The 135,621-nt window shown below is 49.4% G+C and overlaps 6 protein-coding genes, 1 long non-coding RNA gene and 1 other non-coding gene across 20 annotated transcripts; 4 read left to right on the plus strand and 4 right to left on the minus strand.

Moving 5' to 3' along the window:
- The first annotated feature begins 8,232 nt into the window (after nt 1-8,232).
- Nucleotides 8,233-31,346, plus strand: CWC25 (CWC25 spliceosome associated protein homolog). 2 transcript variants are annotated; one of them, XM_044939026.2, is made up of 11 exons: nt 8,235-8,692; nt 9,414-10,113; nt 12,939-13,111; nt 18,647-18,883; nt 22,052-22,121; nt 22,981-23,108; nt 23,905-23,968; nt 25,178-25,389; nt 25,771-25,869; nt 29,272-29,433; nt 29,866-31,346. In XM_044939026.2, exons 2-11 carry the CDS (start codon nt 10,096-10,098, stop codon nt 29,978-29,980), a joined length of 1,278 nt encoding a protein of 425 aa, XP_044794961.1. In that variant the 5' UTR covers nt 8,235-8,692; nt 9,414-10,095; the 3' UTR covers nt 29,981-31,346. The 2 variants fall into 2 exon arrangements, with proteins under 2 accessions (XP_044794962.1, XP_044794961.1); XM_044939027.2 differs by lacking the exon at nt 29,272-29,433 and having other exon boundaries at nt 8,233-8,692.
- Nucleotides 31,347-32,253: 907 nt separating this feature from the next.
- Nucleotides 32,254-58,634, plus strand: PIP4K2B (phosphatidylinositol-5-phosphate 4-kinase type 2 beta). 2 transcript variants are annotated; one of them, XM_006074342.4, is made up of 10 exons: nt 32,254-32,543; nt 42,104-42,201; nt 45,270-45,366; nt 47,510-47,662; nt 48,953-49,099; nt 50,151-50,189; nt 50,727-50,840; nt 53,214-53,472; nt 53,964-54,067; nt 54,584-58,634. In XM_006074342.4, the coding sequence occupies exons 1-10, from the start codon at nt 32,385-32,387 to the stop codon at nt 54,662-54,664; spliced, it is 1,251 nt and encodes a 416-aa protein (XP_006074404.1). In that variant the 5' UTR covers nt 32,254-32,384; the 3' UTR covers nt 54,665-58,634. The 2 variants fall into 2 exon arrangements, with proteins under 2 accessions (XP_006074404.1, XP_006074406.1); XM_006074344.4 differs by lacking the exon at nt 32,254-32,543 and adding an exon at nt 37,923-41,290.
- LOC112583684 lies at nt 44,505-46,116 on the minus strand. The gene is made up of 4 exons (XR_003107806.3): nt 45,986-46,116; nt 45,130-45,210; nt 44,823-44,945; nt 44,505-44,633 (listed from the first exon to the last, which is right to left on the minus strand). It is a non-coding gene; the product is annotated as an uncharacterized LOC112583684 (long non-coding RNA).
- A 1,298-nt stretch (nt 58,635-59,932) lies between the features above and the next one.
- On the minus strand, nt 59,933-69,493 carry PSMB3 (proteasome 20S subunit beta 3). Its single transcript, XM_006074341.4, has 6 exons — nt 69,334-69,493; nt 68,819-69,003; nt 66,241-66,348; nt 62,648-62,825; nt 60,927-61,021; nt 59,933-60,027 (listed from the first exon to the last, which is right to left on the minus strand). Exons 1-6 carry the CDS (start codon nt 69,334-69,336, stop codon nt 59,979-59,981), a joined length of 618 nt encoding a protein of 205 aa, XP_006074403.1. The 5' UTR covers nt 69,337-69,493; the 3' UTR covers nt 59,933-59,978.
- A 761-nt stretch (nt 69,494-70,254) lies between these two features.
- On the plus strand, nt 70,255-70,328 carry TRNAN-GUU. The gene has a single exon. It is a non-coding gene; the product is annotated as a tRNA-Asn (tRNA).
- A 3,533-nt stretch (nt 70,329-73,861) lies between these two features.
- Nucleotides 73,862-85,099, plus strand: PCGF2 (polycomb group ring finger 2). Of its 5 annotated transcripts, none has more exons than XM_025280237.3 (10): nt 73,862-74,017; nt 80,044-80,180; nt 80,743-80,839; nt 81,145-81,200; nt 81,283-81,333; nt 81,517-81,655; nt 81,824-81,878; nt 81,965-82,063; nt 82,935-83,015; nt 83,430-85,099. In XM_025280237.3, the coding sequence occupies exons 2-10, from the start codon at nt 80,069-80,071 to the stop codon at nt 83,805-83,807; spliced, it is 1,068 nt and encodes a 355-aa protein (XP_025136022.1). In that variant the 5' UTR covers nt 73,862-74,017; nt 80,044-80,068; the 3' UTR covers nt 83,808-85,099. The 5 variants fall into 5 exon arrangements, with proteins under 5 accessions (XP_025136022.1, XP_025136024.1, XP_006074398.1 ...); XM_025280239.3 differs by having other exon boundaries at nt 73,863-74,017; nt 81,968-82,063; XM_006074336.4 differs by having other exon boundaries at nt 73,863-74,017; nt 81,547-81,655.
- Nucleotides 85,100-85,583: 484 nt separating this feature from the next.
- On the minus strand, nt 85,584-88,654 carry CISD3 (CDGSH iron sulfur domain 3). Its single transcript, XM_006074340.3, has 4 exons — nt 88,453-88,654; nt 88,086-88,121; nt 87,382-87,501; nt 85,584-85,915 (listed from the first exon to the last, which is right to left on the minus strand). The coding sequence occupies exons 1-4, from the start codon at nt 88,498-88,500 to the stop codon at nt 85,736-85,738; spliced, it is 384 nt and encodes a 127-aa protein (XP_006074402.2). The 5' UTR covers nt 88,501-88,654; the 3' UTR covers nt 85,584-85,735.
- A 528-nt stretch (nt 88,655-89,182) lies between these two features.
- Nucleotides 89,183-111,737, minus strand: MLLT6 (MLLT6, PHD finger containing). 7 transcript variants are annotated; one of them, XM_025280234.3, is made up of 20 exons: nt 111,485-111,737; nt 110,176-110,255; nt 109,639-109,693; nt 109,278-109,387; nt 108,211-108,314; nt 107,861-107,954; nt 105,249-105,422; nt 104,249-104,344; nt 101,531-101,750; nt 100,377-100,991; nt 99,739-99,920; nt 99,397-99,505; nt 98,137-98,203; nt 97,798-97,943; nt 97,117-97,314; nt 96,925-97,013; nt 95,442-95,791; nt 94,952-95,042; nt 93,421-93,777; nt 89,183-93,079 (listed from the first exon to the last, which is right to left on the minus strand). In XM_025280234.3, the coding sequence occupies exons 1-20, from the start codon at nt 111,591-111,593 to the stop codon at nt 92,711-92,713; spliced, it is 3,615 nt and encodes a 1,204-aa protein (XP_025136019.2). In that variant the 5' UTR covers nt 111,594-111,737; the 3' UTR covers nt 89,183-92,710. The 7 variants fall into 7 exon arrangements, 4 of the variants coding, with proteins under 4 accessions (XP_025136019.2, XP_044794963.1, XP_025136021.2 ...); XM_044939028.2 differs by having other exon boundaries at nt 101,531-101,745; nt 104,247-104,344; XM_025280236.3 differs by having other exon boundaries at nt 92,823-93,008.
- Between the last annotated feature and the right edge of the window lie 23,884 nt (nt 111,738-135,621).

Consider the following 135,621-nt stretch of genomic DNA (forward strand, 5'->3'; position numbering starts at 1 on the left):
TTGATTTACAATGTTGTGTTGATTTCAGGTGTACAGCAAAATAACTCAGACATATACATATATTCATTCTTTTTTAGGTTCTTTTCTCAATATAGGTTATCAGAATACTGAGTAGAGTTCCCCGTGCTATAGAGTTGGTTGTCTGTCTTAGATATGGTAGTGTGTGTGTGTTCCGCCCAAGCTCCTGATTTATCCCTCCCCCACCCCGTGTTTCCCCTTTGGTAACCATAAGTCTGTTTTCAATATCTGTAAGTCTCACACTATTTTTTTTAATAAATCATTAATTTTTCTGGTTGCACTGGGTCTTCGTTGCTGTGAATGGGCTTTCTCTGGTTGCAGAGGGCAGGACCACTCTCTAGTTGCGACGTGTGGACTTCTCACTGCGGTGGCTTTTCTTGTATCGGAGCACAGGTTCCAGGGTGCATGAGCTTCAGTGTTTGCAGCGTGTGGGCTCAAGAGATGTGGCACATGGGCCCAGTTGTTCTAAGGCACATGGAATCCTCCTGGACCAGGGATCGAACCCATGTCCCCTGCAGTAGCACGTGGATTCTCACAGCTCTCACACCTCACATTTAAGGCAGTAAAGTGAGAAACTTCATATTCATATTATACATTCAGATAAAAGGGATTCTCTTTTTTTGTTTGTCCTGCAATATCAAGTCCTAACCTCTGGGCTCCCAGGAAATTCCCTCATTATTCTTTTAATATGTTTTTTCTAAAAAAAGAGAATATAAGTGAAAGAAAAACATCCCAGACAACCAAAAAATAAAAAAGTAAGATAGCATCACAAAAAATAAAAACTTAGGAATAAATTTAGCAAAAGATATGTAAGATCTCTCTTCCGAAAATGACAAAGTACTGCTGAAATTAAAGAACACTCAAATAAATAAAAGAATATACCATGTTGAAAAAAACAAAGAATATACCATGTTCACATATTGAAGACTCAGTAGTGATAGGGGATGTCAATTCTCCAAATCCATAGATTCAGCACTGCTGCTGCTGCTAAGTCACTTCAGTCGTGTCCGACTCTGTGCGACCCCATAGACGGCAGCCCACCAGGTTCCCCCGTCCCTGGGATTCTCCAGGCAAGAACACTGGAGTGGGTTGCCATTTCCTTCTCCAATGCATGAAAGTGAAAAGTGAAAATGAAGTCGCTCAGTTGTGCCCGACTCCCAGCGACACCATGGACTGCAGCCCACCCGGCTCCTCCGTCCATGGGATTTTCCAGGCAAGAGTACTGGAGTGGGGTGCCATTGCCTTCTCCGAGATTCAGCACAATCTCACTCAAATCGCAGCACTTTTAAGTTGTCAAGCTGATTCTAAAATTTATAAGGAAACATAAAAGTCCTAGAATAGCCAAAGCTATCTTCAAAGAAAGGAGCAAAATTGAATGACTTAACGCGACTTCCCTTTCACTTTTCACTTTCATGCATTGGAGAAGGAAATGCCAACCCACTCCAGTATTCTTGCCTGGAGAATCCCAGGGACAGAGGAGCCTAGTGGGCTGCCGTCTATGGGGTCGCACAGAGTCAGACACGACTGAAGCGACTTAGCAGCAGCAGTAGCAGCAGCAACATGGCCTGCTTCCCATACTCTATAAAAAGCATGGTAATCAAGACAGATGGTACTGGCATAAGGATTGACAAATAGACCAGTGGTGGAGAATCGAGAGCCTAGAAATAGATCCCACTTATTTGATCATTTGATTTTTACCAAGGCACCAAAATAATGCAATGGGGAGAAAAAGACTTTTCATAAAAAGGTGCCAGAATAACTGGATATCCATATGGAAGAAGATGAATCTTATACCATACACAAAAATAAATTCCAGAGATGGCTCATTACTACCTAGGGTAAACCCAAAATGGAGTGATGGGAGCTAGTTAAGCCTAGAGTTGACTATGATTTCAGTGATATCCAGTTGTGTGTACTATTCAAGTCTCTCTAGAATACAGGAAGACTCCTTCTTAGTAACCACAGAACCAGCCAAATGCTATGGGCTAATGGCCCACCACAGAAAATGCAGATTGGTGAACTGGAGAATATTGTTATGTTCTGTGCACTGCCACTGCTTAGTCACTTGGCTGTGTCCAATTCTTTGTGATCCTTTGGACTGTAGTCTGTCAGGCCCCTCTATCCATGGAATGGAATTTTCCAGGCAAGAATACTGGACCGGGCTACCATTTCCTACTCCAGGGGATCTTCCCAACTCAGAAATAGAATCCACATCTTCTGTGTCTCCTGCATTACAGGCAGATTCTTTACCTGCTGAGCCATCAGTGAAGGCCTTTATGCTCTGTGATTCCTGTTAAAAAACAAAATTCAGGACTTCTCTAGTGGTCCAGTGGTTAAGAACCTACCTGCCAATGCAGGAGACACAGATTGAATCCCTGCTCCAGGAAGATTCCACGTGCTGTGGGGCACCTAAGACTGTGCAACATAACTACTGAAGCTGGCATGCCCGATAGCCTGTGCTCTGCAATGAGAAGCCACTGCAGTGAGAAGCCTGCACATCACAGCTAAAGAGTAGACCCCACTTACCACAACTAGAGAAAGCCCTAGAAAGTCCTGCAACTAGAGCACAGCAGCAAAGACCCAGTGCAGCCAAATATAAATAAGTTTATTAATAATCAATGTGTGGATCACAACAAACTGTGGAAAGTTCTTAAAGAGATGGGAATACCAGACCACCTGACCTGCCTCCTGAGAAATCTGTATACAGATCAAGAAGCAACAGTTAGAACTGGACGTGGAACAACAGATTGTTTCCAAATCGGGAAAGGAATACATCAAGGCTGTATATTGTCACCTTGCTTATTTAACTTATAAGCAGAATACATCAAGCGAAATGCCAGGCTGGATGAAGCACAAGCTGAAATCAAGATCGTGGGGAAAAATACCAATAACCTCAGATATACAGAAGACACCACACTAATGGCAGAAAGCAAAGAAAAACCAAAGAGCCTCTTAATGAAAGTGAAAGAGGAGAGTGAAAAAGTTGGCTTAAAACTCAACACTCAGAAAACTAAGATCATGGCATCTGGTTCCATCACTTCATGGCAAATAGATGGGGAAACAATGGAAACAGTGACAGACTTTATTTTCTTGGGCTTCAAAATCACTGTAGATGGTGACTGCAGCCATGAAATTAAAAGACACTTGCTCCTTGGAAGAAAAGCTGTGATCAACCTAGACAGCATATTCAAAATCATAGACATTACTTTGCCAACAGAGGTCTGTCTAGTCAAGGCTATGGTTTTTCCAGTTGTCACGTATGGATGTGAGAGTTGGACTATAAAGAAAGCTGAGAGCCGAAGAATTGATGCTTATGAACTGTGGTGCCAGAGAAGACTCTTGAGAGCCCCTCGGACTGCAAGGAGATCCAACCAGTCCATCCTAAAGGAGATCAGTCCTGAATATTCATTGGAAGGACGGATGTTGAAGCTGAAACTCCAATACTTTGGCCACATGATGCGAAGAACTGACTCATTGGGAAAGACCCTGATGCTGGGAAAGATTGTAGGTGGGAGGAGAAGGAGATGACAGAGGATGAGATGGTTGGATGGCATCACTGACTTGATGGACATGAGTTTGAGTAAGCTCTGGGAGCTGGTGATGGACAAGGAAGCCTGGCGTGCTGTAGTCCATGGAGCTGCAAAGAGTCGGACATGACTAAGCGACTGAACTGAACTGAACTAGCCCATAATAATCTTCCCTTAAGTTGCTGAATGGAGGAAGGAAGGAAGGAAGAAAGGAATGTTTCCTAATTTGGATGAAGCTTTTTAACTTAATCCCACCTCAATAGATCCCTCTTCCACCACTTTCTGCAAGAATTCATGTCTAAGCAGACCATTTGATCAGGGCCCATACTTATACTTGTTAACCTGATTTAGTAGCTGTGGGGCTATTTGTGGTTATTTGACTGTAGGACCGACTGGCACAAGACCCAAAGGAGCATCATTTGGGCATTCATCTCTGGAGTAGCTGAGGAGTAGCAAAGATCTGACTCTACCTTGGTAAGAGCATTTATCAGTTTACAGACTATGGCTATAGTACAATTTGTCCAGTGTCCGACATCCACTGAATGGAAAAATGAACGAATTCATAAATAATGAGTAGCTAGATGAAAGGCAACACAGCTCAGTTGCAGCAATTAATTTCTTAATTCACCTCTGATATCTCCCCTCTGCTCACTGAGAAAACAGCTGTATTACAGCATTTGTACATAACCTTTATGTTTCTTGGCTTAAAACAAGACCACTTCATTTATTTATTTATCTTTGAAAAATAACTTTATTCTAAAGCAGTGGTTTTCTAACTCTAGTGTGCACATGAATCACACGAAGAACTTTCTAGAATCTGAGGATCTCACCCCTGAAAAGTCTGATTCAGTGGTTCAAAGGTAAAGTCCAGGAATCTGTCATGTTTAAGGAGACCTTCTATATATTCTATTATAGATAGTCTCAGGTCACACTTTGAGAAACACTGGTGAAAAGAAATTAGCTTATGTAGTTGCTGCAATTTCAGTTATTTCTGCCTCAAAAATAGCCCTGTCTTGTTTTCAAGTCCTTTCCACCACAAAACTGTGGCACTGTTGTTGTCAAAATCATTTTCTTCCTGCTAAGTTTTGCTATCAATCAGCCCTGGAAGATAAGCCCCCTAGAAGATAAGTTACTATGGATATTGGTAACTTTGTTGGTAGAATTGTTATTTATTAAACACCTACTACCCAACAGATACCATGTAAAATGTTTTACAAATTTTATTGCTTCTAATTCTTACAACTTTGCAGGGTAGGTGGTATTGCTCTTATTTTACAGATGAGGAAAAATCCTCAGAGAGGTTGTGTAACTTGTCCAAGGTTATGTAACATACCTGATAGACTTGAGATTGAAGTTCAAGTCAAAGCCATAGCTTTTAAAGCATGTTGTTGTTCAGTTGCTCAGTCATGTCCAACTCTTGGCGACCCCATGCAGCACACCAGGCTTCCCTGTTCTTCACCAACTCCCGGGTGTGCTCAAACTCATGTCCATTGAGTTGGTGATGCCATCCAACCATCTCATCCTCTGTCGTACCCTTCTCATGCCTTCTATCTTTCCCAGCATCAGGGTCTTTTCCAGTGAGTCAGCTCTTCGCATCAGGTGGCCAAAGTGTTGGAGGTTCAGTTTCAGCATCAGCCCCTCCAATGAATATTCAGGATTGACTGGTTTGATCTCCTTGCAGCCCAAGGGACTCTCAAGAGTCTTCTCCAACACCACAGTTGAAAAGCATCAATTCTTCAGCACTCAGCCTTCTTTTTGGTCCAACTCTCAGAACTATACATGACTATGGAAAAACCATAGCTTTGACTAGACAGAATTTTGTTGGCAAAGTAATGTCTCTGCCTTAATATGCTGTCTAGGTTGATCACAGCTTTTCTTCCAAGGAGCTGCAGTTACTTAAATGCAGTCTTTTAAATGGCTGCAGTCACTGTCCACAGTGATTTTTGGAGCCCAAGAAAATAAAGTCTGTCACTGTTTCCATTGTTTCCCCATCTATTTGCCATGAAGTGATGGGACCGGATGCCATGATCTTAGTTTTTTAAATGTTGAGTTTTAAGGCAGTTTTTTCACTCTCTTCTTTCACTTTTATCAAGAGGCTCTTTAGCTTTTCTTCGCTTTCTGCCATTAGCGTGGTGTCATCTGCATATCTGAGGTTATTAATTTTTCTCCCCACTCATCCAGCCCAGCATTTCGCATGATGTACTCTGCCTATAAGTAAAATAAGCAGGTTGACAATATACAGCCTTGATATACTCTTTTCCCAATTTGGAACCAGTGTGTTGTTCCATGTTGGGTTCTAATTGTTGCTTCTTGACCTGCATACAGGTTTCTCAGGAGGGAGGTAAACATATAACCCCATTATTTTTTAACTTTTAAAGCATATAACTCCCTTATTATTACATGAAATTGTTAATATTAACAATTATTTCTATGAATTCATGCCCTATGCAAAACACCTTAGTCTATTGTGATTTCAGAACACAGGGCCTTTAAGGATCATCCATCCATTCATGTACTCATTTAACAATATTAAGCAGGACTTCCCAGGTGGTGCAGTCTAAAGAATCTGCCTGTCAATGTAGAAGATGCAAGAGACTTGGGTTCGATCCCTGAGTTGAGAAGATCCCCCAGAGCAGGAAATGGCAACCCACTTCATTATTCTTGCCTGGAAAATTCCATGGACAGAGGAGCCTGTTGGGCTACAGTCCAGGGATGTGCAAAGAGTTGGACATGACTGGGCACACACACACACACACACACATGCAACTACTATGTGCCAGAAAATGTGTCATGCATAAGGGATACAAAGGTGAAGGTCTTTAGCATTATGGAACTTGCATGGATGCAGACATATATATAGGCAATTTTAATACAGAGTAAGTGATCTATAAATTTAATATATTTCTCAATAATAATATTAAAAACATCATTTCTGGAACTGGACAAGTTGACTTGAAAGTTAATTTAGAAAAATAAAATTGTAAAATAAAACCATGAAACTCTAGGAAAAGAAGAGTAGCGAGGGTACAGTGGGCCTATATCATTAAAACAAAGCTATCGGGGCAGCTTGATAAGAACACATGAATAGGTGGATTAATGGAGTGGAATAGAGAATTCAGAAACAGACTCAGATACAAATGGGAATATAGTATATGTGTATATGCATGTATTTCACACCAGTGGAGAAAATATAAGATTATTCTATAGAGATGTTGAGATGAATGTGTAGCCAACCAGAAAGACAATTTAAAAAATTCCAAATGGGTCAAAGACTAAAACATTTAATACAAAACTATAATGATATATAAAGTAAACTTGAGATAAATGAAATGCTGATTGAGGAGGATATAAGGGTGGTGGAAGACTTTTATTGCATTGACTTTTTTTTTTTTTGACAGCACCATATGGTATGTGGTATCTTAGTTTCCTCAAAAGGGATAGAACCCATGCCCCTGGAATGGGGCACAGATTCTTAGCCACTGGACCACCAGGGAAGTCTGTATCATGTTGACTTTTATATCTTTTAAAACATATTTACAGGGCCTTCTTGGTGGCTCAGTGGTAAAGACTCTTCCAACCAATGCAGGAGACATGGGTTCGATCCCTGGGCCAAGAAGATCCCACATGCCTTGGAGCAACTAAGCCCATGGGCCACAACTACTCTGCTCTAGAGCCTGGAGTCGCAACTACTGAGCCTATGTGCCACAACTATTGAAGCCCATACACTTTAGAGCCCATGCTCCACAACAAGAGAAGCTATTGTAATGAAAAGTGCACACACCACAATTAGAGAGTAGCCCACACAGCAAACGAAGACCCAGCACAGCCAAAAGTAAGCAAATAAATCTTAAAAAAAAAACTAAACATATTTACAATGCATTACCCGTTAAAAAATGTTTTTGTTAAGAGTATTTGGCTAGAGAAATAAAAGTTTAGCTGTAGCGTAGTGAGTGAGAGGTAGGAAGTCTTGTGAGGCTGGAGGAGTCAGAAGAGCCAAGTCATGAAAGAACTGCGCATTGTGGCTTGTGAGATCTTAGCTCCCCAATCAGGGACTGAACCTAGGCTCTTGGCAGTGAAAGTGGAGTCCTAACTACCAGACCACCAGGGAATTCCCAGGACTTGACATTTTTAAAATGTGGGTTTTATAGTATGAATAATGGGGAGCTGTGAAAATTTTTAAAGCAGTGGGTTGATAAAATCATATGTTTGAGAGAGACATAGCCTGCACCCACATAGATAGCAAGATATCTCTAAATCTTGACATGTCCAGTTGGAAATACCTAATAGCCAGGCTTAAAACCCTGGAGCTTGAAAGGGAGCTATGACTGGAGATAATGAATTTGGGATCATTAACATATTTTAATAGATGGTAACTGAAGCCCTGTGACTAGATGAGATCACAAAAGGAGAACACTGTGAAAAGGCCTAAGACAGAACTTAAGAGGCAGAATGAGGAAGAAAAAAAAACGTTCCCTGAGAAGGATCTAGAGAATGAAAATTTGGACAGTGATGGGAAGAAATTAAGTAAAAAGCATATCAGTAAGGAGAAAGTAATCCTAAATACCAAAGGTTAGAGGTAGTCCAGATGAGGGTGAAATGTGGTTTTCGATTTAAATACAAGGAGGGGCGTATTATTGAAGGTCATGGGGAGAACAGCTGAGTGGAGAGTTCAGGTTAAGCCAAAGTTGAAGCGGAAGCATCTTGCCTCCACAGCGGAGGTAACTTGTTTTAAGTTTGCTAAAGACAGAGAGGAGATTGCAGCAGCTGAGGGAAAGACTTCTTTTTAAAGGATCAACTAAGTATATCTAAAATGATGATAACAAGCCAATACTTAGGGAGTTAGAGAGTGAGAAATTGAGTAATACTTAAACTGTTTGGTGTCTTTTCCAGGGGCTCCAAACAGCTCGTAACCATAGTCCTTTATGTCTCGGCACAGAAAGAATTCAGCCAGAGGCAAACTGATACACAAGAAGTGATTTATTAGAATAGAATGCTTGTGAGGCTTACAAGCAGGAGGGCAAGGTAGTGCTGTGTCCAGGCTACAGTTTTATAAACAAAGGAAAAGTAGGGAAGGGGAGAAGACCTTCTTTGTCTTTCTTCAGTAGACATCATGCTTCTACCATCAGTTCCTACTCCAGGGTGGGCAGGTGAGTTTTCTTGTTTCTATACGATCAAGCTAGGTCCACAAATTATTGTTTTTTACCTGAGCAGAGAGTTGTGACCTAGCGATCATTAGCTTATTCAGCTCACTGGGCAGGATGTAGATCGCATGGCATCATTCATTGGGGGGCATGTCTCCTGCTTCTGTTGCATGGTTTATTGCTAAGCAAGTCTGGTTTCTTCAAGTCGCTCAGTCATCTCTGACTCTTTGCGACCCCCATGAACTATACATTCCATGGAATTCTCCAGGCCAGAATACTGGAGTGGGTAGCCTTTCCCATCTCCAGGGATTCTTCCCAACCCAGGGATCGAACCCAGGTCTCCCGCATTGCAGCTGGGCCACAAGGGAAGCCTGCTTTCTCCAATAATCATTAACTTAGAAGGGTCTCCCATTTTTTTCTACTTAACAATCCCCTAGTGGCATTAACTATTTAATCAACTACTTTATCAATACCAGATGTGAGGGGTGGGATCCCAACTGATGAACCTCCATGCCTTAGATTAGGAGGGATGCCTCTTCCACCATAAACGAAGGGAAAGGAAAGGGAGAAGCTGGCAGATTCTCAAGGTTTGATGCCGGGAAGCTGATGGAATTTCGGTTGGCTGGTTTCTGTTTAACTCTGTAAAATAAGCCTGGGGAAAGGGAGGTGGCTGTGAGCCGAGGTTTGAGGAGAATGCTGATTTGAAAAGCCGTTTTACAAACTCTAGGTGGCCTAGGCTGGTCCACGCTGGGGCTCGGGAGTGAGATCCGGAGGGGAGCTCCCAAGGACGCCACAGTGCACTGCCATGGCAACAGAAACTCCAGGTGAGGCCCAGGCTCGATTAGAACCCCGGAACAGCGCGTGCTTGCTAAGTCGCTTCAGTAGCCGGGGCTCCTCTGCCTATGGGATTCTACAGGAAAGAATACTGGAGTGGGTTGCCATGCCCTCTTCCAGGGGAATCTTCCCGACTCAGAGATGGAATCCGCGTCTCCATGTCTCCTTCACTGGCCAGTTGGGTTCTTTACCACTAGCGCCACCTTGGAAGCACAACCCCACAGATCTTCAGCTTATTACCACACCATTTGGAAAGCCAGCGGGGAAGAGCCAACTCGAGGTGACCAAAAGGAAACCACAAATCCCGCGATATCATGGGCCGTACCCCGTGAGACTGCTCGCGAAGCTACCGCCACGCAACGCGACAGCTAGTATTAAACGTCACTGTCCTGCGACGCTGTCTCTGTAATAGGACGCCCTCCCGGAAGTGGGCTCTAGATCGGGCAGTGAAAGTGGTAGCCGGTTGCCCCCGGGACCAGATCTCGGGAGGTCGTTGTTGAACTATTTCTCCAAGTTTCTGTCCTATCCTGCCTGCGTCTTCTGGCTCCGCGGAGTGAGGCAACGTCTCCACCATTATGGGAGGCGGAGACCTGGTAAGTGAGGGAGCCCAGGGCTGGGGGAGGACTGAGAGGCCAACTGGGGCTGGCGACGGGTGTGGCAGTGAGTATTCTTATAACACAGCTGTGCTTTCGGGGAGAAGAAGCTGTAGCCTTGGACAGGGGGCGGATCACTGCGGCCGTGGAGGGACGGGGCGGAGACTTGGAAAGGCGTGTGAGGTGGGTCGCCAAGGATGGCAGGTGGTGTTTGTTGGCAGGAAACCCTTCTGGCTGGAAATTCTGGGGACGGTTGGAACCGTGGCTAGGAAAGGAGGCCGGTATGGAGGACGTGTCACGCAGATTTTGTTTTGTATATTTTGTCTTGGGGTACCTCACATTTTCCTCAACTAGGAATTCAGTCTTGTCCTGCGCTGTAATTGTGATTTGTGCCCCATTCTCCTCATCCCTGAGCCGTGTTCCAGGATCACAGAAGATCTCCTCATGTTCGCCTTTCTGACTTTCACTCCTTTAGTGCAGCATTCTGATATGTAGTGGCAGAGCTTTCTTCTGAATTCATTGTTGTTCAGTCGCTCAGTCGTGTCCAATTCTTTGTGACCCTATGGACTGCAGCACGCCAGGCTTGCTGTCACTCACTGTCTCTGGAATTTGCTCAAACTCATGTCCATTGAGTCAGTGATAACATCCAACCATCTCATCCTCTGTAATCCTCTTCTCCTGCCTTCAGTCTTTCCCAGCATCAGGGTCTTTCCCAGTGAGTTGGCTCTTTGCATCAGGTGGCCAAAGTATTGGAGCTTCAGCTTCAACATCAATCCTTCCAATGAATATTCAGGATTGATTTCCTTTAGGATTGACTGGTTTGATCTCTTTGCAGTCCAAGTGACTCTCAAGAGTCTTCTCCAACACCACAGTTCAAAAGCATCAGTTCTTTGGTGTTCAACCTTCTTTATACTTCAACTCGCACATCCATACATGACTACTGGAAAAACCATAGCTTTGACTATATGGACCTTTGTCAGCAAAGTGATGTCTCTGCTTTTTAATATGCTGTCTAGGTTTGTCATGGCTTTTCTTCCAAAGGGCAAGTGTCTTTTAATTTCATGGCTGCAGTCACTGTCCGCAGTGATTATAAGTTATGTGGCTAGTTCTCAAAACCTGTATAGCCACCAAATGGGAAAATGTACCCATAAGAATGTGGTGCAAGATCAGAAAAATGCTAATCTTCTGAAAGTGTAGCTAATTTCACAAAATAGATCGATTTAGCCATTTGTCTAGTAGCTATATTAGAGTTTGTCAGATGTTATCAGTTAGAATGACTTCCAAGGTACCATCAAGGTTAGTCCCCTTTAGTGTCTTCAAGAAGCTGCATTTAGGGACAGGAAAGCTCGAATCCAAAGTTTCTCAGCTTCGCCACTATTGAGATTTTGGGCTGGATAATTCTTTGTTGTGTGTGTAGTCCTGTGCATGTAGGATGTTTAGCAACATCCCTGGCCTCTGGCTAGTAGCACCTTTCTCCCCGAGTTGTGACAACCAAAAGTGTCTACAGACATTCCCAAGTGTTCCCTGAGATGCAAAATCTCCTGTATTGAAGGCAAGCGAGAAGCACCATTAGGACAAGGTGGAGGGTGGGGGAGGAAGGGTTGAAAACCTGATGAGGGGAAAGTAAAAGGTTACTGCTGTGAGCCATGTGTTATGCTGGGATTGGTGACCTCGGAGGAGAGGATTTCGAACTGGGGTCAGAGATGAGGCTTGAGTACTTGGAGCTTTTTGTGTACCAAAATTTTATTAAAGTATAACAGAGATAGGGAAAGCTTCTGACATAGACATCTGAAGGGGACAGAGTGCCCCCTTGGTAGTTTTTAGCAAGGTGTTTTATGTCTGTTAGCTTTTAATCAGATAAGAGAGATACCTCAAGATTGAGGGAATTTCACCAGGCTTTTCCAATCCTGATCCTCTCCAATTCATTCTTTACGTGCTAAGCTGGTCATGCATTTCAGCTGCATATGAATGTTTAATATTTTCTACTGCCAACGGGATAATTCAGTCCCTTAACATGGCTTATAAGCCCTTAACCTGTTGCTTTCTTTATTGGCTTCATCTTGAGTCCCCTTCCCATCAGGTTGCTCGCCTATCTTCAGCCATGCTGAATTATTTGTATTCTGTTCTTTCTCACCACTGGGCTTGCAGTTGTGTGTGCTGTTACCTCTCTTTGGAAATCTAATCCACTCGTCCCTGCTTCCCACATCACTGGGATAATTTATACTTGTCCTTAGATGTCACTTCCTCCAGAAAACCTTCCCTGGTTGGGAAACTGAACCAATGCAGTGATTCATGGGGAGAAAGGGAGAAGTGAAGCACTCCTTGAGGGTGAAAGGGAAGATCAGAGTCGGGGGGGGATTCTTGGGAAGGAAGGTTGAAAGAGCTACCAGGTGTGGTTGTAAACCATGCAAGTTCAAGGCAAGTTCAGTGGACTCGAGGAAAGAAGGTTGTATTCTTAAGAATGTGTCCAGTGCCAAAGGCACTTGAGTTCTTTCACCTTTCAGAGTCTATACCTTCCCACCTCTCTGCCTCATTTTTGTATTGTTATCACCAGCCCTCACTTCAGGCATGGCCTACTTCAGGATAGAAGTAGTTGAAGGGAATTTCGGAGGGGCCTGTTCTATCCTGAAATTTTATGTACTTGAACAACCTCTCCTCGGCCCCCCACGTGTGAGAGATTGTTGGGTGCCAACCTTGCCATTGTTAGAGACATCTTGCCCTTACATGGCTGCCTTGGCGTGAACGGGGTGGGGTGAGGCAGGGCCAGTTACGCTCACCACACACCTACTCCTGCCTTGTTTTCTCCCTCCTTTCATTTGCCACAGAATCTGAAGAAGAGCTGGCACCCGCAGACCCTCCGCAATGTGGAGAAAGTGTGGAAGGCTGAGCAGAAGCATGAAGCCGAGCGGAAGAAGATTGAGGAGCTTCAGCGTGAGCTGCGGGAGGAGAGGGCCCGGGAGGAGATGCAGCGCTACGCGGAGGATGTCGGGGCTGTCAAGTAAGCAAGGCGCTGGGGCCGTTTGGGCTGGGGGTGTCTTGGTGTGTGCGGTAGTGCAGGCCTGTGGGTGCATTGTCCAGTTGTTGCATAATAGCTGGATAAGAGAATGAGTTTGGAGTCAGCCTGAACTGGGTTCTAAGGCTGACTTTGTATGAACTAGCCCAGCTATGTAACTGGGAGCAAGTTTAGGAGCCTCAGTGACCTCAGAAGAACCAGGGGGCGCTGAGAGTACCCAACTCCTAAGGCTTTTAGAGGATCAGATGAGATGACATGTAAAGGCCCTAGTGTAGGCCAAGTTCATGGTAGACAATTGACAAGTAACTGTGACTGAGGATGACTGCCTCTACCCTGCTCTTACTGTGTGGAGGCCGCATTCCTGCTTTTGTTACTGTATGTACTGCAGGCTCATTTTAGGGAGGCAGTGAGGTCCCATGGAAGGAGATAGATGCTGTGTCTGTCAGTGAAAGCTTTGTGACTGTGGACAGTCCCATTCAGTTTCCTCTTGTATAATATCGGGTAGAAGTAACAGATGATATACCCTACCAGCCTCCATAAAAGGGGATAGGAGTAAATGTGTTTTGAGAAAAATAAAAAGCATAAAACATGCAGTGCATTCCTAAATCAGAATTGAGTAAAAACTCTAGACTAAAATTGAGTGTCTGTACTGTTCCTTGTGCGTATGCTTGTGGCCAAGTCTCCAGGGTGACAGGTGACATACTTTCCCCTGTATTGGATATATAGGGCTTCCCCTTAGTAATTTCATGACAGGGGGATTAGTGACATTTGTGTGTGTGTGTGTGTGTGTGTGTGTGTGTGTGAGAGAGAGAGAGAGAGAGAGAGAGAGAGAGAAGAGATACAGACCAAGAGAGAGAGAGAGACTTAGTTTCAGTTCATGGAAATGGTATTACGGAATTTAGGCAGGATAACAATTACATTCTTTCAGGAAAATGGATTGGGAGAACGCCATTCTGACTTAAGTATGAGTTTAAAATATTTGGAATATTTTAAAATAAAAGGAGGGACTTCCCTGACACTCCAGTTAACACGCTGGGCTTAACACTCTGGGCTTCCAAGGCAAGGGGCACGGGTTTGATCCCTGGTCAGGGAACTATGATCCCACATGCCACGTGGCATGGCCAAGAAAATATGAAAAAAATAAAAATAAAGAGTACAAATTAAAAAAAAAATAAAAGGAGTTTTAGAATTTTTCAAGTACAACACAATATATTTAAGGCATTAATATATAAAATGAGCTAAGAGAATTAAATTCTGTACTTTTTTTTTTAACCATAGGCACACATTAAGTTATTTTACTTTTCACACTTTGTATAAATTATATCCTTTATAATTGAAAGTAAATCAGTTTCACACATTTGGACTAATTCCTGGGAAGCTTATAAGACATTCTTACATGTGACCTTTTAGATTTTGTGAACCCTTGATTTTAAAACAAACGTCAACTTTAGACAGAATATCTGTTAGAAGAGCTTACTTCCCAACCAAAAGTAAAAAATTATTTTGAAATTTTTATTCAGACAAGTGTTACAGATTATGCACCTGATATGTCAGAAATTTGGGGCTTTGCAGAGTCTAATGAGGTCAGAGTATAGATGAGCAGCTTCAGAGCTGGGAGTCCAGTGGTTATCATGTTGCTCACCCTCACGCCCTCTTGTCTGCTGTGAATGGGAGGAAGGTGATTTTATATTCTTCTGATTGTTTGCCCCAACCCCCTCACCCATATCCTCCAATATCGTGCAACTCAAAGGTCAACATGTAGGTCCCTTTTCTCGGTCTTTACTTGCAGGTGTAGTTAGACGATCTGCTTGTCCAGCGGACTGGCCTGTGTAGTTCTTTGCACAGTGTCGTGCTTTTCATGGATGCAGTAAAAACCCTTTACTGCTTAACTGCTCACTTCTATGGTTCAGATGATCTTTTCTATGTTTATTATGCTTCTCTCCTAGAACAGAGAAAGAAACCTTAATATCTACATTATCCTTGATCTTCATCCAAATTCCTCTTTGTAGTAGAGTGTTGCTTTAGTATTCTCTGATATTATTAGAAAATTGTGTTTTCCATGCACGGGGTCTATACCACCATTTCTCAACCCTTGCACCCTTGGGAGATTAGATAGATGAAGATGGCAGTGATTCCCACACAGGCCAACTTCCTAAGACTAGCAGGGGTTGTCTGGGGCAAGGGCATCTATAGACTTTAACAGCTCCCTGGGAATTCCCTGGCCACCCAGTGGGTAGGACACCTCTCACTTCTCAGCTTTCACTGCCGAGGGCTCGGGTTTGGTCTCTGGTTAGGGAACTAAAATCTCACAAGCCACTTGCGTGGCAAAAACAAAAATCTCCCTGGGTGAGCCTCATGGGCAGCCTCAAGAACCTGTTCTATATCCTTAGTGATAGCAACAGCAAAAATCTGTAGATTATTTAATTTTTATATGACTTTTACCCTATATATTTTCTCATGTAAAAACTCAGAGAGAGGATCTCATTTAAAAACAATGGGAGTTGGCAGTTACTAGCTCCATTTTATTTAAAAATGTTATTTATCTGTGTATTTTTGGTTAGGTCTTCATCGCTGCCCAAGGGCTTTCTGTCATTGCCATGCATGGGCTTCCCATTGCAGTGGCTTCTCTTGTTGGGGAGCACAGGCTCTAGGCACGTGGGCTCAGTAGGAGTGGTACACGGGCTACTTGCCCCGTGACGTGTGGGGTCTCAGTGTCTGGACGAGGGATCTAACTCATGTCCCCTGTATTGGGAAACTAGTTCCATTTTAGACGTGAGGATGTGGAAGTGTGAAGAAATAACTTGCGTGGTTACCAGGCTGGTTAGTGGTGGAAGCAGGCCAAGTCCAGTGGCACTGGATCTCTGTGATTACAACATGGTTTCTTACCAGAGGGCCTGAGGAGGACTCATATTAGTTGAGTCCTTTTTTTAAAAAAAAAAAAAATTAATTAATTAATTGATTTATTGTTGGCTGTGCTGGGTCATTGTTGCTCCGTGGACTTTTCTCTAGTTGTGGTGCTTGGGCTTCTCAGTGCTGAGCACAGTCTCTAGAGCTCAGGCTTCAGTAGTTGCAGCGCGAGGGCTCAGTAATTACCGCTCCCTGGCTCTAGAGCACAGATTCAGCAGCTGTGGCACATGGGCTTAGTGGTTCTGTGGCATGTGGAATCTTCCCAGATCAGGGATTGAACCTATGCCCCCTGCATTGGCAGGAGGACTCTTTACCACTGAGCCAGCCAGGGAAGCCCTAGTTGAGTCCTCTGGAGACAAGCTGGAGCCCTGAAAATACTACTTCATAGAAGTGTCCGTCTTCATTTTTCCTTCTTTCTTCTGGACAGGTTTTGCTGTTCTGCCTTCAGGCTCCCAGCCCACCTACCTTTTCATGTCATCTCTTCTCTTTCTTTCGCTTAGTTTCTTTTCCCTCATCTCATATCTGCTCCTGCTCCCCAAGGCTCACTGCTCTTCTCCCTTTATTCTCCAAGGGTGCCTTCAGGGACTTCCCGGGTGGTCCAGTGGTGGAGAACCTGCCTTCCACTGTGGGGGACGTGGGTTCGAGCCCTGGTCAGGGCACTAAGATCACACATGCCACTGGGCCACTAAGCCTGTGCGCCACAAGTAGAGAAGCCATCAAGCCACCATGAAGACTCAGCACAGCCAATAAATAAATACATAAAATAAAATTGTTTTTTTTTTAAAGAGTGCCTTCATCCTCTGGTACCAGTGTCAGCTTCATGCTGATGACTCCCACGTGTGTCTCTGCATATTCAGGTGTTTCTGCTTCAAGTGCCCCACAGTCACCTCTTCACATTCTTAGCTCTCAGCACCATTTGGTAATTTGTGACCTCTGTGCCTTATCGGGTAGCCTGTGAGCAGCTCAGCTGCCTGAATCTTTGTCATCTTTCCCATGTTACTCCTCTCTGCCTGGCACACAGGAAGAATGCTGTCAGTGTTTACAAATGAATACAAATGAATCTTTAGTCCCCGCTTCCCAGTCCATGTTCACGTCAGGCATGTATAGGCATGATCCTTTGAGTCATCTTAGACATGTCCTTTCATTTTATTTATTTATTTTAAGATATGTTTATTTGTTTCATTTGGTCGCATCAGGTCTTAGTTGTGGCACATGGGATCTTTTGCTGCGGGTATACAGGCTTCTCTCGAGTCATGCTGTAAGGCGCTCCAGAGCTCATGGGCTCAGTAGTTGTGGCACAAGGGCTTCGTTGCTCTGATGTGGGATCTTAGTTCCCTGACCAGGGATCAAATCTGCATCCCCCCTGCATTGCATAGGGGATTCTTAACCACTGGACCACCAGGGAAGTCCATCAAACCAATCATTTTAATAAGAAAAGAGGTATCTAAAGGGTTAGACTCTCTTATTGGTTTAAATTATTTTTATTAAAATATGCAAACATGAGACTTCCCTGGTGGTTCAGTGGCTAAGATTCCAAACTCTCGATGCAGGGGACCCAGGTTCATTCCCTGGTCAGGGAGCAACTAAGACCTGGCACAGCGAAATAAATAAAAATAAATATTCAAAACATTTTTTAAAAATGTGCAAAGATATAACTAGAAAGATATTATTTATGCTCATAGTTATGTAATCTTAAAAATCAATATACAAAAAATGTCATACTCAAAAATCAGTGGAACTAATGTTATAGATAGTACTGTTTTGATGAGACTGCTTTGCTGCTTGCAATGTGAATGTGACATTGGTTGCCCCAGGACATACTCGTATGAGTTCAGCACACCTTCATTGTTTGTTGCATGGAGACCCGATTTGCTCACCACTTTTTCTCTTAGAACCACAGGGAAATATTTGGCATGATACTGTGACATAATTTGGCTTCGCTCTTTTGGCTTGAAAACATAACTTGTTATGGCTGGTTTTTCTCATTATCCCCTTGAATGTGGTATTACCACTGGTACCAATATGCCAGTAATTTCCAAAACACATGATAAACACCACTGCATATGTGGTCACTGGCATTGTTCTTGGTGATGAGCTGATCCAAAATGTGCACATTAGCTGTTTCAGGTTATCCTCGACATGAAGGCACAGCACAAAACTTCGTAAAGGAGACTTGAGAAGCCCTGAGCAAAGATCCACGCCCCAGGCTGAGGAACATTCTTTCCTCACAAGTTACTTTAGTTGTGTGGAAATAATCTCTCTGCTAAAATGTAAACTCCATGACACCAAGAACCATTTCTTCCCAAGTGCCTCGTGGAGTGTGGTGTTTAGCCTTTGCTAAAGAGCCTGAGAAATGAGCCCTAGTCTGACCAGCCACACTTTTTTTTTCTTTAATGTTTGGCCGTGCCTTACAACCTGTGGGATCCTAATTCCCTGACTAGGGATCGAACCTACAACCTTGACAGCAAGAGCATGGAGTCCTAACCACTGGACCACCAGGGAATTCCCCTAGCTGTGCTTATTATCTGTTGCTTGTGTTCAGGTTTTGTGATTAGGTTTGCAGGAGTCTACATTTTCTTTGACTATTTCTTTTTTTTTTTCCCCTTCAACTAGGAAAAAGGAGGAAAAATTGGACTGGATGTACCAGGGTCCTGGTGGGATGGTGAACCGTGATGAGTACTTGCTGGGGCGTCCTATTGACAAATACGTTTTTGAAAAGATGGAGGAGAAGGAGGCAGGCTGTTCTTCGGAGACAGGACTCCTCCCAGGCTCTATCTTTGCCCCATCAGGTGCCAATTCCCTTCTGGACATGGCCAGCAAAATCCGAGAGGACCCGCTTTTCATCATCAGGTACTGATGAGGGTCTGGGAAGGGGGTTTTGTTAGAGACGCTCGGCCGAGATGTTATCTTGCCTCTTGCTTTACAGTTGGGAAGAGACTGGTAAATGTACCAGACCAGATCAGATTTATCCATTTACCCTTAGCCATTAAATAACAAGAGGTAGAAGCAAGGTGAGAAAGACTGGCAGCTTCTTAGAAACCTGGGGATATGTATGACCTGCCTCTTGAGAAACCTATATGCAGGTCAGGAAGCAACAGTTAGAAACGGACATGGAACAACAGACTGGTTCCAAATAGGAAAAGGAGTACGTCAAAGCTGTATATTGTCACCCTGCTTATTTAACTTATATGCAGAGTACATCATGAGAAACACTGGGCTGGAAGAAGCACAAGCTGGAGTCAAGATTGCCGGGAGAAGTATCAATAACCTCAGATATGCAGATGGCACCACCCTTATGGCAGAAAGTGAAGAGGAACTCAAAAGCCTCTTGATGAAAGTGAAAGAGGAGAGTGAAAAAGTTGGCTTAAAGCTCAGCATTCAGAAAACGAAGATCATGGCATCTGGTCCCATCACTTCATGGGAAATAGATGGGGAAACAGTGGAAACAGTGTCAGACTTTATTTTTTGGGGCCCCAAAATCACTGCAGATGGTGATTGCAGCCATGAAATTAAAAGACGCTTACTCCTTGGAAGAAAAGTTATGACCAACCTAGATAGCATATTGAAAAGCAGAGACATTACTTTGCCAACAAAGGTCCGTCTAGTCAAGGCTATGGTTTTTCCAGTGGTCACGTACGGATGTGAGAGTTGGACTGTGAAGAAAGCTGAGCGCCGAAGAATTGATGCTTTTGAACTGTGGTGTTGGAGAAGACTCTTGAGAGTCCCTTGGACTGCAAGGAGATCCAACCAGTCCATTCTAAAGGATATCAGTCTTGGGTGTTCATTGGAAGGAATGATGCTAAAGCAGAAACTCCAGTACTTTGGCCACCTCATGTGAAGAGTTGACTCTTTGGAAAAGACTCTGATGCTGGGAGCAATTGGGGGCATGAGGAGAAGGGGATGACAGAGGATGAGATGGCTGGATGGCATCACCGACTCAATGGACAGGAGTCTCAGTGAACTTCGGGAGTTGGTGATGGACAGGGAGGCCTCGTGTGCTGCAATTCATGGGGTCACAAAGAGTCGGACACGACTGAGCAACTGAACTGAACTGAACTGATAGAGTTCTTTTCCTCTCCCCTCTCTCCCTCCCTTTGTTTGTTTTCATAGCAGAACCCTTTAAAAAGAAGCTTTAGAATCTTACTTGAAATCTTAATACAGAACAGATCAAAGTAAAGCTGCATTTTGGGTGTTAAATAAAATCATGTAGTGTGTGTGTGTGTGTTTTAATTTGGATAATTTTATTTCAAGGATGTAAGATAGAACATTGAAAAATGTTTATTTCTTATTTATATATCTTTATATGTACATATTTTCTCCCATTTTGTATAAAATATGAATAACAAAATTTACCATCTTAACTGTTCTAAAGTGTACAAGTCAGCGGCAGTAGGCACACTCACACTGTTGCGCCACCATCACCCCACCCATCCTTCTCCAGAGCTTTTTCATCTTTGCAGCTGAAACCTTATACTCATTAAACAATAAGTCCCCATTCCCTCCTCTTCCCAGTTCCTGGCAACCACTTCTACTTTGTTTCTATGAGTATACTCTAATTACTCATATAAGTGGAATCATATGGTATTTATTTTTTTTTGTGACTGGCCTATTTCACTCAGCATTATGTCATCAAGGTTTATCTATATTATATAGCATGTGTCAGAATTTCTGTTTTAAAAATTGTGGTAAAATGCACATGATGTACAATTTCCCATTTAAACCATTTTATATATACAGTTCAGTAGTAGGGCATTTGAATTATTGTGTAGTCAATCCAGAAGTTTTTCATCTCTTTGTTTTTTTTTTTTGTTGGAAGGCTTACTGGATCTTCCCCGACCAGGGGTTGAGCCCAGGCCACCGAAGTGAAAGCCTGGAATCCTAATCTCTAGGCCACCAGGAAAGTCCTCATCTTACAAAACTGAAAATCTATACCCATTAAACAACTCTCCATTTCCCCTCCCCTGCGGTCCCTGGGAACCACTATTGTACTTTCCATTCCTATTGTTGGCCTATTCTGAGCCTCACGGAAGTGAAATCCTTCAGTATTTGCTTTTTTGTGAGTGGCTTATTTCACTTTGTATAATGTCTCCAAGGTTCACCCAGGTTGTATCAGAATTTCCTTCTTTTCTAAGGCTGAATGACAGTCAGTTGCATGTTTATACCACATTTTTTAATTCATTCATCTCATGCCCATTGGGATTATTTCCCCCTTTTAGCTATTATGAATAATACTTCTATGAACATTGGTATATAAATATGCATATTATAAATATGCATAAACTCCTTTTTCCCACCTAATCATATATATGGGGCATCTTTTTTTTATTGCTGACCACGCTTCTATAACATCATTTTTAATATCTGTATTGTATGGATATACCATAATTTATTTTATTAATATTCTCCTATTGAATCCCTAACTTGTTTCCAGGCTTTCGTTGTTCTAATATGAACAACTTTTTAATGACCTTCCTTGATTATATCCCTTCAAAAATAAATTCTTGAGGAAGCATTTGTAAGATTAAAGAGTTTATGAGTATATACAGGCTGTGATAAATGTTGCCAAATTGTCCTCCAGGAAAATTGACCTGTTTATCCTCCTATGAATATATGAGAATAAGACTTCTTTAAAGAGGAATCCATTCTCTTTACTTTTCAATGTGTTATGATGCTAAACGGTGGAGGTAGTATTGAAATGCTGCATATGTTTGATACACAAGATGACATACATTTACTTGACCAGTTGGGAAGCCCTGAGCATGAAGCTTAACAAGCAACAGACCAAACTCACTTTGTTGCACAACAGGGAGCCAGTGTGGACTTTACCCACAATACGCAATCCCTCATGCAGACTTGGGGAAGATTTCTGCTTTCACACCATCATGCAGATTGCAGCATAGGGCTTGTCTGCCTGCATTTAGAAAAAAGATTGCTGCATAGAGTTATGGAGAGTAGAATGAATGACTTAATTCCCTTTCTGAAGAAATGATTATAATTTTTATAACTTCTTCTCTTTAGGAAGAAAGAGGAGGAGAAAAAAAGAGAAGTATTGAATAATCCTGTGAAAATGAAGAAAATCAAAGAATTGGTAAGTAGTGCATTATGTAAGCATTAAGAACTACTTAACATTAAGCATTAAGAACTCCTCTCCATTTATTCTTTTTTTTTCCTTCTCTCCATTTATTCTTATGAGAGGGAAAACAGAATGGCTTTAAATGTCTTTGTCTTTTAGAGACTGTCTCCTGATGATTTTATGCAATCTTATATCAAGCTTAGTTATGCTTGATTTTCTCTTTTATGTTTTTTGGTTGGAAATGCAGCATGTGATGTCATTCTTCCAGAAAAAGAGGGGTATTGGGATATGCCTGTGGAAAGCACGAGTGTACACTGTTCAGGAGATCAGGTGGTATCCCATTCACTATTAGGGCCCATTCATCATTCACGTATTATGTGGCTGTTTCTTTTTTTTTTAACCTTTTATTTTATATTGGAGTGTAGCCGATTGTTGTGATAGTGTCAGGTTGACCGCAGAGGACTCAGCTTTACATGCACATGTATCCATTCTCCCCTAAACTCCCTTTATGTGCATGTTTCTTGGATCAGTTGGTAAGAAAAGTTTAAAAATTGATCTTGCAGCCCCTAATTACTTTCAGTGGAGTTGGATTCTTTTGACAGAATAGAAATTCCTAGGCAGTGGTTCTGGGGACTGTTTCAAAACACAGATTCCCAGCCCCACCCACCAGAAAGTCCATTTAGTAGTCTAGTGGGTGTTTCTGCACAACCAGAGTCAAGACCCTCCACTGTTGTCAACAGGGGGCGGCTGATTGATCATGTCCCTGAACCCCAGTAGACCCAGAGACCTGAAATCAGGCAGTTTGCACATGACCCCTCAGAGAGGCTGACAGGTCTGGATAATCTTACGTGGTTATGTTCTGGGTATTTTCTAGTTGCAAATGAGTCTGGAAAAAAAGGAGAAGAAGAAAAAGAAGGAGAAGAAAAAGAAGCACAAGAAACATAAGCACAGAAGCTCAGGCAGCGATCGTTGCAGCAGCGAGGATGAGCGCAGCAGGGGGAGGTGAGCGCAGAGCGGCCTCCTGCACCATTGATTCACTCACTCTCATTCATTCCACAGAAGTGGACGAGCGCCTGCTCTGGACCGAGAACTGCTAGGTTCTGGGGGCTCAGTGGAGGGCACTTGCACACTCTGGCTCTCTGCCCATGGTGTTGCCAGCTAGCATTAGAGTTCCTAGAGGTGCTGGCAAGATCCCCAGCAGGGCTGGCTGCAGCCGTATCGGTCCTAAATCAGACGTCCTGGATGCGACTTTCAGCTCTTTTTTATTTTATTTATTTATGTACTTTTTGGCCGCACTGCATGACATGTGGGATCTTAATTCCTCGATGAGGGATGGGACCTGCGCTTCTTGCATTGTAAGCTCGGAATCTTAACCGCTGGATTGCCAGGGCAGTCCCTCATTTCAGCTCTTGATTCCACCAAGACTGAAGTGGGTTTTATGGAGGCTTTTTTTTTTTTTTTTTAATGCATTAATGGGCCCATCTGGGCCTGTTCTGTGTCTTCTCTGCGGGAGCCGCCAGCGCTGTCGCTGCTGACTCAGAGTCCCTAGAATAGCAGCACGAGGTGAGAGGAGAATGTGCTCGGGCTCTGGGGCTGAAAAGTGAGGCCCACGGTTTTTCACAGGAAAAACATGACTGTGCTGATGCCTCTTCCAGCAAAGATAGAGAAACACACTCCCACGTGAGAGGCAGGAGGTGGGAGAGGTCACATTTGAAACAGGAAGCACATTTCAGCACAGAGCTGTAAACTGGACCTTAAGGTGTCTTCTTTTTCAATGAGTATGTGTTTAATCTCTTAGATCTCAAAAGAAGATGGCAAATTCTCCCCCTGTTTTGTCCAAAGTCCCTGGATATGGCTTACAGGTAAGGATATGGCTTCTCAAAGGGAGTGACTGTGGGGCCATGGAACATGCCAACGTGGCAGCCTTTTTGGATATAGAGCATTTTTTTTTAACTTTTTATTTCATTTTGGAGTATAGCTGATGTTATGGTAGCTTCAGGTGTACAGCAGAGGGACTCAGCCATATATATACATGTGTCCACTCTCCTCCAAACTCCCCTCCCATCCAAGCTGCCACATAACATTGAGCAGAGTTCCCAGTGCTATATACAGTACACCCTTATTGGTTATCCATTTTAAATATAGCAGTGTGTACCTGTCCATTCCAAACTCCCTAACTATTCCTTCCCCCAACCTTTCCCCCTGGCAACCATAAGTTTGTTCTCTAAGTCTGTGAGTCTTTTTCTATTTTGTAAACAGTTTCATTTCTATCATTTTTAGATTCTGCATATCAGGGATGTCATACGATATTTCTCCTTCTTTGTCTGACTTTTATTTCCCTCAGTATGACAGTCTCTGAGTCCATCCATGTTGCTGCATGGACATAGAGCATTTTTAGCAGCCAGTCAGACACACAGAAAGAAGGGAGTTTGGGTGGCAGAGGCTGGGATTGCTGGCGAACAGGCCCCTTCCTTACTCCTGAGCCTCTCACTAAGCTGAAGTCCCTCTGAGTAGAGGAGCTAAACCATCACTGGGCATTTAGGCATCACCCCCCTTCCTTCTGTGGGTAATTTACATGAAATGCATACATTTTAAGTGTACAGGTTGATGACTTTTTGATAAATGTACATCCCTCTGGACTCTTTGTTTCCCCTCAGGTCCTTTCCTCCATGTTCTGCCTCCTACTCCCCCTCAGGCTGTAGAGAAGAGCCAGGCCAGTTTAAGTGCTTGGGTGATATATCCTTTTAGGGCATTCTGAGGATGACTTTCGGAGAAGGCGATGGCACCCCACTCCAGTACTCTTGCCTGGAAAATCCCATGGACGGAGGAGCCTGGTAGGCTGCAGTCCATGGGGTCGTGAAGAGTCGGACACGACTGAAGCGACGCAGCAGCAGCAGAGGATGACTTTCCTTAGTGTATGTGGCTCTCAGTGATAACCGTATGATGGGATTGAAATACCCAGTTGGCCCCTTATAGGACCTCAGTGTTTATTCATTTTCTTGTTTCACTGCATCTTCTGAGCCGCTGGATCTTCCTACATACAGCTTTCCTTCCTTTCCTTGATGATACAGGTCAGGAACTCCGACCACAGCCAGGGCATGCAGGGTTCTCTGATGGCTGAACGAAAGGGAGCGCATGGGTTGAAAAATTATTCCAGGTCCAGGAGCTCCTCTTCCTCACCTCCCAGACATGCCAGCAAGAAGAGCACCAGGGAAGCAGGGTCCCGGGATAGGAGGTCCCGATCCCCTGGCAGAAGGTCTCGGTCCCCAAGGCCAAGCAAACCGTGAGTGTGGGAATTCAGTGGGCAATAACCTGTGAATGTGGGGGCCTGGTCACAGCTGGGGTTTGCTTTTGGCCATATCTGTTCATCAACTCTTCGAAATGTCTTTGCTTTGTTATTATTGTTACTTTTTTTTTTTTTTTTTAATGTAAAGCTCAAATTTCTAGAACTACATATTTGTATGTGTGGAATCTCTGGAGTGAGAGTAATATCCAATCTTTTGTATCCTTATGCCTTTATTTTTCTTCCAGTTCCTCCCTGTATTTTCTTCAATTGGGTTATGATTCTGAAGCTGTTAGCTTTTCTTCCATCTTTTGAAGGACATGGTAGAAGCTCCTATATTGAAAAAGCTTTTCTCCTCTCTGCCCTCTGTATCGGTTACAGGCACAACTCTAAGGGAAATAGGAAAGACAGAGGCCGAAGTAAGAGCCCGTCTCCTAAAAAGGAGGTTTACCAAAGGCGGCATGCTCCTGGGTACACCAGGTGAGTCCAGAGCCCAGGAGGTTCACTTCAGACTCCCAGGCCTGAGTCTAGGCGTGGCTCAGACCAGGGCAAGAGGATAATCTGTATCACCTTTTTTGTTTACCCCTTTCTTACTCCACTTGTTAACTTTTAACCATCCACCCTACCCCCTACTGCATGTCAGTCACATTGAAAGGACAAAGTAAATAGTTTTGAACTACTGAACTAATGACCAATTCACTGAGTGACTCTCTGTCAACATCTGTAAACCACGGTTATTCTCACAGAGATTTCCACAGGAAGAAAGAGTGCTCCTTTCTTGAGGCATCAGCTGAAAGGGAAGCAGGGTGGTCTCTTTGAGGGCAAATGTCCTAAGATCAACTGCGTTTGAGTTAGGTATGGCTTGGATCTGACAGAACATAGATGTACAGCCTTGGGACCTGAGTGGAGTTGGCTGTGCCCTAGAGAGGCTGTCCCAAAGGGTCTCAATTGCTCTTAGAAGTTATTAGATGAGGGAATTCCCTAGTGGTCCAGTGGTTAGGACTCAGCACTTTCCTTGCTGAGGGCTTGGGTTCAATTCCTGGTGGAGGAACTAAGATTTGGCAAAAAAAAAAAAAAAAAAAGAGTTGGGCAACTTTTGTGTACTTCCCTTTAACTGCCTCCCCCATTGGCTGCATGTTAGAATCACCTGAAAAGCTTAAAGAAAACCCGAAATCCCATTCCCTGGCAGCTCCTATGACATAATTTCTGGGAGGATGAGTTGGGTAGCTAGGATCAGCGACTCAATGAACATGAATTACCTCAGTAATTCCAGTACACAACCAGCACTGAAAAATCACTGAGTTCATAATAACCTCTTTCAATCACTATGGTGTTAGAAGAGATGCAGACCCTAAGGTCCCTTTTAACTCTTAATTGCCTGATTCCCTAAGTTTAAGGTTTAATTTTGATCGCAACTTTCCAGAATATTACATATCTCCCTGCCTTCCAGAGGGGGAGGGTATACTGCATGTTATTTAATCTCCTGTTGGTGTCGCTGGGTCAGTTCTTCAGCTATGCTGTAATCCATGCTCTTCTTAGGGATGAATGCTCATGACTATCTGTATTTTTTTTTTTTAATATATTTTAAGACTCTTGGTCAGTGCAAGGCCTGCTTTTTCAGATCCTGCTTTGTTTTTCTGTCTCTTTTGCCATCTGCCATCACTTGAATTTGTCTTACTTTGTCAGCCTTTTCTTAGTGCTGTTAGAATTTTTGTTGAATTTTGTGATTTAGAAAGTTAAAATAAACAGGTTCCTATTGTTTAGGACCAATAGACCGATATTTCAATAAAACTTTTTTTAAAAAGTGAGTTAGAGCCCTCAAGATCTCAGTCTTCCAGGAATGGAAACACAGAAACTTGAAAGGATGGATTTTGTGATCTCTTTGTTTTGGTTTGGTGTTCCAGGTAGTTGAACACTAAAGATGTAACCAAGATTTGGGTACTGAAAAAAGAAAGAAAGATTACGGCTGTAAAACCTTTCTTAGCACTATTTATATTGTTTCTCAGATTGAGAGTCATTGAATATTTCCTCAAGGGTCTGAGAGTTCGGCAAGATTTTAAAATTTTTTGAGTTCTCTTTTGAATGTTTTAATTAGTGATCTGAAACATCTTTCTTGTCAGTTGAAAAGATGAAGCTCCTCCTGCTTCTCCACATCTTCACCAACCTGTTATTTGTGGTCTTTTTGATGCCAGCCATTCTTCAGGTGTGAGATGATACCACATTGTGGTTTTGATCTGTTTTTCTCTGATGTTTAGCAGTGTTGAGCATCTTTTCATGTGCATGTTAACCATCTGTGCATCTTCTCTGGAAAAATGTCTCTTCAGGTCGTCTACTCATTTTTCAGTTGGATTGTGTGTTCTGCTATTGAGTTGTTTGAGCTGTTTATATAATTTGGATATTAACTCTTTGTCAGTCATGTTATTTGTAAATATATTTTTTCCCATTCAGTATTTTTTTTTGTTTTGTTGATAGTTTCTTTTGCTGTTCAAAAGCTTTCAAGTTTAATCTGGTCCCATTTGTTTATTTTTGCTTTTGTTTCCTTTGCCTGAGCAGACAGATTAAAAAAAAAAAAATTGCTGTGACTTATGGCAAAGAATGTTCTGCCTGTTTCTTCTAGGAGTTTTATGGTTTCTGGTTTTGTATTTGGGTCTTTAATCCATTTTGAGTTTATTTTTGTACACGGTGTGAGAAAATGTTCTGATTTTATTCTTTTACATGTAGCTGTCTGGTGTGGTTCTCCTGTGTGGTTCAGTTTCTCTAGAAACTACTAGAGTCTACCCTCTAGAGGGTCTCCTGTAGATGTTTGGGAGAGCAGTCACTGACTTCCCCCGAGTCAGGCATGAGGATCCCAGGATGTCTTAATTGTTCCTTATACAGACTTTAATTAGTCCCTTTGTTTTCATCCTTGTGCACCACACTCCAAAGTATTACAGCCTCCAGTACCTGAAGCTCCCCTGGGTTTTACAGTGTGATTGCTTCTGATCAGTATCAGGCACTTAGGATTCAGTTTTCTCTAATCTGTTAAAGTGGTTACCAGTCCTTCATCCTCTTGTATCTTCTGACAGTTTGTTCACATATGTCTTATTTAGAGTTATTTCCTCTTCCATTTTCTTTTTAGTTAGTAGGGTTTTTGAAGGGGAGCCTTCATTTCGCTATAGATAACTAAATGTCAGATTTTTAGTATCAAGTTTATTTCTTAAAATTGGGCTCCCACTCCCTTATGGGACTCCGATAACTATTTTTCCTTTTAAAGGGGGATCTGTATATCACACCAATTTGAGAAACAATGGATTTGGATGTCTTACATTAGTAAATAGTGATCGAGCTGGTTCATCTCCTCTTCTTGCTCTTCATTTGCAGTGAGTGCTAGGAAAGAAGACCTGTTACTGACTGAGGCTGAGTTAAATTCTTCAGGCAACTTGCTTCTAGCTTAGTCCTGAGTGGTATACTCATGAGCTATGTCCATGAATTTCTAAGCATCTCCAGTGGGTAGGTGGTAGATGTCAACCATCACATGGATAAACTTGGTTCCCTGTTCTTCTATAAGTTGTTAAACAAACAATTGGAATATAATTGCCATAGATGGAGGCTCCTGATTAGTTCTTATTATGTATTTATTGTTTCAGAATAATTACTCTAGAGATTGTTGAATGAGAGTATGGATTCCTTCACTAAAAGTCGTTGAAATTTGAGTGAAACCACCTGATCAAGTTGTTAGGAAGGAAGGAAACTCTTGCTGAGTATGGCACTGGGCTGGGCATTTCCAAGAGAAGAGAGCTATGGGCTGGAAAACCTGGGTCCTACCTGGTTTCTCTTCCTGTGATATTTCTATTTTTTGGCTGGGAGAGAAGTAGGCCTTAGGCTAATTTTTGTGTTCAACAGAAAGCTCTCATCAGAGGAGCTAGAGCGAAAAAGGCAAGAGATGATGGAAAACGCCAAGTGGCGGGAGGAAGAGAGGCTGAACATCCTCAAGAGGCATGCCAAGGATGACGAGCGGGAGCAGAGGCTGGAGAAGCTAGACTCCCGGGATGGGAAGTTTATCCAGTGAGTGCATCTTTTCCCTGCCTAACAGCTTTCATGGCAGTGGTCCCAAGGAGGCAGTCAGAAAAACTGGTTCATTCACTGTGTTCCCAGTGTTTCTGTGTCTTGCGGAGCTCAGCCCCCAGACACCTCTGTTGCTCTTCTCAACTTCTGGCCAGACCGTGAGATGTTTTTGATTTGAGGGGAGGAGAAATGAATTGGTATTTTACTGAATCCTCTTCTCCATCTAAGAATTCATGGCTCAGGAAGCCTTTTTCAAATGAGGCTTGGACTTATTTTCCAGAACAGATAAATTTTCCCTTACAAATTTGTAAAAAATTGAGTTCTAGATGGAGTTACTCAAAAGTTATCTATGTGGACTTAAAGAGAGCTTGTGTTTCTACAGCCGCTTTATGGCTAACAACATGTTTTAACTTTCCCGTCTTCTCTTTCCAGCCGCATGAAGCTAGAGAGCGCATCTACCTCCTCTCTGGAAGATCGGGTGAAGCGGAATATTTACTCTCTCCAGAGAACCTCAGTAGCTCTGGAGAAGAACTTTATGAAAAGATGAAAGCCATCCCCTCTCTTGCTGGTTTTCCTGAAATTTCCAGGGAGGCTGCTGATCCCTTAAAAATTCTCTTTATAAGAGTTCAAATGGCTTCTTTCACAGATGTCAAACCACCACTGTTCAAAGTGACTTTCCTTCATGGATTCCAGAAACAGCTCAGTTCTTTTGAGAACCAGTGTGACTTGCTCTATGGGACCCTCGGTAACTTTTGCTGGGTGCAGAGTAGTTTTTCAGTGGGTAGGCACTGGAACATCTAGGTGTGAGCACTCATCTTGCTCTGGAGGGAGCCTCCCTATGCCTCTTCCCTCCACCTGTGTGAACAGACTTACTCTACCACCTCAGAATAGACTGGACCTTTCAGAAACCTCTCCCCTCTGAATCACCCAGAAAAATTGTTCTTACCAAGGTAAATGAATACTTAACTTGATTTAGTAGATGATGTGACAGAATGATGTCAGATTAGGACAGAGCCAAGGCAGTGACAGAGAATCTGGAAGGGAAAACAATGCAAAAAAAAAAAACAAAAAACAACCCTAAATGAACTGTTTAACTATTTGAACTATCAAACTGTAAAATATAGTGTGTGTATAAATTATAATTTTTACATGCTTTTGGAAAAAAAGAAGTTAGCTTTGTGAGAATATCTTGTTTGATAAGTGACTTTACTATGTAATAGAACCTCATTGAATCTTGTTATCCAGTAACACAGTAAGGCAGATTAGCTTTTCTTTCCTCTGCAAATCTGGCAGATTTTGGAGGGGCCCAGGGTTTATTGATAGGATCTAGGGTATCTGTCCTTTTTACACTGTTTATAGTCTCTGATGTGTGGGCAGTGCAGAAATGAAGTCAAATCATTTTAGGAGTCAGGACCAAACTATCAGTATGCACCCTGGCTCTTAAAAGAAAGTATAGTGGAAGCTGTTTATTTCATGCCTTCCCTTTTATCATGTAGTAATCTTATTACAAGTCTAGGTTTTCAGGAGTTGTTTGGTATTATTTTTTAGTCAGGTATTAAAAAACAAAAACAAAAAAATCCAAACTCATAGGATCAATCTCCTGTCTTCATCCCTTTCCTGTCTCCTACCAGAAGTTCTCATTTGACTCAGGAGTCCTAGGCACTCTTGATCCACACATTAGCTGGGCTAGTTCCTTGTTCTGCTAATTCCTAATTCTTAAACGAATTTGGATTTATATTTTTTTAGCACTTATGCTGCCAGACACTGTTATGCTTAAAACCCAGTCTTTCCCCAGAGAGAAAGTAACATACACTTGTTATTCAATTTAACACCTTATCCTGCTTCCCTGTACTAAGGTTAATTATGTCTTTTATTTTATTACTTGGTAATAAAAACTACATTTATTTTTGTAACTGTGTAAAGAGCCACCTGTGCTGAGTACCGAATTCCTATATCAACAACAATGTTGATCCACGATTTGTGTTCAACATAAAACATAATTCCGAGAGGAATTATGAAGAAAGCGTGGGCAGTTTACTGAAAGATTTCACCGAGTGAGCCAGAGAGTAAGATTATAATTCCCTGCCGTATGAAACGTGTCTTAAGGTGCCGGCCTGCCCCTGAACTGGACGCTTTGGCCGGAGGCCGGCCACCGGTGGGTGAGAGCGGGACTCATTCATAAAACCCAAGGCTTCCAGCTGGCTCGTCTCATTGGCCCTGGGGGGAGAGGGCGTGTCCCGCGGGGGGAGCGCGCCCACGGTCCCAGGGGAGTGGGAAAGATCCACGCATGGGTGGAGCGAGGGGGCGCTTCTTGCTTTTCCCGGCAGGACTTCCTTTTGCCCTCGCTGTGTTCCTCCTCTCTCCCCCGGGGTGGGGATGGTACGTCCCACCCTCCTCGCATTCCCGCCCCTCCTCCCCTCCGGACCCGAGGTGCCGCCGCCATCTTGGCACGTCAGGTTGAGGAAAGACCCAAACCCTAGCTTTGGGGGCCCGGTCAGGGAGATGCTCCCGCAGCAGTCTGCGAGACTCCCCCAGCCCTCCTCCCCTCCCTGCTAGGGCGCGGGGCTCTGAGGCGCGCGGAGGCCGGCTTGGCTCCTGTCGGGCCCGGGGAGGAGGAGCAGGCTGGGCGGCCCGCTACCTCCCCGGGACGGGCGGTACCACCCAGGCAGGGAGGAAAGGGCCTGGTGACGGCGGGGCTGCGGCACTGCCCGGGGCGGGGTGCAGAGCGGGCCGGCCGGCTCCCTGGGGCGGGGCGGGGCGGGGCGGGGAGGGCGGAGCGTGGGGCGGACGGAACCACCGGGGCGGGGTGGGGAGGTAACGGGACGGGCGCGACCATGGCGCGGTGAGGGAGCGGGGGGTGGGGATCGGTCCGGGGGAGGCCTGGGACCGCTGGCTCGTGCGCCGTCTCGGCCGCCCCCCCTTTCGCTGCCGCCGCCGCCGCCGCCCCGGGCATGTCGTCCAACTGCACCAGCACCACGGCGGTGGCGGTGGCGCCACTCAGCGCCAGCAAGACCAAGACCAAGAAGAAGCATTTCGTGTGCCAGAAAGTGAAGCTATTCCGGGCCAGCGAGCCGATCCTCAGCGTCCTGATGTGGGGGGTGAACCACACGGTAACCAGCCCCTCCGAGCGCGGCCCCGCGCGTGCTCACGCCCCCCGCAGCCCCAGGGCCCTCGCTCGGCAGGCCCAGCCAGTGACGCCTGCAACCCCTAGCCAAGCCAGTTGCACGCCTACCCCACCCTTGCACGCTGTCCCAGCCTGGTGTGCCTCCCCGCGCGCCACGCGAGGCCTGGTGTCACCGACGGTGGCGTGCCGTCGCGTCCTCCCCTTCCCTCCAGCCCCTCAAGGTTCATGCGTCTGGCTTAGGGCAACCCCCGGAGCGCAGAGAGAAGGCCTGGGTGGGATGAAAGGGCTTTCATCCCCTCTTCCTCTCTTCTCACCTCGTTCCCGTTAGTTGCATTTGTTTTCCTCCTTGTTCCTTGTAATGGGCTGCCTAGCTCACTGTCCAATTGAGAGGCAAGTGGCATTAGTCTGCCTGAGTATTCCTCTGTTTGTGGTCGCTTGGTTGATGTGGCTGCTCTGAGTTTCCCCATCGTCCAGACCTCCTTACCACCAACTGGAAATCTTCTCTGGGTTTCCTCTTTTTCTTCTTGAAGATGTATCCACTGAAGAAGCACAGGCTTCCTTGGACCATGGACACTTCACTGGGGTATTCCTGGGTTAGGGGGAAGGGAGAGTAACCATTGAGAGGAGGTGAGGCCTGCTTATGAGGACCATTCATAGCAGAGGACCTGAACTCTGTGGGGTTCATGTCAAAGGTGTTGGCTTCTCAGGTGTTGTGCTTTCTATTGTATGTAACGATGATTAGGATAAGAGGTTCCCTGGATCCTTGGGTAGCTTTGGGATTGTCCAATAGCTCCTGTTAGGAAGTTGGAACGCTGCACAGTGTTTGAGCTGGAAGACTTTGTGTCCTGTTTGTTTGGGGTCTTCTTTCTCTTCCAACTACGTGCTTCTTGCATTCTGACCATTTCACTGAGTCCCTACACCAGAAATGAGGAGAGGAAGTATGAAGACTTGAAATGCCACTTCACCAGCCAAAAGTTTGGAATGAGGAAAATGAAGCTGATGGCTTGAGTTTTCTGTGGATATCAATCAGTTCTGTAGGCTCCCTGACTTCTCGGAGCACTTGAAATTGCCCACAAGACCAAGTGATGCCAAAGGGATGCAGGGCTAGCAGGACTTTTTGCTTTGCTTTACTGGAAGAGCCTCTGGTTGAAGATTGATGAACCATAGTCCCAGCCAGGGTTTTACCTCTAATATGGAAATGCATGAGTATGGTGAGGTCTAATGAAGACAACCAACAAGTTTTCCTGGTCTTGGCCGAGTTACTGTTTTCAAAGACCTCACTGAGGTGAAGGTCCTGGCTAGGGTGGGGAGAACCACTGGTTCTCTGTGGTCTGGCTTTATGCCTAGACCTCTGGGAGCTGTTGTTGTTCAGTCACTAAGTGGTGTCCAACTCTGCGATCTCACAGACTGTAGCCCGCCAGGCTCCTCTGTCCTCCACTATCTCCCAGAGTTTGCTCAGGTTCATGTCCATTGAGTCAGTGATGCTATCTAATCACCTTATCCTCTGCTGCCCCCTTCTCCTTTTGCCTTCAACCTTTCCTAGCATCAAGGTCTTTTCGAGTGAGTCAACTCTTCACATGGAGCTTCAGCATCAGTCCTTCCAATGAATATTCAGGGTTGATTTCCTTTAGAATTGACCTATTTGATCTTCTCTGGGAGCTGCTTTGATCCAACAGTCCAGCAGAGTTTGTTCTCTCTGCTTCCTGCTGCCTCAGGGGTCATCTGACAATACTGCAAGGGAAACTGGGTCATTAAAATGTGAACCCTATGTCCTTGCCTGGAAATCAATCCTTGATTTTGTTGTGGAGCTTGCTTCTCACTAGAAGGCATCCTGTCTCTGTGGAGAACTGGTAGTGGTCTGAAAGTCAGGACTATTACTGCTAGTTGGAAGCGACCTTGAGTCCCTTATTTTATACATGAAGAAATGAAAGCCCTGAGTGGAGAATTAGTTCACCTGTGGTCTTTTGCAGAGCAAAAAATGCAGCTCATTGTCCGCACCATGGGCTACATTGGCTGATGATGTGCTTGAATGAGAGGTCTTGTTTTATTTGCCTCCTGTTCCTTGTCCTGCCTCTCAGCCAGGTTCCAGGACAGATGGGAATCATGGTCTTCTTAGAGAACCTGAATGTATGCTCAGGTGTCTGTGCCTGTGCCTGCCAGTTCCTTGGTGTGTGTGGTACTTGGTTTCCCATAGGCAGGCAGTGAAACTCTGCTAATGAGGTATCTAAGATTCTCTTTGACTAGGCAGTCACCCTCTTTCTTTGCTAACTTTAAAGAAAGTTTGTTTGAGAGCTATCTGGGAAGGTATTGACTTTAAGCAAGACCCAAGCCTCTGGATATACTGAGCAAGCGCCTCAGGGGAAAGGTACTGGACACCGCTGTCCTTGACAGGCCCAGCTTTGAAGATCAGTTAGTCAAGAGTTTTATTGCTTCCTCTTGACCTGCAATAAGGTCTAGGATTTTGTGGGTCCCTGTGTGAAATGGAGCATCTCCTCAGAAGACTATAAAATCTTGCAGTTCTCAAGGGAGTCCGAACCACTTTGTTTTGGTGGATTGATAACCTTTCTTAGAGGTTACCTTCCTTCAGAGCCCACTGCTGCAACTTTTTGCAATCTAAGTTTATAGAAAAAAAATATCACCTTTTGTTTGTTTCTTTAGTTTCTCACCTATTTAAGCATTTAGACATTGATGGTCTCTGGCTGATGGTGTATGGTAGATGAGGGATGGATACATCTTTATCTATAGCACAAGTCAGTTACATATTCTCCCATGAGGTGGTTGATTTACTTCTGGGTGGAAAAAGAGGCCTTTGAACTCAGTATTGAAACAGGACCTCCTGTCATGGACAAGAGATGCAGCCCCTAGACTTTATGGAGGAAACAGGAAGAAAAGCTCAGAAGACTTTGAATCTGTTAGAGGAGAACTAGTAGAGAGAAACTAGTGTTTTCGTGGATGAAATACAGTTCAGGGGGCCTGGAGTTAGGGACGAGATGGCCTGGGAGAAGTATGTAGAGATCAGAGGAGGCAGACGTGGCTTGATAACCTTTTGGCCATTTCAGGAACTGGGTATGTTTGAAGCCTCACCCCAGTGATCAGAAGGAATAGGAGAGGTTGGTGGTAATTATGTTTAACCATTTGGGAAGCTGCCAGACTGATTCTTCAAAATGACTGTACTATTTTACATTTCTGCCAGTAGTGTATGTGGGTTCTAATTTCTCCAAATCCTGTCAACCCTTGTTATTGTCTTTTTTATTTCAGCCACCTTAGATTTGAAGTGGTATCTCATTGTGATTTTGTTTTCCTTTCCTAGATAGTTAATGATGCTGAATATCTTTTCATGTGTTTATTGGCCAGTTGTATATTTTCACTGGAGACATATTAAGATCCCTTGCCAATTACTTTTTTGCTCATTTTAAAATTGGGCTATTTATTTTTTTATAATTAACTTGTAAGAGTTCTTTATATATTATAGATTCAAGTTCCTTATCAGATACATGATTTGCAAATGTTTTATCCCATGCTTTGGGTTATCTTTTTTTACTTTCTTGATGGTATCTTTTGAAGCTCAAGTTTTTAATTTTGATGAAGTCCAATTTATCTATTTTTCTTTGGTTTTGATGAAGTCCAGTTTATTTTTCTTTGGTTACTTGTACTTTTGGTGTCATATCTAAGAATGCTTTGCCAAACCCAAGATCATGAACATTTACTCCTATATTTTTTTCTGAGAAAAACTCAGTCTTCTAAGAAAAACTCTTTTAGATCTAACTCTTACATTTAGATCTCTAATCCATTTTAAGTTAATTTTTTGTGAATGGTGTGAGGAACAGATTTATTCTTAAGTCTGCTCAGTTCTCCCCCACATTCTTCCCCCATTCTGTCCACACATTTTCTTTGCTTAATGCAGACCCAGAACCTCCTTTCCTTGCCTTTTCCTTTTCTCCTGCTACTTTAAAAATCTTCAGTAAATATTTCTGCCCTATGAAGCCTTTGGATGAATTTGTCCTTCAGCACACCTTCTCACCTCACAGAGAACACTGAGACTCAAAAACAGGAGCAGAAAAACCAAGGTGTAAAAAGGAGGAATAAACCCAGGGGTGGATTTGTTGGCCCTTGTGGCTCTCTGTTCTTCTCTTTTTTTTCTGGAGTTTTGATCTCACTTGGACCTCCTTGGTCTCGGGAATGCATTTCCCAACTTGTCAGGTTTTCTGATGGTGGCAGGTAACAAATGATTGCCAGTGGTGGCCAGCCCATTGCTGAGCCACCCACAGAACCCTGGCACGTGTTGGGAAGCTTCCTGGGTAGCAATTCCAATGAACGTCACACAGGGAAGTTGGAGGCTTCTGGAATCAGAAAGAAGTTCACCAGATTAGAACCGGCAACTGAATTTTCATGTCCAATCAGATCAGCATAGCGTGAACTCACTGCTCCTAAGTTCTCATACAGCTTGTTTTAGCCTCCTCATTATTTATGCTGATGGCTCATAGAGTTGATCATGTGGATAATCCCGGAACCACTTACATGGTGTGAGATACAACAGACTTACCACTCTAATATGTTCTGTTTATCATACTACTCAAATGAGTTGCATTCTGCAAGTGCACTTCTGCTGAAAGTGAAGGAGGTTGGCCCAGAAGTGTGCTAGGTAGTAAAGAAAGGCAGATCTTCCTGAAACATTGCTTTAGTCATAGCCTTTCGCACTTCAAAGCTTTTTGTCATTCTCTTTTGTCTACCAAGTGAAGTTTATTCTTCTCTGCTGGGCTTTTAAGACTCTTTACAGTCTGGTCATAGCCTCAAACCTTAATCTTCTTTTCCATCCTCCAGACCATGAATCTTTGGCATGGTCACACCAGCTTTGCCATCTCTTTTTCCTAGTGTTAGTCATCTTTCAGTCCCCTTTTTTCTGGCCATCTGTCCTTCCATCCAGCATTTATTGTGTAACGGCTATGTGCCAGCCATTGTGCTAGGGACATAAAAATGGGTAAGATAGTCTCTTCTTTCTCAGGGCTCAGAGTCTAGTGGAGAAATCAAACGTGTAAACAAGTAATTACCCAAGTGAATGTGATAGTTAGGATATAAAGATGAACAGAGGAACAAGTGAGTAGTTCATCCTGGGAAAGACAGGGAAGCTTTCACAGAAGAAGTGTTATTTAGCCATATCTTAGATGATTCCCTTGGCTTTATTCCTTCTTCTGTTTTTGCTGCTATAGTCTATTACCTGAACTATTATGTGTGTGTATATATGTGTTCAGTCGTGTCCAACTCTGCAACCCTATGGATTGTAGCCCACCAGCCGTCCGTGGGATTTTCCAGGCAAGATTACCGGAGTGGGTTGCCATTTCCTATTCCAGGGGATCTTCTCTTCCCAGGGATCAAGCCTGTGTCTCTTGTGTTTCCTGCGTCTGCAGAGATTCACTAGCGCCACCTGGGAACTATTCTAATAGCCTTATAAATGGTTTTGCTGTCTCTTATCTTTGCCTTTTCTAAACCTCACTTGATTCCAGAATTAACTTTCTATATCATCCATCTGATCATGTGAATTCCTGGACTTAAACCTGAGAAGTCTTCCCATTGCCTACACAGATAAGTTCAAGTTATTATATAGTGGACAAATTAAGTTCAAATGCAGGCTGTGTGCCTTAGTATAGCTTTGGAGTAGTAATTTTCTCTCTGAGCCTCATTTTCCTTTTCTATAAAATGAGCATAACACTTACCTTGAAGATTATTAGGACAGAGGGAAGGAATGGAAAACACTACCTTAGTCCAGGTAGCTGCCCATAGCAAGGATTGCACAGCACAGTGTCAGCAGCCCAGGTTTTGGCACCAGCAGACCTAGGAGCAAATCCTGACTCTGCACATATTGTCTGTGTGACCTTGAGCGAGGTACCTTGAATCTTTTGCAAAAGGCAAAATCAGATTAATACTATTTCATGTGACTATTAAGTATTAGAAATACAGAATAAAATATATATATATATGTGAGATATATGATACATAATAATATAGAGAATTGACCACTCATAGGCATGCCATGAATAGAAGCAACTGTTATTTACTAATATTGATAATGTCCAAGGCCGTTCACCTGTCTTTCCTGTACTATTTCCCTCCACTTCTTCGTACCTCTGTTCTATCCTGCCGCCCTTCCCCCTGCCCTTCCCCCTTACCAAAAATGGGCAATGTACTTTTTACCTCTGAGGCTTATAGTTCCCACAGCTGGGATTCCCTTCCTTGGGTTTTGTGTTTTGTTCTTTTTTTTTGGCGAACTACCTCTTAGGCCTTTCTCACTTGTATTTCTCTATAGCTTCTTCTAGCAACCAGCTCTCCCACTCCCAGGCAGACTCAGTCTGTTTTTTTTAATTTTATTTATTTATTGGCCATGCTGCACTGCTTTCAGGATCTCAGTTCCCTGACCCGGAATGGACCCTGGGCCATGGCAGTGAAAGCCTGGAATTCCAACCACTGGGCCACCAGGGAACTCCCAGATCAGTCTTTTCTTAGTCTGCTGTTTCGTCTCCCTTTATTCATAACTCTGTAGCACTCATCACATTCTATTTGTTATTTGTTGTCTGCCTTCCCAGCTAAACAGAGACCATATCTTTTCATTTTTGTATCTGCGGCTTCTGGGACAGTAAGGGCACATAGTAAGGCTACACTGAGAGAAGTGAACTGAATACAAGTTTAGCCGAGTCTCAGATCTGGAAAGACCTTAGATGCCAGGCTGGGGAGTTAAAACTTTACCCTGAGGCTGGTGAGGAGCCGTGGAAGGTTTTTAAGCAGGGTGTAACGTGACCTCGTTGTAGGTTCTTCCAGCGTCAAGTGCTCTTGGCAACACCAGGCGGGGCATTAGGTTCCGTTCTAGCCTGATGTGTGAGCGCTGGGACTGACTCCTCTGAAACTCTGCTGTTCCGTTTGCCGCCCCTGTGTTCTGACTTACTTAAGTGCCCCTTGACTTCAAGTTTCACCGCATCGTGGGTTTGTCTCATCTCCCCAGTAAGAGGATAAGCCTCCCACTTTTCTGTGCGCAGCGCACACAGCGCTCCCTTGCTGCACACACTCTTCTCCCTAACATGAAATGAAGCATGTAGTAGGTATTTCGGCAAGTGCTGGTTCAATTGAAATTGAATAGAACTCTCTGGGGATATAAAATTTAGCACAACTAAAAAAAAATAGTACAGCTAATCCCTAGAGTGAATCATCTACATGTGGCCCAGTGGAAATGAGGGTGAGTCTACACAGTTCAGCTGTATGGATTATTCAGCAATATATTGTCTGTTAGAAGTTTCCTGCTGTTGGGTTGTATAGTTGAGAATAGAGATGAGAACTAAAAACTCACCAACTTACAACTGTTCAAACTATGCCACACTTTTGAGTTACACAGAAAATTAATAATGAACAACTCTTGTTAGAATAATTCATCCTGGCTAAGAGGCAGTTGACCCCTCGCAAGTGGGTGTTTTAGTCTTTCCTAGTTCTCCCAGTAACAAGCCCTGACCATGGCATAGAGTCTTGATTTTAGCCTAACACAGATTCAATCAGTAGCAGATACCAGAACCTTCTAGTATAAAATCATACTCTTTGGGCCAGTGGTAAGTTCTTTCTAGGATGGAGGTATAAGCTAGAAAAGGAAGAATTGCATAAGAGCCATGAACTTCTTTAAATCTCAGAGCCAGACTTAATATGCCAGGAAAAAGGAAGTGGCACAGCCACCATGAATTGTTTCTGTTGGCAGGGAGACAAGAAGTGGAGTGGTTTCCTCCATAGGCATACACTTAATAATCAGGTTGTCTTGTGAGCACTCCCCGGAAAGATAACTGCAGGGTGATTTTGTGTGTGTCCGTGGTGGTTTAGCCAGTGGTGGACGTCTCAGACCTGGATGCTGGAAATTTTAAGCCTACAATTTGATCAATTTTGACAAATGTACATACCCATGGAGTCATCACCCTAAACAGCACGTAGAACATTTCTAATACCCTAGCATTGGCACCTCATGTACCTTTACAGTCAACCACACGACTGCCCGACCCAGGCTACGTCTTACTGGATTCTCTCACTATAGATTCTAGAATTTCATATAAATGGAATCATATAAGATGTACTTTTATATCTGTGCCAGTCAGTTTTGCCAGCAGTTTATTGAGGCTCTTGCACCACTGCCAACTTAACACTACTACCCTACGGCCCCTCCCCGTACACATATCCTTCGTTTCCCCAAGAGTAAATTGGGTTTTTCACCAGCTCTAGGAAGGAATGGTTTCCCCCGCCCAGTTACTGCATTAATGTGAACTTCCTCCATCCTCTGACATTTCTAAATAAAAAAGCTTTGGAACATGAAAGGGGCAGCAAATTAAATGGTATTTCCCCCCATTTATGGTCCTGGAGGAGTCCTAATGACTAGGTTATTCCCTCACTGCCGCATGGGGCCTCATTGAGATAATAGGATTTGCAAGGAAAGTATCCGGGAGACCCAAGACTGTACTCCCCCTTCCCCCTATCCATTAAGTCAGGACTAAGGTTTCCTCTCTAAATCCTGAATGCATTAGTGGCAACTGGGTTGAGGGTCAAATGTCAAATACTCTGCTGTGATGGAAGAGGACATCTGTGGCTAATTAGGCCACTAATTGGCTAAACTCGGATGGGGAAGGGCAGGAGCTGCCTTCTCAGCTCTGCACCAGTGGGAGGCCAGTTCCCTGTGCAGCCTCCAGCTCCTTGAAGGGGATGAAAGACAATGAGAAGGTTTGTTTGCAGTGGGGCAAGGCACCCCTCCCACGTCTCCCCCAGTTCAGACCAAGGCAGGACGTGGCTTTAGGAACTGGCTTGATGAAAGCAGCTAATCAGGAGAGTGAGAGTAAGTCAGTAGCCAGAGGTCTACCTCTTCTGCTCACTTTAAATTTAATTCTTTGGAGGTAAGAGTTATACACCCACATAAATCCACCCCGATTTTTTCTTGCCCAGGCTGCTTTCTGGAGTGACCTTTAATTTGTATGAAGATGTTCAAAGGCCTCAGTGAATACTCAGTGTATATTGGGTGATATTTATTCACTGATCCATTTATTTTTGCATTTGATAAATACACTTACATAGTATCCACCATATGCAAATCATGGTGCCAGGTAGCTTGTGTGGAGCCTCCAAGAGTCAGGTGGATGATCTTTGCTTAAAAAGATCAGTGATATGATCTTGCCTACTTATAGTCAAGCAGGCTTATGAGGTTTATGAGCATTAAATACAATGTGAGGGAGGCTATGAGATGGCCAGAAGAGGGATACAAACAAAGCTTCAGGAATTCCGAGATGGGAAAGAACATTTATAGTCTGGAGAATCATGAAAAGCTTCACAGAGGAGGTGGGCCTTATCAGGTGGGGAGAGTTACAATAGGTAGAGATGAAGTTGGGAACATATTAAATATTTGAAGAGAAGAACAGAAATAAAGACAAGAAGGGAATCCGCAGACATGTCTTTGGTGAGATGGTGGCATCTATGGTGTAGCATGTTATCTCTTGAGGCAGGTGGCCTGGCTGAGAACCTCATTTTCCCCTTGCTTTGCAGATCAATGAGCTGAGCAATGTCCCTGTCCCTGTCATGCTAATGCCAGATGACTTCAAAGCCTACAGCAAGATCAAGGTGGACAATCATCTCTTCAATAAGTAAGTGGCCAGCTGAGTGGGTCTTGTAGGCAGTTCTTTCCCTCAAGGCAGAGAGCCTCCCAAAACCTCACCGTCAGGGGGCAAGCAAGCACCTAGCATGGTGTGAAAGCAACACCTGGATCACAGAGCTGGAAGACTGGCTGGAAAACGTGTTCATTATGTGCCTCTCCCGCTTGTGCTGTCCTGTCATCTCGGTCCTCCATCAGCCTACCTTCAGTGTCCCTCAGGACTTGTGGCTCGCACAGGGTGATTCATCTAGGGCCAGTTTAGGTAATAGTGAGCTGCCCAGGAGCTGAGGCGTCTAGCACGAGGCTGACAGCAGTGGCCCTATCTTGATCTTAGTCTGAGGAAAGAACTGCCAGGCATGTTCCTGACCTGGGATGCAGCCAAGCTCCTTTCTTTCCAACTAGTGTGTGAACCACAGACTGAGCATGGTGCTCAGGGGTGCTATCTAAAATCTCAATTTTTTTTCCCAATTTTGCTCATTGTGGCTTCTTGGATTAAAACTGGTGTCTCAGACTTTGATGGAGCAGCCATTTCCCTTGGCACAGTTTGGAACCTCCTCTAAGCCTTGTAGAGGCTCTTTCATCCTTCTGTGGGTCACCCAAGAAATATGTGTTGTTCACACTCTCTTCCTTTCTGCATTTGAATCTTGGTTCCACTCTCCATTGTCCCACAGTACCCACCACCTCACCAGCTGACTTCTGTCACCCCACCATTCCCAGACTGTTAGCCCGGAAGAGAAGCTTGATTTGAAAACATCTATTAGTGGCCTCTCTCTGGCATAGTGAGTAATAACATCGTATTCTAGAAGCTGTCTGTCTTCATAGCTGTTACTTGCTAAGTGGCCACCTGTATAGAAGAAAAAACTGTTTCTCCTCTATTCTCACACAACTGCTTATTTCTAACACCAGATATGTGGGTTCCCCCCCACATCAAGCAATTCTGTAGGACACTAACAAGGTGTCCTGCAATTCAGTTCAGTTCTGACTCTTAGCAACCTGAAGTTAGCATCAGGTCTCAAAGATTAAGGACTGAGTCCTGCAAACTACCCCCCGACCCCCTTCAGATGCCAGTCTCGAGTCCAGGTTGTCACTTGTGCTCTGACCTATTTGCTGTATAGGTTGGAAGTTCCCACGACCCTCCCCATTGGGTTGGATTACTTTGCTTGAGTGGCTCACAGAACTCGAGAAAACAGTTTACATGCTAGGTTACTGGCGTGTCATAAAAGGATGCAACTCTGGAACAGTCGGGGGAAGAGAGGCATGGGGCAAGGTATGTGGGAAGGGGCAGGGAGCTTCCAGGCCCTCTCCAGGTGCACCACCTGCCCCAGACCTCGATGTGTTCACCAACCTGGAAGCTCCCCAACGCTGTCCTTTTGGATTTTTGTGGAGACTTTTATAACAGCATGATTGAGGAAGTCATTGGCCATTGGCAGTTGGTTCTGACTGCAGCGCCTCTCCCCTTCCTAGAAGTCAGGGGCCTGGGACTGGAAGTTCCAGCCCTCTAGTCCTGGTTGGTTCCCCTGGCCATGAGCACCCATCCTTAGAGGTGTAACAGAAGTCACCTCATCAACATAAATTCAGGTGTGATTGAAGGGGGTTTGTTACAAAGAACAAAATACACCTTTATTGCTTACCACTTAGCAAATTCCAAAGATTTTAGGGACTCTGTGCGAGAAACAGGGACAAAGACTAAATATGTATTTGTTATTACGTTCAATATCACACCACTTAAGGAAGGAGAGGCAGCCCTAACCTCTGGGACAGGAAAAGGGGTTCTGTGCCAGAGGTCAGGGCTCAGGAGTCGACTGTGTACCACATTGTACCAGGGGTCCGTGGTGTCCACCACCGCATTGACATTTTGGCCTAAAGTGAACTTCCAATATCTTTGTTTTTTTCTTTTTTTTCTTTCTTTTCACTGATTCCTTTTGTCTTTTCAACAACTGTTTATGTGCTAGTTATTAGACTGCAGTGCTGTTTACTATGAGACAAGGACCTGCCTTCATGAGAAGCCTCTACTTTTTATTTCCTTGAAGTCTCTCATCCTGGAGTAATCAGAGGGACATATTTCTTTTTTTTTCCCACCTCAGTTTTATTGAGATATATTTGATATACAGCACTGTCTTAAGTTTGAGGTGTCCAGCATGATAATTTGACTTATATAATTCATGAAGTGATTGTCACAGTAAATTTAGTGAATATCCATCATCTCATATAGATATAGAATTAAAAAAAAGAAAAAAATTTTTTCCTTGTGATGAGAATAGAGGGACGCATTTCTGAAAGGGAGTTCCCAAGCAGGTGGCTCTTGTCAAGATGGAGGGTTTGGAGGAGGCATCCCTTCAGGTAATTCTCTTCCCTCCTGGACGTCTATGCATTGACTGAGGAGTGGGGAGGACGTAGATTGGTGCCAGCAGCCAGCAAACAAGGCTTCGTAAAAAGATAGGATCCCGGTCAGTAGACTTAGGAAAGCACCCACCCCTTCCATCCCAGTGGAAGCCAAGGGCAGGACGTCCTGGGTGTAACCATTTTCAGGATGTGTTGATAAGAGCCTCCGCAGAGGAGAGGGGTCCTTTGATGAGAAAAGGCTTTCCCTTTAGCAATCAAACTGACATTTACCTCACAGCAGCTGTTCACATGCAGCCACCTTTCTGTAGCAAGTTCAGCACTTATGAAGGAGGGCGCACATGCAGTCTCACTTCTCTGCAGGGAAGGTTTTTTTCCACGAAGGTTTTTTTTCCACTTCAGTGTAAGTTTTATGGAAAGATAGCATATACTCAGCAAAAGTACACAAGTCATAAATATACAGCTAGAGTAATTTTTTACAAGGAATTAAGGAATGTGCACAAGGAATGTGAAGTTTTTAACCTTAACATGCTCAGAATCACCTGGAGTGTGTGTTAAAAATGCAACTTTCCAGACTTACCTCCAGAATGTTGGGGGCTACATTTTAAGCACTGCAGATTGTTCCGATCCAGGTGACGTGTGGACCACAGCTTGAGAAGCCCTGATGTATGAATTAGAGGAGCAAGGAGTTCACAGAAACATGTCTCTGCTTTTCCCCAGAGAGAACCTCCCCAGCCGCTTCAAGTTTAAGGAGTACTGCCCCATGGTGTTCCGAAATCTCCGGGAGAGGTTTGGGATTGACGATCAGGATTACCAGGTATGGAATGTCTTTGCAAAATCAGGAGGGTTAGGGAGTGGGAGGCAGGGGGCGGTAGGGGGCTGGTCAGGAAGCCACAGGACAAGTGGAGGAAAAAAATGTGCTACTGTTCTTGTGCTGTGTCTTCCTATCAGGTCTCACTCCACCCAGGCAGTCTTTGTCCAGTGCTGGTGGGCTCTTGGGGGAATGAGGGCCTTAGAAGTACTTCTGATGGTGCCTCCTAGGTTCAGGCTCCTCTCCCTCAGAGGGAGCGCAGGTGGAGGGAGAGGGGTCTGTGGAAGCTGCTTCATTTTAGTCTGACATTCCCAGTCTAGGCTGAAGAACCCTTCTCCTCCATAGTTTGACTTAAAAGAGAGAGAATTGTTGCTAGCAGGAGATGAGGCCTCTTAAAGCAGATAAGACAGATTAGAAAAGGAAGACTTCAAGGGTAGTGTAACTTCTTGCCAGATATGAGTGCCACCTCCTAAACTTGTCCTCTGTCCTGACTTTGGAAGGGGGCTAGGCATGCAGTGCAGGAAGCTGCCCCTTTTAGGGGGTGATCGTGTCACAGAGGCCTTTGACCTATTGGGAGGAATCAGTCCCAATCAGTCCCAATCAGGGACATTCTAGTGTGACTCACCATCTGTGGCTTCTGTTACTTCTCCACCTAGCACCTTCCTTGGACTTCTTCCCCTGGCAGACAGCCTGGTGATGAAGGTGGGAGAATTTTCCACTTCACTTGTGTAGCAGTAAAAAATATAGCTGATTTTCAGTTGTCTGTTGGGGGAAAGAGGAATGTACAGCCTAGTGAAATATAAAATGGATGCCCGCATCTTGGATAATACTGTCATTCCTCCCACCCCGCTCCTGGAAAGTCTTTCACAGAGTAGACCACAAGAAGCAGAGTCTCCTCCCCTCTCCACCAGCTCCAGGGGGCCTCCTGAGGAGGAGGGATGGGGACGTGAGAGGCAGAAGGGATGCCAGGGCCTTGAGCAATCAGGAATGGTCATGTCCAAGAGGTGGTGGGCCGCCCTCCAGCCCCTCCCGTTGGGACCAAACCCTGAACTGTCATGCCCTGATCAGAGCACGAGGTTTTCTGAAAACTTCTTGCCATTAGTGCAACCCTAGGTTGTTGGGGTATCTCCTTCCACGGTGGCTCTTTCCCTTCCCTTTGGCCATCTAACCACATCTTGTTTATTTCTCTAATAGTCTTGTGGGCAAATAATTGTGCTCAAGACTGGAAGAGGGGCAGGGAGGATGGTGTTCAGGGAGGGGACTCTGCTCTGAGACTACCAGTGACTGAGAGAGGCATCTCCTGGAAATGAGGCAGGGGTGGAACTGCTCTTGTCCATCCTCTGTCTTCTGACCTACCAGAGGTCTTTTCCAGGCATCTGGTTGGTGAACACATTCTTTTGGTTGACTCACACCTTCCCCTACTCCCTCCCTGCTTGAGGGTTCTCCTGCTTCAGATTCTGATAGGAGTGGGGCCCTGGGAGGAGCAGGGACAAAGCCAGAAAAGCTCCCCAGATCTGCCTCCCAGCTCTGCGCAGACAGGCAGGAGTTTGAGGTGAGGGGAGAGGTGTTGGGCAGAGCAGTGAGGACCAGCTTCCTGCCTTAGGAAGAGATTTCTAGCATGAGGGTACATAACAGAAAATAAAGACAACTCTATCCACTCCTTCTTTATGCTTGACTTCTTGAGTATTTCCTAAGCTTTGTCTTCATCACCCCCAAGAGACTGGGACATCATCTCGGTCTGCTCCCTTGTGTTCCAGGTGAGGAAACTCAGGAGTAGAGAAGTGCAGTGGTTCTCCCACGGTCACGGTACCTGTGAGCGTCAGGATTAGAGCCCAGGCCCCTAACATCCGAGGCTGAGTTTTAGGTTCTAGAGCAGCTCTCTAAGATCAGAATGAAAAGAAGTATTTCACAGTCGGTCCTCTTCTCATTACAGTCAAGGATTAGGAGCAGGTGGTGAGGAACAACTCATGTCTCTCTTAAGGAAGACTTGGGAGAGACGTGAATTTTCCAAGAGAAAGGGGGCAGGTAAGGTCTCATCTGCCTCAGTGCTATTGGCTTCAGAGCAGTCTGGCCCATAAGAGAATACTCAGAGTAAAAGTCAGAGTCCTTGTTTCCCCTCCCAAGACCAGCTTTTGTCTTGGTCCATCAGAATTCAGTGACACGCAGCGCCCCCATCAACAGTGACAGCCAGGGCCGGTGTGGCACACGATTCCTCACTACCTATGACCGGCGCTTTGTGATCAAGACTGTCTCAAGTGAGGATGTGGCTGAAATGCACAACATCTTAAAGAAATACCACCAGGTATGGTGAGTCGTGAACCTCAACAGCAGAGGATGGGTTGGAAGAGGGAGAGGAGCCTCCGGTAGAGCTTCCTGGGGAGGGCTGGGTCCTCTCTGGTAATGGCGGGTGCTTCCTGATAACCAGGCACTTGCCCTCCCCTGGGGCTGTGTTTCTGTGGGGTGAAATGCCTCCTTGAGAAAAAGAAGAAAGAAATGAAGGTGTGTTATGGGCGCAGTCCCAGTTGACCAGCTGTTTCTCCTCAGAGTTGGGGAGTTTTCACCCTCTGGCACCTGCCTCATTTCTTCTGAGAGAGGTCCTGTCGGCTCAGCAGGGCTGCGGCTTTTCCCATCCCCTCTCGCCTCTCTTCTGGAACCTGTCTGTGGGAAAAGCAGGGGGTGCCTGTCTGAAGCCTGCCTGGGTCTTCAGGGAAAACTGGCTTCTCTGTGGGCACCTGAGAGGTGGTGCAGGGGCCCTCTGGCATTTGGGGAGTTAGAGCAGAAAACCCTGGGGTCTGGCATGAGCAAGAGTGGTGAGTGCGAATCCATTCTGTTTCCCCAGACGGCCGCCTCACAGCCCTGCCTCTGCACCCCCTCTCTCCCCTCTGGCTTCCCATATCAGGCTGGCAGAGAGGATGCAAGGCCGGGATCAGTGATTTTCCTGCAGAATCCCAACCGTATGAAACCAAAGGGGCTCTGCACGGCCTGCTCAGCCTCTCAGTCTGCCTTCTAATTGGGGGCAGGGGTGGCCTTGCCTTTTGCAGGTCTGAGGAACCCCATGACTTCATAGAATCTGGTTTGGAAGCCACTAGTCTAGAGGCTGGAGAAGGCAATGGCACCCTACTCCAGTACTCTTGCCTGGAAAACCCATGGACAGAGGAGCCTGGTAGGCTACAGTCCATGGGGTTGCACAGAGTTGGACACAACTGAAGTGACTTAGCAGCAGCAGCAGTCTAGAGGCTGGACTTCCCTTGTAGCTCAGTCAGTAAAGAATCTGCCTGCGATGCAGGAGACCTGGGTTTGATTCCTGGGTTGGGAAGATTCCCTGGAGAAGGAAATGGCAACCTACTCCAGTATTCTTGCCTGGAGGATCCCATGGACGGAGGAGCCTGGCAGGCTACAGTCCATGGGGTCGCAAGAGTCTGGACGGCGGAGTCTGGCAGGCTACAGTCCGTGGGGTCGCAAGAGTTGGACACGACTTAGCTACTAAACCAGCACCAGTCTAGAGGCTGGAATCCCAGGGGGCATGTGAGCCTGGGAAGAGCCCTGTCTGTCCCGGCACCTTCACCTGTCCCTTTCCTCCCTTCCTTTCTAGTTCATAGTGGAGTGTCACGGCAATACCCTTTTGCCACAGTTCCTGGGCATGTACCGCCTGACCGTGGATGGTGTGGAAACCTACATGGTGGTCACCAGGAACGTTTTCAGCCATCGGCTCACTGTACATCGCAAGTACGACCTCAAGGTAAGAGCTCTGTGTTTCCCAGCTCTGTGGCCCTCTCTCCCTGAGGCCTGGAGGGGCTGCAGCTGCAACTTCCACGTGTTGGGAAAGCCGGGGCATAGGTTTTGGTGTGGATAAGTGGCTCTAGAGTTGGTACTCCTAACCCACTTGAGCCAAAGGCTGTCTCATGTCCGGGTGACAGTGACAGGAGGTTATTCAAGCCCCAAACGTCCCCTATTTATGTGCAGTGAATGTTCTTCATTTCCTGTCAGGGGGATGTGCACACCGAGGGCAGCAGGGCGGGGACAGGCCATGGCACACACACCCTGGCGGCTGTCCAGGCCTCGTGGATGGTGCACAGGCACATTTCTAGACACAGTGAGAAACACACTTGTGCCTGTGAACCGCAGTGCTCCGCTGTTCCCGAACCTGGCTTCCTGACCCGGGTCCCTCAGACCCCTCTCCCTCTGTCTGCCACGGCTGCACTGGCCTCCTTTCTGCTCCACGGTGCCCATGCTCTCCACACCCCCAGCATCTCACAGAGGCTGCCTGCCATTGTTTCCCTCCCTGCCCTCTTCTCCATGTCCACCTTCCTCCACCTAATCACTTCCTACTTAGCCTTTCAAGCTCAGCTCAAATATCACTAATTCCAGGAAGCAGGCTTTGGCCAAACCCCTATCTAGTCTAGACCCCGGGCCTGTACTGCATGCTGTACAGGTGAGAGCGTCCTGCCTTCTCACCTGTACCACTTTGCACTATTTTAATTAATGGATTAATTAACTGTGTAACTCCTGCTTACTGTCTGTCTCCCCTGTTAGAAGGAGAGCTCCTTAAGGGCAGGGACTGAGTCTCTCAGTTCAGCCCTATTTCCTGAGCACGGGTCTGGTTCTAGTCAGAGCTCTGTACACAGTCTGTGACAGAGGAAGTGAACAAGTTGCTGCCTCCTGGCCCCTAGGAGTCTAACCAGTCTACCTGAGTTCACCTGCTGCCTCGCCCTAAAGACTGGTCCATGTTTTTTTCGCTCAGCGGAATCTGCCTCAGCTTGGACTTCTCCTGACAGCTCTTATCCTTTCAGGGTTCTACTGTTGCCAGAGAAGCGAGTGACAAGGAGAAGGTATGTGGGGTCTGTGCTCATCACTTGTGGAATGGGTCACTTGGAATCAGAAACACCTCCCACCCCTGCGGTCCCTTCCTCCGCTGCCGTCCAGCCTAGTTCCTAGACATGCAGTCTGTGGGTGTGAAGTACTGTGTCTCTAAGCTCCTGCCTGTCCTCATCCTTGGCCTAGGCCTTGGTCACCAGCCTTTCACCTTTGCCCTTGCTGGGTTCTTCATAGTCCTAAAGGGCTGGCAGCTTCCATCTCAGCCCAGCCTGAATCAGTGAGTGGCTCTTGAGCCCTGAGCTCGAGGTAGCTCAAGCCTGGTGGTCCAGGCCCAGAAGGAAGTCCTTTGATCAGCCCTCATTGTCTGACTCCTGCCACATACTTGGCATTCTGCCTGTCCGAAGCTGGGACTGGAGACTCCTGGACAGAGCTGTTGATCAGCAGGTTGGCCGTCTTTGTGCCAAGGACCCTTTCCTCTCCTGTATCATTACCCACAGCCTTGCAGGTGAACAAAGCAGGCCACCAGCCTAACACTGCTATCGCTCTCTCAGGCCAAGGACTTGCCAACCTTCAAAGACAATGACTTCCTCAACGAAGGGCAGAAGCTGCACGTAGGAGAAGAGAGTAAAAAGAACTTCCTGGAAAAACTGAAACGGGACGTAGAGGTATGTACTTACCCATGATTTTACTTTGGTTGAGCTCTTGTCCCCAGAACAGAAGCCTCCTTAACCTTAAGGAAAATTGAATTCACCACTTCCAGGAGTGTGGACAAGAGGAAGGTGGTGACTTGAGCTGTGTGGGTAGTTACTGCGTCTAAAGCTAGTGCAAGTACACATTCCATTTGGGAGGACACAGTCTGCGCTGGCCGAACCTGTGCACCTCAGTTTGAAGTGCTTTCCCTCATTTCTTCTCTTGTCTGTTATAACCTCCTTTTGAAACTCCTCTGCAAGCTTCCTTTCTGGTGTTATCCCCATAGTGGAGGAGGCATCCAGGTGTCAGAGTGACAGGAAACCAACTATTAAGACCCACCAACCCTGCCTTTCTCTGGCTCAGATTCTCCACTTGCCTTGCAACTTTCTGGTTGGCAGGGGACTTCCTGTGGAGAAGTTCTTTGGAGAGGACACGTGCTAAATAATGAGTGTGATATCTGTACCACTTGATAACTTGGTGCCTCCTATTTTAATAAATCGGGAGCCTGTTCATTACAACCAAACTGTATAAACTTTAGAAAATGTTTTTTTTTATTGTGGTAAAATATGCGTAACATAAAATTGGCCCTCTGAGACTGGTTCCGAGTGGCGTTCAGCACATTCACATGGTTGTGCAGCCACCGCACCATCCATCTCCAGAACCTTTCATCTTCCCAGGTGAAAAGTCTGTACCCGTTGCCTCCTCTTCCTTGCCCCCGGTAGCCCCATCCTACTTTGTGTTTATGAAGTCGACTGCTCTAGGGATCTCTTATGAGTGGGTCATACTGTGTTTGTCCTTTGTGTCTGGCTTACTTCACTTGTTCTTTGGAAGGACTGATGCTGAGGCTGAAACTCCAGTACTTTGGCCACCTCATGTGAAGAGTTGACTTATTGGAAAAGACTCTGATGCTGGGAGGGATTGGGGGCAGGAGGAGAAGGGGACGACAGAGGATGAGATGGCTGGATGGCATGACTGACTCGATGGACGTGAGTCTCAGTGAACTCCGGGAGTTGGTGATGGACAGGGAGGCCTGGCGTGCTGCGATTCATGGGGTCGCAAAGAGTCAGACACGGCTGAGCAACTGAACTGAACTGAACCGAATGTCTTCAAAGATCATCCATCCATTTTGTGCTTTTTGTCAGAATGTCCTTCCTTTTTTCTGAGGCTGAATAATATTCTGTTGAATGCATGTACCACATTTTGTTTACCCATTCATCCATTGATGGACACTTGGTCTCTAGTTAAGATTAAGTAGTTAATCTAGTTAGACGTCTCCAGAGAAGCAGAGGAGGATGTAGATAGATAGATATTTACTATAAGGAATTGGCTCACAGGATTATGGAGGCTGACAAAAGTCCCAAGATCTGTCTGCAGTTGGCCAGCTGGAGACCCAAGAGAGCTGATGGTGTAGTTTTAGTCCAGAGGCCAGCAGGCTTGAGATGCAGGAAGAACTGATGTTTTTTCAGTCTGTGTCTGAAGGCAGGAAGAAGACTGATGGCCCAGCTCAGAGGCAGTTAGGCAGGAGGAGTTCCCTTTTACTCATAGGAGAGTCAGCCTTTTTATTCTTTTCACCCTTCAACTGACTGAATGAGGCCCACCTACCTTAGGGAGAGCAATCTGCTTTATCAGTTTATCCATTCAGATGTTAATCTCATCCATGAGCACCACCCCAGACACATCCAGGATAACATTTGACCACATTTTTGGGCACCCAGTAGTGTAGTCAAGTTGACACATAAAATTAATCTTCACTCATCGTTGTGAATAATGCTGCTGTGAACGTGGGTTTTACAAACTTCTCTTTGTTAGCAACCTTTATCTTAGCCACCCCCTATTGTGGTTGTCATTCCACGCTCTTTGTTCTTCTCCAGGTTATGGAGTCCTAGCTCAGGAGACTCAAGTAGAGTGCTGCTCCCAATGCTTGTATGGATGAGGAATGCGCAGTGCAGCATTCCATTCTTTCCTCCAGCTCACCGTGGCCTCTCAGTCCCAGATGGAATTGCCTCTTCCCTCTTCGTGCAGGGCTCCCTCTGCTTTTACTCCCGCAGGCTGTACCTACCTGACTTGTCTTCATTCACTAGGATCAGCCTCGACTCCTTTCCTCAGGGAGGCCCTCTTCCCACTGCTGGACTCACACAGCTCCTTGCCCTGGTGGAGTGACTGTCTTTACCAGTAGACATCGAACTTGTCCAGGGCAGAGACTCTGATGTCTTGTTCTCTGCTGTGTTTCAGAGTGGGAGAATTAAGTTGAAGGAGTGCCTTTTCTCCCCTTTCCAGATGCAAATCTGCCACGCCAGATGTCCCATGTTAACCTCTGCCTTCCGCCTTTCCTTCCCCCACCTCCCTAGTTCCTGGCCCAGCTGAAGATCATGGACTACAGCCTGCTGGTGGGCATCCACGACGTGGACCGGGCAGAGCAGGAGGAGATGGAGGTGGAGGAGCGGGCCGAGGATGAAGAGTGTGAGAACGACGGCATGGGTGGCAGCCTGCTCTGCTCCTACGGCACGCCTCCAGACAGCCCGGGCAACCTCCTCAGCTTTCCCCGGTTCTTTGGACCTGGGGAATTTGACCCCTCTGTTGACGTCTATGCCATGAAGAGCCATGAAAGTAAGTAGGAGCCTGTGCCTGCCAGGCCCCTCCAGCCCTCCTTCCACCCCCTGCTTCAGGCCTGTTGTTCAGATGCCCTGTGGGTGCCTGAGCCTCCACCTTATTAACTGCTGACTCTGGCCTCTTTTTGCCTCCGGCTGCCATCCAGGGTCACCACCAGTAACTCTGTCTTCTGGGGCCCTGGGGTCCTTCTCTCAGGCCTTTCTTCACCTCTGTGCATGTCCTGGATAGCTGAGGCCTGGTTGGCTCAGGTTCATGGGAGGGACAGAGCCTCCTAAACAGTGTCATGTCAACCCCACAGGGTAGCTGTGAAGATCAGATAAGATGAGAGCTATGAAAGCTTCTAAGAAGGACTCCATGGGTCATTTCTTTTCTCAGATTCAAAATGACAGGGATGAATCTGGATGTCGTATTTGAAAGGTTAAGGACACAGCTGCTTTCTGCCCTTGTCCCTGCCTCTTCCTCCTTTCCTGCTTCTTCTCCCCCTTAAGGTGCCCCCAAGAAGGAGGTGTATTTCATGGCCATCATTGATATCCTCACGCCATATGATGCTAAGAAGAAAGCTGCGCACGCTGCCAAAACAGTGAAACACGGGGTGAGTTCTCCCCGTCTCCGTCTAGGCCCGGGTGGCAGGCCCTCAGGCCCCCAGGGGGCTCCTGCTCAAAGGAGACTCTCCTGCCCCTTGGCCCTGCCTGGGTGCCTTGTGTTCTCTCTTTGCCATCTACACCCCGTCCCCACGCTGCAGCTGGCTGAAATGCCCAACTTGTTTTTCCCCAAGTTCTCTGGCTCCTTTCCCTCATGCTGCTGGGCATGTCGTGCATCTTGTTGACTGCCAGTAATAGCTTTGTTTACATGCCATGCTGCTCCCCAGAGGCCTGTTTCCCCATGGGCTTCAAGCTACTGTTCTCCAAATGGGCCCCCACAGAGCTCTGGAGCCTCTCTGCCGCCTCCCCACTGCCTTGTTCTTGCTTCAGTGGGTGCAGCCCTGGGATTGTGAATCAGCAAAGCAGGGCCAAGGCACTTCTGAGACACGGAACGATTTCTCCAGGTGGCCCGCCCAGCTGGGGGCGGGGCAGAGCCACCTCCTGATACGGGCCTCTGTGTATTACAGGCGGGGGCCGAGATCTCGACTGTGAACCCTGAGCAGTACTCCAAGCGCTTCAACGAGTTCATGTCCAACATCCTGACGTAGTTATCTTCTACCTTCAGCCAGAGCCAGCGTGCTGAATGTAGGGTCGGGGATTGGAAGAGAGAGAAGGTGTTATCTGGGCTAGATGGGAGGGCGGGGAGCAGAGTGGGGGTCGGGGAGGGCTTTAGCAAGGTGACTGCAGCCTGTGACACTGAGAGAGACTCCAGCAGGAGGGGAGAGGATGTGCCATGCGTGTGTGTGCTCACAGGATGTAGCCTCATCTGCTTACCCTTGATTCCCCCCTTGACCTAGGTTAAAAAGGTGTTTCCTTTTTGTTGCCTTGTAACATCGTAAGATACCTTGGGGCTAGAGATGATTTTCTGGGTTTATTTGGGTTTTGTTTCTGAAATTTCATTGCTCCAGATTTGCTATTTATGATTTATGTCATCACCCTATCCACCATCCCCGTCCCTGCCCTGCTCTCCGTTCCCTCAATTAAAGAAGCACCCACAGACCCAGCGAAGGGTCCTCTCAGAGCAAAATGCTCTGGTGCCAGAGGAGAAGAGGTTAGACACCTCGGCCCTGCTGCGTTTGATCTTGTCTGGTTGACTTTTAGTTTCATGGAGTATTGTGCACAGCTTCCTCTACCTGTCTGGCCTCGGCTCCAGGTGAAATGTTACATAGTTCCTCCATCTAAATGCTGTCCCTCCCAAAGGCGTGCTCCAGGTCAGCATCAGGCATCTTGGAGCAGAATCAAAGAGCTCAGAGGGGAATGAGTTCATCCTCACGGGATGGTCAGGGGTGGGGGACCGCTGGTTCTCAGAGAACCCCATGATCATCACCCAAGCCCCGGGCTCTTTGCGGCCCCTGGAGTGCAGACATCATCTCTGTGAATGAAGCCTGTCTCCCACTGAGTCAAGAGGAACTAGAAAGCACCTCTGGATATAACAGGACCCTCATGCTTACATAGTTATTTCCCCTTGAGAAAACTCTAGAAAAGCTGATGAGTATCAAATGAGGTCTTGTGCCCTCCATCCATTTGCTTCCTTCAGATCTCCCAGGCATTCTCGTTTGTAGGTGAGCTTTTAGCTGGGGCCTGGGGCGCTCCTTACAGAGATACCTCTTCAAGCCCCAAGGCTTCCATGCAGTAATGTGTTGCCTGGATGGTTGTGGCCAGCAGGAATGATGTACCCCACCCTCCCCTTTGGAGTGTGCCACCCAAGCCTGAGGTTGCTTCTAAGTCACTTGAGGATCTGACCTGGGAAATACAGTTTGGAGGCCTGATGTGCAGTTCAACCTGGCCCAGCCTTGGAGCTGTGTTTCCTTGATGCATAGACTTTTTGCATACCTGCCACCACAGGCCTCCTCAGGAGTGGCATCTGGCTGCTTCCTTCAGGATCTCTACCACCTTCTGAGCCTGCTACTGAGGCCTCAGAACTGCGTCCTTTTGTGAGGCCATCAGAGCAGTCTGGCCTTGTCAGGAGAGAAAACAACTCTGTGCTGGGGGAGGTACATTCCTGCGTCTTCTCACCTCCTCACCAGGAACTGGGGACTTGGGATGAGATGTGGTGAAACTTGTAGATAACTCTGCAAATGGAAGGGAAGTTTGTGGAACCATTTTGAATGAATGGATTGGCTTCTTTGGCTTTCTTCAACCTGGCCAAGCTCAGCTTCTGAAGCAGGAACCAGCAACATCTCTGTGCCCCATGCACAGCATTTAGGTCAGGGAGGAATGGAAACTATGTTCTTGGACTCTACTGGGCTGTCGGAACCCTTTTGGAGAGGCAAATGGGCCAGACAACTGCCCTGGCCCCCGAAAGGGGCTGTAGGTATCTCTGGACGTCAGCAGCAAGACCACGAAGTGACTTGGGGAACTTGTACCAAGTGGCTCATGGAGAAAACAGATTTCACTTAGGGAGGGGTTAGTAGGAATAATGTCTGGACTTGATTTCCCCATCTTCTAATCAAGAATGAAAATTTGAATCTGCTCCTGGTCGGGCCCAGCAACTCCCGAGCTTGGCAGGCTGACCTCTCGGGGCCTCCACAGCCCTGGGCTCTCTCCAGCTTCCTGCCATTTGGTCTGCTGATCATGTCCCTCATAATGTGTATGAAAAGTGTAACCAATTGTTCCCAGTTAAAGGTGAGCTACCAGATATCTAACTTCTTTAACATTGAGTTTTTGTGGGGTGTGTTTTTTTTTTTTTTGTATATTGTTTACATTTTGAGAGGTAGCATTCTGTTTTAAATGCTCTTTTTGTTTTTCTGACAGTATTGTTGACTGGGTCAAAACATTTAAGCTGTGGTTTGGTGGATTTTAAATTTTTTTTAAAGTTCATTCTCTGTGCTATCTTCAAAACCTTGGGTTTGGTCCTTTAATTCCTTTGGCATTCAAATATCTGAAAGCTATTTATCTTGGTTTATACAAGGTTTTTCTCTTCTTTTTGTTAAGGATGAAGATGTTAAATTTGGTTTGCAGTTTGAATGTAGAGAAAGTGAAGTGATCCCCAAATTTTTGTCTGTCCCTGCTTTTTTCCCAGTCCTACCATGCCTTGTCTGGGCAGTAGAAGGTGTCCAGGGGCAAGTGACTACCCTCACCATCACTCTGAAGCTAAGAAGAAAAGCTGAATGGTTTTATGGCATCCCAGAATAATTTGGGGTCTCGTAAGAACAAAGGCATAAGAATAGGACGCGGCTGCCTGGATGGGGCCTGGTTGGGGATAAGGGAGGATTCTTTTCCATTCTCTCCCTCTACCACTTAACCAGTCACAGCTCTTCCCATCCTGCCCCTCTTCTTCTGAAAGTCTGTGCTGAGAAAACTCTCATCTCCCAGGTCTCCCCACCAAAGCGAGAGTTCCCCTGAAAACTCCACCTCAACCACTAGAAGGCGGCCTCTGGCCCTTGTTCCTGTTAATGAACCACTGAGTCTTCATCCCCCAGTACGAGCTCCTTCCCTGTGCCTTCCAGCGTGGGGGCTACGGGGCAGGCTAGGAAGCCAGCAGTTCCAGGGGCACAGCCCAAGGCAGCGCTCGATGTCTCCTTATTTAGCTCAGGGGTTACTGGTCTGTGGCACGTGCTACAAGTCGCCCCTGTGGCTGAGTGGCACTCCGTAGGTCCCCACTACAGGCAGCTTATCCTCCCTGCTCCCTCTTCCTCCTTGCGTTCCTCTTGCCTGTTTAGGCCTCACACAGGTTCCCTGGTAGTGCTCAGGGCTTGGGACTACATGCTCCTGCCCTACTTTCCCCTCTTCACAGTCTGCCAGGGTCTGCCCAGAGAGGTGGACCAAAGACCCAGGACTTTTCTCAGTAGCCAATCCCACCCTCCTCTAATTGTCTTTTTATCAAGTTGAAGAGAAAATTTCAGCAATACCCAGCATTTGAGCTACTCAAATGTTAGGGGCCAGAAGGGACGGTGTGTTTAAAACCACCCTTAAAAGGCTCTGGCCTTAGACCTGTGGCTCCCCCAGTTCCAGGGACCCCACATCTTTCTGGCAGAAATGTGGGGAGGGGGCTCCAACCTGAGCACAGGAATCAAAGGGAAAACATTCAAACTGCCCCCAAATCTAGCCCTGGCCTTCTGAAATGTGACACTTACAAAAAGTGTCTCCAAAGGGAAGAGGAGACCTGGCTGTCCCTGGCAATCCTTTGGAGGCTGGGGGAGGAAACTTCCAGAGGAGTCCCTTCTCCTTGCTCAGAGCCATTTTGGGAGGAAGTGGGAACCAATAGCCTTTGGGGGTAGGGCCTGGTGCCACTCAGCACACCCAAGCATCAGGTCAGGTCATTGTAGTAAAAAAAATGTGAAGTTTAGATTCAGCTTTTGGGGGAGCAGGATAAACTACCACCCTACCACGTGTGTGACTTCTCAATTTCCCACTGCAATTTCCATTTTTTTAAATAGGAATTTTCAAACCCCTGTGCTTGTCTAATGTCTGCTCGGAACAATTCGAGACCCTGTTACTGTTTTAAGATGCATGCATGTTAGAAGATGAATCTCCAACCCGGGGAAAAAAATAAAACTCAAAAAAGCTTTGTGTACACACCTGTTATATGTGAGTCCTTTGGAAATAATCCTTTTATCTTTTTCCTAATTAGAAGGTTTTGGTCTCAGTTTCAGGGACTGCTTGGGCTAAATCTGGGCTTGAGTTTGAGTAAGTCAGGACCTTTGGTCACTCATTTTCAAATGCTGTTAATAAGCAGTGACTAAGGTGGTGCTTAAGAGACATGGATTCAGTAGGTGGGTTTGGAAGATCCCCTGAGGTGGCAATGGCAACCACTTCAGTATCCTTGCTTGGAGAATCCCATGGACAGAGCTTCCAGGCGGGCTACAGTCCATAGGGTCACAGAGTCAGACATGACTGAAGCAACTTAGCATGTACATCTGCAGGGGCACAGGCCCTGGAGGGTCCACCTGTCGACCACCTTTACCCTCACCCTTGCCCTCTCAGAGGAATGGACAAACTGCCCACGCTTCCCCAGTGCATAGAGCCAGCACTTGGTGGAAGCCACACATCTGTCCCAGCTCTCCCTTGACTAGCTATGTTGACTTTTAACAAGTCACTTCTACATGCCTCCAGTTCTCCACCTAGACTTTTAGCTTATAATCTAGTGGTTCTCAAGAGTGTGGTCCAGGACCACACCTAGGAACTTATAAATCCTCAGGGTCCTCTGCAGCTTGGGACTAGAAACTGCTTTATCAAGCCCTCCTGATGATTATAATGGAAGCTAGAGTTTAGGAACTACTTGCTTATTAGGGGATCTGCAACAGGTTGCAAGCTGGAATCATTTGGGGAAGTTTTGGGAAAAACAGGTGTCAGGCCCCTGTAAAAGGCCAAATAAATCAGGGATCAAAATACCTGTGTTTTGGAAGTACCCTAGGTGACTAACAAGTAGCCAAGATTAAGAAACACTACTGTGTAAGGATATTACTTATGGATACATGGCCAAATTTCTACCTGAAACAAAGAATATTTAAGGGTTTTCCAAGAGTTGAGTATAAAGGTTTCTAGGCTTTGGAGTCAAATGGAACATGGGCTTACACCTTTGGTCTGCCACAAAGTGGCCTTGGACAAGTTATTTAACTGTCAGTAAACAAGGAAAAAAACGTATATTACCTTGAATCAATATGATGATTGAATTCTAGAACATAAAGCACCTTGTGCAGGTTCCAGCACAGCAGGTGCCCCACAAGTGATCTGTAGATACCATTCCCACTGGTGGACAGTAGAGCACGCTGCAAGTCAAGAACACCTGAGGGCTAAGCTGTACCCCAAGTAGCTATTTGTAACTGCCCAGCTGGGGACAGAGCTCTGTGGTAAAACACTCAAAGAAGCAGGAGTGAAAGAAAATCTTTTATTAAAAAAAAAAAAAGACTCTGAAAACAGTTAGTCCATGCGGGCCTTCAGTGTCCTCGTGGTGATCTTGTCCTTCTCACTGCAGGGGGAGAAAGTCACAGAACATCTAAATCCACGAGACTACAGAACAAACTACAGCAAGCAGCTGTCCTAACTCGGGTTAGCTGTTTTGCCCATGCTACACTAACATCAGCTTGTTCCCCTGGCCTGTGGTGAGGAAGGAGAAAATGGAGACATTTCTGCAGGTGAAGCCATCAAGAGCTGGGATGACTCAAGGCTGGAGTGTGAAGCACTCCAGAGCAAGGCAAGGGCTCCCCCAGCCTGGAGAACAAGGAACTGAGGAAGCAGGTATGAGGGTTTCACTTCAGTGACTATAAATTCTCAGTATCAGCCCTAATCTGTTTTTCACGGTAATTAAGCAGGTCATCCCCTAACAAAAGGGTCCAAATGGGACCCTTATTCTGGGATACTTTCCAAGGAAAGCTGTCGGGAGGGTACCTTTGACTTTAGCTAGTCAGATTCCTGGTGACAGCCCCAAACAAGAGGGAAAGGGTGGCAGGACTCGGGCTAGGGGCTTGGAAGGTGGTCACTGAACTCGGTACACCACACAGGTGTGGCTTCCATGCTGGGGGAGAGGAGAGGAGGGACCCAGGATGTATTCTGATCAATCTGCAGGAGCTCTGCACAGGTCCCTGAGATTTTGGGAACATTGTTCAGGAAGGCAAGAAATGTCTACTGTGAGCAAGAGGAGGCGACTTGGGGCCAGGGAGCCTCACTGGACAGAGGTTGGGGGAAGGGAATCCAGGTAGGCTCCCAGCTGCCACCCTTAGGAAGCACGGATATCCACTATCTGGTGCCTGCTGCAAGAACCTTTCTTATTTCACACCTGACTTGGGGGCTGGGAAGATGGGCTATTTGTGCAAGAGGGGAGAGGCACATGTCTGCAAAGCTCCCAGACTTCTCCCAACGCATACTCACATGATGTGGACAATGACTCCCATGCCTGACACCGCATCCCTGTCCACAGCATTCAGCATGGCTTGTGAGATGGTTTCAAACAGGTGTTCTGGATCCTGCCAACAGAGTAGCAGCCTTTCAATCCCCAGAACCTCAGACCTTCACTTGGTCTGGCTCCTTAATTCTCTTTTCTCTAAGCTCAAGGTGCCCAGCTCAGGCACCTCCTGTGTCTGGAGGGATAGTACCCTGGGTGCGAGAAGCCCTCTCAGCCCCTTCTCAGAAGGAAGCAGGGTTACGTAAGGTAAAGTTGAGGCCCTGAACCTCCTCCGCTAACCAGCAGTGTGACCTTGAGCAGGTCAGTGTCCCTCCACAAAGCCTCAATCCCTCTTCTGTAAAATGGGGAGAACAGTCCCCACCGCTCCTCTGTGCCTCACCAGCTGTATGATGACCTCTCCTCCCACATGGCTCCAAAGTGCAGCAGAACCTAGCCTGTCCAATCATGGAACCATTTCCTGCCAAACCTCTTCCGTCCTCTACATCCTCTATCTTGGTTGGCTTAGCTAGAAAACTCAAGTAGCCTCAGCATCTCCACCATTCTCACTTCTGTTTTAAGGGACCAAATCCTCTAGACTCTGGCTGCCCTGCTCCCCCAATGCCACTTTCTTTGCTCAGGACCTCAGCACCTCCTGCAGGTGCCAACAGCCCACCACACCAACCTGCAGGCCTCCGGCTCCTAGGGTCTCTTACTACCTTAGACACCATGTCAAAAGAAAAAAGTGCCAATTCCTTGGCATGCCATCCAAGGCATTTGCAAGTCTCATTCTAACCTCAGGCTCTGCCTTTCTCTAGCCCACATTCTGCCCACACTCCAGCAACCACAGCAAGCTCTCTCTAGTCACTCCACTCCCCAGGCCCCTCCTGAACCTCTGACCTTTGCACAGGCTGTTCCTTCTGCCAACCAGGTCCTTCCTTTCCTCCTCTTCCTAGTCAACTTCATTTTAACAGATAACTGGGTGTCTGTCTGGCTTCACTGGCTGCAAAGGGCCCTTGAGGATGGACTTCCTGGTTTCCCTGGAGCCTGGCAGAACTGGCACACCAGTTAACCCTCCCTGTCAGGCACTGCTCCCATCTTTCCAGGCCATTTCCTCACACCACCACTCGTAAGACAGGTTCTACTATTATCCCTGCTTTACAGCTGAGGAAGTGGAGGCATAGAGAAGTAAAGTGACTTACCCAAGAACATAACTAATTTAGATGGTAGGTGGATCTGGGTTCCCAACCCAGACAACCTGGCTCCACAGCCCATTCTGCTGAGCTGCCTCTAAATAATCCTACACCCTGTTAAATGTTTATTCAGTGAATGGATGTGAGAACCCCATAAACCCCAATGAGGAATTATTTGTCGCTGTAGCAAATATCTGACTGAGGTCTCCTCACAGAAGGTGCTCTCTCTGGGAGCCAAGGCTCTGGCAGATGAAGTTTCTGGACACCATTCCAAGGCTCAACAGCTGTGACTTTCTCTCCTGCCCGCACCATTCTCCCCATTGTTGTTGTTTTGCGACCCCATGGACTGTAGCCCGTCAGGCTGATCTGTCCATGGGATTTCAAAGGCAAGAATACTGGGGTGGGTTACCATTTCCTTCAGGGATTCTCCTCATTACCAGTCAGGTAAACACATTTTCCCCTGATGGTCAAGGAGTGGGCACCTCAGAACTCAGCCCCACTCCACGCCAACAACTCACCATGTTGGGCTCCCAGAGGGACTCGCACATCCCGTACATTTGTTCAGTGCAGGTACCACTGACTACAAAGTCATCGGTCACCATGGGGCAGCCAATAAGGTCTAGAGAGCAAATGAAAGGCTTAAAGGTCTTCGGGTCCAATCCGGCAATGACCGGCTCCGTGTAGTAGGGCCCAAACCTGTGGGACCAGGAGCAGAGAGAGAAAATGGCACTCAAAAGCATTTCCTTTCCTGTTTAGTCTATACAGACAAGGCCCTGGCCCAGATCCAAATCCCCCTTCCCCTCCTCTCTTGCCATCTATAAATGCTCTAAGACTTTTTCTTCTTTTCTCTGACTCTTACCTTCATATTCCCTCACCACTGACCCTCTCTTCCTCTTTCTTTCTTTGGGAATTTTTTTTTTTTTTTTTTTTTAACCTATTCTTCCCTATCCTCATCCAGGTCCTATCACCATTCAGTCTTCTATTTATACACCTATACCTTCACTCCTTTCAAAAAAAGATTTCAAGCAGTTTGTAGAAAAACACTGAAAATAAAACTGAGCCACAAAAATATAAGCCGTTTGCAATAACATGGATGGACCTAGAGATTATCATACTAAGTGAAGTAAGAAATACTATATAGTATCACTTATGTGGAACCTAAAATATGACACAAACTTCTTTGTGAAACAGAAACAGACTCATAGACACAGAAAACAAACTTACAGTTACCACAGGGGAAAGGGAGTGGGGAGGGATAAATTAAGAGTTTGGGTTAGCAGATACTATATATGAAATAGGTAAACACGGTCCTGCTCTACAGCATTACGTTCAATGTCTTGTAAATATAATGGTTATTCAATATCCTGTAAAAACAAAAAAACACGTGAAGTGAAAGTTGCTCAGTCATGTCTGACTCTTTGCAACTCCATGGACTACACAGTCCACGGAATTCTCCAGGCCAGAATACTGAAGTGGTAGCCTTGCCCTTCTCCAGGGGATTTTCCCAGCCCAGGGATCGAACCCCGGTCTCCTGCATTGCAGGCAGATTCTTTACCAGCTGAGCCACAAGGGAAGCCCAATAATACTGGAGAGGGTAGCCTATCCCTTCTCCAGCGGATCTTTCCAATCCAGGAATCAAACCGGGGTCTCCTGCATTGCAGACGGATTCTTTACCAACTGAGCTATCAGGGAGGCCCTTGTAAAAAAAACCATCATGGAAAAGAATATGTATATATATATATAAAACTAAATCACTTTGTGCTACTAGAAACCAACAAAACAGTGTAAATCAGTTCATTAAAAAAAGGTCTTCCTATGCACCACCACCAACAAACCCCCCCCCCCCAAACAATACAAGACACTCAAACTAAACACAAAGTTTTGTTCTGAGTCTCCCAGCAGGCAAAGCAAAAAAAATACTCAGTGAGGTGGATTATTGTCATTGTCCGCCATCAGGAAATAACAGCTCATCAGAAACTTGTTCTAGACCTTGAGATCTGAGAAGAATCTATCTTAAGAGATCTTCATTTATTATTTTGAGAGGAAAATACAGTTGATTTGGCAGGAGACATTGTTAGAACACCGGGCCAGCTCAAGGGAGAGCTGACCCCTTTTGTGGGCTAGTAGCCAATTTTTATAGTCTCAAAGACAAAGAAACTTCCTGCCGGAAGGGTGGCATTAGATGACTGGTTAGGGTGCTATAGTGTGGGTATTTTACCTAATAGGGAGTCAGGGAGTTGGCTGGTTTAGGTCAGGGGGTCTCAAGGCAACAGCTGTTATGGGGCTTAGTCAGTTCCAGAGATGACCTTGGTACAGGGCCCCACATCTGTGACCTTGGTATAGGGCTCCACAATCCCCACTCTTTTTATTTATGGGTCAAATCTTTGGCCCCTTAACACCCTGCTTGTGACTGACTGACTATCTAGCCCCATCTCAGGCCATGGGGACTCAGGTCACCGGGAAAAGGGGTGATGACTGCTCCAACTTCTTTAGGCTGAGCAGGGATGTCATAGTCCTGGGTCATCATAGGGATCTTTATATAGGAAATACTCAAAAAGTAATGGCCACTATCCTCAACAGAAACAGTAAGTAAACAGACATTATTCATGTCTTATATCAGTTCTCAGTAATACCCATGGGCATGATCTTAAGGTACAACTTTGTAAAAAATAATTCTAAATAAAAAAAAATAATTGTTAGGTAGAGGAAGAGGTCGAAGCAGTGCACTTTGATCTGGTATTTCTCAAACAGATTCCGAGATATCAAATTTCTCTAAGAAATTAATTTTGTATTTTCCTCTCAATAAACTGAAAATAAAGTTAAATAAGAATGTCCTGAATTATCTGGGTAACAACCTTAAAACTAAATACAACAACACAACTCAGGGCCTGTGTTTATACTTCCAGTCATGTTGATGCCAAGGTACCACCTGAAGGTTAGTGTTTATTTTTTATTGGCAGTGTTTCACAGAGGTGCCTGAATGGATTCTCTGGGATCCATGAGAAGTTTTTTACTTTAAAAAGAGTCTGTACATGGCTCAATTTTGCAAATCATTGCATTTGCCTATCCTGCTGAAAAATCAATGACTTCAGTTGGACTTGTACAGAAAGCCTGGTTACAGTAGCTAAGAATCTAGAATTTTCCAGGTCAGCTTCAATGTCTCATATTTTTATTATGAGTAAACATGAGCCATTAAATATATGGAACCTAAATGTGAGGTAATCTGTATAACTCTGTAAGATTTCCCCCCATATCTGAAACTAATACAATATTATAAATCAATTACACCTCAATTAAATTTACAAAACAAAACAAAAGAAACACCTCTCCCTGCCTACCCCCATAAAATAGTTTTTCAAAATCTTTTGTTAAGCCTTTCTCAATTTGGGATTTTTAGAAACATGGTTATTACATATGTCAGACAATTCATAGCTAAGAATATTAACATCAACCAAAAAACAGTAACTCTATTTTTCAATAGTAAAAAGGCAACAATATTGCTCCACATATGGAAATGGCAAAATTTTAGTTTTAAAGCTAAAGAGTACTTTTGTAACTTTTCTATAAAGTCAAAAATTATTTCAAAATAAAAAGTTTAAAAAAATAAATAAGAAAGAAAAAAAGAGCTCAACTCATCTTCTTACCACCCAGTTTTGCCCAGAGATGGATGGGGAAAGTATCTACAGGCTCTCCCTTCAATTTCATCACAACTTCTGGACTGAATTCTACAATTAGGGGCCCCTTCTTGTCTCACCATAAAGTTCCCAAATGTCAAAAATTAACATACCCAATTCCTAGATTCCATGTATTCCAGAGAATCTAATGATCACAACAGAATGAACTCTGGGGTAAGGGTGGCTCCTGGCTGGTAGACTCCTGGGCACATTTTGGTAGCATTAATTTTGTTGCCTGGGAGCAAGTTTATTTGCTGTTTGCATTCCCTGCCTACTTCTGAAGTAGCCCTTTTTCTTTCTTATTTGATTGTTAGGCCCAGAGAAAACATACCCCCCAAAATAAGGATACAAATGTCCTACAAATAAGACATGAGTCAGCCAGGGGGAATTTCCTTCCTAGGTATGTTCCCCAAGTACCAGGCTACACTTCTACTCACCGTTTCTCGTACAAGAGGTTGGCCACCATGCTCATGAGGGTGTAAGGTTTGATCTGCCGGCCTTCCTTCAGCTCATACAGGTTCAGCCGGAACTTGAGGCGCTGGGCACTGTGGTAGAAGGACAGAGTGTGTTAGCAAGTAATTGCTGAATGTCCCCTGTGTCCACCTCATGGAGGTCAGGAGGTGCCTAAGGAGACACACAATCCCAAACCTGCCAAGAGACTCCTCCCCATCTCCCAGTGATTTTCTTACCCGAAGTCCAGCCTCATGCCCACTTTGAGGTTTTGTCCAACACTTCTACCTGTAAACATGCCACTCTGCTAACCTTTTTCCTCATTCTTTTTTTGAGGTGAGAAAAGGGGAGTAAAGAAGCGGATTCCCAACCCCCCCACACACTTTTTTGAGGAATAGTTTATACAGCACACTCTGGACAGGAGCCTAAAAGCCTGAATGCAGACATAGTGATGGCAGCTTACAGTAGAAAGAGCAGTAAACTGAGAGAGCTGACTTGGGCTAAGTCTTCCTCTTCCCACTTAATTTTTCCATTCCTAAGATGGGGACAAAGTAAGTCATTTGGCAGTAAGATAATGTATGAGTGTTAATAAACAGCAGCAGCTGCACTAATAGACTGAAAGACACCTAAGAAAAGAGGCCACGCCTCCTCCAGTGCCCTCGCAGAGCCCAAGGCTAGGCCCTGCAGGGAGCAGACCAGTGACAAGACTGCTGGAAGCGGAGCACTGAGTCACAGGACACCAGAAGAAAGACACAAGCCTAAGCGTCATCGAGGAAAAGGAGGCCCAGCAAAATTAGCAATGACTGCCCACAAACATGCAAACTTGGTGAGAGAAGCCTCCTGAAGAAAAGAAAATAGTGTGAGGGGAACAGCTGTGATTGGAGACAGGAAGACTGATGGGGGCCTCACAGTGACAGGAACACTAAGCCATCATTCTCCGATTCCACCAGCACTGGGATAAAAGAACTGGTTGGTTCAGATCTCAGGAAGAATATCCAAGTTATATATATTATTGAGACTTTAGGAAGGTTTAAAGGAAATGAGAGAAAAAAATTACTGACAAGCTCCCATCCACATCTGTTGTTGTTGTTCAGTCGCTAAGTTGTATCCAACTCTTTGTGACCCCATGGACTGCAGCACGCCAGGCTTCCCTGTCCCTTACTATCCCCTGGAGTTTGCTCAAATTCATGTCCATAGAGTCAGTGACGCTAACTAACCATCTCATCCTCTGCTGCCCTCTTCTCCTTTTGCCTTCAATCTTTCCCAGCATCAGGGTCTTTTCTAATGAGTCAGCCCTTCGCATCAGGTGACCAAAGTATTGGAGCTTCAGCTTTAGTATCAGTCCTTCTAATGAATATTCAGGGTTGATCTCCTTTAGGATCAACTGGTTTGATCTCCTTGAAGTTCAAGGGACTCTCAAGAGTCTTCTCTAGCACCACAATTCAAAAATATCACATCAGGAATTATCAATCTTCTAAGAACTATGTCCAAGAAGTGCTGCTTCTTAGGCCACCTGTAACCCCATCTTCCCTCTTGAAACTTTGACCCTGACTCTTTTCCTCTTGTCTCTCTTCTTACCCCACTACTGAATATACAGTTCAGCTCTTGAGTTGTCACTTATTTTTTCCCTCTATACATTTTGTCTCTCTGTAATCTGTTCCCATAGATTTAACAGATCACCAAAGCCTATCCAGCCCTGAGATATAATCTCAAGACCTCAACTGCTCACAGAATGTTTCTACTTGGCTTGGCTTGTCACTTCAAAATTGGTATCAAAGTCATCACCTTTCCCCTAAAACTAGTCTTCTCAATTTCAGTAAACATGCTCAAAACAAAAATCATCTTTGAAACATTTCTGGATTGCCTACATGTCAAGTACTAAACTAGAGACTTAACAGATAAAAAAGACATGAACCCCAACCTCAATGCACAACTCTTTGGTCTCACAATATCCAAGTAGCCACTGAGGTAAGTCAGCAACAACTCTCAGAAATGCCTTCTTTTCCTTTCCCACCACACCACCCCGTTATGACCACAGCCCTCACACCTCACAGAATCCTTATTTCATCTCCCCAATTCTCCTTTCTCTCACAAAGTCACTGTCACCTAAATAGCTACTCTAGCAGTTAATATGCACCAGCTCATTATGGATTAATTATCTTTCGATATGCCTGCCTTGTCTCCCAACTAGACCACTTGTAGTTCTTTAGGGATTGAGCATGAGCTTTGGCCTCAGAAATTGGGATCCTGGGAGTCATTCATTAGCTTACAACTTGAGCAGTAAGACTCTCTGATACCTTGTTTCCTCATCTGCAAAATGGGAGAGCAACATGGTGATGTATGTCCTTAAGAGGATTAAAGTCCACGAAGATAAGGTGCTTTCCACAGTATCTGGCTCCGAGTAAATGCTAACCTAGTTAGGATCCACTCTACCGTTAACAGTGTTCGACAAAGTCTCAGATTCACTGGTGGTGTTCAGTGGAAGACTGACACCCTGGCCACTCATCCCGCTAGGCAAGGCTAGTCCAAGAAGCGTGGGTGTGGGTGGGAACTCCCGACACTTACACAGTCTGGACGTCGGTGGCAAGACCCGCCAGGCCGATGTACAGTCGGTCGCCCATGGGAAAGATCTTCTGGAAGTCCGTGGTCACCATCTGGGCCTGGATCCCGAAGCGCCTGTCAGCAGCGATGGCCACACAGTTCTTCCCCTTCATGGCCATGACGGCCCCTCCGTTATAGGACATAATAGACTGAAGCAAACAGAGCGGAGGGACTCAGCTCGAGGGGCAAAAAAGGCCATAGCACCCGGCGCAGCCCCTGATTCGCAGGATCCTCTACGCACCGTCCTCCACTCTGGAGGCTCCTGGATACACTGAACTCCAGCTCTGAGATTAGCGCTGTGAGGCTTAAAGGAGCCCCATTTCCCGCCGCTGTCCTCACCAAGGTTCGCTCCCCCTTCAAACTGAAGTGGCTTCCTTCAATCGACCACCAGGCCTCTCGACCTCCCAAACTTCCCATGACCTCCCCTCCCCATTCCTCTATCCCTACCCCAAGTCCCTTTTCTTTGCTCCCTGTCTCACCATGATTGCGGCGTGTTAGGACCTCCAATCGCCACAATTCCAGCAAACCTGCTAAGGGCCTCACTACGCAACCACCCTCGCTGCTTTCTCTCTATTGGCTGAGAGGCCGACCCTTCCGGAACATTTTGATTTTCTATTGGCTGTGCGTCTTTGTCAGTCACCAGTACAGGAGTTTGGTTGAGAAGCCAAAACCTAGGTAAGGAAAGCGCAAAGTGAAAAGTCACTGTGAGTGCGGAAGAGCTCGGCGTCGCGGTGCAAGCTGGGATAGTGGTGGACCCAGTCTCTGGAAGCCAGAGACGCCGGCCGGAACCTCCGTCCACGTGGGCTGGTGAAACCCGAAATAAAGGGCTTTGACTCTAGTAAAGGGCAACCGGGTTGGTTAAGGGCACGCTGTGCGGTTGGGGATACTACTCTTGAAGCTTGTTTCATTTATTCACTCCAGAAATCCTTACACCTGTTGTATGCCAGGCACCATGCTAGGCTCTGGACATGCACCGAACTAGAACTGTGTCCGGTATTTGGGGGGCGCCCCTAAAGTGCCTATTTACTGTTGGAGGGGGCGCTGGCAGGGCGTCGCAGATATTCTGCGGCTGCAGGGGTTGGGCTGCAAAGGGGGCATTTGGAAGCTGCAGGTCGACTTCACGAAGCCTCATTATCAGATCACCCTGAAGAAGAACGTTCCGGACTTCCCCAAGTCTAAGATCCAGAGAAAGCAGGCTACAATTTCGCCAGCCCCAGCCACCCTCGAGCCAATGCAGGGGAGGCTGCACGTCCCGCCTGCTCCCACCCCTAGATCGAGACCTTCCCTTTCTCCCTTGGGTCTGACTTCTTTCGTCCCGTAATGGAATTTGTTCTGAGTCTTCCGGTGTCGCAGGCTCACGCCCATTGACTCGGCTCACCGCCACTGCCGCAGTTATCACAGTCTCTGTGGCGCAATCGGTTAGCGCGTTCGGCTGTTAACCGAAAGGTTGGTGGTTCGAGCCCACCCAGGGACGTCTCCTTTTTCCCACCATTAAAAAGGAAAATCTAAAGGCATTATTCAGTCAACCGCTGTAAAGCCAAATTTTGTATCGAAATAGCAGAGACAAAGCTTTTTCTATAGGTAATCAGGGGGTCATTGTGATTGAAAATTCGTTGTTGTTCAGTGAATGACAGGATTTCTACCGCACTTCCCTCCGCCACCTACCTCCAACCCCGCCCCCAAATTGGATTGCCGGAAAAGCCAAAACAGGTTTTTGTCTCACCGTGCAACACGTTTCAGGTTGCATTTTTCGTTAAGAGAATGAATTTGCAGTGGAGATCGGTCAGTTTTCCACTGTCTGCCTCTATTGATGTTACAATCTCGAAATGTTACATTTGGAAAGGAAGAAAATAGCGCGAGAGACAAAGGCAGTGACAAATTGAGGGATGAAGAGAAAGGTGAGAAAGGGAGAACACAGCTGAGATATACGCAGAGAGAAAGAGGAGACATGACAAATAGGCGTAGTGGAAGGAAGCCCTGGGGAAAATGGAAAAAGGGAAAAGAGGCTCAATACGAGAAGCACGAGAAAAAGGAGTTGGACAACAACAAAACAGGTTCTTTTTCTAGAAATACAGAGATGTGGGGAAGAAGACGGGGAAATAGAAGCAGAATCTAAGGACATTGTTTTGGGGAGAGAGGAGTTAAAGAGCACAGAGGTAAAGATAGTCATAAAATGTCTAGAGGAGCTGCACTCGCCTAACATTGTCATCCTCTTCCAGATCTTACCACCACAGTATCTCTTAGTATATGTGCTGGAAATAATTACCTAGATTCCCGAGTTTCTGCCCTCCGGAAGCTTTTGGTCTATGACAGACAGTGACTCTTCTGGTGAAGAGTCTGTCAGCTAGGTGACCTCCTGATATACTACAACTAACACAATCGAGGGGAAGCTTTGGCACCTCATGTCTGCCAGAGATGCATCCCTGGGCTGGGAGTGGCAGACTCGGCTTGCTTTTAGGAGGCGCTCTCTCAAGCAGTTCCCTTCCACATTTGATCTCTCCTCAAGGTTGGGCTCAGAGGAGGCCTCTTTTGAAAGCCTTCTTCACTGCTCATCCACCCTTACAGGGGGAGGGAAGGAATGGGAGTGGTAAGTGGTAGCAGCAAACCCGAGGGATACACAGTGCCCACAGAAGCTAACGGGACAGGCTATGTAACCCTCCAGCTTGCCCCCACTGCTCTGTGAGTGCCCTGTGGGGGCATAAGCCGGGCTCATCAGCTTTACGTCCCCTGTGCTTAGTGCAATATTTGACAGCGGCACGTGACAGGTGCTTTTTGGCTGGGAAACCAGAGAACTTCAGAATTGAGAAGGGTTTGGTCAGAAGGTTCCCCCGATAAGCCAGAGAGGCCAGGGATGTGGGGACTGGAAAGTGACTGAAGTGACTACGATGAAGTTGCAGTAGTAGTGGGGGCTTCAGCATGCTTCTTGTCTTGTGGTTTGTTTGTGACTGTTGCTTAATAACTATCTGAGGAACCAGTGAACCGATTCCCAATGAGCACGGTGGCACCCTCCGGCAGCACTCCAGGATTAAAGGACCGCAGTGGGGACTCAGAGGGACATCAGCCTACTTCCCCTTAGCTGATAGCCTCCCACCCTCATCCAGGCAGCCCCTGAGTGCCCCCTGTGGATCATGGGTGAGACAGAGACCTTCGCGAAGCCCCTACAGGTTTCTCTCGCCGGGGATCTTTTAGCTTGAAAGGAGTCGCAGATCAAGAGCCCCAGCTGCTCTCCCTTCCAGCAGGGTGACTGGGGGACTGAAGAGGATTCCCGAGTCTTCCCGGGCAGAGTCCACGATGCCCGCAACACACCTGCCCTAGGGACAGTGGGCGTGTCCACGCCAAGAGCCCCCTTTCAGTGAAGGGCGGGAACTCTCGGTCTCCCAGCACGAGGAGCGAGAGGACAGCAGGTGATCGAATCCTCCCCTGACCCTACTCCCAAGGGTAGTCAGACCACCCCCCCCCCCCCCGGGCGGAAATCTCTCCAGCCCTTCCTCTTCACCCCCACCCCCGTCCCCACTCGGTGGGTGTGGGCCAAAGGCTAAAGCTGGGATCACTTGGAGGCCAGTGTCCACAGGTCTCCTGGTCACTAGCCAAAGGGTGAAAGCATTCAGTCCGGGGGCCTCAGCTTCCGATCTGCCTGGACTGCCAAAGAGGAGGGAAGGAGGAAGAGGCAGGCGGGTCCGATCCGTGCTGAAAATTTCGTTTCCTAATTTCCTAACTTGAGCCACCCACCGCCAGTGCGCTTAATGGCGCTTCTGGCCGAGTAATCGAGCTCTTTGGAGCGACTGACATAATGACCATCCCTAATAAATCCTGAATAACGAATACGCAAATCGACCGTCCTAATGAGGTGGGCCCACCGTAGTCTCCATAAAGTAATATCGATCGGCTTCCCCGGCTCCGGCCTCAGCTGCTGCTCCTAGCTCTTCCAAGCTCCCTGCTAGTTCTCTCCTCCCGGCAGGAGCCACTGGAGACCGAAGCCCGGAACGACGGTCGGAGTTGGCGGGCACCAGCGGCCTTTGCGCTCGCCAGGGCGAGCGAGGCGCACCAATAGTGCAGAGCTCAGAGCGCAATCGGCGTGCGGGCGAAAAATGCGGGAATCAGTGCCCCGCAGAGAAAAAGCGCGGGCCCACTTCCGAGCCCCGGCGCCCCGTTTTCGAATGCATTCGGGTCTCTCGCCTTCGGCCAGATTATTGTGTCCCGGGCCCGGAGCCTAAGCTGCTGCCCTCAGCTTGCCTCCCGGCCCAGGTTGCGTCCCGTTCTTCGCCCAAGCACACCTAGGCGCCAGCCTCCACCACAGCAAACGAGCCCCGGCCGCGAGACGGGCCCCCAGGCCTCTGCCTCCGTCCTCCCGGCAGTTGGCGCCCCCGAAGCGGCCGGGTTGGGTCCCAGACGCAGCGTTTTAGAGCTGGTGATCGGGCGGCCGAGGGGGTCAGGGGGTGGGAAGGAGTCGCTCGTTCTCACTCATGCAGTTATTAATTTCAAGGGAGTGTCACTTAGAGTGAATGAAAATAACCCGGACGCGTGGCCAGAGGCGTCGCGTCCCCCGCCCGAGCACAGCGCCCTTTGGTCGAGGCCGAGACGTGGAGGACTGCAGAGCGAGTCACATTTCAGTCGAGTCCTCATCTCACCAGTTTCCAGGCGCCCCAGCTAGGGGCGAGGACCGCAGGGTCTGGGGGAAAGGGGTGCGCACACATATTTTGGGGACAGAGGTTAGTTGAGGAGGGTGACAGAGAAGAGAATTCATCCTCCAGGGTCAGGGGCTGTTGAAAAGAGTGAGGTCGTAGTCTAGTTTTGGGGGGCCCGGCACCGCGTGGGGGGGGGCAGCCGCGTTAGCCTCTCCCCCACCTCCTCTTCCCTTCTCCGCAAACACCCTGAAGGAATGAGGTCACGTGGGTGAGTAGTGGGCGGGACCTACTCTTGTCTGGAGGAAAAAAGCCATTTTGTGCCCCCCCCTCCGAGTCCCGGTCCCTCCCCTCCCCCCTCCGTCCCCTCCCCTCCCCTCTCTCCCTCCCACCCCAAAGCGCTTTCACAAACTCCTTTCTTACCATAGGTTTCTCCCCTCCCGCCGCCCGAGCGAGCGACACGGCTGCGGCCCCCCTCCCCTCCCTTCCCTCCCTCCCTCCCATCCCCCCCTCCCCGAGACCCACCGGACCCCGAACCCAGGTAAGCGGACGCAGTCTCCCCTCTCCTCTCCTTCTCCGACCCTGTAACCATCTGGGGGCTGGGACGCGGGCCGGCACATCCTTCTTTACAAACCCCTGCCGGGGGAGGCTCTGAGCCCGGCCTGGTCTCGCGTCTCCGCCCCACCCCCGCCGGCCCCTCTCCGAGCTCGCCCCGTCCGCCTTTCTTTCTCCCTTTTTTCTCTCCCCTTTTCCTTTTCCTCCCTTCCAAGATGGCCGAAGTGGGTTCCCCCTTTTAACGATTTGGCGTCTCCTCGACCACCACCTCTTTGTGCTGCAGCCCCCCTAGACCCTGCTCCCTAGGTAGCGAGGGGGAGGGTCCGAGGCAACCGCGGGGCTTTGGGGCTCCGCGCTGGGGCGGATCTCTGCCCCCCTAGCCCTCCCCACGAGTTAGAGCAGCCCCTGACTCTCCCCCAGTACTCCTTTCGGTCTGGGGAGGGGTCACTCTCGGTTTCTTCCGTGGGCACTGAGGCGTCGTGGACGCGCGAGGACTTCGAAGCCGGGAGGAAGGGGACGAGCTTTTCGATCGTTGCGGGGTCGGAGGAGGGCGCTCTTCCCTGCTGGGCGCCGTCCTCTCGGGCACCTCCCCCAGTCGCTCCCTTTTCCCCCCAATCCCGGGACTGGGCGCCCCGCCCCCTCCCCGAACCACCTCAGCGGAGCCTCTTTCTCCGGAACACCCCTCCTTGGGGCCCCGCTGAAAGTTTGGCTCTAGGGAAGGTAGGAGCGGCCACCCGGTAACTGGGGCCTCTGATCGTCTGACCCAGGCTCCTGGGGAAGCCGGGGTGGAGGGGGTAGAAGGAAGATGGGGAAGATTTATCGCGATATTTCCTATCGCCCGCAGAGTCAGGAGGGGTTTGGCCGACTGGCCCCACTTGCACTGGGTAGCCCGATGCCCCCCCTCCCTAGATCCTCTTGCTTCTAGTTCTAAGGGGGTGGGACCCCTCAACTAGTAGACAGCCCTGCCCCCCTGTCTCCACGGGGAGCCCAGCGTGCCTCTCTCCCTCCCCCACTGCCCCCATCTGCCCAGAATTGCTCGGGATGGCTTGAGGTAGGGGAGGAGGCCCGGGGATGGCGAATTTTTCTGTAAATATTGTGGAGGCGTTGCCCCGCGCTTCCTCCTGGTCTTTGTCTCTCAGAGACCCCCCGCTTCTCCTGCCGCGCTGCCTTAGTCTCCAGGGCTCCCTGAGGCTGGGGTGGGGTGGGGAGGTGGTCTCCTGGTGGTCTTTGACTCCGTTCTTACGCCTCCTTCTCTGGGCCTCTTGCAGTTTGTTCCTGAAACTCTCATTTCTCTTCTTCCTCCCCCCTCTCCACTCTGTTCCAAGGTGTTAGTACTTGGAGAAGGAGCATAAAGAAAGCTCTGTTATAGCTTTCTAGTGGGGAGGTTTTCCCAGGGGTTTCTTGGTTTGGAGTTGGGGGTTGAGGTCTTAGAGCTGTCTTTGGAATAATGCAGGAAACAGGCCCGAGGTAAGACTCAGGACTTGGGATCCAGAGACAGTAGCTGGGTGGGGTTCAAGTTGAAGTCTTTTGGGAGGGGGGTGCTCTCTGCTGCTCCTGGTCTTCCCTGGAAGATCTTGGTTGATGGAGCTGTTGCCATGGGAATGGAGAGAGCCTGAACACGAAGAGGTGACATCTTTGTGCAGGTTGGATGCCCACCCCACTCCTCCCGCCTCTGGCCCCCAAAGTGGGGGTTGCGAGCCGTACTGCCTTTGTTGCTGGAAGAGTTATGTTATAATTTACCCTGGGTAGACCGGGGATACACAAAAGGTTAGTGCGTGTTTGTAGATCTGGTTTCAGGCAGGGATGTCAGACTGTGTGCTTCTTGGGGTGGGTGGGAGTGGTTTGTACATCTGGCAAGCGTGGGCCTGGCTCTGGTCTGGCTCTATGTGTGATGGGGTGTGTCTGTGTGTGTGTCTGGCCAAGTGTCTGACCGTGTGTGTTGAGAGTGGGAGAGAAAAATGGAGGGGGTGTGTCTGGCTGTGTGTGCATATGGTGTGTGTGTGTATCTGGCAGTGTGTAACTGTGTATATTTTGGATATTTGTCTTTGTTTGATCTTAGGACGCTGAGAGGTGGGAGGGGAGGGAGGGTAGAGTGAGCCCGGCTTCAGGAGACTAGAGGACTCTTTCGATGCTTCTGGCAGGAGGAGCACTCAGCGTCAGGGGTCAGGGAACACAGAGTTTGAATGTCCCAGGCATACCTCCACCCCCGGCTCTCTCTGCACACACACACAAATCCGCAGGCTTCCACAGCTGAACCCACAAGGCTGGGAGAGGGATGGACTTCTGGGATCCAGTACATTCTGGCTCCCTGAGCTTCCATAGAGCCTGCTTCCCTCCTGTATTAGGGAAGTTGGGTGAGGCCATTAGCCTCTGCCCGCTCTTCCTACTTCAGAGAGAGACTGTGTCCTCATGGTTATGTTTTGACCCTGACGGCTCACTGAATGGTCTTCTGATGGAACCTGTAGTCCTTCTGCCTGCCTGGATGGAGTCAGTCCAGGCTTATTGATTCCTTAAATGAGTGGGAAGCCTAGCATGGGTGCCAGTCTGTAAAGAGCACTGGAATAGGAGTCAGGCTGTGTCTAATCCTAGGACTGCCACGGGGTGACCGCTTGACCTGAGACAAGTCACCTCTTTCTGGGCTTCTTCATCTGTAAAGTGAAAGGACTGGACAAGATGCTTTCTAAGATCCCTTCCACTTCTGTGGTTTTAGATGTCTGGATGTGACCCCGAGTGACTCTTCCCAAGACTTGGAGATTTTCTAGTAAGGGAGTTGGGTGAATTTCATGTGGGGGGAAAGCAGAGCAAAGAATCCTATAGCTGAGAATCTGAAGGAGCAGAAGGTAATCTCTGGGTTATCAAAGATTGGCTATTTCTCAGGGGAAAAAGAAAAAAAAACCACAAACTGACAAAGAAGTCTGACTTAGAGAGGAGCTTCCAGAAAAAGCCTGGTTAGAATGGAGATACGGGGGGTTGGTTCAGTGAGTAGGAGGCTTTGAGAAAGGGTAAAGACTCATGCCAGACTTGGATGACACGGAGGAGTTGGGGTTGAGTCCTGGGTGCTGATCAAGCTCCTTTCCTGCCACTGTAGCTGAAACCTGGGGGCCAGGAGCAAGGACTGTTCCATCATCATGGGGCCAGACGGTACTGAAGGACTTGGCCCCCAGTTGAGGGTGGGAGACGGTGCTCAGGTTCACTGTGGGGATGTGGTTGGAACTGGCCCCCAAAGCGCCGCAGGGCACTTGCAAATGGCGCAGTCTCCCTTTTCTGCTTCTTGGGACTTGTCTCTTCCTTCCTCTTTTAGGCTCTGCCCTAAGGTGATGGGAGCTGGAGGTCCAGCCAGTTGTAGCTGGGGAGGAGCTAGGTGTCAGGTGTGGGGCCCTGAGGCCTCTTGGGGGGAGAAAGACAAGGCGGATGAGGGAACTGAGCTCCTGTTTACAGTTGTTCTTGGCACCTGCTGGCAGGGCCCTGCAGGTAACCATGGCAACCAGGTGAGGAGCCAATCAGTGCTTCTCCCCACCCCCAGCTCCAGTCTGAGGCCCCTGGAGATGGGAGATGGGAGAGGGGAGCAGGGAGTGTGGCAAGGGGGCTCATTTCTTAAAGTGAGAGGGAGGAACATTTCACTCAGTAAGGACCACAACTCTTGCCTTCACCCATGCATCCAGAACTGAGCTTGAGCGGTAGTCTCGGTCTGAATTCTCACAAGTGCTTGCAGAAATAAGAGGGTGAGCGTCACTGAGCTCCTGCATGTTGAGGCCACAGTTGGCCTGGCAGGACCTGGATGAATGGGAGGATGGGAACTCTTTTTGTTTTGGCTGCGCCTTGCAGCATGCGAGTAGTTCCCCCATCAGAGATGGAGCTCACGCCCCCTGTGGTAGAAGTGCAGTCTTAACCACTGGACCACCAGGGAAGTCCCTGGAAGGGAGTTCTTAAGAGCCAAGTATCTGTTTTGGAAACACAGTGAATATGTGAATGAGGCGGCTAAGGCAGTGTGAAGCGCCCACATGTGTGTGTGGGAGAGAGGGAGAGAAAAGGGCATGAGATTTTCCAGTTGCAATCTAGACCCTTGGGCTTCCCTGTGGCTCAGATGGTAAAGAATCTGCCTGCAGTGAGGAAGACTTGGGTTTAATTCCTGGGTTGGGAAGATCCCCTGGAGGAGGGCATGGCAATCCACTCTAGTATTCTTGCTTGGAGAATCCCCATGGACAGAGGAGCCTGGTGGGCTACAGTCCATGGGGTCACAAAGAGTCAGACACAACTGAGCGACTAAGTACACACAATCTGATCTGGACCCTCAGCATTAGCAGATCCCCAAAGTTTTCTTCTTGGCTGTGTACACACACACATACATACACACACACACACAGACACACACACGACAGGTAGTCACACGAAGTACTTTTGGAGGCCCAGCAGCATGTACACACCACATGGATATTATACACACTCAGCGAGTTAGCCACCTGGAGTCTGTTCCCTCCTCTGGATGGTTGTAATAATATTTGGGCATCATGCCAGGGGTTACTGTGGGAACAACCAAACTGTATAGTAGCCAGCAAGGTTTCTACATAATTATGAAGAGGGGACCCATGCAGGGAGGGCTGGCTGAGGGGGTGGAGACCCCTTTCCTTCCTCAGGCAGGTCTGGGCCGCTGCATGCATGCTGGCTCTGGGCTTGCGTGTTCCCCTCTGTCTGCCCTGCAGCTCCGTGTCTCTCCCACATGTGGTCTTTGTGTCTCTCCCTCTCTTTTGGTCTCTGGACAGCCTCTGTTGGCTGTTTGGGTCCTGGCCAAACTCATCCTGGGGTCTCTATAGTAACTGCTGATTCCCAGCTGTGAATTTCGGGTCCTAGAAAACCCAATGTGTTGGCTTTAGAAATCTTTCTGGAAAGGAGAGAAGGATGTATGTTGTAAAAGAGCTCTGGGGGTTTGGCTACCCTCCCAGGCCCCGCCCCATGGGCTTTTCCTCTGGGAAAGAGGAGGGAGGTACCGTGGCTGCTGGCTACAGGTTGGATTTCTAAACTAAGAAGTAAGCACATCAGCTAGTCCAGACCTGGGCTTTGCCTGTCCTCCCTGGACCCAGCCAGGGCCTGGCTGGGTGCTTGGTGGGCTGTGGACAGAACTTTCTGCCTGGCTTCAGCAGGCCTCCCTGACAGCCTATAGCCTGTCACTGGGCAGCTTGTGGCCAGGCCGCGGATGGGAGAAGATGGGCGGGTGGTGGTGCCCACAGGCGGAGATTCCCGAGCGTGCCTGGGAGGGGCACCATGCAGCAGGCCATCCGTCAGGGCGCGTGGTGGCCTCCCTATGGAGGCAGCAGTGACAGTTGTTTTACCCAGACCCTTTGCAGTTGCTGCAGAGTCTGGGGCTGGGCTGGAGCTGTGTGTTCCCAACCTTGGGGGCCTAAGGACCATCCTCGGTATTTCCTGCTTGAGCTCCAGGCCTAGAACCTGTGTGGTCGGCATGTGGTGTGTTTCCAAGGAGCTGCTCCGGGGCCAGGCCGGAGCCCAGGGACAGTTGGTGGGATGCCCCCTTCAGACTTAGAGTGTTCATTCCCCCCGTGTTCTCACGGAAGGAGGCTTCCTGGAGCAGTGATGGGAGGAAGGAAGGTAGGATGGAGTAGAAAGACCCAATCAAGAGGCTGTTTCCTCATAGCTCCCAGGGAGTTCACTTGTATGTATATGGATTGGGATCAGGGAGATTTTTAAAAACTCTGTTCTCTTCCATTTTCCCGCCTCCCCACATCCTCTGGAGAGTTGAGTGGTGCTTCCTGTGGTCTAACTTCAGTCTTTCTGCTGCTCCTGAGATAGAACCTGAGCTTGTTGTTCAAGGTCACAGGAATCTCCAGAGCCCTCAGTGAACACTCAGAGGGGGTCAGAAAGAACCACCCCAGTCTGGCTTTGGAGGGAGAGGAGGGGGCCATGGGCCCAGGGAGAGATGTTGCCTGTGGGGCAGGCAGAGTACAGTGTGGGAGGGGCTCTTGGATCCCGGGGTTCCTGATTCCATGTTTTATTCCCCAGGGTGACGCCCCCCCACCCCAGCACCATGCATCGGACCACACGGATCAAAATTACCGAGCTGAACCCTCACCTCATGTGTGCCCTCTGCGGGGGGTACTTCATAGATGCCACTACCATCGTGGAATGCTTACATTCCTGTGAGTTGGGGTCGAGGGCTGCTCCTGGGATAGGTGGCCTCTGCCTTGAGGAGCAAACGTGTCCATGTATCTGGTGAGGGTCCCAGGTCAAAGGGAGACTGCCTGGGAGGAGACTGCAGGGTTCAGCCCAGCAGTTCATTTGGGGGACTTTTACCTGAAATCTCCATTCCCTCCTTGAGTCTCTGTGGATGACGCTGCACCCCATGAATACAAAGTGCCCTGGTGTGCACCACGGGCTGGTGACTAGGAGTCAGGGAACTGGGAGGTATCTAGTAGCTTGGCTGTTGATTTGTTCTACAAGCGGGTTTGGAACTTGGGACTCACCTTCCGCATGGTACTCGACACTGGCTTCACACACACACACACATCTGTTCTCCCCCAAGGATGGATAAAGGGCAGTTGCCATCTGCAGAACAGGGCTGCGCTGGGTCTTTGAAAGGGCCTGAGTTGTGGGAACATGGTGGAGAGGAGGGGATACCTGAACCCGGGCAGGGAGTGTGGGGGCTGATCCTGGGTTACAAAGGGGACTCTGACTCTTCCTCCTCTCTCCACACCCCCCAAGTCTGCAAAACCTGCATCGTGCGCTACCTGGAGACCAACAAGTACTGCCCCATGTGCGATGTGCAGGTCCATAAAACCCGGCCGCTGCTGAGCATCAGGTGGGCCCAGCACTTCCTGCTGCTCCCGCCCATCCTCTGGGGCAGCTGCCCTGGTGGCAGCTGCCCTCTGTCCCCTCCCTCCTTGCTTCCTGAAGCCCGGGTGGCAGGTGGGGGAGGAGCATTGGGCATGGACCGTCCCTTGGGGATGATGTATCCAGCTGAGAAATTCTAGAGAGGTAGAGACAGGGCCTACAAGGACCCTCATGCCTGGGCCCTGGCTCTGAGAGAGAGGTGGGAAGAGGGGGCCTAGGCTGGAAAGTCAGGGTAAGATGGTTGCCGACTGGCTCCTGTGTGCTTCTTTTCAGATCTGACAAAACCCTTCAAGACATTGTCTACAAATTGGTCCCTGGGCTTTTTAAAGGTACCTGCACCCTTTGTCCCCCTGCCACCAGCTCTCACTGCCCAGCCTGTTGCTTCCTCTGAGCCTGCTCCCTCTCTTCCAGATGAGATGAAACGGCGGCGGGATTTCTATGCAGCCTACCCCCTGACAGAAGGTGAGTGTGTTCACATGTGTGTGCACACGTGGCCCTCCCCCTGGCACCAGGGCCAGAGGCATGGAAGGCCAGTGGGCACCACTGCGCTATCTCCCATCCCGGGGTTGGGGGGAGGGCTGGGCTCACTGCACTGAGCTCTGAGATCCCTGGGTTGATGGTGGGGTTCCTGTCCCTGCTCCTAAGCTAAGCCTTCCCAGCTCGCTCCTTCTGCAGTCCCCAACGGCTCCAATGAGGACCGTGGTGAGGTTCTGGAGCAGGAGAAAGGGGCTCTGAGCGATGACGAGATCGTCAGCCTCTCCATCGAGTTCTACGAAGGTGTCAGGCAAGTCTGGCCCACACATGGCCCTTTCAGGGTCCTAGGCAGGTCCCTCCCCCCTGCCGTCCCCGTTCCCTGGGAGGAAAGGGCACTTCTGGGAGGGCCTTCCAGATGTTTGTGTGCAGTTAGGTCCTGCCTGCTCCAGGTTTTCCTTCATTCCTTCTCCTTCTGCAGAGACCGGGAAGAGAAGAAGGGCCCCTTGGAGAATGGGGATGGTGACAAGGAGAAGGTGAGTGCTCGGGCCTGCCCAGAGCGGAGTATGGGCTGGGAGAGAGTGCCGGGGTGGACCCCAGCCCTTGGGTGCCTCTTCCCCAGCAGACAGGTGTGCGCTTCCTGCGATGCCCAGCAGCCATGACTGTCATGCATCTTGCCAAGTTTCTCCGCAACAAGATGGATGTGCCCAGCAAGTACAAGGTGAGTCCCTGGCCCCTTTTGAAACATGTATCTCTTTTGTGGGTGTGTCTGACAGTCTGTGCATCCTAGTCATGGTTCATGGCTGGTGTGGTGTCACCAAGGGCTTGCATGTTGTGTAACAGCCTGTGTAGAACAGTAACTGAAGACAACATTCAGGTGCGACAGTCTACTTCTGCTGAAGCCAGTGTGCAGAAGTGCATGGGACCAAGACAGTGTGTGTGCATGCCTGCACGCTTAGAACTACGGCAGAGCTGTGTATGTAAAAACTTAGGGCCATATCTAGGGCCAGCTGGCTAGTCTGAAATTTCCAAGGAGCTTTAGGATATAGCTTCTCAAATCTGAACATACGTATGGTCCCCTAGAGGTCTTGTTAAAATGTAATTCTGAGTAGACATTGTATTTCTAGAAAGCTCCCAGGTGCTTCTGGAGCTGCTGGTCCATGGACTATTGAGGCTCTAGGACAGTAGATCCCAAACTTTGCCACATGTCAGAATCACATGAGGAGTAACTTCTCAAGATTAAAACTCAATTCACATCTTAGCAGTTAAAACAATCTCAGGAGCAGGATCCAGGCATGGTGTGATTCCACCGTGTGCCTTCTCCCTGGGGCCCTTTCTGTGCCTGTTGGCTCCTCTGGAGAACATGCCAGAGATAGAAAGGGACCCAGAGCACTGTGTGGATGGCCGGGGGTGGCTTGATGATGTGGGCATCTGCTCTGGATCCCTTCCCACCTGCTGGTCAGGAGTTTTGTTGAGACAACTCTGAGAGGAAGTCAGATGCACCGGGCAACCTGAGGGATGAGGGATCACCTGCCCAGAGCCTCTTTGCCAAAAGGCTGGAGCCTTGAGCCGTCTGCCCTTTGCTCCTCCAGGTTGAGGTTCTCTATGAGGATGAGCCGCTGAAGGAATACTACACCCTCATGGACATTGCCTACATCTACCCCTGGCGGCGGGTGAGTAGGTGGGGTGGTATGAGCCTGGGCCATTACGTGGGTGACCCTGCTCTAATCAGAGACAGTTCATCCCTCGTCTCATGGGCTGGGCACGTCCAAGGTGGCCTTGCAGACCATCTCTCACTGATGACCTTCCATACTCAGGAGGAAAAAAGGATCCTTGGGCAGACCACATGTGCAAATTTGGGTGGCCGTGGAGGAGTAAACTTGGCCTTCTGCTCTCTGGCCTCCCTCTTGCCTTTTTTCTCTGTCTCTGGTCTTACACGTGCTCTCTTCCTCTCCCGCCTTGCTTGTCAGTCCCACCTGTGTGTCTCGTCCTCCCTTTCTCCCTGTTTGGGTGCTATAGGGTGAAGGTGGGTGGCTGCCCCATTAGCCTTTTTCTCCTGACACCCTCCCCTTCCCTTCTCCCTGCAGAATGGCCCTCTCCCCCTCAAGTATCGCGTCCAGCCAGCCTGCAAGCGACTCACCTTGCCCACAGCACCCACCCCCTCCGAGGGCACCAACACCAGCGGGGCATCCGAGTGTGAGTCAGTCAGTGACAAGGCTCCCAGCCCTGCCACCCTGCCGGCCACCTCCTCTTCCCTACCCAGCCCAGCCACCCCCTCCCATGGCTCTCCCAGCTCTCATGGCCCCTCGGCCCCCCACCCCACCTCCCCAACTCCCCCTGTGACAGCCGGGGGGGCCACTGCAGCTGCCAACGGGGGCACCTCAAACTGCCTGCAGACACCATCCTCCACCAGCAGGGGGCGCAAGATGACTGTCAACGGAGCTCCTGTGCCCCCCTTAACTTGAGGAAAGGGACCCTCTCCCTCTTTTTCCAGCCATGCCTCTCCACCCCTCCACTTTTTCTGGGCTCCCTTTTCCACCTCTTCTATTTTCCCCAGCTCCTCCCACCTTAGGGGTGGGGGATGGGTTTTATAAATAAATCTATATATATATGTACATAGGAAAAACCAAATATACATACTTATTTTTTATGGACCAACCAGATTAATTTAAATGCCACAGGAAACAAACTTTATGTGTGTGTGTATGTGTGGGGGGTGGGGTGTTCATTTTTAAGGGGTCTTGTGGAATTCTCTCTGCTCTTTTTGGGGGTGCCTAGAGGTGGAATTGGAGGGGCCACTTGAGGCCCAGTATCACTCCGCCCCATCCTCCTCCTGTCCCAAGACATATGGGGTGCTGAGGGGCCCCCACCAACCCCCAAAGCTTTAGGCACAACTCTAATTGGCTGTGTATGGGGCCCACTCTGTTTCTTTCCCCCTCTTGGCTGCTGTCCTACCCTTACCCTGACCAGTGCCCTCCCCCCCCCATTGTTGAATGTTCAGAGAATAGCAAAGACAGTGCCTTTTACAAATGCAGCCTATCCCCTGGTTTTGAGGAGCAAGTGGACAGTGGAGAGGGCATCTCCCTTACCTCCTCCTCGTGCAGTGGAAACTTTGTATAAAAAATAGATAGTTTTGCCTCCCCACTCCCCTCGCCCCCAACGCCATGTGTGTGGCCTTTGCATCATTTATCTCGTGGAAAAGAAGATTCAGGCCACAGGAGGCCTCAGCCCTTGAACTTCCCCTGTGGGGTTAACATCGTGAACCGCCTCACTCCTACCCCTCTGCCACCCAGAAGCCTGCACTAGCAAGGCTGCTGGGGCAGTCTCTTTGGGGGCTAGAGTGGACAGGTGGAAGCGGGGTGACCTCAGATAAGCACAGACCCCAGATGTGGCCAAAGGCAAGCAGTCCTCCAGTCCCCTCCCCACCCGCAGCTGCGGCCAAGTCAGGAAAGAGCGACAGAGACATCTAAAAGCACAAGACAGGCCAGTAAGGTCTGAGCTCTGCTCCATCCTGGAGTCAAGTGGTCCACCCCCAAGGGGTAGATCCCCTGCCCACCTGTCTTTCCTCCAGTGTACATAGATCCGATCGGGGAGGGGAAGAGGCAGCACTCCCTCACAGCTACGTGTCTGGGGCCGGGCATCCCCCGTGGGTTTGTCTGTGTTCGCACCTTGTCCTGTGTCTGAGGTGCTGTGGCTGTACCCTTCTCCCCTGGGGTGTTTGTATCTCCTGGCTTTGTAATAAATGCTGCATACTCTCTGGAGCCTGTAGTTCTTTGGGACAGAAAGGACAAGAAGGGTGGGCGGGGTCCTCTGGCCTACTCTAGTCTCTGGGCTCATCCTGCTTTGCTGCTGCTGCTAACTCGCTTCAGTCGTGTCCGACTCTGTGCGACCCCATAGACGGCAGCCCACCAGGCTCCCCCGTCCCTGGGACTCTCCAGGCAAGAACACTGGAGTGGGTTGCCATTTCCTTCTCCAATGCATGAAAGTGAAAAGTGAAAGTGAAGTCGCTCAGTCACATCCAAATCTTTGCGACCCCATGGACTGCAGCCTACCAGGCTCCTCTGTCCATGGGATTTTCCAGGCAAGAGTACTAGAGTGGGTCACCTGCTTTGGGGGACCCCATATGGAAGGAACCTGAATTGTTCCCTCCCTGCAGCCAGTCTGGTGTCCCCAGCCCAGGTTAAGATCCTGGAGGGGGATAGGTCTTGTCCCTCATACCTGTGACCACAAGAACACCACTCTGGGCTAGCAGGTCTCTTTAATGGCATCTTCACCAGCAGGCATCAAAGCCAGGGCCTATTCCCAGCTGCGCCAGATTGGAGACCTTGGCTTATCGGAGCAAGCCCTTCACAAACCAGCTATGGGGGCTGGGGTCCCTGGGGTGAGCCACCCCTCAGAGTGAGGAGCCCAGTTCTGCCTTCTGCACCTGTTCACTCCTGTGGGTACCATCACAGTATGGGGGCTTCTGGGTTGCCTTGCAGGTACAGAGTGCCACTGTGCGGGTCTCCTGGGCCTTGAACTTCAGTGGGGATAGGCCAGTGCGTTTGAAGAAGTGGGAGCCATCACAGAAGGGCTAGTAAGGAAAAGAAAAGTCAGAGAGACCCAACCCTACCTGCTGGGGCAGGGCAGTGCTGGTAGGGACACAGCTGAGTGACCAACTTTTGTCATCTGTAATGTGACAGTAATCAGAGTAACCTCAAGAAAATAAAATGCATAAAGGTTTATCATGCACTCTGCCAGTACAAAGTGTTCAGTATGTATGTCCTTACAGGAATAGTTTCTGGGGGACCCAAGAAGAGAATTTTCAAAACGAAATGGTATTTCGAAATGATACCTTATGTATCAGCAACTTTTATACTGACAATGGTTTTTTGGGTTTTTTTAATGGTTCCGAGTCTTCGTTGGTTCATGACATTCATTTCCTTTCCCATGTTCTTAAGGTACGAACTTCTCTGAGTGGCCTTTAAGACTGGAGTATCAATTTTGTTTGGCTCCAACAAACAACTGGGCATGTTCATGGGGAGTGGATGTTGCGGGGAGGGGGGTGGAAGGAAGGGGAGAAGGTGAGGTCCGACAGCAAACTGGCTGCCTGCTGTGAGCATCTATGCCCTTTCACCCCAGAAGGTGTTCCTACACAGCCTGGGTAATGGAAACAGGCCCAGACAGGTGGTTTGCTACTGAGTGGCAGAGCTGGAGCAAAGCCTCTTGCCCTTGAGTGAGGGTGGGGTAGGAAGGTGGATGGGAGAAGTGTGCAGATTACAAGTCAGCAAACTGGTCCCAGAGGGCAAGAGGCAGAGAGACACAAAGGGCCTGCCGGTGCCAGGACTCACTGGCAGGCAGCAGAGCGCCATGCTCACGAGGACCTGCTCAAAGTCCACAGCAAATCGGTAGCAAAGCGGGACTTCGGGCCCTGGGCTGCTGACAGACACCACATCATGCGGTTTGGAGTTCTGAGCCAGTTCTGAGCCAGCTCAGGAAGGAAAGGGGCCCAGAGGCTAAGAATGTGGGGCAGGTTCCTAAGGGATGGAAGGCTCCTGGGACAGGAGAGGGGAGCAGGCAGCCAGAATGACAAGACAACAAGAAACCAGGGAAGTCACAGAAACTGAAAAAGGGAGAGTTTTCAGGAGCAGATGCCAGGAAGGGGCACACTCGGGACAGAGAGGCTGCTCAGAGTCTTCCTGATGTTGGGGTCTGAGGCCTGGGAACCCAGATGCTTCCCAGGAAGAAGGAAAGAGGGGAGAGAGAGAGGCAGGCAAGCCTTTCTGGGCAGAGCTGGGAGCTTCAGAAGAGGACAGAACTCTGGCCCCACCCGCCTGGCCCCAGGACTCAGTTTTTCTCTCTCTGTCTCCATCTTGAAAGCTGGATCCTGAGAACTGGGAGCTCAGGGCTGGCCCGAGAATATCCCCACCCCCACCCTTGTGATCCCTCAGGTATATGTGGGAAAAAGGAATGTCTTGAAGGGGAGTTCCTGGGCCACACATGGTGTCCCCAAACCACAGATGTGATATGTCAACGGGGAGGGGGATACAGGTCTCTCACCTGCTTTTTGCTGCGGCCACACACACACCACCTGTAGGTTTTCCCAGCCACCAGCTCCACCTTGATAGGTGTTTTTAGGGCCACCACCGACTTGGCTGGGGTTTTGGGGAACCATCGGGCCTGTGGCAGGGAAGATGAAAGGTCACCACATGCCCTGGAGGCACTTTCTTGCCTGTGGCCATGTCCAGCTTTCCCAGGGCCCTGGCTGGTGACAGGCTTTCTCTGCATGAGGCTGATCTGACTCCACCCTGCAAGGACCATGCCCCCCCTCCCCCGCCCCCGCCCCACCGTGAGGCCCCCCAAGCTCAGGATAGGGAAGAGATTTCAAGGCTACGAAACCACATATGTTTCAGGGTCCAGGCTTTCCCTTCAAGCCCTGGCTCTCACCCTGGTGCCAGGGGTGGAGGGCCAGGATCCTGCCAGCCTTGGCGAGCCAATGGCACCTGGGATTAGGTTTATCAGGCACCAGGATTCCTCATGCAGAAGCCTGGTCCCCATCCTCTGCCCTCGGGTCACCCCATCTCCTCTGAGCCAGGGCGAGGTGGCTATAGACAAGGGAGTCTCAGGCTGGAGTTTACAAAGCAGGGCTGACCCATTCTGGTTTCCTCCTCTGGTCTCTACCTCGGTGGTCTCTCTGGGCCTGGGGGACTCGGGTGGAGGGAAGGGGAAACAGGGCGGAGTTGGGGGGGGGGGGTAGGGCTTACCAGCCAGGAGGTGATGTCCCGTCTCTGGTTCAGCGTCTGCAAGGCAAGTAGGCATCCGCGGGGCGGTGATTTGGAAACAGAAAAATAAAGTCAATGGAAAGCGGAAGACTTCCAGAGGGAGGGAAGAGACGACAGGGCTTAGGCGCGCGTTAGAAGTACGAAGGTAATAAGGGCTCCCGAGAGAGGAACGGGAGTCGCTGGGGGAGGAGCCGGCACCCAACGGGCGCTCAGGGACGGCTGCGAAGCACCAGGCGACGCAGGGGTTTGGGGGGAGCTCAGCCTAGGGGCCGGCTCGGAGAGGCGGGGCGATGAGCGGAGGACGGTGGAGCGCAGGACAGGGTAGGGGGCCCGGCTCGAGGGTGCTCACCCAGGCCGCCGGCCGCACGAGCGTCCCCACGCCGCGCACGGAGCCCATGGCAGCACCGCTGCCACCACCGCGCCGCGCCGGCTCCGCCTCGCGCCCCGGTCACCTTCCCGCTTCCCCGCCTCCCTCTGGCCCAGCCCCGCCTCGGCCCGGAAGACGCCGCGGGGTTCGCGCGGTGCGGGCCGCGGGCCTGCACGGGCCGTCCAGCCCCAGCTGCCGGAAGTCGGGCCGAGGAGCCGGCCCAGCAGCCCCCTCGGAGCCCCCAGGGTGTGGCGGGCTCTCCGGCGCCCCCTTTGGTACCCGCGTGTCTGCGAAGGACCTGCGCGGAGCATCGCCGCTCGTTTGGTTGCCTGCGCCTCCCTGCGACCCCTCCCGCCTTGTGGGCAGGGAGCCTGCCCGGGAAACGAGACCGTTTTCTCTTGCCGAGCCTTAAGACAGTGCTTCTAGAAGTGCGGTGTGGATATATCTCATCACTTATGGAGTTTTTTTTGTTTTGTTTTTTAATCAGATTCCGCCTGGCCCAGACCTACACATTACGTTCTTATGAGTGGAGCAAAGGTATCTGATTTTCAATACGCAACCTGGGTATTTTGTGCATTTTGGTCTGTGAAGTACTTAAAGAAATGTTAGTAGACCATCTGCCCACCCCCACCTCCATCCCCTCCCAAGGCTCCCACAGTTGGCCCTCCACCTCTCCCTTCAGTAAAGGCAGACAAACCAAGGTCTCTTTGGGTTTTTTTGTAAAACATTCTTTTATTAAAAGAACAAGTGCTGTTTACGAACTGCCCTTCGTACAAATAACATCCGTTATACAAAGATACAAGATCCGGGTTATGCACAATTCCAGGCTTGGAGGTGGCAGGGGAGGGGCATTGCCATTTGGGTTGAGGATATAAAGGAGGCTTTACAAAGAATGTAAAAGGAGCTCCTGGGTTTGCAAACTGTGGCTTCCCCTCCCTGCTCCCCTAGGAAGGGTCTGCTACATTGAGAAAGGCTGGGGTGCAAAGAGGGGGACAGGCTGGGAGCCAGGGTTTGGGTCTCCAGTCCCGCCACCTAAGTCCCAGGTTGGGCTGAAGGACGTGAACAAAGGGCGATGAAGGCACCCCTCAGTCACCAGCTTTTCAGTAGATCAAGTCAAAGGGACTGGAAGCCAGACACACTTTTAATCTGGACTGATGTGACTGGAGGAAGCCAGGGTACTGCGCCCCGTTTTCCTACAGATTCCCAACTGAAGTGACCGAAAGCTCTCCAGGCACCTCTCCCCAGGAAACTGGGATAAAGGAGAACTGGGAGCAAGCTGCCTACCCTTAACTCTGCCGACCACACACCAAGGAAGATGCTGGCAGGCACAGCCCGTGTCTGGATTTCCAGTTTGGGAAAATGCAGCGTGGAGGTCACCCTTTCTCAGAGCTGGCTCTCTCTCTTGCCCAGACTCTGGCTCCCCTCACTGTCGAGGCCCTTACTAGGAGTACTTCCCTAGAACTCAGGACAGGAGTGCTCTCATCAGCCTCAAGGTGAGGGCACCTGGAGGCAGCAATAGACCTAGGAATCTGAAGGGAAAACACACACACATCGGAAAAACTTAGACAAGAAAAGGCAACCTTTAAAGTGTCATTGTCTCTGGAGAGGATCCATCAGCTCTGAGCTAAGACAGTCAGTGCTTCACAGATACCCCCCACCCTGGGCACAGCCCTGCACTCACACCGCACACCACACACACAGGGACAGACGGACAGCCACATGGAGGCGTGCAGTGGGGCAGGAGAGCCAGGACCAGGAGGCCAGGGTCCTGAGGACTGGTCGCAGCTCTGCCCCTGAGCCCCTGCCCACCCCCCACCCCCCAGGCTTGGAGCTATCACCTGTGGGGCAAGGAGCTGGCTCGCAGGATCCTAAAGACAGGTCCCTTCCAGCTCTGACATTCATGCACTTGTTGTGAGGCCAGACAGCGGCTCTGCACGCACACCACGCTCACACCTCCACACTGAAGGGGATGACGTACTAAGCTCCACTCTGCAGTTTCAAACTCCACTTCCGCCCTGCAAACCACATCCTTCCCTTCCCCTAGACAGAGCCACCTATAAATCTGCATCCTTTCCTACTCCCCATCCAAATTCATCCTAGAAAAAGGGACTGAGGCTGGGAGCAGATGGTGGGGGCTCAAGAGCCATGCCCTTTGCACTGGGACCCTGCTCTGTCCAGAAGCCCTCCAGACCTTTCTTATAATAAAGCCCGGCCCCCACCCCGAAAGATGAAACGCACCACCTCTCTCATGTCCCCCTGCCCCAAATTGAGGGACAGCACCAATCCATACGCAGCCTGGGGCCCTTCAAATCTAAACTGCCTACCCGCCACTGCACCCCAGCCTGGGGAAAATCAGAAAACAGACTCTTGGAGATGAGAACCCCAGACTTTAGGGTGCTGGAGGGAAGGGGAGGTCTTGTTCCAGGACCTCTCACTCTCTGCCATGGCAGCCTTGGGGTAAATCGACTTCCTTCACTGTACAGAACAGAAGCTGACTTTGGTTCTAAGTGGGTCGGCCTTGGGCAAGAGCGTGGGTGTGAATGAGCAACTCTTCTAAGAATCTCTGAAGGTTATTTTTCTTTTCAGTGGTTTGGGGGCAGGGAGTTAGAGAGCTTCATAGATGAAGATGAATAAAATGCTGACTTCTATCATTCCTTTCTAACTGCTATTTAGCATTAATAAAAAGTGAGTATTTCTGAGGTCATCACAACTGCCTCCCCCCTCCCCCCAAGCCCTTCCAAGTGCCTAAGAAATTGCCTCCGAAGGATTCCCACCCACCCCCTCCATTATCAGCTCCCTAACATCTTACAAAGTCTTAGCAACAGGAATATTAATATTATTTTCAGTATCAGAAAAAAACCAGTTGAGCAGCACAGGCAAAAATATATCTGCACTACGTTTCTGTCATTGCCAAAAATATACACATCTTTTCTTTATTAAAAAAAAAACCAAAATGAAACAAAACCAACAACAACAGAAACACACACACACACGAATCCACACATGCAAAGAGACTGACTAAACGTGGGCATCAGGAAGCTGGCCATGCTCCGCCTGGCTCCGACCCCAGTGCACCCACAGACACACGCCCTCTCCTGGCTGCCCCAGCAGCCCTCAGCCTTGTCCACCAAAGGCTCTGGGCAGGTGCGGACTCTAAGGTGAGACTTGCCCACTGCACCCTGGGGAAATAGCTGGTGGGTGAAGGAACAGTTGTTAGGTCAATTTAAGCTTAAGTCTCCCCTGGCTGGTGGGTGTGGGGAGGGGTAGGGTGCAGGAGGGGCAGGCTGGCTGATTCTGGGAGACAGTTTTCACTAAAAGAAGTGGTACTTTACCCCCCTCGCCTTGTCCCCTGATCCCTGGGGCACCCCTTGTGCCAGGGAAGCAGAACCAACTATCAGTGGTGGAAGGGGAGCGCTGCGGGGGCACTGAGACCATGTGGAGTCTGGGGGAGGAAAGGCAGGATATCACCCTGATTTGAAGCCCCCAGCCCCCAGTTACTCTCCAATACTGGAGTATGGTTCTGGTTTTTGTTAACCATTTGGGCCCCAGAAAGGGACCAAAGTTGGTGAGGTGAGAGGGTGCAAACAAGAGCTAGGAGTGCCCCTCTGGTACTGCCTCATCAGAGCACTGCTCCTGTCCCTGCCCTCGGCTGCCTGGGGACCAGGGGGAGACAGACAGACAGACAGACAGACACACACACACACACACACACACACACACACAGTGCACAGGCATACCCACACACGCTCTCTGAGTCAGGCAGCTCTACACCCCCCTCGGCACTCCTAAATCCAATAGTGCAAACAAGGGCAGGGTACCGAGGGGCTGGGCCGCCCACCCCCTGCTCTCCCCCAGCCCATCACTGGGACCCACCCCCCGGGAGGTAGGGAGGCCTGGGCCAAATTCGATGCCATCCTGCCCCTTCATCGGCCCCCTAGTCTGTGGGCTTTTACAAGCACAGCTTGCGACCCTTGTGGGGGGCAGGGGAAGGAGCCCAGCAAGAAACAGTCCAAGGGAGCCCTCTTACCATCTGCCCAAGTTGGGTAAAAAATGGTCAAGTAGGGTCACCCTTTCTTCCATAGAAGACTTCCACGCAGGGGCAGGCCCAGGGCCTAGTCCCCACTTCTCCCACTCAAGTGCTGATCCATTTTATGTGGGGGGTTTAACCAACCCCCCACTTATGCCATGGCCCACTTTGCTCTATAGGGAACCCTGAAACATTCACTGAGAGTGGGGGCTCCTAGGCGGGCTTGGAGCCTGTCCTCCTTCTGAGCCCCTCACAAAGGGGCCAGTGCAGAGGCGGGGGCAGGGGGCAGATGGAAAGGGCTCCCCTCTGGGTCTCAGTCCGTGGCACCGGGAGCACCCCCCACTCCCCAGGCCTCAGCACATACTCCGGGGCTCTCCAGTGTAGGGGTGAAGGTGCCCGCTGCAGGCTGGGACCCCTCAGACCAGGATCTGCCCCTCTGCTTGTGGGGTCTAAAGGAGCGTGGGTGGATTTAGCCTTTTTCCTGGTTGGCTGAGGCTCCTTTGTCAGCAGTCTGGAAAAAGAGGAAGGGAGACTGGGGATTGGGGAGGTATCTGGTCCGATCACCCGGTTGAGAATAGCTTCCTGGGTCAAGAAAGCAGATGTTGGGTACAATAAAGGGCTGGGCTTTGACGGCTGCACAACAGGGTCAACTTCCGTGTATCTGTGTGTCTGTTGGGAGAGTTGCCCTGTATAGGGCGCCCAGTTAAGCAGGCATGTGCCGGCCAAGGGCCTCCCGGACTCTGGCTCTTTGCCCTCAGAAGGAGGGATGCCTTTCTTGAAATGGCTCACCCAGAGCATCATCTTTTTCTAAATGGTCCAAAGAGGAAACAGCCTTTTCTAATGGGCCTCTCCAGGAGAAGGGAGACAGGACGGTCCCTCTGCCCCATTCCCAACTCCTCCCCTAAGCCAGGCCCCTTACTCACCCCTCCTTTGGGGCCACTGGCACTGCCGTCCGCCCCTGACAGGCTGAGGAAAGGGTTAGTCTGGGCAGTGAGGACTGGAGGCCCGCCTGCTGCTGCTACTGCTGCAGCCGCAGCCGCTGCAGCCATGAGACTCGTGTTGTTGCCGAGCGAGGGCGCCACCAGGGCTCCGGCGGGCAGCAGAGGTGGGGCAGATGCTGTGGGCAGCAGGCCAGGAGTGCCCGCGGACAACAGCGGGGTGGAGCTTCCAGCCAGCAGGCTGGCCATGGGCAGCTGGGAGCCCCCGGCCATCTGCAGCCGCTGCAGCTCCCGCTTCTGCTGGATCTGCTGGATCATCTGGTAGACAACAGTCTGGTGTTCCTGCAAGGGGGCCGGATGGCTTACTGGCCAGTGGTCCCCAGGGTCATCTTACCCTGATTGGCCTGGGCCCCATCCTATCTCACTAGTACCATGAGGCAAGAGACCTGGGAGACAGTCAAGGTTCCATCTCTAACTCCCCACTCTGGGCCTCAGTCTCTCCATCTGGACAAGAAAGTGGTTGCACACCATCAGTGTTTGTCACATGAGGTACTACCAGTCAAGTGCAGGAGGTTTAACATCCCTCCCCCACCCCCACTAAATCAATTCCTCAGTCATTATGACAAACACAGATGTCCCCAGGGGTGGCATGACCCCAAGTTGAGGAACACTGAATGAGGTTAATAGTTTTCAACTTCTCTATTTTTTTTCCCCTTAAGATTCATTTATTTTTGCTTTGAATAGAGAAAGCATTCTCAAGTGTTCCAAAACCCAAAACAATTTTTCAAGGCTTAAGAAATTTTGCTATCTTATTCCTGCTACCATCTGGTCTCTGTAGGTGACCAGTTGAGCTAGTTTATTGTATATCTTTCTCATGTTTCTTTATATAAAAATGAGTGCTTTTCTATTTCTTTCAACTCTCTCCTTTTTACTTTTATGTTTTTGTCTTTTGGCTGCATCGCATGGCATGTGGGATCTTAGTTCCCTGACCAGGAATTGAACCTGTGCCTTCTGCATGGGCAGCAAAGAGTCTTAACCACTGGACCACCAGCAAAGTCCCAACAACTCTCTCCTTTCTAGAAGGAAGAATTCCTTTTCTCCCAGGAACTCTTAGTAGAACTCAACACACAAAAAAGACCTAAAAGGGGCTGCTCTGGTTGAGGACGTGTCTGTCACCTGCTCAGCCACCTCTCTACGCAGACCTTGAAGTTCCCCACTGGAGAGCCTTGGGGCTGGGACTGGAAATGCTCAGTAACTGAGGGCTCACTTCCCTCCAGATCCTCTTGCTGGGATGTGATCTAGGGCCACTATAGCATTCCTTCCCCAGCACCCAGGGGCCCCCAAGAGGAACCCTTATGCCCTTTGTCCTCATATGATCCATAGGGGCCTGGCCCCACTCCCACGGGGCAGTCTCACCTTCCCAGCCTGGGGCTCCCTTCCCAGCCTGGGGTGGCCCTCCCTGGACCGGCCCAGACCCTCTGAGACCTTTCTGGCAGAGCTGGGGGAGGGGCATTACCGGGGTCAGCTGTGGGGAGGCCAGGAGCTGCTGGAGCTGCTGCAGCTGCTGTTCCTGCTGCTGCAGGAGGTGTCGCTGCTGCTCGGTGAGGCTGAGGCAGGGGGACAAAACACAGACCATGGGAAGAGACAGGGAAACACTCCTCCCTGCCCCAAGTTCCCACTCTCCCTCAGGCCCAGGTGGAGAGAGAAACAGACTGAGCTCAGAGAGGACGGTGGGAGGAGACACATGAGATGGGAAAACTTCCCCAGAGGGAAAACCTCAGCTAGGGCACAAGGAATAAACAAACGACTTTTGTCCCTGAAGAGCTACCATCCAGAGGGCTCTCATGTCTACATCTAAGGAGAAGCTGGGGCCAAGAGGTGACTGGATTCTAGACCCCGTAAGACAGGAGGAGAGCTTCCCTTCTGAGGGATGTGGGTGTTTGTAGGGGGAGTCCCTCCCAGAGCCAGCCTCCCCATCCCCTTCCCCAGGCTGAGCTCTCCCTCACCTGTTGAGACAACCTGGCAGCTGCAGCGTGGGGGCCCCGCCAGCCTGGCTCAAGCCTGCAGGGTTGGGGGCGGCAGCCCCATTCAACCCCCCCAGAAGCCCATTGAGGGGCAGGGCCCCGCTGCCCGCCAGCCCCCCCAACAGCCCCTCAGCCATGGGCATAGCCCCCAGCCCCGCTGCCCCGGGTGCCCGGCCCAGCCCATTCTGTGGCTGAGGCGGGAGCGGGGCAGGGCCCCCAGGCAGGGCCAGGGGCAGAGTAGCAGGGCTCTGCTGGAGCAGGGGCAGCGGTGGGGGCGTGCTGTGGAAGGACAGCGACGAGCTGCTGCGGCTCGGGCAGCCTGAGTGTGGGTCCTGGGGAGGGAGGGGGAAGGGAGGGGTCAGAGGGGCAGGGGGCCAGTGTGACCTTTCTGGCCCCCGGCCCAGCACCCACCAGCATTCTCACATGGTCACCCCCACTTTACTCCCAAGCAAAGCCACCCAGGAGGAAGAAGCAATGCCTAGGGATAAAGGCTAAGAATCCAAACAGTCTTCACAAAGCACTTCCTGGGGCCCCAGCACCCACCATGATGCCTGTTTAACACTGAAGAGTGAAGGTGGTATAGTGACCACCTCGTGAATCAGACCCGAGGTTCAGTGCTTGACCTGTACTAACTTGCTACTGCTGTTTATGGGTGAAACCATTGGGTCTTAGGCTCAGTAACTCTGCAGGCAGTTGAATTGAAAGACGGGCTCAAATCCCATGCCCACAATTTAATGGCTTTGGCGGCTCTTCTGTTTCAGTTTCCTCATTCCTAACATGGGGGTAACAGGAGAACCTAGTCCATAAACTTCTTGTGAGGACTAAACACACCAACGTTTGAAAAGTCTCAGGCCAGGACATGACAAAGGGCAAGGATGCAATTAATGTTTGCTGTTATTATGATTAGTATTGCCCAAATCACACAGTAAGTGGTAGGGAGAACAAGAACCCACTTTGTTTAATTTCAATAATAACCACAGCATAATAGCAACTGCTACCCCAACCACCACCAATTACACAGGGATTGTTTTCTGTGTGGCTAAAATAAATTGTAATAAACTCTTCACACTTTTCAGAGTTGCCTTCCCTAACTACCATCCAGAGAAAGGTGGATGTACATCCACCCACCCTCCACCCACCCTCCATTCTTCCTCATATCCCTCAAATGATTTCCATCTTAGCACTTTTCTCTACTTGTAATTATTGATTTTCTTGAATTGAGCCTGTCTCCAAGAGTGTCCCATTTGCTCACTGCTTGCTTAGCCAATGACTGGACTTAAGTAGGCACCTCCTAATTATCACTTATTTAGTAAAGGAATGAATGGGTCAGTCGACCAAATTACTCAGCCAATCACTTCACTGCCCAGCCTCCAACAGCCCAGCAAGGTGGAAATGCGACTAGGAGGCCCTTGAACCTCCCCGCTCCAGCCCTCCCCCGCCCCGTGCCCCTCCCCATGGTGCCCACCTCGGAAGACGTGGACAGCGAGTTGTCCAGGCCCAGACTGTTCTTCCCCGGAGGGCTTTTGCTGGTGCTCAAGGAATCGCTGCTGCCGGCTGAGGAAGGGGGATCAGGGAAGGAGCTCAGCGGCTGGAGTCTGGGCCAGTTCAGACTTCAGAGCGGAGGCCCCCATTACCGGCCTGGGTGGGGCCCCCTTACCTTGGGGAGGCAGGCCATAGGGCCCAGGGACAGGGCCGTTGGTGGCAGGCAGAGCAGCAGGCAGGGCAGCGAAGGGCACAGACAGTTGCACGTTGAGAATCTGCAGTCGCTCCTTCTTGGCCGTAAGGCTCAGGATCTGCTCCTGAAGCCGCTGGTTTTCCTTCTGCAGCGCGTGCAGCGCCTTCAGCATCTCCACAACTGCAGACAGAGGGCGAGAGCGCCTGAGCCCCGCGGGCCTGGGAAGGCGGGGCGGAGGCTGGGGCGGGGCCAGGTGACCAGGGGCGGGGCCTGGCAAAGGAAACCGGACTGAGACCTAGCAGAGAAGGCTCCGGTTAGCCAGGGGCTCGGGTGAGTCTTGGGGAGCCAGAGGTGTGAGGACTACAGGTGGGGCCCTAAGGCTCGGGGTGGAAGCCCAGTGCTTGGAGGGAAGGGGCGGTCGGAAGTTGGGGCTTAGTTAGATCAGGGCCACGAGGTCGTAGAGGCCAAAAGCCGGGCGTAGAGGGGGCGGGGCCTGGAGCAGGTCCCAACGAGGGCTAAAGGCTAGGCTTGGGGTGGGCCACCTTTAAGGCAGGGGCGGGGCCACAGGAGGAACCTTAAAAGACCTTTGGGGACCTCGGAGAAAAAGGTGACCGAGTCTGGGGTCCTAGGACAGCCACCCAGCCCGATGTCACCCCTTCTCACTGTTGACGCCGGCCTCGCCGTCTCCCTGCTTCTCCAGCAGCTGCTCCATGTTAGTCGTTCCGGGGGCCGCTGGGTCTAACTGACCGCCCCCGCAGGGTGCGGACGCCGTCTGGTCGAAGAGTGCCGGGAGGCTGCTGATGGGGGACCTGGGGTCACAAGGGAAAACCGGCTCAGATTCACCTCACTCCCCAACTCCAGCCTCCCTGCCTCGCGGGTTTCAGTTGTCCACTCTGGATTCCAACCTTCTCCGCGCGCCTCCCCCACCGCCCCACCCCTGCCTTCGACAATCCCTCCACCGAGTTCCCCCTCTGCCCCCCAAGCCGCCTCCCTCTCCCTCACATGGAAGACAGACTCTCCTGGGGTGAGGTCCCCCGACATCGGAAGCTGCAGTCCTCCAGGTCTGGCTCTTGGAAGGAGAAGGGAGGCAGGGATCAGTGAGGAAGAGGTGCAGTCGGCCCCAAAGTCCCCGCCTGGGAAGTGGGTACAGGATCTGGGACCTTACCGCCGACCTCTTTCCCCAGGATCTCCCAACCCCCAGACAGGCAGGTCTAGTTCTTGGGAGCCCTGGTTTGAAATCCCAGCCCCTGGGGAGGCAAAATCATGAACTCTCTTTCTCCTCCTCTAGGCAGAGAGGCTCCTGCATCCTTGCTGCTTTCAGCTTCTCCTCCCAACTTTTTTTTTCCTGGAAAATTTATAACTTTATAGTCATAGGAACTTGGGGCCTAGACAGTCCTGAGTTGAACTTGGATACTTGCTATGTGACCGCGGGGCTTAAAACTAACCTCTCCGAAGTGATTGTTATGAATAAGGTAATAAATGTGAATAAGGTAATAAATGTGAAGTGTTAACCTGAACAGTTTAGCTGCCATGTAGCAAGCCCTTAATTACTGTAGTTATTATAATTTTTTATGACTTTTATATTAATAAACTCACAATTAGACCGCAAAACCCTATGTTGAGCCACAAAATTCCAATTTGGGTTTTGGAAAATAAAGTCATCTACTCTGTAGGGTTCTTAGTTTTGTCAGATTCGCCCCTTTAAGGCTTACCTGAAATGGCAAGCCCCGCCCCTCAACCAGCCAGGTGGTACCTCTGCACCAATCAGCTCTCTAGGGCTGTGTTCACTCTACTAGGAGGGAGGCGCTTGCGACCCGCCCTCTTAACTCCTGAATACCCAGAGAGACGGTTGCCCAACCAGTGGGATCTCTATAATCACCAATCAAGAACTCACTAAGAGGCCAGCAGGGAGCTTTGCTACAGTGGTAGGAGAAGTAGTCTTGGAGCCAAGGAGCCAGAATTTCAGCTGCTGCTCTACCTTTGCCTACTTCAACAGCCTTGGGCAAATCATCTCTCTTGCCTTTTGCTTTTGTGAGATGGAGTAGTAGTAATTCTTCCCGGTCATGCCCCACCGCCTCACGGGGTTTTGATGTCAAAGTGATGTACCCTGGTTTGTTGTATGTGGAATGTTTTTTTGCAGGGTCAGCAATGGCCAGAGGGTGGGGGATAGTCAGAAAGCCCTCCAGTCCTTTCTGGAGTGACAAGCAGGTGACAGGGTGCCCCTTTGTGAAGAAAGGGGAACAGGGTCAGAGACTCACATACCTGTGTGGCTGCTCTCGGCTTGGGTGAGGAGGGGGTTAACGGCACCCATGGGGGTTCCAAAGATGTGGGTAGAAGGGAGGCTAAAGGTAGAGCCAGCCAGAGAAAACACCTGAGGGAAAGGAGGTAGAGTCCAGCCTGGTGGTTATTCCTGGATCTAGAGCACAACTGTGGGCACCGGGGTGGAGGGGACCAGGTGTGCTGGGGAGGAGAAAGGACCAGAAAGAGGGAGACGTTCTGGCGGTGATCAAGCCCAATCTCTCAAATTCCCATGGAAAGCTGGGGTCCTCGGCAGGCTGTCCCCCACCTGCCCAGGGATGGAGGAGCCCAGGAGCAAGGCCTCACCTGAGTGGTGGAGATAGAAGCAGAGGAGGAAGGGAGGGTGCTGGTGAATGGGGAGCGGCTGAGGCGGGGCAGGGCCGAGGTCCCTGGGGGCCCCAGGAGGCTGGAGGAGAGGGGGGTGCTGCAGACAGCCCGCAGCATTCCACCACCGTGAGAGATGGGGTCCTTATTACTGGTGTAGATGCCTAGAGGCACAAGAAGGACACAGAGGGAAGCTTAGAGTCACCTCTCCTCTGCCCCTTCCTCAGTCAGGTGGCTGGAGCAGCCACTCCCCAAGGCCAACACTCCCCTGGATCTTGCCACACACCAGTCTCACCCTCCTGCTGCAAAGATGTCACTTCTTGCCCTAGTGACATCTACTTGCCAAGTCTGCTTATTCTACTGCCCTGCTCAAGCCTGAAGAATTCCCAGTTTTTCTAATTCCCCAACCCACACTTGGTTAAGTCCTGTTGGCAATCTCTCCCACCACAACCATGCAGGAGATGGGTACGGGGGAGTGTCTCAAAGGTGACTGTCACCTCCATCCTTTGTCTTCTGGAGCAGTTTCTGTCACATTTCCTTCTAACTGCATATTTATATCTCTGTCCCCTCACTAGAGTAGCTGGGCCCTAAGACACCCTTGGTCCCCAAGGGTCACTAACCTGCCCCCAGCAGGGGGGACTCCAGGCTCAGGCTGGGCAGGCTCCCAGAAGGCCCAAAGGTGCGGGAAGCCAGACCACCCAGACCAGAGCTGACGAGGGAACCTCCAGAGAAGGGTGAGGCAGCAGTGGCGGTGAAGCCAGCCAGCTGGGCACCGGGCAGGGAGGGAAGGGCTGGGCCCCCAGGGCCCTCCTTGTTGCGGCTGCCCTTGGGACGGCCTGGCCCGTGTCGGCTCTTCTTGCTGGCTTTGTGCTTCTTCTCCTTCAGGCCTGTCTCAGGGGTCTCCTCAGTGGGCACAGGGGTGGCACTCAGTGTGGGCATCCGCTTGTGGGTGCCTCCAGAGGCCCCGGACCCCGAGACATGGGGAGACTTATAGTCCCCAGGGGATGGGGCCCGGGCCCGGCCTGAGCTGGAAGTGGTGGTGGAGAAGCGCATGATGGGCCCGAAGCCAGAGAAGACCACCTTCTGTTCAAAGAGGTCAGCCTTGGGGGGCTCGGGGGCTGAGGGAGAGGGAGGGGCTGAAGGGGGGGGTGCAGTGGGCTTGGAGTACTTGTCTTCTTCTGGCTGCTCCAGCTTGGGGAATGCGGAGAAGTCAGGGGAGCTCTGCAGGGATGAAACTGCAGAGAGGGACACGGAATTACAGCTGGACCCCAGAGCCCCTGCCTCCCTTCTGCTCCCAGTGGGTACTAGTGGAGAGAGCTCTGGCCGGGGGTGGGGAAGCTTGGTTTCCTGTCCCAGCTCTGCCACTGTCTCTGTGTCCTGGAACCAGTGTATCCCCACCCTCCAGCTTTTCCCACCTGTGACAAAGTAGAAGAATAGCTCCCACCCTACTGACCTCACTGGATGACTGCAGAGATTACAGGAGACTAGTGTCAGTGCTTTAAAAATGGTACTTGACAGCATCAGCGCAGGGAATAATGAATACTTTATGGGGGTTGGAGAGGTGGGCCCTGAGGGAGATGGGAGGGGAGTTGCACCCTGAGAGAGGAGGGAGTGTTGAGGAGTCACTGGCTGGGGATTCCCACCCCACCAGGCAATTTAAGAAGCAAATGAGATGCAAACCAATATGCAAAGGGCCTTGCTAGAAAAGCTCACGGCCAGACTGTCCCATCCCACCTCCTCCCCAGCTCCCACATCCTGGGGTGCCCATACTCACCTGCAGGCTGGAAGGGTCCCCCAGATGAGGAGGAAGAGGAAGAGGAAGAAGAGGAGGAGGCGGAGGTGAAGCAGCTCACACCTTTTCCACTGCTCAGCTTCTTCCCCTTGTGACTCAGGCTATGGCTGGAAGACTTTTTCCCCTTGGAGTCCCTGCTGCCTTCAGAAGTCTCTTGAGTGCTGGCCTCGTGGTGGGAGGAGGAGGAAGCCGAGGAGGAGACCTGAGGGAGGGAGGAGAGAGGGAGGCTGGAGCCAGCTCTGGGGGTCTGGGCTCACCCTGACTTGGGGGTGGAGCCCTGAGGACACACGACCTAGGGCTCTACTGGGAGAGCTCAGAGTTAGCTTCAGGAAGGACTATGGGGCAAGGAGATGGTGGTGGGAGCTCCCAGACCAGGGAGATGGAGAGGCAGCTCTGTTACTTCTAGGGGTGAAGAGTTGGGAGCTCTGAGCCCAAGAAGCTGTCTGTCCTTTGCCTCATGCAAGGGAGAGATGAAAACGGTCCCAGAGTCTGTTCAAAAGTATGCATCTGCTCAGTCATTCAGTTTAGAAACACAGGCCTACAGGGCTGGACTTGTACTGGGAAGTGGTGCGTGCAGGGAAGAGGGACTCCAGGGAGAATGGGCCACCCTGGCCCCATTCTTGGGCCCTTCAGTCCCTGCCACTCCCTCCCTGCTCACCCCCAGCTGCAGCCACCTGGCTGACACTCCACTCCCTGGCTACTCCACGCCCTTTCCAAACAACCTGAGCCTCCATGCCAAGCCCTCTGCCCAGACAGCCTAGCCTCCCTCTTCCTGGGAAACATCTCCTCCTTCAAAATCCAGCTCAAAAGCCCCCTCTTCCGTGAAGTCACCCGATAGCTACCTGTGGTGGAACAAATCATTCTGTCCTCTATTTCCTGGGTGCCCTGTACCCACCCACATCAGCCATGTCAATAGTTGCCACATTGTACTGAGAGATTGTCCCCCATGTCTGAGGGCGGCAGCAGTGGCTGGAAGAGTAGGGGCTCTGGGGTCTGTGAACCTTGGGTCTACCACCATGTATGTTGTGTGGTCTCCACCTCACCAGGCTTCGGTGTCCTTCTGGGGCTAATTATCCCTATTTGGAGAGTTATGAGGAACATAATGGCAGATACATAGTATGGGGTTGACGATGATGGTTCTAATGGTGCGGCTGCTAGCAATACACTGCAGAGAGCGTCCTGCGGTGGCTGAGAACAGGCCTTCAAGCCAGACTGCCTGGGTGCAAATCTTGACTCCACCATTCCCTAACAGTGTGCTTTTAGGCAAATTATTTAACTTCTCTGTGCCTCAGTGTCTTCATTTATTAAATGGGGTTAATAAAATGCCTACTTCATTGGATTATTTTGCGGATTAAATGAGCACATCCCCACACATGCCTGCCATCCCCCTGTTCCAGAAGGGAGCCTGGCATGTGGTGAGTGAGTCAGGGCTTTGTAGTAACAGTCAGGGATGGCTTCTCCTCCTGGTGGAGACCAGGTATCCAGTACACGAACAAATGCCAGAGGGAGGTCGGACAGGAGGATGAGCCACCCTGTGCTGCCCCTTCCTGGGCGGAGCCCTCGGCTCTGTCTTTTTCTTTGTTCTTTTCAACAGCTGGAGTCCTGAAGGGAGCCAGATGTGGTTCTGAGAGCAAAGGAGAGGGCCCAGGGGGAGGGGTGGCTGAAATGCTGGGGTGGGAGGAGGGGGATGGGCAGAGGGCTCCAGCATGTCCAAAGGAAAGTCCAACCACTGGAGTTACTCCTAGATCTCTGGCCCACTCCTTCCCCCTGCCTGCAGACCCCAGGGAGAGATCAGAGGGCAAGGACAAGCCTTTCCAGGTGAGCCCTGGGCAGCAGGGAAGGGAGAGGGTTACTGGGACAGTTGCCACAGCAACATCACCCTGGAAACCTGATACCTGAGTCTCCTGCTAAGATGCCCAGAGCCCTGGCAACCTCCTGAGGCTGGTGGAGGTGAACAGGCAATAATGGCGACAGGAGGAAGCCGTGTCTCCAGGCCCCTGTTCTCCTTCCGGGGGTGAGGGGAGAACTGACTGGAAGGAGGGGCAGGAAGGGCTGCTCTGGCTTGGATTAGCAACTCCCTGGCCTTGGGTAGGGCCTGCCAGTTGTTTATCCAGATGGTGCCCATTTCTGGAGTCAGGCCTGACATGCCATGCCCCTACTGGGAAAGTGGGATGACTACGGGTCTCAGGGTATGGTCCATGGGTCTGCCCTGCAAGCCACCATGGGCCACACTTTCAGTCCCTCCAACCTGCATGGAGTGGGCTTTTGGTTAGGCGACCAGGCTCTGAGCAGCTTCCTGATATGTGTGTGGCAGGGTGGAGAGTGAGGCGGTGTCTTCTGCCTCTCTCTGGAGAAATGGGCCCCAGAGACTCGGAGAACTGCCATGAGTACTGTGTTTGCAGACAGGAACCTGGTGCTGAGGCCCTCTGTCTGGGCAGAGGCAGATGTGAACATCTGGCAGCCTGCAGGAAGGGTGGTGCCCCCCCACCCCTCCTGGCTAGTCCCTCCTGGCTAGTCAGTGACTAGTGGGGCTGAGGAGCAGAGGCCCCTCCTGGTCTAGAACAGGAGTAGTGTGGGGTGTGGAGCAGAGTCATATGAACGTGAAATTGCAAGGGCTCCCAGGGCTGCACGCCCCAATCCTTCACACTGTGCCTCCCTCCCGCTGCCGCGGCTGCCCCTCCTGGGTGTAAGCAGTGGTACCTTGTCAGCAGTGGGGACCACAGGTGGGGTGAGGATGCTGGGTGACTCAGGCCGCTTCTTGTGCTTCTGTTTAAGGCGTTCTTTGTCCTTTCGGCTCTGGGGAGGAAGAAGGGACCAGACACTGCTGCTGGGAAACGGTCTTGGTGAGGATAAACATGACTCATGCATGTGGGGAGTGGGGTCCTCTCAGGCACAAGGCTCTGTGGGTGCCATCACCCCCTATGGAGGGACTGGGGGACTTTGGCTGGACAGGAGTGGCCCCGGCAGGTTCCTCTGAGAGCTGACAGCCCCTGCCCCCATCCTCCCGTATGTTATGCTGTGCTAAGCTCGAGTGGTGTCTGACTCTTTGCGACCCCATGGACTGTAGCCTGCCAGGCTCCTCTGTCTATGGGGATTCTCCAGGCCAGAATACTGGAGTGGGTTGCCATGCCCTCCTCCAGGGGATCTTCCCAACCCAGCAATCGAACCCAGGTCTCCCACATTGCAGGTGGATTCTTTACCGTCTGAGCCACCAGGGAAGCCCATCCTCACTGCCTGCTAAAAATAACCTATCCCATTATCATGCCAGTGACACAGGACGCCTCGTATGGAGGCACACACCTGTAAGAGTGTCCACTTGGGACACGGAGCTGTGCAGGGGGACAGGAGCCAGGCACACTGTGACATGTAGCCGCTGGGGACGCAGGCATGTGCACCACAGACACACGGCTAGACATGCGCAAATGTACAGGGCCGTGTGTTGGGGTCTCTGGGGAGACTGTCATGTCATATGAACAACACAGAGGAACCACACAGATACAAACAGCCCCAGGGAAGCCAGGCCGCCTGCTCACCCTCTGTGACCCTCACAGGTCATTCCTCAGCACCCCCTTGGTCCTCAGTGGCCTCAGAGGAAAGAAGGGGGCAGGCACTATCGCCTCTGGGATACCTGTGGTGGCTTCGTGCAAGAAGCAGGTGTTTGTGATTATGGGCAGGAGGGGCAGGGGGAGAAGACTCTTACCTTCTTCTGGCCCCTCTCATGGTGGGAAGGGTGCTTCTCCTGCTGGGCGGATGGGGAGGCTGACCTGCTCCTCCGGCCAGCAATAAAGCCGCTGCTGCCTCCCCCTGTGCTACCCCCTCCTCCGCCTGCTCCTCCGCTGCCGCCCCCGCCCCCGCTGGAGTGCCGGGATGTCTTCTGCAGAGAGAATTGAGAGGAACTGCCACACCCTCCTCTCCGTAGGTTACTGAAAGGTTCTTGAAGATCAGGTGATTCTGGGGGTCAGCACCCCCCACCCCCACCCTGCCTGTCACAAGAGGACCCTGTGTCCTTAATGATACTCTGCTCAACAGAGTGCATTCCCTGCCCTGAAATCCTACAGTCTGCGCAGCTGGCTTATCCAGGGCACAGATTCAGCAACTGAGGCCCTGAAGAGGTGGGGAATCTCGGCCCCAGCCAGATACCAGGCATGGATGGAGGTGGGCCTCGGCCCATGTCTCTCTCTCCACCACCTCTTTCCATGGTGCCCTCTTGGCCCCTCTCAGGCGCTCGACCTCAGCCCACCTCAACCTCCCTCCCTGGGGTGGAGGATGTGCAGTGTGGCCCTCATGGGAGCCCCTGCTCCCCATACCCCATCCTTCCCTCCAGACACTATGCTCCAGCCATCACCCCTTCTCTTCTTTTCCTGGCCCTCCACCAAACAGTGGTTCCTTTTGTCCCAAAGGATCTGCTACCCTTAAGAACAGGGCAAGGAAATATCCATAAGGAACACCTAAACAACCCCTGTGCTACCATTCCTCCCAGCCAGGGCCTTGGACTTCCCAGTGCCTGGTCTGATGGCTTCACCAGTCCTAGACTTAGAGCTGTTCTTTCTAAGATCACCCAAAAACTCCCAACTGTCAAATTCAAGGACTAGTTTCAGGCCTCATCTGACCCAGTGGCTCCCCAGCAGTGGGCATCACTCCTACTCTGCTAAGCTCTAAACTCCCCATTTCATGGTTCTCTTCATACCTGAGCCCCCAAGCCCTAGCCTTATATACCTGGGGCTGCCACACCTATGGGGGCCTGAAATCTGAACACAGCCACCAAATCGAAACACCTCCACGTGACACCTGCTATATTCCAAACCAAGCTCCCTACCTTGTCTTAGTGTCGTGTTAGTCGTCCAGTCGTGTCCAACTCTTTGCGACCCCATGGACTGTAGCCCGCCAGGCTCCTCTGTCCATGGAATTCTCCAGGCAAGAGTACTGGAGTGGGTTGCCATTCCCTTCTCCAGGGGATCTTCTCGACCCAGGGACCAAACCTGGATTTCCTGCATTGCAACTGGATTCTCTACCACCTGAGCCACGAGGGAAGCCCCAAGTTGATATCTAACCCTGAACCAAGGTGACCTTATGACTTATCCAAACCAGGACACTTTTGAAAATGAAAGGAGGAGCTATTAATAATTACACCAAGGCAACAGGCACAAACTGAGACTCTCCGCAGCAGACCAGGACGTATGCTAGAAGTCCACTCCACTGCCTGAGGAGCTCAAGCCCCATCTATCCAGCATCAAGAGCCAGGATCCTATGTGCCACCCTCAACTCCTCCTCCTCAGCCACCCCCACATGTAGGCAAGTCTATCTAGAAATAATTCTAGAATCCAGCCTCATCCCTCCATCCCCCGCTCTCTTGCAGCTGTCTCCCAGTCGCCAGCCTCAGCCCTTGGGATCTGGCTTCACAGTGGCTGCCAGGGTAATCTTCCTAAAAAACAAATCTGATCATGTTACCCTCTTGCTTACAAGCAGCCTCACAAGCCTGTGGCCTGGGGGTGAGGTCCAAGCTGCTTTCCCAGTCAGGCCACAGCATACCTAGCCAGGACACCCCACCGCTTCTGAAACATGCAGGTCTCTCCACCAACATGGGTTAGCACCCCTTCTCCCACTTCTCCGTGGGCCCCTGAACCTGAGGCAGAAGCAAGTCCAGCTCTGGCCCTGCCTGAGCTTTTTCACCTCATCTCTTGCCTTGTCCCTACCAAACATCCTGTTCTGTTGCTTATGAATGGTCTTTCTTATCTTGGGATTTTATCCATGCCAATCCCTCTGCCTGGGATTCCTGTCTTTCTTGGCAGGCTCCTGAGGACCTTCAGACTGTTTTTTTCTAAATCCCACATACCAACTGTGAGATAAGTCACATAACCTTAGTGGGTCTTAGCTTACTCATCCGTAAAATGGGTAAATGCAGTACACCTAGTTCTTAGGGAGGACTACAAGAGCACGCACATCCATGTGCACACGCACACACATACAAACACACACACGTAAAGAGATTAGTAGAGAGGCTGGGGCACGGTAAGCCTCACAAATGTTGGCTCTAATTGTTGGCTCAGCTTAAATGCTGCCTCTTTCTTGAAGCCTCCTGGACTCTGAGAGGCAGGGTCTGAGCTCTGTCTTCTGGGATGGACTGCTTGGCTCAACTCTGATTCACACTCCTCAGGCTGTACTTAAAATTTATTCCTCATCCAATGGTGAGTTCCTCAAGGGCAGGGACATAGTTCTTTCCTCCCCTGTCTGTCCTCCCAGATCTAGGCACCCTAGAGCCCACACCCTCTAAACCATGGCTGACCAACCCACTCACGCCCAGATGAAACTCACCATCTTGCTGAAGTGGTATTTGCAATAGCCACAGTACTTGACATTGTCAACCTCCAGTACTTCTTCCTCACACAGCAGGCCTGCCATTTGGGCACTGATCAAGAGAGGTCAGCCTGAGAAGGATGTGGTCCCAAACCAGACCAGCCACCTCCCCTGCACCCTCCAAGACCCCTGCTGGGGCAAAGCCAAGACCACCCAAGGGAAGTACTGCCATCATCTCCAAAGAGACAGCAGCTGGGATGAACCCATTTGGCAGCCATCCATGGCAAATCTCAGGAGAAGGTTGGGACAGCTGGCCAGGGATCCCAGAGAACCCTAAAGAGTGGACGCAGGGAAGGCAGGAGTCTCACCAGGTGACATGGAAAGCTTGTCGACATCCATGGCGGTTACAGGTCATGCAGGCTCCTGAAGCCGCCTTGCTCTCCCGGCCCTGCTCCTCACAGATGTAACATGTCTGCAGGACATAGGGCAATCGTCCCCTCCTCTCTTCTACTTGAGGGATCCTTTGGCCTCCCTGCTCAATTCCATCCTCTCCCCACAATCCTACGTCAGACTATCCAATAGCACTTTCTGTGATGATGGAAATGTTCTAGACTGCAGGGTCCGATACAGGACCCATAAACTACATGGGTTATTGAGCCCTGGAAAAGTGGCTAGTGTGACTAAGGAACTGAATTGTAAATTGTATTTAACTAACTTATATAGCCATATGTGGCAAGTAGCTGCTACACTGGATAGTGCAGCCCTTGGATGGTGAGTCCTGTGAGGCCAGGGGCTGTGTCTGCCTTCCTCCCCAGTGAGCTTGGCCCCACCTCTGGGCCTTTGCACATACTGTTCCTTCCACCTAGAACCTGGCACTCTCCCCACTTCTCAAGGCTGGCTCCTTCTCATCCCTCAGGCCTCAACCAAAATGTCTTTCCTTGACTGCTTTATCTAAAATAAACTCCCCCCCGAACCCCTGTGCCAGGTACTCTTTATTTTAGTATCTTGTTGTTTTCTTCACCGCACTTACCACACACTGCATTTACTTTGCCTGTTTACTGATATCTATAGTCGTCCCACACAGGACTCGGGGCAGGGAACACATCTGCCTTGATCAATACTAGACACTGTGTGTCCAGCATCTTGCCCCAGTTTTTGCACATAGTAGACCCTCAGTAAAATGTGCTCAGTGAATGAATAAGTGAACTGCTCCCTAAAATCTACCACCCTCAGGCAGGACTGCAAAGGAGCCTGCTATTTCACTTGAGCATGGGCATGAGTCTGTCAATGGAAGGTGCCTACCCACCTCCTGAGTTCCCTGAAAGTGTAGGTTGGAGAGAATCAAATAACACTGGATGAAGAGAGGGCTGGAGAGGGACCCAAGAATGGCTGGGGAGGAAGGGGACTGGCATGGGGCACAGCAGGGGCCGCTGACCTTGTTGAAGCGATCATGAGGCACGTACTGCAGCACGATGGGTTCCATGGTAAGCACGTTAGCAAACTGCACCTCAGGGATGTAGAGGGCACACACCACGTGGGCCCAGCCTGGGGCAGTGTGGGGCCGGCCTCAGCTGCGATGGCCAGCCAGAGACCCTGACCCCTCACAACCCCATACTGCAGACGGTCCCCTCCTCCATGGCCTTCCCATGAGACTCCACTGCCAGCCAGGGAAGGGAAGGGAAACCCAGCCTCTGCGTTCCACCCCTGCCCACGGACTGCTCCTGCCTTCCCAGACCCTGCTCAGGGGGCCTATCTGACCTCAACAGATGAGCCATAGGGCTCAGCAACCCCCTCACCTCCATTGTCGGTCCTCTTCAATGCCCCATCTTTGTGTGGGCACAGCTCACACCTCTGCCAATACAAGGGGGCACAGGGATTTGGGGGATGGGCTTTTCAAAAGGGGGGTCTACTGAGCTGAGCCCTCCCTGAATACATTCAGAGGGCCCCAGGATGTAATGATTAGATGTCTAAGGGGGAACTGGTGGGCATACAAAGAAAACAGGTTGAACATGAGTGATAGTTGTCAAAGATGGGGGAGCCTCATCAATAGGAGAAGAATTATAGTATTCCCTCTACTTTTGTATAGGTTGGAAACTTTCCATGATAAAAAGCTCAAACAAACAAGAAAACAAAAACAGAAGACCCGGCGCCTGTGGTGGGGCAGAGTGAGGGCTAAGCAGAGGGAGAGATGGGGTTGGTGATAGAGGTGTGCAGGAAACAGGAAGTCCTGTGTGACACTCCCACCCCAGCCTCAGCCTCAGAGCCCCCCAGCTCACTGGGAAGGGAGGGGATGCTCAGGTGTTTATGAGAGGAGAGGGAAGTTTCAAACTCACCACCCTGGCTGCTCGCTCCTGAGATTCACATTTCCGGCAGAACCAGGGTCCTGTTGGCACCTGGACGATGCCATAGCAAGCTGCGGGTGAGGGAGGAGAATCACCAAGCAAATCTGTCACCAGTGGCTTTTCCCAGAGTAACTGGGGTAGGGCGTGACTCTAACAAACCAGAGCCAGTTCCAGCCAGGGGGCTGCTCCCTGTCTGGGGGTCACTCATAAGACAGCAGGACCACAAGGAATGCCAACAGCACACGCCCAGCTTTCAACCACACAACCAAGCACTCCACGCAGAGGTGGGAAGTCTGAGACCTTGACTTTAAACTTCTAGAAGATCCCACCCCGCCCCAATGCCCTTTCTGTACCCAGCTTTCTGGTTCCCAGCTCTTGCCAGGACCAGTCCTCATCATCAATAACTGAGAATATTAGAGGAACAACATTTAGGATAGTCAAACACGTTTTGTTGTTATGGGGGGGGGGGGGGCATTTCTTAAAGGGCCAGTAATGAAAGAGGCGGGTAAGTCGAGGGTCTAAGGGACCTCATCTTCTGCTTCTAATTATAATAGGAACAGGTCAAAAGTCAAGGCCGAGGGCAGGTGCACTGCAGGTAACCAATAGGAGAGTGGCGGGAAGAGCCGACAGCGACAGGATTAAGGGCTGTCCCAGGAAGGGGGGGCCCAGCTGGCTGTGCCAGACAGGCGGGAGATGCCAGCCTGCGCCCTCGGCAAGATTCCTCAAGGAGTTAACTCCCGAACCATGTGCTGCTGGGGGAAACTCCAAACCTCCCTCTTCTCGATTCCCGGCCCCCTGCGCAACCTCTCTCTATCCGTAGCTCTTCCCGGGAGGATTTTAGGAGTCCCCTCTCCCCTGGGACCCTTCTCTTCCCTTCCCAATTCCGCTCCTCCCAGTATCCGGAAGCAAGAGGGGAGGATGACCCCCCCTTGACCTCTCCCTCCCAGAGCCGGGACCAAAATAACCCGGGCGGGAGGGGACACCTCGCAGGTAAACATTCTCCTAGCAGCCCCGACACCGGCGGTGTGGGGCGCGGAGAGTGCACTCATTGCCTTCTAGACTGTCCCCAAACTCCCTCAACTTGGGGTGGGGGGCGCGGGACTGGAACAATAGGCAAGAAAACAATGCCTGACCCGGTCCTCCAGGACCGGGCGGGGGGAGCCCCCCGACGCCTCCCTTCTCTTCAGGTGGGGTGGGGGAGGGGCGCCCGAGCTCCAGGAGGTCTCGGGAGGGCGCGGCCGGGGGCGCCCTGCGCACGCCGCCCCCAGGGTCCCGCCGCCCCCCACGGCCACCCCCGTACCTTGGTGGACAGCCACGCTGCACGCGTGCCCATCACAGTAGACCAGCGGGTTCTCGGCCCAGCCCCTCTCGTCCGAACATACGCAGCAGCCTCCTACCATCTCCTTCATACTCCCATGAGCTCCCTCCGGGGCTGGGGTGGGGGCCCGGCCGGCGGGGGTCGGGGGTCAGGGGGGGAGGGAGGGAGCGGGGGGCCGCGCGCCTCCTCGCTCCCTCCTCCTCCTCCTCCGCCGCCGCCGCTTCTTTTCTTTGCCTCCTCCTTCCTCCTCCTCGGCGTCCTCCTCCTCCTCCTCCTCGCTCGCTCTGTCTGGCCGCCCCCCCCGCCGTGCTCTCGCCCTCATGCCCCGACGGGCCCCCCCCCCCCCCGCAACAATGAGACCCGCGCGCCGGGCTCGCCCCCTCCGCGCCGCGCGCCCAGCTACCAGGGCCGCCCGGCCTCCGCGCAGCCCGGGCCCGGCGGGGGAGGCGCCGAGTGGCACATCGCGGGCGCTCGCCCGCCCCGCGCCGCCCGCTCACGCGCCGCCCCCCCGGCCCCCCTGCCCGGCCGCGGCAGCCATGGCCGCGCGCCTCCGCTCGCTCGCTCCCGGCCCGCCCGCCGCCCGCCGCCGGGTAAAGTCTTAGGTTCAGGGAACAAAGCCTGGCTTGGTAGGGAGCTTTTCGCTCGCTTTCTCCGCGCTCATTTTCCCTCTTTCTTCTTCTTCCTCTGGCTCTCGGTAGGCGCTCCTGAGCCCTCCATCTGCCTGCCCTTCGGTCTCGGCCCCGGGTCTCCTATCCGCCAGCCCCTTCTGCCCAGGTCTTCCTCTCTAAGACTGTTCAACCCCAAGGAAACTTGGAGATGGAGATCGGGGAAGGGGCGCTAGAAGGAGCTTGAGCGACGTGGGCTCCTCACCACTTGGTGTCCGGGGTGGGGGTGCTTTGGGGATGGTCGTTCAATGGCTGTTTTCTCGGAAGCCTGTCTGGAGAGCAGACACTTACACGCAGACATTTGTTCATTTCATTCTACAAATATTTATTGAATGCCTACTATGTGCAGTCGTTGGGGATAGAGCAATGAACAAATGGGTATGCCTGCCCTCGGGGAGCTTCCGGTTCAGCCCACAGATTATATACGCTCGCACAGGGACTCAGAGCCCTCGGAAGCACAGCGAGGCACCCACAAATTCACGCACTCACTCAGCCTCATACAGTCATACTACCCTACCTTTCCAGAGGGGCACAGACCCCAGGTCCAGCCCCTCAGGCGCGCTTAGAGACCCAAGCGAGTTAGGGAGCCACTGCTGCGGAAGTGCTCGCGAACAACCCAGTTACACTTGAACTCGATGCATGTACCAAACACACAACATAAATTCACACACAACGCCCCCAAAGGATTAAAGTCCCAGAAATTGGGTCTGGGGAAGAAGTGAGGGGGAGTCAGTCCGAAGGCTTCATCCCCAAGACCGCTGTGGGCAAGGGGGAGGAAACTTGCCCCCCCTACTTCCTAAAGGGAGGGGGTGGACGCCCGCAGGGACCAAAGGTCACACTCCCGCAGCGTGAGATGGGGTGGCGGAGGGGAGAAGGCAGTCCTGGTGGCTTCAGCGACACTTCAAAGACGTCGGGGCCGAGAACGCTTCCTGCGGGGGAGGGGCAGATGGAGAGGAGAGGGGTAAATCGGCAGAAGGACTAAGGGTGGAGGAGGCTGCCCCCGCTTCAGCGCAGGCCCCCCTGGCCGACTCTTCCGCCGGGACCGCCTCCTTTTCACCAGCACCTGTTCAACCGGAACATCAAGGGACCGGGGCCCGCCATCACCCCTCCCTTCGCGTCTATTTAGTACTTTTCATCCGGGAAGGGGGGTGAATCCTCGCCCAGGAGTGGGGAGTAGGGCGGGGGAGAACTTGTCCTTGACCTGGTCTGTGGCGTCAGGGATTTAGTCCCTTAATCCCGACGAGGCTGGAGTTTGGAGAGGTCGGGGAATCTGAGTTCTAGGCTTCAGTCTCCACCTCCCCTTGCTCCAGCAGGGACACGGGAATCCGGAGGGCTGCCAGGACGTTGAGGCTCTGTCTAAATGGGCGGGGAGGGGAGCTGGGGGAGGCCTGTCTCTGCCGCTTCCGTGTCTGTGGGAGGGGGCCAAGAATCAGGGTATTGTTGGGGACCGGTCCGAGGGTCGGGATCCCCGCGAGGACTGCTATGCGCCGGTATCTTCATCTGCCTTGTGAACTTCGCTCATACGAAAAGTTAAAACAAGACACAGACGAGAAGTCTCACTTAGGAGTTTCTGACGAATTGCCGTTTCTGACGAGTAAAACATCAAGGAAATTAAATGCAAAAATATCAGCCCAAGCCATGCGCCAGTTTTTGGAATATTTTGAGTAATTGCTTTCGGAACCGATTTTGGCCGAGGTGGCCGACTGTAGTTTCGGGTTTCGCTGGACGAGGGTCACTAGAAGAACCGTCGGTCCCTGCGTCTAGGGATGGTCGACTTGGGGACTGGGGACAAGGAACCTTTGTTCGGGTCCTCACCGCTTGCGGGTGCACCGCCCGAAGCTTGCGGGATGGACGGGTTGTACGTTTGGTTTTAGAGTACTAGCAACATGGTTTCGTTTAAGTCACCCACAACCCTTTGGGGTGTTAATACCCTCCATTTTATTGACGGAGTAACTGAGGTTCGTCACAAATGAAGTGACTTGCCCAAAGTCACGTTTTCTGAAAGCGGCAGAGCGGGGATTTGAACCTAGTCTGTTCTCCGCTAGAGCTGGGGCTCCACCACCATGTGTTCGCCGAATGCCAGTGTCGAACTGGGATGTCCGCCCATCATAACTGTTCCCGTCTGAGGTCTGGGGAAACCCGGTGCCCTGCGGGCTGGGCGGGATTCGCAGGGGGTAATCCCAGGGCTGAGCTGTCAAGCTCCTTCTCCATCTTCCAACATCTTCCAGAGCACCTACTATGTGCCGATTCACGGAAAAAAAGCAAGAACAGTACTCGGCCAACAAGTGGTTCAAGTTCATTGCGCTCTCCTTGGCTTCACAGAGCACTGATCTGGGATGTCAGGCTGATCCTGGCTGTGCAGTTTTTGGCGTGTGACTTCACCTTTCAGAGGCTCAACTTATCCCTCTTAAAAGGGGCGTTAACCCCCTCTGGCAAGGGCTGCAGTGAAGATCTAACGAAAATCCTTTTGTAAAGCGCTAGGGCGCACAGTAGGCGCTCAATCCCTGCTCTTCCCCTCTCCACCCCTCTAAGGGTTCCAGGGCAGCGCGTTCCCGCTCTGGCTTCCCGCCTCCGGCACGCTCGCCCGCCTAGCGCGTCCCGCGGCTGAGGGACTGGGGCAGAGAGGACCAAACAGAAAATTATTTCCGCCCGCTCGGCCCGCCCCGCCCCGCCCCGCCCCGCCCGTCCCCGGAGCCAGAAGGGGATTGTGGGGCTGCCGCGGCCGCTGCCGGAGCGGAGCGGGGCGGAAGCGCGCATCGCGCTGCTGCTCGGGCCCGACCGCGCCGGCCCCCGCACCTCCCGGCCCGGGACTGCGGGTTGTGGTCGGGGTGGTCCTGGGATCTGAGGCGGCTGCCGCCGATCTCATTTCCACGAAGCCTTGTTCGCTCGTTCCCGGAACCTAGCGGGGGAGGCTGAAGAGTGTTGAGGTTTCGCTTCTCCTAGCTGGCCAGGCGCTTGGTTTCGCCGGTCCCGGGGGCGCGCCCTCCGCACTAGAAAGCCCCAGGCTCCGGGAAAGGATTGCGCTGGCGCCCGCGGGTTTGCATTTTATTTGCGTCCCGTTTGCTTATCATTTTATCCCCCGAAAGCAAAGCTTCTGACCTTGGGGGCGTTCAGAGAGGTTAGGTTACTTTTCCGAGATAACCCAGACAATAAGAGGCTTCAGGTGGTTTTCCTGTGGTCTGGGAGAGCCTGGCATGGCCAGATAGAAAGATGGGACCCTAGAGTCGGAAAGACCTTGGTTTGGTACCCAGGTTAGTCGTTTACTGACTTGACCATAGATTAGTAATGGCTTATCTGGGACCCTCAATTTCCCCATCTCAGAATGGGGACACAGTACCAAGTTCAGTGTTGATGTGAGCAGTGACACTGTCAATGCCTGGCATAGGGAAGGGTGATTTCCCCGTCAAGGGTTATGACTGCCGCAGTCTCTACAGTAAGCTTGGTTGGGGTGCGAGAGTGGGTGAACAGGTTCTTTCCTAAGTCAGACATCCTGTGCAAGAGGAATAGAGGCTCGATTTAAAGAGGAACTGGTGGGAGTGAGGGGATTCCCCCCCAAGCATTAGGCGGCCAGTCGTCATGATTATTGTAATAAATAGTGACTACCCTGGTGGAATTTTTGGCTTTTCAGCTCTTTCTACGGGAAGAGCACAGTGCTTAGTGTCAAATCCTACCTCTGCCATTAGCTAGCAGTGTAACACAGATTGTCACTGCCTCTATTTGCCAATCTGGAAAATGGGGATAATTGGATCCCCTCCTCCAAACTGCAGGGCTTTGACAACTCCAGCCAGCCAAGGTCCCAACAGGTGTTTTAAGAGCTTTGAGCCCAGGAAGTTCCTTTGGTCATGTTAGGACACAGGGGACTTGCTTTAGGGAGTTAAAATGGGTAGGAAGGGAAGAGGTTCATGGAATAAGGTAGCCATCTGCCCAAACTTTCCAGAGGTACTTGGAATCCAGTCCAGCCCTGCCCCTAACCAGCTAGGTGACCTTGGGCAAAGCAGTTGCCCTCTTTATCATTTGGTTGGGTGGCTGGATCTTGAAAATCCCCTTGGAATTAACATTCTGTGGTTGATGATTTTGCTCTTGGGGAAATTTCCAGGCTGAGGGGTGACAAATTAATAGCACATTTGCCCTTCTGTGTTCTTTTTCACCAGTTCCTCCTGAAATCTAATCATGCCTCCTGTTATAGTTGCCATTAGGACAGAAGTGGAAAAAGTTGTATTATTCTGTCTTTCAGCAAACTCTTCATTGGATCATCATGGGCAGCCCATAGGAGATACACAGATAGTACCTGGGATGGTGGGAATGACAGATATAGACAAACAACTTCAGTTCAAGATGATAATGGCTGTGATAGTGCTAAGAACAATGTTAACACTGGGAGGAAGGAAGTAACTATTTATGGGGTTAGGGAAAGCCTGAGCTAGGACCAAGTGAGGGAGGGAGGGAGGGTTTGCAGGCAGATAAGGGACAGAAGAACTTTCCAGGCAGGGGGAACAGCATGTTTAAAGGCTCAGAGGTGGAAACCAGCAAAGGTGGGAACCAGTACATTGGAGTTATACATTGTGGACACCCCATGGTGGTATGTATAGTAGGGGAACAGGAGGGAGGGTTAGCGGGATGGCCAAAAACCAGATTAAGGGGATCCAGGTCATTTTGCCAAGGAGTTTGGATTTAATCCTGAGAGCAGTGGGGAGCCAGTAAGGGCTTTTAAGTAAAAGGTACTTAGCCTTATTTGCACACTGATTGTCAAGTCTGGGATTGGTTAGGGTTGTGGGGAGGTTAGATGGATTAGGACAGCAATTCTCAACCTTGAGTGCACGTGATTCCCCTGGGGGTCTTGTTAAAATGCAAAATATGACTCAGTAGGTCTGAGGTGGGGGTTGAGACCCAATATTTTTAGCAAACTCCCAGGTGGTGCTACTCCAGAGACCACAGTTGAATAGCAACTGGTAGGAGACTTCAACAAAAGATCCAGTTGAGAGATGAGGATTTGACTCCAGCAGAGGGGATGAGCAAAGGGCAGCAGATGAGGATGTAAAGAAGTGGAATGTTAAGACTGCGACAGGAACTGTTTGGCAAGGCAAGACCAGGAGGATGACTCCCAGAGGTCCGATGGAGAGGACTTGCTGGTTGGAGCTCTCTGCACTCACTGTAGAATTCAGGAGTGGCAGTGGGGTGGTGGAGCTGACGAGGAACTGCTCTGGGCCTGCTGACATCGGGTGTCTGTGACACGTAGGGTGGTGATGCTTAGCAGGCAGTCGATTGTTTGGGTTTGGATCTGCAGTCTGGGTTGCAGAGACCCAGAGTGAGAGGGCCAGAAGGCTATCCTGAGAAGCAGGGAGTTCACTTCATGGAAGTCAGAGAGGAACTTTAAGAAAGAGGAAGTGATGCCAGGTCACATGCCACTGAGAGGTCAAGGGAGGAAAGGGTTCTTTGAGGAGGAGAGGAGGGGGTGCCTCCTTGATGACTTCCGCCTGGAAAATTCCAGGCACTAGCGGGGGTGGAGGCTGACCGCAGTGGATCAAACATAGATTGAGGGGTGAGAAGGAGGAAATAGTGGATAACAGTGCTGGGGGAGGGACGGGTCAGGAGGCAAGAGTGGCCAGCTGTGGTGGTAGTGATGTGCTGACCACAGTAGCCGTGGTAACAGCAGCAGCTCACTTCTGATGAAAGCCAATGTGCCAGGCACTGTGCTAAGCATCTAACAATCTTGCAACGACACCGAGATAGATCTCATTCCTGTTCTCATTTTATACGGAAGGAAACAAGCTCAGAGTGCACAGCCAGAAGGTGCAGAAGCAGGATTTGAACACTGCCTTTAACCATGAGGTCGGTTCAAATTATCAATAAGGGGGCTGCTCTGGGGACTAGCTAGCCCCTTCTCCCCAAGCCTCTCCCTGTCTGTCACCTCCTACTAAATTATTTCTTTAATCCACTACCATTTGTTGACCCCTAATGGCAATCTACTCCAGTACTATTGCCTGGAAAATCCCATGGACAGAAGAGCCTGGTAGGCTACAGTTCATGGGGTCGCAAAGAGTCGGACACGACTGAGCGACTTCACTTTCTTTTCACTCTCACTATGTACCAGGTAATGGACCAGGCACTGGTGATGCAGAAAGGATAAGGCAGGTTGCAGCCCTGCAGGTGCCCGGGGTGGAGGGGAAAGGCTGGCTGGTAGGCAGGCAAACATCACCATGCAGTGCGATATGTGTTATGATGGGGAATGGACCTTTTACAGAGGGAGCCCAGGAGAAGAAGTTCCAGTTTCTGTCTGGGGAAGTCAGGCAAGGCTCCTTGGAGGAGCCAGGCTGAGCTATGACTTGAAGGTGACCAGAAGTTTTCTGGATAGCCAGGGGAGGGAGACCATCACAGGCCAAGGATGAGCGAATGTACATACCCTGCTGTGTCCAAGGGGTACAAGTGTTTCAGGAAAGGGGGGTGGGAGGGAAGGGGTCAAGACACTTTACCTGTGGTTCAGATTTGACCCCAGGAACATGAGGTCCCATGGAAGATGCTGAGCAGGTGTACATGTTGCAAAGTTCAGTAGTCACAACACAGTTGGTGGTCAGAGGGGTAAAGGTGGAAAACAGAGTGACTTCTGAAATTATTGCAAGTTCTAGAATGTAAGTTCCACAGTGCAGTGATTTTCTTCTGTTGAAGTAAATTGATTTCCAACATTGTGTTACTTTCAGGTATACAGCTAAGTGATAAATGTTTTTTTTCATATTATTTTGTCCCTTATTACAAGATAATGAATATAGTTACCTGTGTTATACAGTAAAGCCCTGTTGATTACATATTTTATGTATAGTAGTTTGTATCTGTTAATCCCATGCTCCTAATTTGTCCCTCCCCACTCCTTTCCCATTTGGTAATTATAAGTTTGTTTTCTGTGTTTGTGAGTCCGTGTCTGTTTTGTCAATAAGTTCATATGTGTCATATTTTATACTCCACTTATAAGTGATATCATAATATTTGTCTTCCCAGGTGGCGCTAGTGGTAAAGAACTCACCTGCCAGCGCAGGAAATGTTAAGAGACACGGCTTCGATCCCTGGGTTGGGAAGATTCCCCTGGAGGAGGGCATGGCAACCCGCTCCAGTATTCTTGCCTGGAGAATCCCGTGGACAGAATCCACACCCTCTCCAGCATTTATTATTTGTAGACTTTTCAATGATGGTCTTTCTGACAGGTGTGAGATGATACCTCATTGTGGTCATTATTTTTTAATAATGAAAAAATTATCTTTGTCTATTTTTGGCTGTTTTTATTTATTATTTCATTGCTGCGTGGGCTTTTCTCTAGTTGCAGCAAGCAGGGGCTACTCTTTGTTGCAGTAAGGAGCTTATCATCAAGGTGGCTTCTCTTGTGGATCACAGCCTCCAGGCGCATGGGCTTCAGTAGTTCTGGCTCCTGGGCTCCAGAGCACAGGCTTAATAGGTATGGTACACAGGCTTAGTTGCTCCATGGAATGTGGGATCTTCTCAGATCAGGGATTGAACCCATGTCTATTGCATTGGCAGGTGAATTCTTTACCCCTGAGCTACCAGAGAAGCCCCTCATTGTGGTTTTGATTTGCATTTCTCTAACAATTAGCAGGGCTGAGCACTTTGTCACATTCCCGTTGGCACATCTGTGTGTCTTCTTTGGAGAAATGTCTATTTAGTTCTATAGGGCAATGATTTTTACCTGCTGTGTTTACTGATGTAACTGAAACACCTGGATCAGTGTTGGGCACGTAGTGGGTGCTCAGTTAATACTTGATGAATGAATGAATGGGTAAATGGATGAGTGCTTAAATGTTTCAGGGAGTGAGGAAGAGGTCCTGGACTGGAGTGTTGGTGGGGATGGAGAGAGGGAATGTGTAGGGGGTGAAACTGAGAGAAGCTGATTGTTGACAGTTGGCAGTCATGGAGTGGGAGGGTGACGCCCAGGTTTCTGTCTCAAACAACTGGACTCCTGAAGAAGGGAGGAGGTGCAGAATTGGGAGAGAGTTGATGGATTCAGGTTGGGATTGCTGCATTGGAGGTTTACTGGACCACCCCAAAAGAGGATTGGATTTGTATATCACCTTAAAAATTATAAAATGCTTTTGAAGCATATGTAATATTTTGCCTACCTCTTCTGCCATATCCTTGATACTTTGAAAAATATTCAGAGATATCTTTGAGCATTGTCAGCAGTGGATAGTAACTGAAGTCCTGGCGAGGGTAAGATCAAGCTGGAAAGCTGTGCAGGTGCAGAGAGCAGAAAGCCAAGGCCAGAGGCTCAGGGAATGCTGGCATTTAAAAGGGGGGTGGGGGAGGAACCTCAAGGAGCATGAGAAGGAAACTCCAGAGATGGAGAGGGACCTCCAGAAAGAGTGGTGTCATGGAAACCAGGGAGGAGAGAAGAGGGAGGGAGTGGCCTACAGGGCTGGGGTCTCAGAGAGGGGTCAACTGATCCAGTGTGGGGGGAGAGGTGTCAGAAGATTGGGTGGGAAGGGAGAGAGAGTGTGAGTGTAGACATCCTTCCTAGGGGCTGGGATGGGAGAGATAGGAAGAGAGGACAGCAGGGAGGAGGATGCAAGGTCAGAGAGGTGTGGCCTGCTGTCTCCTGGACAGTCTCTAGTACAAAGGCTCAGGTGGACCAGAGGGGGCATGTTGCTTCTCCCAGGGAAGGGAGGACATGAAGGATGGGGACAGATGAGTGTGTGTCTGTCTTTGTGTGTGTGTAGGCTGTTTCTGCTTGATAGCATGTATTTTTTCCTGAATTTTTTTTTTTTAGTTTTCTATTTTTAACCAACGTTTTATGGTATAATTTACATATAGTAAAATGCACACATTTTATGTGTATAAGTGATGACCTTTGGCAAATGTACAGAGTCATGTAACCATCACCCCCATAAAAGTATAGAACATTTCCATCTCCCCAGAAAGTTCCTTCATATTCCACAGGAGTCATCTCCCCAGCTCCAGGCAACACGAATCCAATTTCTATCACTAATAGATCTTGGTAGATTCATTTTGCTGGCTCTTCATACAAGTGTGCTCAGTGTGGTGGCCAACTCTTTGAGACCCCATGGACTGTAGCCCGCCAGGCTCCTCTGTCCATGGAATTTTCCAGGCAAGAATACTGGAGTCGGTTGCCATTTCTTACTCCAGGGGATCTTCCCGACCCAGGGATGGAACCTGTGTCTTCTGCGTCTTCTGCATTGGTAGGCGGATTCTTTACCACTGAGCCACCTAGGAAGCCCTTGCTGGTTCTAGAACTTCATTAAAGTGGAATCTTAGATTCTTCTGTGTTCAGCTTCTCTTAATCAACTCTGCATTTTCTTTCTGAAGCAGGAAACAAAGCCATTGCTGAGCTGGGGGCTCAGGTAGAGAGCAGAAGAGGAGCCCCTTGGGGCAGGGGGATGGAAGGGTTGGGGGACAGTAAGTGGGCAGTGTCCCCCAGTTGTGGCAGAATCGGGAAAAGCAGCCACATGGATTTGGGTTTAGATATGAGGCTGTGCTCAGGGTACTAGGATTCTGGGGTGCAGCAGACCTTGGTCATAGCAGGGGTAAGGGTGAGGCCTGAGGACTAGGCTGGGGTGAAGATGAATCCTGTCTCCTGGACTCAAGATAGGATGGTGGGAGTTGGGATTCAAAATCCCGTAGTCATGCCTGTCATCGCCTCACTGGCTGTTGGCCAACCACTTCTTCAGTGGAACTGTTTCCTGACCCTGACCCTGGTCCAGGCCCTTAGCCCCTTGAGGTTGAAGCTCTGCTCGCCCTTTTTTTAAAAAAAAAATGTATCCATGTATTTATTTGACTTCTCTGGGTCTCAGTTGCATCGCGCTGGGTCTTCACGGTATGAAGTAGATCACGCTGGGAAAATGGAGTCTTAGCCACTGGACCACCAGGGAAATCCCTTTGCTTGCCCTCTTGTGGAGATTCTTTATCCCTACCAGCAAGCTCTCCTTCACCTGCCTATTTCCCCTCAGCCTCCAAATGAGCTCAGGCCACCTCCGTCCAAAAGGCCACCCCCTTCGCCTTGTCTATCTGTCCCTTCTGTCGCCCATCCCCGCTCTGCTTTGTAAATCAGAAAGCTGGACCAAGAACTTCATCTCCATGCACACAACTTACAGTCACTCTCTGGCTCCCCCTCTCCCCTGCCGAAGTTGCTTTGCCGAAGGTCACCACCAGTCACCACCAGTCTTGGATATTTTCTGGAGGTTGTGGCTGCCCAGTGTCCCTCTGTCTATTTCAGGGGACGACCCTAGATCTCTCCGTATACCCCACCCAGGCCAACTGCTTTACCGCCAGCCTTCTCCATCTCAATTGATGACCACACGACTTTTACAGTAGTTCAAGCCCACAGCCTGGGATCGTGCTGGTTCCTCTCCCACGTCCACTCTGTCAGCAGATCTTGCTGCTCTGCCTTCACAATATACACGGAATTCGATGACTTCCCACCCTGCTCACCGTTATTATTTCCCCGGGACTATCCTGGTAGCTTCCTAACCAGTCTCCCTGCCTCCATCCTTGCCCCCACCATCTAGTCCCTACACAGTGGCCAGAGTGATCCCCTTAAACTCCAAGTTCTCCAGAAGTTCCCACTGTGCTCAGAGGGAGGGCCAAGTCCTCACAGGGCTGACAGCGTTCTAAACGGTCTGCTGCCCCATCCCTCTGGCCTCACCTCCACTCTTCCCTTTGTGCTCGTGCTGTGGCCACACCACTTCCTTGTGTCCTGTGCACACCAGGTACATCCTGCCTCCTCAATTTGACTCTCCATGCCCACCTTATTTAAACTGCCATCTGTACCCTTCCCTGCCTCTCCCAATCTTCCTAACCCCTTTTTTTTTGTCCTTAATCTCCTATGTTACTCACATATGTATATCCGTTGTTTGTTGTCAGTCTTTCTTCTCTGATCTCCATGCCATGAAGACAAGGATCTTTGTGGATTTCGCTGCTGTTTCCAGGGGCCTAGAGCTGTGTCTGGCACAATGTTTACTGCAGGAACTGAAGGAAGGGATGCTGAGCCTCTGTCTTGGACACTGAGATGCAAGCACGTTATCCAGCCCTGCCAGTCTGAGGCCTCGATGCTGCACTCTGAGCAGCGAGTGACCAGGCTGCTGGGGGGCAGGGGGTGGCTTGCTCCTGGCTTGATGGCTTTGCTCCTGGTGCCCAGTGGGTGACATGTCCTGTGTGCATTGCCACGGAGTAACAGCTCTGCTTTTTGCTTCTCAGGCTCCACCTCCAGGTGATCCCTTCCACTTCTCTGTTTTTACTAAGAAGCTGAAGTCAGTTTCCCAGAACCCTGATTGATTCATCTCAGAGTCACAAAGGCCAGTAGCTCTTCCCTTACTGTCCTGTGAAACCTCTCCATGACATTTGCTCCCCATGACTGCCCTGCATGTCTCACTCTTTTGAGTTTCTCAGCCACCTTTGCAGGGGTCCTTTCCCTTTCCTGTCCTGAGGCGGGGTAGGGGGTCCTCTTCTGGATCCACAGGACCCTCCCCTGGAAATGCTCACTCCTGCCAGGAGTTTCTTCCTTGGCCCGTGGGCCTGTGACAGTCCTGACAGCCGTCCAGCACCCCCTGGCCTTTTCCAGGTCTCTTTAGACCATACCCACTTAGATTTGGCTCCTGGTTCAGACCCAAACTGAACTTGACCTCTCCCCATCCCTTCACCCACCCTTCCTCTTGTAGGTCCCCTCTTAGTCAACAGCCTCGACCTTCTCTCCTGAGACAAAAGCCCAGAGGTCCTTCTCAAATGTTTCCCTTCCTTTTTCTCTGAGTCAGCCCCAAGTCCCATAAAATCTACCTTGTCTACACCTCTTAAATTGAAAAGTTTCCCTGTTTCCCCTCAACACAGCCCTTTTTCAGATCAGCACCTTCAACATTAGCAGCTGCCTCCCCACCTGCCTCTCAGACCATCTTGCTCGTCACTGTACCTTCCCCATGGTTCCTGGAAGCCGCCTGGGGACCACGCTCCTGCCCTGTAGGTTGCAGGACCCCACCCTCAGGCAGCTATCTATCTGAGGGGGAGTCCACACCCCCAGACTCTGGAGACAGATAGACTCTAGCCGAGAGAGAGCAGACAGTCCACACACCCTTGACATCAGTCTCTGGCCCATTTGGGCTGAGCAAAAGAGACAGCCCAGCTCTGTGTTCACACTCACCCTGGAACACTCAGGGAAAACAGGCCTCGGCAGAAGGAATGGAAGAGTGTCCTTGCTTTGAATGAAACACCAGTGAGGGATAAGTTAAGCTAATTATCAAGTCGTGCCAGAAGCCAAATTACAGACATTGTCACGTTATAAACACCATTTCTCAAGAGAGCGGCTTGGAGACATCTGGGCAGCTGGAGCCTGGGCTCCTCATCTTCCCCTCCAACCTGCTCCATCCCCTCCTGCATTCCAGCTTAGAGCTGGGGCTCCCAGTCTCTTCCCTACAGCCAACTGGTTACCAGTGCTGCTGATTCTCTTTGAATACCTGTCCATGCTCATGGTTACTGCCTTCCTATTGGTCTTTACTAGCACTTACTGTGACCTTGGGTGAGTGACTAAATGAGTCCTCCATTTTTTTCCATCTGTAAAATAGACTTTTTCTTATAAACACAGGGCAGGTTTCAGTTATGGGCTTCCCTAGTGGCTCAGATGGTAAAGAATCTGACCACAGTGCTGGAGATACAGGTTACACCCCTGCCTCGGGAAGATCCCCTGGAGGAGGGCATGGCAACCCACTCCAGTATTCTTGCCTGGAGAATCCCATGCACAGAGGAGCCTGGCGGGCTACAGTCCATAGGGTCACAAAGAGTCAGACACGACTAAATGATTCAGCACACACGAAAGTTTTCACTTAGATCAAGTATGCTCCTAGCATAGGAGCAGTTCAAGCTGAGCATTCAGGAAATACTAGTTCCCTGTTCGCTTCATGCCTCCCCATCCCTCCTGCTGATCTGTGATTTCCTTTGCTTGAAAGTGGTCCGCAATTCCCCATCCTACAGGATAAGGCCCAAATTTCTTACCAAGGCCTTAAGCCCTTTGAATTCTGGTTCCTGTCCTCACCTCTGTTCAGCCACGCTGATCTACTTCATTTATTAAAAGCACAATCATTCTAAAGTGTTGTACCACAGATTACTTGCTGGCTTTAAAGGAAGAAAATGCAACTTCTCCCAGAGGGATGGGCTGTCCCCAGTGAGTCCTACCCATCAGCAGCATTCTATCACTAGGAGCAGAGCTCAGGCACCGAGGACACTGCAACGTAGTGCTCATGGCCCATGTAGTCAACCTGAATCTAATGGAGCCTGTAAGTCTAATTTCCAGTTTACAGGATATACAGGGTAAACACCACCTCAAGGAAGCAATCAGAGAAATCTAGACGGTGGGATGTGATGTCTGTAATTTACCTGAAATGCTTTAGCAATTCAACAACTCAATGGCATAAGGGGGAAAAAGATTATTCTAGATTTAAATGAGATGGAAGAGAGACATAACCAAATGCAACATGCATTTGGTTATGTAGACCTTTCTCAGATCCTAGTTGGAACAAACCAAAAAGCATTTTTGGGGGACAATTAGGGAAAACTGAATATGGGCTGGGTATTAGATGATACATGGAATTATTATTAATTTTGTAAGGGGTGATTATCATATTGTGCTAAGAAAACTTCCTAAAGTATTTAGGGGTAAACTGTCATGGAAACTTGAAATCATTTTAAAATATTTTGGCAAATACAATAAATATGTTAATAATTACAGCAGCCAGCCACTATGGAGAACAGCAAAAACAGAGTTATATGATTCTGCAATCCCACTCCTAGGCATCTATCTGGAGGAAACTCCAATTTGCAAAGATGCATGCACCCCTATGTACATAGCAGCACTGTTTACAATAACCAGGGCATGGAAGCAACCTAAGAGTCCATGGACAGATGAATGGACAAAGAAGATGTAGTTTAAAATATTACTCAGCCATCAAAAAAAGAACAAAATGATGCTACTTGCAGCAATACGGATGAATCTAGAGATTATCATGCAAGGGTTAAGGTTAGTGAGGTAAGTTAGAGAAAGATAAATACCATACGGTGGCTCAGATGGTAAAGAACCCACCTGCAATGTGGGAGACCTGGGTTCATTCCCTGGGTTGGGAAGATCCCCTGGAGGAGGGCATGACAACCCACTCTACTATTCTTGCCTGGAGAATCCCCATGGGCAGAGGAGCCTAGTGGGCTACAGTCCATGGGGTTGCAAAGAGTCAGACATGACTGAGCGACTAAGCACATCACTTATATATGGAATCTAAAAAAATGATACAAATGAACTTATTTACAAAGCAGAAATAGACTCACGGACAGAAAACAAACTTATAGTTACCAAAGGGTTAGGATTAACATATACACACTGTTCTGTGCTGTGCTTAGTTGCTCGGTCATGTCCGACTCTTTGTGACCCCATGGACTATAGCCCGCCAGGCTCCTCTGTCCATGGGGATTCTCCAGGCCAGAATACTGGAGTGGGTTGCCATGCCCTCCTCCAGGGGATCTTCCCAACCCAGAGATTGAACCCAGGTCTCCTGCATTGTGGATGGATTCTTTACTGCCTGAACCATCAGGGAAGTCCAAGAACACTGAAGTGGGTAGCCTATCCCTTCCCCAGGGGATCTTCCCAACCCAGGAACTAAACCAGGGTCTCCTGCATTGCAGATGGATTCTTTACCAGCTGAGCTACCAGGGAAGCCCAGATAAACACGGCTGCTAAGTCACTTCAGTCGTGTCTGACTCTGTGCAACTCCAGAGATGGCAGCCCACCAGGCTCCCCCGTCCCTGGGATTCTCCAGGCAAGAACACTGGAGTGGGTTGCCATTTCCTTCTCCAATGCATGAAAGTGAAAAGTGAAAGGGAAGTCGCTCAGTCGTGTCTGACTCTTAGCGACCCCATGGACTGCAGCCTACCAGGCTCCTCCGTCCATGGGATTTTCCAGGCAAGAATACTGGGGTGCCATCGCCTTCTCCCAGATAAACACTGCTATATATAAAATAGGTAAATCACAAAGACCTACTGTATAGCATGGGGAACTATACTCAATATCTTGTAAAAGCCTATAATAGAAAAGAATAATAACCAGAAAAGAATCTGGAAGAGGAATATATGTTATATATATTACATATATATTATAGATATATGTAACTGAATCACTTTGCTGTACACTTGAAACTAACACAACATTGTAAATTAACCATACTTCAACTAAAAAAATTAATTACTAACAGTAGTCATATAGGTAATGGGTATATGGGAGTTCGTTTCACTATTCTCTACTTCTCTTTAGGTTGAAATATGCATAGTAAAGATTTTAAAATATATGTGAGTGCCAGTTATGTGGTAGTCACTGAGCTAAGGCAAAATCTAATGTGGCTCTTGGAACAGAGTGTGATACGTTTCAAGGGAGAGGAGAATAGTACTAATAAATGAATAGATGAGAAGCTTTGAAGGAAAGGTATACAGGTCTTGAGTGGGAAATGGTGATGAAAACTGACCTGGTTACGGTCTGGAGTGGTGGGGAGCAGCTTCCTCCCAGGAAGGAGTGAATGAATCAGTGGAGCTCTGAATAGAAGCAAGTGCGGGCCAGGCACAGGAGAAAGGAGGAGGGTAAAGTGTATGGTCAGAGGGAAACATGTGTGCTAAGAGAGCTGAGGGAGCTGGTTACTGGGGCGCTAAAGGGGGAGGGGTCTGAGTGGCTGAAAGGAGAGTGGACAGCACAGGAGAGCTAGAAGGTGAGGGAACTGGTCCCCTTGCCCCCTGCCCCCCCAGGAGGACCTGTGGGAGGGTTGTCGGTTACTGCTGTACCCTACCTGTGAGCCATTTAATGGCTTCATTCTTCATCCCAAAAGCAATGGGAAGCATCAGCAGGTTTTGAGCAGGGGGTTAACACAATCCAGTTGGGTGGCTATATACAGGATATGGTAGGATGTGGGGGTCCTGCCAGGGAATGCCAGAATGGAGGTGGGGATAAGCAGACCTGGGGTGTAGTGATCACCTGACGCCAGGTGCCAGGGTGCCACCTGGGTTTCTGACTGTGGGAGGGGGTGGAGGGAGGAGCCGTACACTGAAACAGGTTTGCCGGAAAGCGGAACATGTGGCAGATGGTGTGAGACAGGTTGGGTCTATGGGGCTTTTGAAATGCCTGAGGTGGAGGCCAAGAGGGCATGGTGTGTCTTGGTCAGTGTGGAAAGGCTGGTTGGTACTTGCGCAGCGGACACAGAGAGAGAAGAGGGACGTTCTGGACAAGCCTTAAGGAACCCTGCTGTTTGCTTGGTTCCTTGCAAGTCCTTGCAAGGAGGGGAGAGGGAGCCTGGGCTGAAGACCGAGTGAGAGGGAGCAGCTAGTGAGGCAGGAGGACACCAGGCAGGTGCAGCACCCAGAAGGTGAGGGACTAGAAAATCCCTGGAAAGAGGAAGTGGCCGATCATGTGGGAGGTCAAGATGGGAGGGCTGAGGAGAGCCTGCCAGTTTTGATGAGATGGAGGCCACTGGAACCTCAGCAAGAGCTATTTTGGTGGCCAGTGGGAGTGGAAGCAGATGGAAGCGGGTTGAGAAGGAAGTGGGAAGTGCAAAAAGGAAGACAGTGTGTAGACAGCTCTTGGGGGAAGTTTGACTGTGAGGGGGTGGAGAGATGGGTGGGGTAGGGACTGTGGGGTCAAGAAGGAGATTTAGCTCCCTAGTGGGACAGACATGCTGATGGAGTTGGTAAGAAAAATAATAAGGGGTGCCTCTCAGAGGGCATTTGGCACTGGACCAATGCCAGTCCCCCTTCAATTTAGCAGGAGGGAAGATGTTGATGGCGGGTAGTTGGCAGCACACGGGTAGGCACTTGCTTGCCTCTGGTCCTTGCCCTCAGCGCTTTCTCAGCTGGAACTCTCCCATGCCTCCTTTGAGTACTTTTGTTTATCCTCTAAGAGCCTAAGTGGTAGATTACTATCTTCTGTGAAAAGACTTCCCTCTTCTACCACCACCCTGCCTCTATCAGTCCAAGGACCATGGTTGTCCATTGATCACTACTTCCCAGATTAGCCTAGAATGTCCATCTCTCCCACCAGACCCTGTCTTTATTGCCTAGTTCCTAGCTTAGTTCCTAGGGTCTAGTAAGGGGCTTGCTACAAGGGAGGTCCTCAAGGAATGTGGAGGTGAATAGATAAATGAACTAACTACATGCAGACATGCAGAAGAAGTCTAAACAGGAGGAGCGCAAGCCCAGAGTAATGAGGTGGAGGGGGAAGGATATGAAGCAGGGATGGAAAAGGGAAGAAACAGGAGAGGGGACAAGGCTAAGCTACTGCCAAGAGCTCTTGCATTTATCAACGGCTTTTATGAGCCATGCACTAAATATATAGGTTTCTCTTTTAATCCTCACAATATCCCCAGAAGGAATGTTGTCTGCTGGCATGTTACCTGGCTCCTCCTAGTTAACTAGAATGTATCCTCGAGGTGGAGTGGAGTTTGTCTGTCTTGCTCACCACTGTGCCTCCAACAAAAGCACATAGATAAGGTGTCAGATGAAACATAGGCTGTTCAGGTAAATTTGAATTACAGAGAATAGCGCTTGCTTCAGTAGCACATATACTAAAATTGAATTATAGAGAAATAATTTTGTTAGAATGTGTTTTGTATTTTTGTGTGTGTGCTAAATTTGGCGATCCTGTACATAGTAGATGCTGCTGCTGCTGCTGCTGCTGCTAAGTCGCTTCAGTCGTGTCCGACTCTGTGTGACCCCATAGACGGCAGCCCAACCAGGCTTCCCCGTCCCTGGGATTCTCAAGGCAGGAACACTGGAGTGGGTTGCCATTTCCTTCTCCAATAGTAGATGCTAGTAGATGCTTAATAAATATTGCTGAATAAACATTGCTTGATTAAATGACACCATGGGGATGCAATCAGTAAATTCCAGACAGTAGGAAATCTAGATGAGAGTAGGGTATCTTCACTGAATGGGTAAGTTTCAGGGAGAATATAAAGGAGAGAAAGGAGGAATGTATAGATTAAAAAAGAATTAAGAGACATATCAACCACGTGAAACTCTTCCTTGGATCCTAGTTCAAATAAACTAAATAAATTGTAGAGAAAAATATTTTAAGATATTAATAATTAGAAATTTAAACACTGGCTATTTGATGAAGTTAAAGGATGACTTAATTCTTTTTAGGTTTGATAATAGTATTGGGGATTTTATTTTCAAGAGTCTGCTTCTTGTAACAATATGTACTGAAATATTTTGGAATGAAATCATATGCTATCTGGAATTTGCATCAAGATAATATAGAATTATATTCTCTATCTTACTTGTGGTGCTTATGGGTATATTCATTTGTGAAAACTATTCATTCAAACTATACACCTAAAATGTGCATTTTATTATATGTAAATTGTACCTCAGTGAAGTTGGCTTTTGAAAAATGGGAGAAGAGAAGGAAATGGATGAGGATAAGGATGAAACAAGACTGGCCATCAGTTGATTAGTTTTGAAGTTGAGTGTTGGGTACATGGAGGTTCACTATATTCCTCTGTAACTTTTGTATGGGTTTGAAAGTTTCCATAATAAGTCATTTTTTTAATTGCATAAAGGAAGATGCTATTTTGGGCTTCCCTGGTGGCTCAGTGGTAAAGAATCTGCCTGCAGTGCTGGAGCCTCAGGAGATGGGGGTTCAATTCCTGGGTCAGGAAGATCCCCTGGAGAAGGGAATGGCAACCCATTCCAGTATTCTTGCCTAGAGAATCCCATAGACAGAGGAGCCTGGCGGGCTACAGTTCATAGGATTGCAAGAGTTGGACACAACTGAAGCAACTTGGCACATATGCATTTCTATTTTACATACGAAGAACTAAAGCAGAAGCTGAGACTTCCCTGGTGGTCCAGTGGCTAAGCCTCCACACTTTTAGTGCAGGGGGCTCAGGTTTGATCCCTGGTCAGGGAACTAGTTCCCACGTGCCACAACTAAGACCTGGTGCAGCCAAATAAATAAAAAAAATACAAACAGAGGCGCAGTAACTTGCCCCCAGTCACACCACTGGTCAAATGAGGAGTCTGGAATATGAAGAGACCCATTTGACTTCAGAACTTTCACTATTAACCTCAGCATGTTTCCAGAGCGAAGTATAGATGTTGTCTAAGGGATGGTACAACCCTCTTGGTTGGCACAGTCTGACTTAGGGAATTCTAGAAGCAAGATGAACAAAAATGGTGGTGGCTGTTAAGTAATGGGACAGGAAATGGCTTCCCTCTTACATTCATCACCTGGAGGCAGATGGACTGTTATCAGCATCCACTTGGGATCCAGATGACTCTGACATTAGTCGGCAGCCTGAACTCGGGCAAGTCACTTAAAATCTCTGTCCCTTATTAATAGACATTTTGACGATTTCTTTAAAAGTTAAACATAAATTTAGCCTAGGACCTTGCAATCCTACTCTTTATTATCTACAAGAGACATGAAAACATGTCTGCACAAAGACAGGTACACCAAGGACTTCCATACTCCGCGTGCAGGGGGTCTGGGTTCGATCGCTGGTCAAGGAACTAGCTCACACATGCCACAACAGAGAGTCGGCGTGCTGCAGCTAAGATCTGGCGCACACAAATAAATAATAAATATTTGAAAAAAAGACTTGTATGCCAAAATTCATAAAATTATTTATAATAATAAAAAAGGAGAAACAAGCCAAATGTGTTTGGATCAACAAAATGGGGTATATCCATACTTCAGCAATAAAAAGGATATTTCAGCAATAAATAGGAACAGACTACTAATATATGCTACAACATATATTAACCTCACAACAGTATCTTTTTGTAAAAGAAGTCAGATGCCAAAGACCACTTAGGGCCTTTGCATTTCTATGAAATGTCCAGAAAATGCAGATCTATAGAGGCAGAAAGTAGTTCCCTGGGGTGGGAACAGGGAGGTACTGCAAGAGATCCTGAGGGATCTCCCAGGAAATGTAAATTTTTTTATAAGGGAAAAGAAAAAAATATAAAATCATAGTGAGACATTAACATTTTTCTGAGAAAATTTTATCAAGTGCAGAAAAAAAAGAAAAGGAGCATCTTGAATGATGTCATTAATAATTTAAATATAATATATTTATATTTATTTTATTAATAATTTTTAAACTCTTGCATCTCACACATTGTCATTAGATTTCCATAGGACATTTAGAAAAGCTGGAAAAAGATAAACATTACTAAATTTCAAAAAAGCAGAATTCTTTTTTTTTCTGTGATTCAGTTATACATATTCACATATATTATTTTTGAAATTAGGGAATGTAAAATTGAATTGTGATGGTTGTATAACTGTAAATGTACTGAAAATCATTGACTTGGACACTTAAAGTGGGTTCTGGATAGTAAGTAAATTTTTTAAAATTAAAACTATCTACCTCATGTGTAGTATCTCACACCAGTCAGAATGGCGATCATTAAAAAGTCTACAAATAAACACACACTGGAAAGGATGTGGAGCAAAGGGAACCCTCCTACACTGCTGGTGAAGATGTAAACTGGTGCAGGCACTATGGAAAAAAGTAGGGAGATTCCTTAAAAACTAAAAATAGCATTGCCATATGGTTCAGCAATCCCATTCCTGGGCATATATCCAGAGAAAACTATAATTTGGAAAGATACATGCACTCCAGTGTTCATAGCAGCACTATTTACAATAGCCAGAACAGGGAAGCAACTTAAATGTCCATCAGCAGATGAATGGATAAAGAAAGATGTGGTATATATACACAATGGAATACTACTCAGCCATAAAAAAGAATGAAATAATGCCATTTGCAGCAACATGGATGGACCTAGAAATCATCATACAAATTGAAGCAAGTCAGAAAGAGAAAGACAAATACCATATGATATCACATACATGTGGAATCTAAAATATGTCACAAATGAACTTATTTACAAAACAGAAACAGATTTTAGACATAGAAAACAAACTTATGGTTACCAAAGGGGAAAGGAGGTGGGGAGGGATAAATTAGGAGTATGGGATTAGCAGATACAAACTACTGTATATAAAGTAGATAAACAACAAGGTCCTACAGTATAGCACAGGGAACTATATTCAATATCCTGTAACAAACCATAATGAAAAAGAGTATGTACATGTATGTATAACTGAATCACTTTGCTGTACACTAGAACTAACACAACACTGTACATCAACTATTACTCAATGAAAAAAAGTTGTTGTTTAGTCGATAAGTCATGTCCGATTCTTTCTAACCCCATAAACTGCAGCACGCCAGGCTTCCCTGTCCTTCACTATCTCCCGGAATTTGCTCAAACTCATGTGCATTGAGTCAGTGATGCCATCCAACCATCTCATCTTCTGTTGCATCTATCTCCTCCTGCCCTCAATCTTTCCCAGCATCAGGGTCTTTTCCAATGAGTCACCTTTTCACATCAGGTGGCCAAAGTATTGGAACTTCAGTACCTCATAGAATTATTATGGGGATTAACATAAAGTTCTTAGGACAGAGATTGGAATGACATCAGTACTATAGAAATTACTATTCCCCACTGTACCTTCCTCTGGGGAAAGTGGGCAGGTCCCCCACTCCCAAATCCTTGAACACAGGCCTTTGGATGAGACTCAGATGAGCCACAGAAAGGGAAGCCTGGCATCCGGGTCTTGAGGGGCCCTTCCTATCCCTTATTCCTAAGAAGTCAAACGGGGTCCTGTATCCAGCCTCTGGGAAGGAGGACAGGTTTCTGAAGAAACTGGTCTCCTCATCCAGGCTGAGGACGGGGTCGAGTGTCCTCTACCGTAGGCAACAGGAATTGCAACAGCTGGGTCAGCCCACACATCATTTCCACTCCTGATAAGGTTTGTGAGGAAGTTACTGTTGTGTCTTTTCACTGATAGGGACACGTTGAGACTCAGAGTGCCCAGGTAACCTGCCCAGAGTCACACAGCTGGCACCCCTGGTCCAAGCCTTCCCAGAGGTAGGAAACTCAAGCCCACTGGTGGGACCCAAGCCCACTCCCCTGGCATCTTAGCTGCAGAGTGTGGAGTAGGGTCAGATTGAAGCACATGCACCCTCCTCCATAAGCAAAAGAAATTTGGTATTGCAGTCTCCAGGGTAAAAGTTTTCAGCACTGTCCACCAAAAGAGACAACTGTGAAGATCACCATCCTTCCAGAACTTTCCTCCAAACCTTTCAGGATCCCAGGATCCTCCCTCATGGCAACTTCCCCGCAGACTTCTTCTATAGAAGATGCTAAGGGGTGAGTGCTTCAAGCAATCGAACATCACGGCCCCTTGTTCCTCAAATGCTAGCCTTACCTTGGGATCTTCACCTCCAGCTTCTGCAAAAGGGTTGTAAGGGAGGCAGAGCTTTCTGATCCCTTTCTGCCCAAATGTTATGGGATAACATGTCAGGGAAACAGTACTTCTGTTGTCATCACCAGAAGGACCAGGATACAAGCTGCATTATTTGTTTCCTTACAGAAACCCTCTCTTACCCTTGCCGGGGAATAAGATATTTCTCTTTCTGACCACCCATCACCCCCACACAAACATACCCTTATTCCATGTCATCGTATCAGTCTCTCAATATTTCTGGGGATGGGAAGCAGTCCAATGACCCTATTTTTATCAAGAGAGTAATATTCCAAGGATTCATTCATTCACTTACAAATATTTATTGAGCACCTATTAAGTCTGGGCACTGTTTAAAGCACTGAGGCTGCAGAAGTGATCAAGACAAACTTCTCATTAGCTCATTTCCAGACTAATGGAAGAGGCAGATAATAAAGAGAAATACATTCACAGATTTTCATATATTAGTGAGCTCTAACGCGAAACAAGGGTAAGAGGATGGAATGTGCTGCGGGTACATGGTCCTCCCTTAACCAGGTTTTTAATGGAATTCACTTTCTTTGCTTTACTCTCCCTAGGGGAGATAAGAGTGAGGGTCTATGTATCTCCTCCTAGGGTCCCCTCAACCTATTTTGGCAGTTCAAGCCTCACAGGGCATAATCTTGGGATTTGAGGGGGTACGGCAGAGCCAGCCCCTCAGAATTTGCTCAAGGGGCCGGTTATAAGTTAAGTGAGAAATGGAAACAGGTACTGAGAAAGTCTATTTATCATCTTTCGTGGGTGTAATGATACTCCTCCTCTCCAAATTTAATTCTTCCTTTTTTCATCTTGCACACACACTCACTGAATTCCTAACTATTCATTCAACGTTTTTTGAGCCCTCTGTGTACCAGGCACTGTTCTAGGCGACCGAAACAGAGAGGTAGGGAATGTTCTCTGCCCACAGGAGTCCTTGCTGTGCAAAGCTGCTAAACAACCTCTTTTCATCTTTTCTTTTAACTTCGCTTTGAGATTCACCTCTGTTTGACTCACGCAGCCCCAAAGGGGTAGATGTGAACATTCCCATTTTACGGATGCGAAAACCATGACTGCTGAGGGAAAAAATGAAG

Source organism: Bubalus bubalis, chromosome 3 (genome assembly GCF_019923935.1).
Source record: "Bubalus bubalis isolate 160015118507 breed Murrah chromosome 3, NDDB_SH_1, whole genome shotgun sequence".
In the NCBI taxonomy this organism is placed as follows: Eukaryota; Metazoa; Chordata; class Mammalia; order Artiodactyla; family Bovidae; genus Bubalus; species Bubalus bubalis.

What these genes read in the sequence shown, in the direction of transcription:
- CWC25 (XM_044939026.2), top strand. An exon ending in GACCCGCTTTTCATCATCAG is followed by an intron (nt 18,884 to 22,051) that starts GTACTGATGAGG and finishes TCTTCTCTTTAG; the next exon opens with GAAGAAAGAGGAGGAGAAAA. An exon ending in CATGCTCCTGGGTACACCAG is followed by an intron (nt 25,870 to 29,271) that starts GTGAGTCCAGAG and finishes TGTGTTCAACAG; the next exon opens with AAAGCTCTCATCAGAGGAGC.
- PIP4K2B (XM_006074342.4), top strand. Translation starts at nt 32,385, where the DNA reads ATGTCGTCCAACTGCACCAGCACCACGGCGGTGGCGGTGGCGCCACTC. An exon ending in AAGCGAGTGACAAGGAGAAG is followed by an intron (nt 50,190 to 50,726) that starts GTATGTGGGGTC and finishes TCGCTCTCTCAG; the next exon opens with GCCAAGGACTTGCCAACCTT. An exon ending in CCAAAACAGTGAAACACGGG is followed by an intron (nt 54,068 to 54,583) that starts GTGAGTTCTCCC and finishes TGTGTATTACAG; the next exon opens with GCGGGGGCCGAGATCTCGAC.
- PSMB3 (XM_006074341.4), bottom strand. An exon ending in CCCTCTGGGAGCCCAACATG is followed by an intron (nt 61,022 to 62,647) that starts GTGAGTTGTTGG and finishes CTCTGTTGGCAG; the next exon opens with GATCCAGAACACCTGTTTGA. An exon ending in GGAGTCATTGTCCACATCAT is followed by an intron (nt 60,028 to 60,926) that starts GTGAGTATGCGT and finishes CTCCCCCTGCAG; the next exon opens with TGAGAAGGACAAGATCACCA.
- PCGF2 (XM_025280237.3), top strand. Translation starts at nt 80,069, where the DNA reads ATGCATCGGACCACACGGATCAAAATTACCGAGCTGAACCCTCACCTC. An exon ending in GGGATGGTGACAAGGAGAAG is followed by an intron (nt 81,879 to 81,964) that starts GTGAGTGCTCGG and finishes CCTCTTCCCCAG; the next exon opens with CAGACAGGTGTGCGCTTCCT. An exon ending in ACATCTACCCCTGGCGGCGG is followed by an intron (nt 83,016 to 83,429) that starts GTGAGTAGGTGG and finishes TTCTCCCTGCAG; the next exon opens with AATGGCCCTCTCCCCCTCAA.
- CISD3 (XM_006074340.3), bottom strand. Translation starts at nt 88,500, where the DNA reads ATGGGCTCCGTGCGCGGCGTGGGGACGCTCGTGCGGCCGGCGGCCTGG. An exon ending in GGGACATCACCTCCTGGCTG is followed by an intron (nt 87,502 to 88,085) that starts GTAAGCCCTACC and finishes TCCCTGCCACAG; the next exon opens with GCCCGATGGTTCCCCAAAAC. An exon ending in GTGGCCGCAGCAAAAAGCAG is followed by an intron (nt 85,916 to 87,381) that starts GTGAGAGACCTG and finishes TTTCCTTACTAG; the next exon opens with CCCTTCTGTGATGGCTCCCA.
- MLLT6 (XM_025280234.3), bottom strand. Translation starts at nt 111,593, where the DNA reads ATGAAGGAGATGGTAGGAGGCTGCTGCGTATGTTCGGACGAGAGGGGC. An exon ending in GAAGAGGACCGACAATGGAG is followed by an intron (nt 109,388 to 109,638) that starts GTGAGGGGGTTG and finishes ACACTGCCCCAG; the next exon opens with GCTGGGCCCACGTGGTGTGT. An exon ending in CAAGCTTTCCATGTCACCTG is followed by an intron (nt 107,955 to 108,210) that starts GTGAGACTCCTG and finishes TCTCTTGATCAG; the next exon opens with TGCCCAAATGGCAGGCCTGC.